Source organism: Cervus elaphus, chromosome 25 (assembly GCF_910594005.1).
Source record: "Cervus elaphus chromosome 25, mCerEla1.1, whole genome shotgun sequence".
NCBI classification, from domain to species: Eukaryota; Metazoa; Chordata; class Mammalia; order Artiodactyla; family Cervidae; genus Cervus; species Cervus elaphus.
This window is the reverse complement of record NC_057839.1, coordinates 13,531,128-13,652,007: the sequence shown is the minus strand read 5'-3', so window position 1 is coordinate 13,652,007 and position 120,880 is coordinate 13,531,128. Positions and strand designations below refer to the sequence as shown.

The 120,880-nt window shown below is 40.8% G+C and overlaps 2 protein-coding genes, 2 non-coding genes and 1 pseudogene across 9 annotated transcripts; 2 read left to right on the top strand and 3 right to left on the bottom strand.

The window, feature by feature from the left end:
• Nucleotides 1–12,096: 12,096 nt before the first annotated feature.
• On the bottom strand, nt 12,097–30,589 carry LOC122683836 (annotated as a pseudogene). The gene is made up of 2 exons (XR_006337836.1): nt 30,583–30,589; nt 12,097–13,023 (listed from the first exon to the last, which is right to left on the bottom strand). The product of XR_006337836.1 is annotated as a 60S ribosomal protein L5-like (transcript).
• Nucleotides 30,590–38,634: 8,045 nt separating this feature from the next.
• OCLN (occludin) lies at nt 38,635–87,658 on the top strand. 5 transcript variants are annotated; one of them, XM_043887269.1, is made up of 9 exons: nt 38,635–38,802; nt 47,604–47,720; nt 51,173–51,851; nt 55,377–55,538; nt 74,064–74,209; nt 80,656–80,871; nt 82,516–82,687; nt 85,094–85,135; nt 86,581–87,658. In XM_043887269.1, the coding sequence occupies exons 2-9, from the start codon at nt 47,671–47,673 to the stop codon at nt 86,680–86,682; spliced, it is 1,569 nt and encodes a 522-aa protein (XP_043743204.1). In that variant the 5' UTR covers nt 38,635–38,802; nt 47,604–47,670; the 3' UTR covers nt 86,683–87,658. The 5 variants fall into 5 exon arrangements, with proteins under 5 accessions (XP_043743204.1, XP_043743200.1, XP_043743202.1 ...); XM_043887265.1 differs by having other exon boundaries at nt 80,653–80,871; XM_043887267.1 differs by having other exon boundaries at nt 38,663–38,854; nt 80,653–80,871.
• On the bottom strand, nt 59,981–60,087 carry LOC122684012. The gene has a single exon (XR_006337909.1). It is a non-coding gene; the product is annotated as a U6 spliceosomal RNA (small nuclear RNA).
• Nucleotides 69,569–69,675, bottom strand: LOC122683975. Its single transcript, XR_006337885.1, has one exon. It is a non-coding gene; the product is annotated as a U6 spliceosomal RNA (small nuclear RNA).
• A 6,833-nt stretch (nt 87,659–94,491) lies between the features above and the next one.
• Nucleotides 94,492–116,302, top strand: LOC122683576 (general transcription factor IIH subunit 2). Its single transcript, XM_043887270.1, has 16 exons — nt 94,492–94,636; nt 97,490–97,552; nt 98,189–98,266; nt 98,595–98,631; nt 98,848–98,934; nt 99,606–99,656; nt 99,977–100,031; nt 106,406–106,511; nt 107,970–108,060; nt 108,260–108,347; nt 108,852–108,959; nt 109,518–109,581; nt 111,456–111,559; nt 112,119–112,221; nt 114,568–114,607; nt 116,071–116,302. The coding sequence occupies exons 2-16, from the start codon at nt 97,497–97,499 to the stop codon at nt 116,188–116,190; spliced, it is 1,188 nt and encodes a 395-aa protein (XP_043743205.1). The 5' UTR covers nt 94,492–94,636; nt 97,490–97,496; the 3' UTR covers nt 116,191–116,302.
• The last annotated feature ends 4,578 nt before the right edge of the window (nt 116,303–120,880 follow it).

Here is a 120,880-nt window from a genome sequence, read left to right as displayed (position 1 = left end):
GGCTGGCTGGCTTTGACCCTGCTTGACTTGTGTAAATATCCCCTCAACCCTCTGTCCTCACGCGGCCTCCTCCCGGAGCCTGTCTTCACACTGCCGTCCTATCGGATCAGGGACCCACACTCTCTAGTGTCACTTCGTCTTAACTAATTATACCTGCAGAGACCCTGTGTCCAAATACTGTCACGTTCTGAGGTCCCAGAGATTAGATTAGGACATCAACGTATCCTTTTTGGAGGGGACACAGTTCAACACATAACAGCCACCCTGAGCAAGTTGTGAGATTCAGAAAAGAGAGTTCCCCGTACATTTTTTATTTTAGCTGACTTTTGACATGTATTCTATTTTGAAACAGTATGAGAACATATCAGTATATCTAAAATTTGAAAGGAGAAAAGTATACATCCTTCACTCATTCATTTGCCAGTTATATGCCAAGTGCCTTCATCGGCCAGATGTTCTAGTACCGAAGGTTTGGTAGTCAGTAAAGCAGGCAGAGACCCTGTCTTAACAGGAGATATGAATGAGAAGACAAAGGGTTGGTGATGAGGTATGCATTTTTCTTATGTGCATTTCTAGAAATGGTCTGCATAGCCTGATACTGAGATGCTCCAATGTTTAAAAGATAGATAATATAGGGAAAAAATATAGTTTTTTCTGACTCATGTATTTTAAAATTAAAAAATTTTTAAGGAAAAAAAAAACTAATAGATAGAAAAGCTTAGAAAATGGAAGTCCTGCCACACTGGTAATATATACTGTTCGGAATATATTCTTCTAGTCTTTTTATAACACATGTAATCATTTTAAGTGGTCTCCTTTAATACCATAAGTCTGTTTTCATTTTTTTCCTTCTTCTTTTTTTCATTTATTTTTATTAGTTGGAGGCTAATTACTTTACAATATTGTAGTGGTTTTTGCCATACATTGACATGAATCAGCCATGGATTTACATGTGTTCCCCATCCCGATCCCCCCTCCCACCTCCCTCCCCATCCCATCCCTCTGGGTCTTCCCAGTGCACCAGCCCTGAGCACTTGTCTCATGCATCCAACCTGGGCTGGTGATCTGTTTCACCCTTGATAGTATACTTGTTTCAATGCTGTTCTCTCAGATCATCCCGCCCTCGCCTTCTCCCACAGAGTCCAAAAGTCTGTTCTGTACATCTGTGTCTCTCTTTCTGTTTTGCATATTGGGTTATCATTACCATCTTTTAAAATTCCATATATATGCGTTAGTATACTGTATTGGTCTTTATCTTTCTGGCTTACTTCACTCTGTATAATGGGCTCTAGTTTCATCCATCTCATTAGAACTGACTCAAATGAATTCTTTTTATTGGCTGAGTAATATTCCATGGTGTATATGTACCACAGCTTCCTTATCCATTCGTCTGCTGATGGGCATCTAGGTTGCTTCCATGTCCTGGCTATCATAAACAGTGCTGCGATGAACATTGGGGTGCACGTGTCTCTTTCAGATCTAGTTTCCTCGGTGTATATGCCCAGGAGTGGGATTGCTGGGTCACATGGCAGTTCTATTTCCAGTTTTTTAAGGAACATAAGTCTGTTTTTAAAAAGTGAATCTGGGAGGCTGCACCGGCGTGTGGTAAAGCAGCTCTCCTACGTTAGAGAAGATATGCTGAGTCAGAGGAAGGTAGAAGAGCCCAGCAGAAGGGGAAGGTGGGCTTCGAACTGGCAGCAACCAAGACCCCGATATTTCCTGTGTGATCTTGACAAAGGAACCTGAGCATCAGGCTCCTTCTCTGTGATGGGATAATATTACTACCTGAAGATACTGTTATCAAAATTAAATGAAATAATGTTAGTAAAATTTCAAGAAGATGCTTGTTCAATTAGTGGTGGCTAGATACTCAAACTATACTTTTCATGGAGTTAGATAATAAACTGGCTGTTTTAAAGGTAGAATATAAAAAATGACTTTAGTAATAATGATAAAAGGTTTTTTCAGGAAGTATAGGTAATGTGTTAACTGTAGAAAATTTAGAAAATGATAATAAGCTTATGTACTTCCTCCCAAGCTCACACAAATAAAATTACCCATAATTTTGATCCCCCAAGATAGTCACTGTTTACATTTGAGATCATATCCTTCCATTCTCATCTTATACAAGTGTATATATAAGCATGTAAAGAAAGAATGGTGGTATTGACAAAACCAGTTTATTATGTAGTATGCTGTGTTTTGCATTTTACTTAATAAAACATGTAATTTTTCTGAATTTAGAGTTTTTATGTTTTCTGTTTCATTTTAATGTAATGCAGTTATCATTGTTTCAAAGTGATTAATGTTCATATTGTATGGTGGGAAAATAAAGAATGGGAGTTAGGTCTAGATTCAAGCTGTGTGGCCTCAGGCAAGTCACTAAACTCTGAGTAGTGAAATTAGATGAGACAAAAGTACCTGAAATAATTTTGTAAACCATAAATCTCTGTGAAAATCCTTAATTTGTTTTTATATATTTTTTGTTCTGATAATGTCATCAACAAGAACTCTTCATTAGTAGTTTGCAGTGCATGCGTGCTCAGACATGTCAGGCTCCACGATCTTATGGACTGTAGAGCCCACTAGATGCCTCTGTCCGTGGTGTTCTCCAGGCAAGAATACTGGAGTGGGTTGCCAGTTCCTTCTTCAGGGAATCTTCCCAGTCCAGGAATCGAACCTGCATCTCCTGCACCTCCTGCATTGGCAGGAGCCACCTTGGGAAGCCCAATAAGCATATTTATTATATAACCAGGACTTCTTTGGAGGTCTGTATATTCTGGTACAGCCAGAATGTCCTTCACATATACAGAGAACATTTCCATTTCAACTGACTGACTCGGAAGCCACAGGGAGTGCCGAGTAGGCAAAAACCAGGGAACTGGGGAGTCATTTTCCAATTAATAAAGTACTGATTTGGCACCTTTCTTTTTTATTTATAAAGAGGGGGAAAAGGGCACTCAGACATAAGAAGCTCATCACCCTACCTCCAGATAAGTATTTAAAGACAATTCTGTTTACCTTGTGGTTTAACAGATAACTCTACCGTTTAATTGCTTTGGAGAAACTAAAGTTATTATATAAGATATTAGACCCATAAAAGGCATTTATCAAGACAGTTTGAATTGTAAGTAGTGTACAAGGTTTCACTTTTTACATAAAGCACCATTTTGTTCTACCAGTTCAAACAATAAATATAATCATTATTTATGGGGCAGTTTTGGTAGGAGGATTTAACTGTCAGTGTTCTTAGTTATAAGCGACAGAAAACAAAGCTGGCAGGTTGAAGTAGAAGAGGGATTTATTACCATCTACTGTCCAGCTTGGGCTTCCCAGTGGCACTAGTGGTAAAGAACCCACCTGTCAATGCAGGAAACATGAGACACAGGTTCAATCCCTGGGTTAGGAAGATCTCCAGGAGGAGGGCATGACAGCCCACTCCAGTATTCTTGCCTGGAGAATCCCATGGATGGAGGAGCCTGGCAGGCTATGAGCCATGGGGTTGCAAAGAGTCTGACACAACTTAAGCAACTTGGCACGCATGCATGCACTGTCTAGCTTACAGAATTGTTGGGAGGCATGGAGAACTGAGTCAGAGGCTATACAGCAGGAAGAATGCCCAAAATCACACCTAAAAGTCAATCTAGTGCAAGCAGCTCTCCTGCTCCAGCTGCCCTCTGTGTGGCAAATATGCCGCCAACCCTGCCATCCTTGGATACATGACTCAGAGTCAGATGACGCAGAGTGAGAAATTAATTCGTGGGAGCTAGGTCCTTTGCCATGCTCTAATTGCAAAGGAGACTGGGGCAGGAAGGGCCTTTTGAGCTTCAGCAGGAGGATCTGGCCTCCTACTGAGATTTATCACTTAGAGAATCCCCCAGATCATGAAGGGATTTGGATGTTGACAGCCAAAAAACAAAACATATCACCTACAGATTAATTGTTGTCCTAATTGTGAGTGTAGTCAAGGATTTATCTTAGTCATATATGAACAGGCCAGATATACACATGACAGCCAATGCCAGAAGACCCTTAATCTTAATGCTTCCAGAGCTGACGGAAAAGACAGAAAGGGTCCCCACTACGGCCACATGGGAGATGAATCCCTGGCTTCCAGGTTTTTGGGGGTTTTTTTTGCATTATTGGTAGAGCCATGAAATTTATTTGTTTTGTTTTATCTGGCTGTGCCGAGTCTTAGTGCGGTATTCAGGATCTTTAGTTGCCGCCTGAGAACACTGGGGCTTCCCTGGTAGCTCAGCTGGTCAAGAATCTGCCTGCAATGCAGGAGACCTGGGTTCAGTTCCTGGGTTGGGAAGATCCCCTGGAGAAGGGAGCAGCTACCCACTCCAGTTCTGGCCTGGAGAATCCCAGGGACTATACAGTCCACAGGGTCGCAAAGAGTTGGCCATACAAAGAGTGAACTCTTGATTGTGGCATGCCGGATCTAGTTCTCTAACCAGGGATCGAGTCTGGGCCCCCTGCTTTGGGAACTCAGAGTCTTAGCCACTGGACCACCAGGGAAGTCCCTGGCCTCCAGGTTTGAGATTCAGAAAAACATTATCACCCAGAGAGCACTGCAGGGAAGTCATTCCCTAGCCTTTCCAGACTGGGTCAAATCCTCCTACTGAATACTCTACTATGCCTGTACTTCTTATTGAAATAAGCACAAGTGTTTACCAAACAAGGATGTTCATAGCAACATTGCTCGTAGGAGCCCTGAACTGGCAATAACTCAAATGTCCATCAACAGGAGAGTAGTAGAAATGAGAAATTATGGTATAGTCATAGGATTTGCTGTTGTTTAGCTGCTAAGTCATGTCCAACTCTTTGCAGCCAGAGACTGTAGCCCGCCAGACTCCTCTGTCCATAGGATTTCCCAGGCAAGAACACTGGAATGGGTTGTCAGTTCCTCCTTCAGGGGATCTTCCCAACCCAGGGATTGAACCCAGGTCTCCTGCATTGCAGGCAGATTCTCTAACCAGCTCAGCCACCAGGGAAGCCCCTACAAGGCTATATACGTATTTAAATATTTATTTCCCTTTGCCCTTGAGTTCATTCTACACACTTAACATATATATGTTCTATATCAATAAGAAAGCTACTGTGTTATAAAAATCTAATCTCTGGTGAATACTGACCAGAAATCTAATTCTGGTCAGAATAGAGGATACCTCTCAAAGATGGTTATTAGCTGGGAATGGTGGCATGAGCAAGCCTTCCAGGTGCTATTACTTGATCTGGTTGGTTACTGAGGTATGCTGTTGTTTTTGTTCAGCTGCTAAGTCATGTCCGACTCTTGGCGACCCCATGGACTGCAGCATGCCAGGCCTCCCTGCCCCTCACTATCTCCTGAAGTTTGCCCGAGTTCATGTCCATTGAATCGGTGATGCCATCCAACCATCTTATTATCTGCTTCCCTTTCTCCTTCTGCCTTCAGTCTCTCCCAGCAGCAGGGTATATACCTGGGTATATAATATGTAAAAATCCACCAAGTTGAAGACTTAAAATTAGTGCCTTTTATTGCTCATATGTAATACCTCGATTTATAACAATAATATACATTTGAAGAAAAGTATATTCCCAGTTTAAAACAATCCAGATAAATTTGGGAACACAAACCATTCATAAATTGTGAACTGCCTAGTGTCCTAGTGGTCTCTGGAGAACATCCACAGAGTTATAGCCAAGGCAACACAACAGTCTTACAACTGTTGATTTAGTGAGTTATATTTGACACCCAGGGTTATGTGTGTTTGAGACTTTGAACCAACTTCCTATCAGAGGTGGCAGATTATAACCATTTTATTCCTTTTTTTCCTCTATGAGCTGTCCTAAAGCAGTCTACACATGAATGAACCTGAAGATTATTTATACCTGTTTTCAATGCTTTCATTCTAACACTGAATTCATGATTATTACTTCTCTTGTGCATAGGGCAGGAGGCTGATGGTTATATGACAGGTGAGGAAAATACTGTTTGTTAGTAATGTGTGAAAAAATGCAGCCCTTCTCTATTTAAATCTTGTTTGTGATCAGGAAGCCTGCCAATGTTGTTAATATTCAAGGGTACTCTGGGGATTGTTTTTGCCGAAGGGCAAACTCAATTTAAACCGTGGGACAAAGTTATGCCCAACCACCGTCTAAGTATTTGGAGGTGCCTGTCTCGTGATTCAGCCGCCTAGATGCAACAGGGTGGTGGAAACAGGCTGCTGCTCTTCATATAATTAGTGGTGATATCCAGGATTTTCTTAGAAACCCTTGGGATTAAGCATTTGAAATCAGAGACTACAGAGAAATTATGAACTGCAAGAATGTTGTTGTAGGTGTCTGAGGTCAGCATGCCACGTGTCAGTGAGTAACTCTTCATGAGTCACTTTCATAGTTTCACTGTTTCCCCACAGGCTGCTCCTTGGTTTTCTCCTATTCCCTTGATGAGAGATTAGTACTGAAATTGGTACCTCCGGGCTGGAAGAGCCACCTGCCTGGTCTTCTCATCTCCACTTTGTCCTGTTAGTTGAACAGGAATTGAGCTTCTCCCCATACGAAGCAGCTGCTTCGCTTATAGTGCTACTCATGAGACTTAACCATGGTTTTTCCTTTCACAGACGTCATTGGCATCCCATAGGCCCATGAACTATGTTAGAAGCTGTAGGGTGGTTAAGAGTACTGGCTCTGGGGGACTTCCCTGGTGGTCTAGTGGTGAAAAATCTGCCTTGCAATGCAGGGTGCGGGGTTCAATCTCTGGTTGGAAAACTAAAAACATGCCACAGAGCAGCTAAGCCTGTACATCACCACCGGAGAGTCCATGCACCACAGTGAAAGATCCCACCTGATGCAGCTAAGATCAGACACAACCAAACAAATAAATGAATAAATAAGACTCACTGACCTTCCAAGGTTAAAAATCACAATAATATGTTTGTTTGTTTGGTTGGTTGGTTTAAGCGTACTGACTCTGGAAACAGAAGGCTGGGTTCAAAATCTGACAGTATCCCTTACTAGCTGTGTAGCCTGAGGCAAGTTACTCTACCTCCCAGAGACTGGGACCATGACTCCAGCATCTGAGGGCCTCTGCTTGAAGTGGTTGTTGTGATTATCCAAATCACCCAGCATGCTGTTACTCATTTCCCTTCCTACTTCCCTCTCTGACATTTTCTGACCGGTCCAGAGTTGGGTCCAGGATTTGTATTTGTTATGTATTTGTGCTTAGTATGTATTATGAGAGATGACCAGGGCAGAGACCCAAGGAGCAAAAACTCCAGCCTGATGTTTCTCTTCCTCCCATGTCCTGCTGGTACCTCCCACTAACCCAACCAGAAGGCAGAGACCAGGAGGCTGATGATGTGGTCTACCCGGGTCAGCCTCTGGGGTCAGAGTGGAGAGGGTGGAGAGTGAGTTTGAAGGAAGATATCTAGTGTCTGTTAACTCACTGTATCTTTTGTAGAGAAATATCTATTCAAGTTCTTTGACCATTTTTTAATTGAGTGTTTTTTGTTGTTGTGGAATTGTAGATCTTTATATACTCTGGATTTGGTTTATTTTGAACTGGATTAAATTATCTGTGCACCAGGAGACTTATAGACTCCAAAAAATATGCTTAACAAGATTATCTTTAGAAGCAAAAATATAAAAAATGATATAATCTGATGGAAACTTAACGGTGGTGGAGGGAACTTAACACAAAAATCGGTCAAACATTACTTCTGGACTGTTGGCTGGGCTGGCCAGTAATCCTAAAGACAATATTCAAAGTCGCTTCAGTCGTGTTCGACTCTTTAGGTCACCAAAAAGTGAATGTCACACAACAAAAGCCAAGACTCCCTTCATTCTTTTTTTTTTTTTTTCCCTTCATTCTTGTTTGCTGTGTCACCTGGTACCCAAGCCTGCTGTTGCCTTCTCCTGCAGTCTCGGTGTCCATAGACTGGTGGAAAGTGGAGGGGACACATTTCTGAAGTGTTTTTCGCTTGTAGTGAGGGAAGGAATACTCCAGTGAATCATTCAGGATCTTCTAAGCCAAAAGATTCTGAAGAGAATGGAATATATACCTGGTGAGACAGAGAAATGAAATTAAAAGTACATGATGGGGGAGCAGTTTCAGAGACATTGAGAGAATGGGCATTAAATGTAAATATCGAGTGAGAGAATATGAAAGCAGTTAATTCAGAAGTAAGTATTTGGAGCCAGGATTTTAAAATTAAAACTAACCACCCAATTATGCTTTTCAACCCCAGATGTGGTTTCAAAAACACTATTTTATGGGAATAAAGTTATTTTAAGAGGAAGCTGGGCCTTCCCTGATAGCTCAGTTGGTAAAGAATCCTCCTGCAATGCAAGAGACCCTGATTCAATTCCTGGGTTGGGAAGATCTGCTGGAGAAGTCATAGGCTACCCAACTCCAGTATTCTTGGGCTTCCCTTGTGGCTCAGCTGGTAAGGAATCTGCCTGCAATGCAGGAGACCTGGGTTTGATGCCTGGGTTGGGATCCCCCAGAGAAGGGAAAGGCTATCCACTCCAATATTCTGGCCTGGAGAATTCCATGGACTACATGGGGTCACAAAGAGTTGGACATGACCAAGCAATTTCCACTTTCACAAGAGGCAGCTGACAAGACTTATTTTAAAAGGCAATCTAAATGTTTATTTTCATGCTATAACCTTTACCTTGTTTGTAGTTTAGTTTAATCCTTTTGACTGAAGACAAAAAAATGAAAGGATTTAAGTTTTGAGATAATTCAGTTCAGTTCAGTCGCTCAGTCGTGTCTGACTCTTTGCAACCCCATGAATTGCAGCACACCAGGCCTCCCTGTCCATCACCAACTCCCAGAGTTTACCCAAACTCATGTCCATTAAGTTGGTGATGCCATCCAGCGATCTCATCCTCTGTCGTCCCTTTCTTCTCCTGCCCTCAATCTTTCCCAGCATCAGGGTCTTTTTCAAATGAGTCAGTTCTTTGCATCAGGTCGCCAAAGTATTGGAGTTTCAGTTTCAGCATCAGTCCTTCCAATGAACACCCAGGACTGATCTCCTTTAGGATGGACTGGTTGGATCTCCTTGCAGTCCAAGGGACTCTCAAGAGTCTTCTCCAACACCACAGTTCAAAAACATCAGTTCGGTGCTCAGCTTTCTTAATAGTCCAACTCTCACATCCATACATGACTACTGGAAAAACCATAGGCTTAACTAGACAGACCTTTGTTGGCAAAGTAATGTCTCTGCTTTTTAATATGCTGTCTAGGTTGGTCATAACTTTCCTTCCAAGGAGTAAGCATCTTTTAATTTCATGGCTGCAATCACCATCTGCACTGATTTTGGAGCCCCAAAAAATAAAGTCTGACACTGTTTCCACTGTTTCCCCATCTATTTGCTATGAAGTGATGGGACCAGATGCCATGATCTTAGTTTTCTGAATGTTGAGCTTTAAGCCAACTTTTTCACTCTCCTCTTTCACTTTCATCAAGAGGCTTTTTAGTTCCTCTTCACTTTCTGCCATAAGGGTGGTGTCATCTGCATATCTGAGGTTCTTGATATTTCTCCTGGCAACCTTGATTCCAGCTTGTGCTTCTTCCAGTCCAGCGTTTTTCATGATGTACTCTGCATATAAGTTAAATAATTGAGATAATGACATGAATATCATAAATAATTGAAGCCCCATGCTAACAAAAAAATTGACCTTTTCAAATTAACAACACAAAATTGGTTGTATCTAACTTAAACTATTTTTAATCTACTTATTTCATTATTATTATTTGATTTATATTCCAATTTATTTAAAAATTCTACCAAAACCAGTTTAAAAGCTTTTTAAATAATATGAATGAATAAATAACCTTTAAATTTTTTTCTAGGTTTTATTAATCTATCTAAAGAAAGTTTAAAGAAGGACCTAAATCATATCATATATTTAAAATCATATATCTGTGTATAGATATAAAATATACATTAAATTCATTAATTTTAAGATTTATTTTGATGTGGACCATTTTTAAAGTCTTTATTTAATTTGTTACAATATTGCTTCTGTTTTGTGTCTTTTGATTTTTTGGCCCCGAGGAATGTAGGATCTTAGCTCTCCAACCAGGCATTGAAAAAGCACCCCCTGAATTGGAAGGCAAAGTCTTAACCATTGGACAGCCGGGGCAGTCCTATAATTTAATTTAAATATAATTTAATTGAGAAAAGTAGTATGGAGTTTTTTCTTGTTGAAAAATGGGGGAACTTCCCTGGTGGCTAAGACTCTGAGCTCCTAATACAGAGGACCCAAGTTTAATCCCTGCTCAGGGAACAAGATCTCATGTGCTGCAACGAAGACCTGGTGCAGTCAAATAAATAAATATTTTTTTTAAAAAAAAAGAAAAATGGGAGAGGGCAAAGGGTAATTTTTTTTTTAATTAAATTTTTGCCTAGAGGAGGCTGAGAAGTGGGGAAAGGGCTGTAAATGTTTGTTTTTGTTTCCATTTTAAAAACCAAACTTTGTTATTTTGCCAGCTTTGAAAGTCTACTTTTTCTTTTCTGAGGGTCTGAGTGGGAGGGGGGTCAAAAAAGGAGGGGATGGCCCACCAGTTCAAAAGAACCGGAGGGGTGTTACTTCCTTTTCTTCACAAGTATAAAAGCTGTGGATGCCTGTGGCCAGTCCCCAAGGGCGGGGAGAGGATGTGGCTCTTAGTGATTCTGGAGGCAGGACCACATCAGTGGAAGTCCTAGATTGAATTTGTTGATATTTTAAATCTGAAAGTGGGGAAGGCGAAGAATCTGTGGCTTTCTGACTCTGAGTTTCAAAGAATATGACTGACCAACACTCTGTCTTCCCTCATGAAATCTTTGTTTATTTCTGGATGGCTTACCGCCACTGACTTCACCTTTTCTCTTCCTGTTCACTCTGGGATGCCCCTTACCAAGAAATGACTCAGTCTTAACCCCAAAGAAATACTGATAGAGGAGAGTGCATTGGAAAAGCTAATTATTCCCTTAAATTAAAAAAACTGGGGGGCTTCCCTGGTGATCCAGTGGTTAGGACTCTGTGTTCCCCATGTATGAGGCATGGGTTCAATTCCTGATTAGGGAACTAAGATCTCGAATGTGGCACAGCACAGCCAAAATAAAAATGAAAAATTGGGGTAGGTAAAAACTGCCTCTAGACTTTAGAATTGCCCTTCCAGAGAAAAGTTTTAAAGTATGAAGGCTAGGTCAAAGGAGCCCCACCTATATGAACAAAATATTTGTTTTCATCTCAGATATTCTTCCTCCCCCCAATATCCAGTTTGTTACCAGATTTTACCTGTAAAATATCTCTCAAAATCCTTGCCTTCCATTCATTTATTTAACAAATTTATTGACCATCTACTGTGTGTCAGGATCTGCTAGTGACTGAGGGGAAGCACTAAAACAAGTCTAGTGGAGAACCAGGAGAGCTCTTAGTCTGGCTGATTCCTCCCCCACTGAACCAAAAAACTAGGCCACCTCCCCATAGCTGGCCTGGGCTTCCCTGGTAGCTCAGCTGGTAAAGAGTGTGCAAAATCCACCCACAATGCAGGAGACCTGGGTTCAATCCCTAGGTTGGGAGGATCCCCTAGAGGAGGGCATGACAGCCCACTCCAGTATTCTTGCCTGAAGAATCCCCAGGGACAGAGGAGCCTGGTGGGCTGCGGTCCACGGGGTCACAAAGAGTCGGACACGACTGAGCGGCTAAGCACAGCACAGCCGCATAGCACTGGTCACTTTTTCCTCCTAACTCTTGGCATATATATTTCTCCTCATTTTACAGATGAAAACACTGAAGCTGGGGCAATTACATGACATGCCCTAGGACACAGCTGGTAATCAGCTAGAATTCTGTAAGAATCTTATTCAATCACTATACAAAAAGCATTGATCATTCATGTGTCAGGTGTGTCCTCAGGATATAGTAGTGAAGAAAAAAGAATAGGTCCCTGCTGTCATGCAGTTTATATTCTAGACAAGGAGACAAAGTAAACAAGAAAACAGGAATTATGTCAGAGAGCTGGATGGCTACTCAACTCTGGGTAGTCAGAGAAGACAACTTTTCTTTGTAGCTTATTTAATAAGTTTATTATTGTCTTATCTGAAAAATCTTGATAGAAAATTGTGGTTTGGTTTAACTCTCGGCAGCTTGTTCCTGAGCTCTAAGGAAGCTTGCATTCTTCTGAGCTACCCGATCTTTCTTCTGGGCAAGTGACATTTTGGGATGGTCACACCTCTTCTTTGTAACTTCTTTCTTAGGCTTCTTTTCATACACTGGATTCTCTCGTATTGCAGCATGAGCTTTCTTATACATCTCCTCCATGTCTGAAGTTACGTTGTTCTTTATGTACTGAGAGAATTGTTTCTTGTAAGCATCTTCATCTTCTTCAATCAGGTAACGCATGTAATCTGCAACGTTCTGTCCCATGATATGCTTTCGGTGTACCTCAGCACTGAATTCTTTGCTTTCTGAATCATAACCAGGGAACCGTTTGGTACTGTGAGGGATAGACAAGCCTCCATCGACAGCTCCCTTTAGCGCCCCCAAATCTTTATTCCTGATAGTAGTTCTGGCAAGTCCTGTATCCAAGTAACAGGTGAAGGCACCAGGTTGACCATCAATACTTTCCGCATTGATTCATCTCCAGTCACTTCGATTTGGCCTTCATAAATTTTGTCCATACCAAACCTATTAAGAAGCCTGCGGGCCAGCAGCAGGCCAGTACAATATGCTGCAGCATAATTTGTCAGGCCAACCTTCACACCATATTTTGGGAGTTCGTGAGCATAAGCTGCACAAACTATCATATCTCCTTCTATACGGGCATAAGCAATCTGAGAAATGATATCTCTGTTCGTTACATGAACAATCATTCTGTATTTAGGTGTGTTGTACTTATTTTTATCTTGGATTACCAATCGTTTCCGAGCATAGTAGTCAGTTTTGCCCTCTCGCCTTCTTCTGAATCTCACTTGGTATCTCTTGAAGTAGGCCTTGTTCTTGACAACTTTAACAAACCCCATCCTGTGGGACAGAACCCCGATTCTGCGGCTTGCCACAGAGCTGCAGAACCAGCACGGCTCCAGGGGGGAAAAAGCAGAAGACAACTTTTTAAATCTCTGGGCTACCTGGTGGCTCAGACAGTAAAGAATCTGCCTGCCATGCAGGAGACCTGGGTTTGATCCCTGGATTGGGAAGATCCCCTGGAGAAGGGAATGGCAACCCACTCCAGGGTTCTTGCCTGGAGAATCCCATGGACAGAGGAGCCTGGCAGCAGGCTACCATGAGGTCCATGGGGTTGCAAAGAGCTGGACATGAATGAGCAATTAACAACAACCACCTCTACAGATATACCTTTGTTTTATACCTCTGTCCATTTTCCCGGAGTGGAAAAAAGGTAAAATCTTTAGGAGGGTCAGGCTAGTTTTTAGGAGAACAGGAAGAGAGGAAGTCAACAGAAATTTAAAAAAACAAAGACAACAGACAACAAAGACAACAGAAGTGTCTGTCTCACGGCTCTGGAGGCTTCAAGTCTGAAATTAAGCTGTCAGCAGGGCTATGTTCACTCTGAAACCTCAGGGGAGACTTCCTGCCTCTCTCCTAGCTTCTGGTGGTTTGTGGAAATCCTTGGTGGCCCTCAGCTTACAGTAGCAATCTCTGCCTCCATTGTCATATGATATTTGCTCTGCATCTGTCTCTGTCTCTGTGTTTCCTGCTGTTATAAGGACATCAGTCACGTTGGAGTGGGGCCCATGCTTCTCCAGTATAACCTCATAAAAGAGTTGTTTTTAATTTTATTGAAGTATAGTTGATTTACAATGTCGTGTTAATTTCGGCTCACAGCAAAGTGACTCACTTATACATATATATATATATATTATTTGTTGTATTCTTTTTCATTATGACTTATCACAGGATATTGAATCTAGTTCACCATGCTGTACAGTAGGATCTTGTTTATCCATCCTACACATATTAGTTTGCATCTGCTAATCCCATACTCCCAATCCGTCTCTCCCCCATGCCCCCTCCCGCTGGTAACCACAAGTCTGTTCGCCATGCCTGTGGGTCTCTGTTTCATAGATACGTTCACTTGTATCACATTCTAGATTCCACATGTAAGTGACGAAACACGTGAAAGTGTTAGTCACTCAGTCATGTCCATCTCTTCTCGACCCCATGGACTGTAGCCCACCAAGCTCCTCTGTTGGTGGAATTCTCCCAGCAAGAATACTGGAGTGGGTTGCCATTCCTTTCTCCAGGGGATCTTCCTGACCCAGGAATTGAACCCCAGTCTCCTGCATTGCAGGCAGATTCTTTACTGTCTGAGCTTCAGAGACTATATTACCAGTAGGTGTATAAAATGGTGCATCCTCATGAGACAAGTGCTCGGGCCTGGTGCACTGGGAAGACCCAGAGGGATTGGGTAGAGAGGGAGGTGGGAGGGGGGATCGGGATGGGGAATACATGTAAATCCATGGCTGATTCATGTCAATGTATGACAAAACCCACTATAATACTGTAAAGTAATTAGCCTCCAACTAATAAAAATAAATGAAAAAAAAATAAAATGGTGCATCCTCTATAGTAAGCTATTTGGCAATGCCTATGAATTTTAAATGAACACATCCTAAAAAAAATAAAAAATAAAAAAATAAAATAAAATGAACACATCCTTTGGCATACTCTCACTTCTAGGAGAAAGCTGCCTTCCTGGTACCAGAAAAGAGAGGGCATTTTTATCACTGGAGATGGAGACTTTTTATTTGATGATTTATTTATTTTTGGCTGTGCTGAGTCTTTGCACAGGCTTTCTTTAGTTGCGGCAAGCGGGGGCTACTCGTCCTTCCGGTGCAGGGGCTTCTCATTGCAGAGTACAGCCTCCAGGGTGAACAGGTTTCAGAAGTTCCTGGGCTCTAGAGCACAGGCTCAGTAGTTGTGGCCCATGGGCTTAGTTGTTCTGCGTCATGTGGAATCTTCCTGGACCAGGGATCGAACCTGTGTCCTCTACATTGGCAGGCGGATTCTTATCCCCCGTCCCTAGAGATAGGGAATTGACGCTGAGATAAGTCTGCACAAAACAACCTTACTGAAGTAATGCTTCTCTTCCATTATTTTCCCCCATATATTTCCCAGGGCTTCCTTTGTGGCTCAAACACTAAAGAATCTGCCTGCAATGCAGGAGACAGGGGTTCGATCCCAGAGTCAGAAAGATCCACTGGAGAAGGAAATGGCTACCCACTCAGGTATTCTTGCCAGAATTCCATGGACTGAGAAACCTGGTGGGCTACAGTCCATGGGGTTGCAAAGAGTTGGACATAACTGACCGACTAACACTAGTCACTTTCCCAAAATTTACTACCCCTAAAAACCCAACCCCATTTTTCCTTTTTTTCATAGTCATTTCTCCACATTTTTGGCCCTTTGTTAAAATTATAAGCCTCCAATAAGATATAAATATAAAATATAAGCCCCAAAGTTTAATCACTTCTTTGGGGTTTTCATTTCTTTTCCATGAAGCACCAAAGGCCACATAAAAATATTAACTTAAAAAAAATTTTGTATGCTCTTCTGTTAATCTGTCTTTTGCCAGGGTAATGCACAGGCTCCAATAACAGAGCCTAAGAGGGTAGAAAAACATAAGTTTTTCTTCCTCTATGCTGGGTCACATGGTAATTCTATGTTTTAGTTTTCCATGGTGGCTGCAACAGCTTTCGTTCTCAGCAAGGAATACAACAGTTCAATTTCTCCACATCTTTGCCAACATTTCTTTTCTTTTTTTTTTATTATTGCAGTCATGCTAAATGGATATGAGGTGGTATCTCATAGTAGATTTAATTTGCATTTCCCTAGTGATTAGTAATATTAAACATCTTTTTATTTGCTTTTTGACCATTTATGTATCTTCTTTGGGGAAACATCCACTCAAGTCCTTTGCTCATTTTTAATTGGGTTATTTGGTATTTTTGTTGTTGAGTTCCAGGAATTCTTTATGTATTCTGGGTATCAATCCCTTATCAGATATATGATTTCCAAATATTTTCTCCCATTTCTTGAGTTGTCTTTTCACTCTATTGATAGTGTCCTTTGATGCACACAAATTTTCAGATTTGATGAAGTCCAACTTAACAATTTTTTCTTTTGTTACCTGTGTCTTTGGTGTCATATCTTAAGAAATCATTGTCAAATCTGATGTGGTGAAAACTTCTCTTCTCTATATATCTTCTAAGTGTTTAACTGTTTTAATTCTTATTCTGGGTCTTTGATCTGTTTGAGTTGGTTCTATTATGTGGTGTAACGTAAGGGTCCTCCTTTGTTTTCGTACATATTATGGATATCCAGATTTCCCAGCACCACATTTTGAAGACTATTCTTTCCTCATTGAATAGTCTTGGCTCTTTTTGTCTAAAATAGCAATATATTTTAAACAAAACAACAAATGTATTGTCAATATCACATGGCAAAATGATACCACAATGTAGACTAAGGATGTCCTTAATACATTTTTCCTTATAAACAAATTGAGATGGATATATTGCTGGATACATAATATAAAATCACTTTGTATTTACTTGATAACAAGAATATGAACTTGCCCACAGGATTTTGTGTTATAAAACAATGCTTTATACATTTAAAAATAATCCATTGTTTCACTACACTTAACCTAGATTCCATGTTATAAGTTATATCAATAGCACAAATTCATGAGAAACACATAACCAGTGAAGTGCCAGTGCAAGGATATTTCTAGGGAATTATAAAAATACATGATTTAGCAATAAGAGTGTAAAAGTCTCCTATTAGACTCTCAACCTATACACATCTTAAAGTCTAGTTCCCTGAAAATCATGGTCTAAAAATCCTACTGATGTAAGCTAGAATCACAAAAAAACATACAATGAGCAAAGTAAAACACTAAATTGACAACAATGAAGCTAAATTAACAATAATTGACATTTAAAGGAAACACTAAGCCAACTTAATACCTAAGGACCAACCTGAGTCTGCATCCACAGTACTCCCTCAACAAAGCCTTCTATCTGGAAAACCAAAGAATTCCAGCTATCTGAGTGATTGCATTGTGGGGTCTTTGCAAAGCTGTTGACAACTCAACTTCTCAGAACAAAGCTGAATCAATTCCTGTGTAAAAACGAGTTAAGAGTCAATACTCTGGTTTATAAATAGCAAAGATGAGCTACCTTTAATAACTTCTGTTGGTTATTAACAATGTTTAGTGTTACATAAAACTTTACCCCTTAAAAAGTAAAGAAAAAACTCATGAATTTTTTTAATGTAGGAGCCACGGACTTTGAAGTTTTGGGTTAGTGGACAGCCCCTTAGGAGGTGCATTCAGAGAATAAATCTAATGCCAAGAAGGGTGTGTTAAATGAGGGGAGGGGAGGGAGTGGAGGACTAGAAAACAAAGTTGACTCCAGAGACCCTTGGAGAAAGATAAAAGTGGCCAAGATTTTCTCAGTAAAAAAGCAGAGCTCTCTTGAGCTAAGCTGGAAAGAATGTGAAGGCTAGGCGAGGCTGAGAATTATAAAGAGCAATGTGCTAATAAGTATTGTGCCCTTTAGAATTCAGAGAAGTTGGAAAAGCATTTTTGGTCCTTTAGGAATTTTCCCAGAGCTGATGGGAGGGGATTGGTTTATGTTTAAAGTCAATTCAAGTGATAGTATAGTTCTACATTTATTCTTTAACCTTTATTCTTTCTTAAGCCCTTTTACATAACTGATCTCAGGATTGACAGCCCCCAACAGCGTTAGGAATTTTGGAGAGGGAGTTCTGGAGAGATCACAGTAGGCTGGAATGGCCAGAAAGTGTTTGGATGAAGAAGTAAGGTTGCAGTTGAGCCCTGAGCTGGGTTTACAAAATAGGGTGTGTTAAGAGGCTTTGAGATATAAAGAAATTTTTCTCCAATTACAAAAAAAAAAAAGACTCTCTGAGAGGGTGAAATCGACTGAATTGGAGGTGAGTCCCAAAGAAGGTACAGATGCAGGTGGAAGAAGGTGTGGCAAGTTCAACTTTAGGTTCTTTAAAACTCAGAATCCTTGAGAGTTTGGGAGGACAGGAAAGTGCCAGGTTTTGAAAAGACCACACATTAGCAATCATCACTCTCAACTTCAGTCTCCTCTTATTCATTCTGTCCACAGTTTCAAGCAATCTTTGTCCTAACAAAATTTCATTTGTGTAACTTCCTTCAAAAGCTACCTCTGCATGCCTACATCATGAAATTGAAAAATTCCAGCACGCACAGCACACCCCACTGTCTGCTTCGAACCCCATCCCAATGGTGCGAAAGTGGGGTGGCATTAGAGGCTGTCCACTTCAGGGAGGCAGGCTTTTGTATATGTTCTCCCTTATTTCTAGAATACCCCCTTAATACTCTAGCTAGGGTTCTTTCAATATTCAAATATGTTTGCCTTTTAGGTGCCAGGCATTCTGCTCAGCCATGGAAATACAAGGATGTATACCATGTCAAAATTATATAACTTAAAAGCCAAATAGTCCTAAACATAAAGGTAATTAAAAGTTTCTTAAGTGGACTCTATCACTTAATATACGAATCATCTTGAAATTTTTTTCAGAAAATAAATGTAAAAATACCAATTCTTTATGACTGAAATGAATATTCCAACCCATAAGTAAGTTTGTACCTCCTGTTGTTTATTTTACATATATAAATTAAATATTATATACACTGATGAAATATGATGAACTCCCAAAAGAGAGATGTTCATATGAAAAGCAAGTTAATTGTTAGAAGACTCAAGAAAGATGTTGCTTCCAAACATTTGCTGTCAAGTTAGACATGGTAGAGACAGATGTAAAAGATTAGAAGGAAAAAAATACAAAAACCCAGAATGCTTCTATTCTCAGATTGCTTCCCAATTACCTTTAATTTCTCACTCAATTTTAAAGAAACTAAAACTAGAAATCATAGATAGTTTATGAAACAGTACAAGTGGCAATATCAAATTTGGGTATAACACAAAGTTTGCCACCACCAATTCCACTGTCAGAAGTTCAGACAGTTCACTAGAAACTTGCCTTCCTGGAGAAGGAAATGGCAACCCACTCCAGTATTCTTGCCTGGAAAAGTCCATGGACAGAGGAGCCTGGCGGGCTGCAGTCCATGGGGTTACATGACTGACCGTGTGTGCACGAGGGTGGAGGGAGATGGGTTGGTAGAAGTAAACTGGTAGAACTAAAAAAAAAAAAGAAAGAAACTTCCCTTCCAACTGTGAGATTCCAAGGTGCTGAGGGCATTTCAAGGTACTTAAACTCAACAGGTGTATTATAAAATTAGCAGAAGATACAAGAGACGTGGGTTTGATCCCTGGGTTGGAAAGACCCCCTAGAGTAGGACATGACAATCGACTCCAGTATTCTTGCTTGGAAATCCTATGGACAGAGGAGTCTGGTGGGCAAAGAGTTGGATGTGACTGAGTGACTAAGCACACACACACATCTTTTATTAAGTAAGTAGTTATATGATTTATAAGATATGAGTTATTTGAGGACTGAGACCATCAGTCAGAACATCCTTGGTTGCAAGTGACAGAAACTGAATTCAAACTAGCTCATGTATAAAAGGGAATCTAGTGACTCAGAGAACTGAAAAGTCCAGAGGTTGACTAGGCCTCGGGGCTCCATCTCGGCCCATCTCTCCTTTTTACTCTCCTACTCACGCATATTCAGTTGGTTCAGTTCAGTCACTCAGTCGTGTCTGACTCTTTGCGACCCCATGAATTGCAGCACGGCAAGCCTCCCTGTCCATCACCAACTCCCGGAGATTACTCAAACTCATGCCCATCGAGTCCATCTCATCCTCTGTTGTCCCCTTCTCCTCCTGCCCCCAATCCCTCCCAGCATCAGGGTCTTTTCCAATGAGCCAACTCTTCGCATCAGGTGGCCAAAGTACTGGAGTTTCAGCTTCAGCATCAGTCCTTCCAATGAACACCCAGGACTGATCTCCTTTAGGAGGGACTGGTTGGATCTCCTTGCAGTCCAAGGGACTCTCAAGAGTCTTCTCCAACACCACAGTTCAAAAGCATCAATTTTTTGGCGTTCAGCTTTCTTCACAGTCCAACTCTCACATCCATACATGACCACTGGAAAAACCATAGCCTTGTCTAGATGGACCTTTGTTGGCAAAGTAATGTCTCTGCTTTTTAATATGCTGTCTAGGTTGGTCATCACTTTCCTCCCAAGGAGTAAGCGTCTTTTAATTTCATGGCTGCAATCACGCATATTAGTCTCATGTTTTCATTCTTACACTCCCTCTGTGTAACTGAGGAAGAAGACGCTGCTCCAGCATGCAGCATGGTTATATCTAGGGAACCCAAGAAGAGGCTATCTATCAGCAATCTTCAATCGCATGTCTGAGAAGCCTCTGATAGGTTGTGATTTAGGTCATGTGTCCACTGCTGAACCAATCACCACATCTAGCCAGCTAGCCTGGACTGCGTCCCCACCGTTGTGGGGATGGGAGGGCATCGTGACTGACAACCCCATCAGACCTCATGAAGTCGGGGAAAGGACAAATCTTCAAAGAAAAAGCTGTGTGCTCTTAATAGAAGCTAGACATGCAAAAGCAACAGATGCCCAAAGTATAGACCATGCCGTAATTATTCTTGTGTTCTCCCTAAGACCAGCACACAGATGGACATGGGTTTCAGGGAGCTCCGAGAGTTGGTGAAGGACAGGGAAGCCTGGTGTGCTGCAGTCTATGGGGCTGCAAAGAGTTGGACACAACTGAGTGACTGACCTGAACTGAACTGAAGCATGCAGAAGAGGCTTGGCTTTAAATATAGAGTGAATAACTACTGATGGCACTTCATGCTTCCAAAGCATTTCCACAGACATCATTTTATTGTCAGTGGTAACAACAGATTAAATAACTTGCTTAAAGTTACACAACTGGTCTGACAGAGTGGAGTTTATAACTGCATCTCCCTGCTTCCAATCCAATTCCCTTAGGAAGTCTTCCCTTTTCTTCTCTCTTGATGCCAGGACTGATGTGAAAGTGGAAGGAAGGAGGAAATTCCATGGTGGCCCAGTGGTCAAGATGTGGGCTTTCACTGCCGTGGACCTGGGTTCTATCTCTGGTTGGGGAATGATTTAGAAAGATCCCACAAGCTGCACAGTTCGCAACCCCCCCCCGCCAAAAAAAAATCAGAAGGAAAGAAGACAGAGACATTTTGGTTATGATTTTACTACTTCTCAGAAAGTTTGATAAAGTTTTGTCCCTAGAAGGCTATGATGGTGGTGGGTGACTAGTAGGTTGCCTCTGTCTTTCCGACTCATTACAGGTATACGTAATGCATGGCTGTCATCACTATTTGGACTTAATTCATGGAGTTGTGGAATCTACCAGGGAAATCTCACATGTTTTTGTTTTGAAAGCTAATATCTATCCTTCTGTTTGACAGTACTTTAATGTGCTAATACTCACAAGATGAAGATGGTTCTTAAAGGTAGTATAGTATACTACAGGTCATGTAGGGATATAGAGGCAAGCTGTTTGAATCTCGGGTCTGTTACTTGTAACCCTGGGCAACCTGGATAACCTCCATAAGCCTTAGTCTCCTACAAAATAGGGTGATACTAGCATATGTCTACTAGACCTGCTCCACGGGGTTGTAAAGATTAAATACAGTCATATTTGTAAAAGTGCCCTGGTAAAGTGTCCTTAAGGGTTCCATGAAATTTTTAAGCTATCAATCTTACATTATTATGTCTTATTTTAACAACAAACGTTAGTGCAGGCATTATCTCCTACCTGTATAACCAGCCTGTGGTCACAGAAAAATACAGAGTCTACTTCCTCTTGTAGGCACATGGAAGACTGGCTGGGTGAAACCATATGTCTAGTTTTGGCAATATGTTCTTAATGGAAGTGACCTGCATCACTTGCCAGTCAGAACATGTAACTGCCAGTGTGAGACACTCCAGAACTTTCTTTTCCCTTACTGTGTCTGGTGATATGAGAAATAGTGGCTTCTCTGACTCCTGGTTCCTAGAGTAAGAAAATTGTGAAGCAAAGTCCCTAGCCACCTCTCTTTAGACATGCAGCATGAGCAAAAACAAATTTTTGTTGTTACAAATACACTACAATTTTTTTAGGTTTTTGTTATGTCAGCATAATCTAGCCTATCTCAGCTAAATCTCCGTGATTGGCCTGGCCATTTTGGACATGGATGTTTTCATTTTTGTCACTGAAGCTTTCTGACAGTATCTCTTTAGTAAAAGAAGAAGAAATGAATCTTGCCAAGTAATGGTTTTAAAACTTCCCATTGATTGAGTTCTCCCTTAACTGAAAATGAGGACCTTCATCCTTTCATTGATATAGAAGGCCACAGAGCCATGGCATCAAAAGATCTTGGTCTGGAAACTTCCCTGGTGGCCCAGTGGTTAAGAATCCTCCTGCCACTGCAGAGGACACGGGTTGGACCCCTTATTCAGGAAGATCGCACATACTGCGGAGCAACTAAGCCCCTGTGTCACAACCACAGAAGCCCATGAGCCTAGAGCCTGTGCTCTGCAACAATAGACGCTATTGGATTGAGAAGCCTGAGCACCACAGCTAGAGAGTAACCTCCCTCTCGCTGCAACTAGAGAAAGCTCACGTGGAGCGACAAAGATCAGCACAGCCAAAAAGAAAGAAAGTAAGAAATATTTCTTTAAAAAAAAAAAAAGATTCTTGTTTGAGTCCCAAATTCAGTATTGACCAGATCTGTGACTTTAAACAAGTCACTAAACCTCAAAATGAGGCTTAATTCTCATTTATTAAACGGGGGTGATGATTATACGCTTCTTTAAAGGGTTGTTTATAAAGTAACTAGCCTTTATCCCATCACTAAAGAAATTTTATTCTGAAAGAGATGGGAATACCAGACCACCTGACCTGCCTCTTGAGAAACCTATATGCAGGTCAGGAAGCAACAGTTAGAACTGGACATGAAACAACAGACTGGTTCCAAATAGGAAAAGGAGTATGTCAAGGCTGTATATTGTCACCCTGCTTATTTAACTTATGTGCAGAGTACATGATGAGAAACTCTGGGCTGGAAGAAGCACAAGCTGGAATCAAGATTGCTGGGAGAAATATCAATAACCTCAGATATGCAGATAACACCACCCTTATGGCAGAAAGTGAAGAGGAACTAAAGAGCCTCTTGGTGAAAGTGAAAGAGGAGAGTGGAAAACTTGGCTTAACACTCAGCATTCAGAAAACTAAGATCATGGCATCTGGTCCCATCACTTCATGGGAAATAGAGAAACAGTGAAAACAGTGTCAGACTTTATTTTCTTGGGCTCCAAAATCACTGCAGATGGTGACTGCAGCCATGAAATTAAAAGACACTCACTCCTTGGAAGGACAGTTATAACCAACCTAGATAGCATATTAAAAAGCAGAGACATCACTTTGCTAACAAAGATCCATCTAGTCAAGGCTCTGGTTTTTCCAGTGGTCATGTATGGATTTGAGAGTTGGACTGTGATTTCTTCACAGAAATTTTGGCTGAGCACCGAAGAATTGATGCTTTTGAACTGTGGTGTTGGAGAAGACTCTTGAGAGTCCCTTGGATTGCAAGGAGATCCAACCAGTCCATCCTAAAGGAGATCAGTCCTGGGTGTTTATTGGAAGGACTGATGCTGAAGCTGAAACTCCAGTACTTTGGCCACCTCAGGCGAAGAGTTGACTCATTGGAAAAGACCCTGATGCTGGGAGGGATTAGGGGCAGGAATAGAAGGGGATGACAGAGGATGAGATGGCTGGATAGCATCACCGACTTGATGAACATGAGTTTGAGTAGACTCCGGGAGTTGGTGATAGACAGGGAGGCCTGATGTGCTGCGATTCATGGGGTTGCAAAGAGTCGGACACAACTGAGCGACTGAACTGAACTGTGGTCCATGTGATCAGTTTGGTTAGTGTTCTGTGATTGTGATTTTCATTCTGTCTGCCCTCTGATGGAGAAGGATAAGAGGCTTATGGAAGCTTCCTAACTGGAGAGACTGACTGAGGGGGAAACTGGATCTTGTTCTGATGGGTGGGGCTATTTTCAGTAAATCTTTAATCCAATTTTCTGTTGATGGGCGTGGCTGTGTTCCCTCCCTGAATCTGGAAATCTCAGCAGTGGCCACAAGACTGGGAAAGGTCAGTTTTCTTTTCAATCCCAAGGAAAGACAATGCCAAGGGATGTTCATACTACTGCACAATTGCACTCATCTCACATGCTAGCAAAGTACTGCTCAAAATTCTTCAAGCCAGGTTTCAACAGTACGTGAACCGTGAACTTCCAGATATTCAAGCTGGATTTAGAAAAGGCAGAGGAACCAGAGATCAAATTGCCAACATCTATTGGATCATAGAAAAAACAAGAGAGTTCCAGAAAAACATCTACATTTGTTTTACTGACTACACGAAAACCTTTGACTGTGTGGATCACAACAAATTGGAAAATTCTGAAAGAGATGGGAATATCAAACCACCTGACCTGCCTCCTGAGAAATCTGTATGCAGATCAAGAAACAACAGTTAGAACTGGACATGGAACAACAGACTGGTTCCAAATCGGGAAAGGAGTATGTCAAGGCTGTGTATTGTCACCCTGCTTATTTAACTTATATGCAGAGTACATTATGAGAAACGCTGGGCTGGAAGAAGCACAAGCTGGAATCAAGATTGCTGGGAGAAATATCAATAACCTCAGATATGCAGATGACACCACCCTTATGGCAGAAAGTGAAGAAGCACTAAAAAGCCTCTTGGTGAAAGTGAAAGAGGAGAGTGAAAAAGTTGGCTTAAAGCTCAACATTCAGAAAACTAAGATCATGGCATCCTGTCCCATCACCTCATGGCAAATAGATGGGGAAACAACGGAAACAGTGAGAGACTATTTTTTTTTGGCTCCAAAATCACTGCAGATGATGAATGCAGCCATGAAATTAAAAGAGGCTTGCTCCTTGGAAGAAAAGCCATGACCAACCTAGACTGCATATTAGAAAGCAGAAACGTTACTTTACCAACAAAGGTCCATCTAGTCAAAGCTATGGTTTTTCCAGTAGTCATGTATGGATGTGAGAGTTGGACTATAAAGAGAGCTGAGCGCTGAAGAATTGATGCTTTTGAACTGTGGTGTTGGAGAAGACTCTTGAGATTCCTTTGGACTGCAAGGAGATCCAACCAGTCCAACCTAAAGGAAATCAGTCCTGAATATTCATTGGAAGGGTTGATGCTGAAGCTGAAACTCCAATACTTTGTCACCTGATGTGAAGAACTGACTCATTGGAAAAGACCTTGATGCTGGGAAAGATTAAAGGCTTGAGGAGAAGGGGGATGACAGAGGATGAGGTGGTTGGATGGCATCACCAACACGATGGACATGAGTTTGAGTAGGCTCTGGGAGTTGGTGATGGACAGGGAAGCCTGGCATGCTGCAGTCCATGGGGTCACAAAGAGTCGGACATGACTAAGTGACTGAACTTAGAACTTATTAGAAATAATTGACATACATCACTGTGCATGTCTAAGGCACACAGCATAATGGTTTGATTTATGTGTATTATTAAATGGTTACCTGCCACAATAGGTTCAGTTAGCATCCATCTTCTCATACAGAGAAAATAAAAAGAAAGAGGAAAGGAAAAAGGTTTTCTTCTTGTGGTGAGAACCCAGAATTTACTCCCAACGTTCCCACCTATCACAGAGCAGTGTTGGCGATAGTTGTCATTCTATGCATTTCATCCCTAGTACTTATTACCTTATACCTGGGAGAGTGTACCTTTTGTGTCTTCCTCCAATTCCCCCTCCTCTTCCTCTCCACCTCTGGAAACCACAAAACTGATATTTTTTTCTATGAGGTATTTTTTTTTATTTTTCCTTAGATTCTACAAATAAGTGAGATCATACAGTATCTGTCTTTCTCTGTCTGACTTATTTCACTTAGCATAATGTCTTTAAGCCTCATCCATATTGTTGCAAGTGATAGGATTTTATGGCTGAATGATATTCCATTGTGTATATACACCACATTTTATTTATCCATTCATTAGTTGATGGACACTTAGGTTTTTTCCTATGTCTTTGGCTATTGTGAATAATGCTATTATGAACTTGGAGGTACAGATATCTATTTAAATTAGTGTTTTTGTTTCTTTTCAGTATATTCCCAGAAGTGGAATTGCTAGATCATATGGTAGTTCTTGGGGTTTCCTGTTGGCTCAGATGGTAAAGAATCTGCCTGCACAACTTAGCAACCAAACAACAACAGCTGTGTATTTGAAGCAATGTTGTTATTGTTGTTTTATCATCTATAAAACCCAGTTTCTTAACTATAAAATGTGCATACTCTTTAAAACATATAATATTTTAGTGACAGAGAAGTTACTCAACAAATATATATTCTATTTATTTATTTTTTTACAATGTACAAAGTGTACAGGAGCACAGAAAGGAAGCAAGTTATCTGCTTGCAGCATCAGACTAGTTTCCTGAATCGCAAGTTTGATAACAAACACGGTTTTCGGATGATTATGGATATTTGGAATAAAATCTACTTATTTCTGTTAAAGGCTGTATTCTATTTACTTCCTTTAGATGAAAACAGCCAAATTGCTACTGGAAATTCTTAAAGCTCAAAGCAACTTTGATTCTTTCAAGAGCAGCTACAATGACCTAATATCATGCATAACTCCTCTTGTACAGAAAGGAACAAATATTTGATATTCATCTTCATTGTTTGCAGTGGGTTGGTTTCCTGTTATTTTTTTCCCTCTGTCTAGAGGAAGGGAGTAAAGGAAACTTCCTTATTAACCTACTAATGTAAGGAACATGTTTGAAAAAAATAACCACAGGCGGCAAGAGTAGTTTCTCATCCAGATTATGACCAGCATAATCAACTCCAATATACTTAAGTATAGTTTATTGAGAGATTGACTGTTGTTCACTTACTCAATTAAAGCAACAAAAGTTCCAAGTACCAGAAGGACGGGCTTACAGGGAGCCCAGGCAAATCACAAGGAGAGCTTATCCTCAGAGAGCATTTAGTCTAGAAGGGCCCACACACTTAACCCGAGTTAGACAATGATTTAACATTGGACAGTCAAAAGATTGAGGTAAATTGTTTTTGGAATATGTAAGGAATTGGGAGAAGTCACTTCTTAGAGAAGAAGTTAAAGAAGGTTTTAATAGAAGAGTTCACTCTTGAACTACTGGTAATATTTTAGTAATGAACCTGCAGACACAGGGTGGATGGGGAACATTCCAGGCATAGGAATTAGTGTGAGCAAAGGGCAAGCCACAGAGACAAGGGCGGGAGGGGCATGTGGGCAGCCAGGTGAGCAGTTCCACCTGGCTGGCAAAGAAAGTGTTCTTATCTCTACCTCTCGTCCAGCACTTATCTGTCCTCTTATTATTTTTTGTTTGCATAAGTATACACTTCATCTCCTAGACTATGTGAGGGAAGACTGCCCTATAACAGTGTGCCTTGATTTCTTCCCACATCACTTACCTTCCTTAATAAAGAAACAAGCAATACGTACATTGTGCAGGGGAGGACATTGGTTGACTCCTTAAAGGCAAAACAGAAAGAAATCACATCACAAAATTCTTTTCTAATGTAAGGTCAATATTTTAATGAATTAGAATGTTTTCCACCTTCTTTTTGATCATACTTTAACATTCTTGGGGTTTTTTTTTTTTTCTTCAGAGTCCCAGATGTTGTTTGTGGGGTTTTGACGTTGTTTCTTTGGCCACATTGCCCGCATGTGGGATCCGAATTCCCCAACCAGATTTCAAACCCATGCTCCCTACGGTAGAAGTGCAGAGCTCTAACCACTGGACCACCAGGGAATTCTCTAGATAGTATCGATACTAGTATTTGATAGTACTAGAAAAAAATATTATGCACCTGAGACAAGTGCTCAGGGCTGGTGCACTGGGAAGACCCAGAGGGATGGATGGAGAGGGAGGTGGGAGGGGGGATCGGGATAGGGAACACATGTAGATCCCTGGCTGATTCATATCAATGTATGGCAAAAACCACTACAATGTTGTAAAATAATTAGCCTCCAACTAATAAAAACAAATGAAAAAAAAAATATTATGCACCAACTGATGCAATACCTGAGTCAAGCCAGAATCAGCAATGGGCACTAAAAGCTTTCAGTGGATAAAACGTTGTTGGAGAATAAGACAGTCACAAAGAATCAAAGTATTCACCCCTCCACCACATACAGAATACTTACAAATTATAAATGGAAAAGGGAGACATGGAAGGTACCACCTGATTCAAACTGAGCATCACCCATCCTGGGACAGCTTGATAGTGTCAGTCTCTGGACATAATGAACTGTGAACTCCACAACATTGCCAAGATGGTATACTTGCGAACAGTGCTTCTTCCAAATCTGATAGGGGTGGAGAGCCCACAAATCCAAACTGTAAGACATTCAACAGGACAACTAGACCACATTCTTTTTAAAAAGACAAGGTCATGAAAGATAAAAATGGCATTGGTACTGTTCAAGAATTAAGGAGACTAAAGAGACATGACAGTGAAATGCAAGGTATGATCCTTGATGGGCTCCTGGATTAAAATAAAACAACAAACTATAAAAGACATTTTTGATACAATTGGAGCAATGGGAATATGTCCTGCATATTAGATAAGATTATGTATTAATGTTCATTTGTGGGTATATGTTAATTGTATGATAGTTGTTAAGGAGCAAATGTATCCCTCTCCCAAATTCATATGTTGAAATCTTAACCCCCAATGCAATAGTGTTAGGAGATGGGGCCTTTGGGGAGGTGATAAGGTCATGAAGATGGAGTCCTCGTGAAAGCACACTAACAAAAGAGCCCTCTTGCCCTCTTCTCCATATAAAAAGGGGGTTCTCACCAGAACCTGACCATGCCGGCTGGCATCCTGATCTCAGACTCCTGACCTCCAGAATTGTGAGAAATAAATTTCTATTGTTTATAAACCATCAGGTTTATGGTACTTGGTTGAAGCAGCACAAACCAAGACAGTTGTTGAATCGGAAAATGGCTTTGTTCTTAGGAGACAGGTGCTGAAGTATGTAGGGGTGAAGTGTCATTAAGTCGGCAGATTACTTTTATTTATTTATTCTTGGCTATGCTGGCTCTTCATTGCTGAGCGAGTGCCTTTCTCTAGTTGTGGGGGCTACTCTTCACTGTGGTGCTCAGGTTTCTAAATGTGGTGGCTTCTCTTGTTGCAGAGCCCAGGTTCTAGGCACATGGGCTTCAGTAGTTGCAGCTCATGGGCTCTAGAGCACAGGCTCAGTAGTTGTGGCACACAGGTTTTAGTTCCTTCTCATCACATGGAATCCTCCTGGACCAGGGATCAGACTTGTGTCCCCTGAATCGGCAGGCGGATTCTCACCCACTTCCCCCACCAGGGAAGTCCTGCAAATTAGCTTTAAATGGCCAAACCAAATATAAAAGTATAAATTTTTGTGTATAAATGGTTGAGCAAGTTATATATATATATTATATATACATATAATATACTCATATATATATATATTTTATACAATATATAAAAAGAAACCTGAGCACCACAGTGAATGACACTTCACCCTACATACTTCAGCACCTCTCTCCTAAGATCAAAGCCATTTTCCGATTCAACAACTGTCTTGGTTTGTGCTGCTTTTATATAATATATATATTCATTTTGTGTCTGTTGTGGCTGTAGGGGAAGCAAGCAAACAAATAGGAACAGTGTTAACAGTCTGTATATTTACGGGAAGAACATAATTTAGTGTGCCATTTTCTCAACTTTTCTACAGTGAAAATTTCCAACATAGTAAGTTAGGGGAAAATGAAATATCTTTTCCCTAATTGTAAAAAATAATACAGGCTTTGTATAAACAACAAGATTTTACTGTATAGCACAGGGAACTACATTCAATACCCTGTGATAAATTATAACAGAAAAGAATCCACAAAAGAATGTGTGTATATATGTCTAACAGAGTCACTTTGCTGTGCAGTAATTAACACAACATTGTAATCCAACCAGTGTTCTTGTTCAGCCACTAAACGGTGTCCGACACTTTGTGACCCCATGGACATTAACCCACCAGTCTCCTCCGCTCGTGGGATTTTCCAGGCAAGAATGTTCAAGTGGGTTACCATTTCTTTCTCCAGGGTCTCTTCTCAATCCAGAGATCGAACCTCAGTCTCCTACATTGGCAGGCAGATTCTTTACCGCTGAGTCACCAGGGAAGCCCAGTTCAACTATACATCAATAAAAAAAATTTAAAAAAACCAAGTTTGTTCAATAAGAAATTCTTTAAAAATAAATAGAAAAAGCAAGAAAAGTAAGTAATTGCATGATTGTGGTAGTGCTTCTCTAACCCTCTCCTTTTCAGTCCCTCTGCATCTGGAACTTCTTAGGTACAGAGGCCAACCTTTCTAATTAAGATTCATGTAGGAAGAGGAATAGGAGTGGTTTACGTTTCTCAAAGATCGTATCAATTGAGTTTCAGATCACCCTGGCTCTCTTTCTCAGGTTTAATCCTTTCCACTTAGAAATTACAAACTTGAAAGACAAATACTCAAGAGTTACCACAAATTATTTTAAAAAACAGGAAAATGCTGAGTTTGACACAAAATCCTATGCAATTCAAAATATAAATTTGTCACCATAGAATGCCTAAAACCCCCCCACCCCCAACCAGAGCCTTCTGGCTGCATTTAGAAGAAAATGAACATTCAGGTGGCACGGCATCCGGGCTCTGACTTCTGTCTTCCTCAGGCTTCATCTCCCACTCTCTCCCCTTCTTCTGGCCTCCAAAACAGCCCTAGATTTTGCCCTAGGATGTTCTTGGCCCAGATCTCTGCATGGCTGGCTCCTTCTCTTCATTCAAACCTCAGTGCAAATGTCACTTCTTCAGAGCAGCAGCCCAGAACCACTCTGTCCTGGGCAGCTCCTCCCCGCTGCCTCTCTCGGCTCTCTCTGTCCCCTTATCCTGTTTCCTTTCCTCAAGCCACTCGTCACCAGCTGACCTTATCTTGTTCATTTCCAGTTTAGTCATCATCATCGCATGTCTTTTCCCAACTAGAGTATAAACCTCCATAAGGGACTCTGTCTGTCCTGTGTCCACTGTATCTCCAAGGCTTAGAACAGGATCTGGTACATAGGAGATATTGAGTAAATATATTTAAATATATATATTTATTTATTTGTGGTGGCACTGGGTCTTCGTTGCTCCATGCGGGCTTTATCTAGTTGTCCTGACCGGTGGTTGTTGCGATGTGTGGGCCCTAGAGTGCAGGCTCAGCTGCGGGGCACGGGCTTAGCCGCCCCGCGGCATGAGGAATCTTCCCTGGCCAAGGTTCAAACCCGTGTCCCCAGCGCTGGCAGGTGGATTCGTAACCACTGGGCCACCAGGGAAGTCCAAATAAGTGTTTTTTGACTGAATAAATATTTCTTTAGGTATGCAGTTGACACTTGTGCCCCATAGACCACACCCTGTGTGTGTAGCATCAACATTTCAGGAGCTGTAGTGAGTCCCCTATACAGGCTCCAGAAATTTCTCCTAAAGAAATTTCAAATAAAGGGAGTTCCCTGGTGGTCCTGACGTTTAGGACTCAGTAAGTGCTGTGGTCTGGGTCCAATCTCTGGTCCGGGAACTAAGATCTTGCAAGTGACTCGGTGCAGCCAAAAAAATAAGATAAAATAAATTTAAGAAAAATAAAGCAAGAAATTCCAAATAACATTAGAAAAACTGTCATGTGGAAGACATGGTAGTGGATAAGAGAACTGTGTCTTATAACCAACAGAATGTCGTAGGGGTTAGTTGTCCACTTAGAGTATATCTGCTTCATACCGACCCAATTCAGGTGACTTTTCTAGGGTTAGAATTCCTTGTTGTAAATTACAAGCTCATTTCTAAAGTTTGGGAACACAGGAGGTAAAGAGCCCCAAGAAGTTAAAATTAGATGTGAGAACACAACATTTGCACTATTTGGTTAATGTTTACTTTTCCCTCTTTCTTTTTTTGAGTTGAAAATATTCAGGAAGGCAAGTTCCTGAAAAAGCTTTGTGAGGCCAATTTTCCACTGCAATGGATGACTAATGAAACCCAAAAAAACCAGCTCTCAAATCTTTTTCTCTGCATCATCCATAGAATTATGGAAATATTGTTTCCGAATCAAGACCCTCTCTCTCCCTCTTTAGACGATAAGCTCTACTTACTCTGATCCCATAGAGTAATCTTTTATTAGTGTTTGAGGAATATTACACAAATATTACACAAAGCAAAAAGCCTAGACATGGGTATCCTACCACCTTTTAAGACGGTCCCTAAACTCTTTTATACTTTTAAATAAAGTTTTTGTTATAAAATAGAAAATTCCTACCAAAAAGTGTATAAACCATATGTGTACAGTTTAATAACTTAATAACATGTTGTAAGGCTCACAGCCATGTAACCTGCATACAGGTGAAGAAACAGACTATTGGCCGCTCACCCCAGGAGCATCTCTGCTCCTGTTTTCCCATCCTTACCCTCCCTCTTCTCCCATCCTTACCCTCCCCCTTCTCCCATCCTTACCCTCCCTTTTCTCCCATCGTTACCCTCCCTTTTTTCTCCCATAGGCAACCAACCACTCTCTTGGGTTTTATTGTAACAATCCCTTTGCTTTCCTTTGTTGCTTTGCTACTTACCTTTGAATCCCCAAGTGATGCAGTTTAGTTTTGCCTGTTTTTGAACTTTATACACATGGAACCACACTGTATGGGCGGGGGAGCTGCGTGCATGCTCAGTTGTGTCTGAGTCTTCTGTGACTTCAGGGACCGTAGCCCGCCAGGCTCCTCTGTCTATGGGATCTTCCAGGCAAGAATACTGGAGTGAGTTCCCATTTCTTCCTCCAGATCTTCCCAGTCCAGAGATTGAACCTCGTCTCCTGTGTCTCCTGCATTGCAGGCGGATTCTTTACCACTGAGCCACCTGGGAAGCCTGTCTGGGAGGGATGGGGACTTCTTTATTGTGTTCAGTTTTATCTTTGAAAGAGTCACCCTGTTGTTGGGAGTAGCTCTAATTGGTTCCTTCACATCCTTAACACTGAGTTGTACTCAATAATTTTTTATTTTTAAAATTTGTTTATTTACCTCATTGCAGTGGCTTCTCTTAGTGCGGAATATGGGCTCTAGAGCACAGGCTTAGTAGTTGAGGTGCACAGGCTTAGTAGCTCCACAGCATGTGGGATCCTCCCGGACCAGGGATTGAACCCATGTCTCCTGCACTGGTAGGCAGATTCCCATCCACTATGGCACCAGGGAAGTTCCTCAATTATTTATTATTATTATTTATTTATTTGTATTTATTTTCGGCTGTGCTTGGTCTTCCTTGCTTCCCCGGGTTTTTTCTCTAGCTGCCATGAGTGAGGGGGCTACTCTCTAGTTGCAGCGCTCAGGTTTCTCATTTCGGTGACTTCTCTTATTGCAGAGCACAGACTCCAGGCTCACAGGCTTCAGGAGTTGCAGCACGTGGGTTCAGCTGTGTGGCTCCGGGCTCCAGAGCACAGGCTTGGTGGTTGTGGCACACGAGCTTAGTTGCTCTGAGGCATGTGGAATCTTCCCAGACCAGGGATCGAACCCATGTCACCTGCATTGGCAGGCAGATTCTCATCCATTGTACCTGGAAGTCCTCAATTTTTTTTTAGTTGTAGTCAACTATTTTTTTATTTAGGTACACTGTGAACTATCTCTATGGGTAGTTTTTTTTTTTTTTTAAGTTGAGGTGTTTTTAAAGACAAAAAAATGATGTTAAACTATAGTAAAAGTGTTAAGAACATTAGTTCTAGAGGTAGATGAACTGTGTTTGAATCCTGACTATAATTTAGCAGAAATCTTGAGTAAATTATCAAACGTTTCTGAGTTTTCAGTTTTTCGAAAGTGGGGGAAATAATAACACTTCATAGAATTGTTATTAACAAAAAGCAAAGTCCGTAAAGCACATAGAACAGTGCCTGGCATAGGGACATCTTTTCTCTTCTGAGACTGCATACTGGGAAGTTCCCTGGTGACCTGGTGGTTTCAGCGCTTTCACTGTCATGGGCTAGGTTCAGGCCCTTGTCAGGGAACTGAGATCCTACAGTCTGAGTGGTGCCACCATTCCAGAATAAATGATGGTGGGTATTATTTTTCCACTTGTTGAAGTTCCAGTCCAAGTGCTGACTTTAACTTCAGATTCTTCCAGCAGGATCTTGCTTAATACACAGGAATTGAGGAGACAGAGCTTTATTCACCAAGTGTCATCATCCTCTCAGAAATTGCCTTCCTGGTGACTTCCCCATAAATTCCTCCATAAATTCATCCAAGGAAAATGTCGTATGTGGAGTGGGAGCCTCCCATCTAGAGAATGGGTGGGAAATTTAGAGCCTTCAAGCAACTCGGAACTGAGTTGCCTTTGAACGAATGTCAATCATTGAATTCATCCAGTAAGCAGGTGAGGCAGAGTAGAAATATTCTAATCCCCCATCTACTCTCCTCTAAGACTGTGTACTAGAGAGTTCCCTGGTTGCCTAGTGGTTAGCATTTAGTGCTGTCACTGTCATGACCTAGCTTCAATCCCTCGTCAGGAAACTGAGATCCTACAAGCTGAGTGGTACAACCAAACAAACAAATAAGCAAAAAAACAAAAAAGACCACAAACTAGAGATGTTACCCTTGACATGCTATTTAAAATGTGCTGTTTTCACAGTGGCAGCAGGCTCTCTGGGAGATGCACACATTTCCACAGGCATGATGGATGTAGGAATCAGGGTTTTAGACATTCACTCATTCAACAAATACTTATAGAGCAGATGGGATACAGCAATGAGTGATTAAATGTATCAAGACTTGTTTTCTTGCCCAGCATATGATCTATCTTGGTGAATGGTTCATGTGCCTGCCAACAATCTTAAGATGAGTATTACTTATTGTCATCCCAAATTCACAGTGGAGAAAAATTAAACTTATGCATTTAGATTCCCTTCCAGATAATAGGTGGCAACACTGAGATTTTTTTTTTACTCTAACACTTTTTTTTTTTTGTAAATTAATTTATTTTAATTGGAGGCTAATTACTTTACAATATTGTAATGGTTTTTGCCATACATTCACATGAATCAGCCACAGGTGTACATGTGTCCCCCATTCTGAACCCCCCTCCCACCTCCCTCCCCATCCCATCCTTCAGGGTCATCCCAGTGCACCAGCCCTGAGCACTCTGTCTCATGCATCCAACCTGGACCGGCAATCTATTTCACATATGGTAATATACATGTTTCAAAGCTATTCTCTCAACTCATCCCACCCTTGCCTTCTCCCACAGAGTCCAAAAGTCTGTTCTTTTCATCTGTGTCTCTTTTGCTGTCTCTCATATAGGGTCATCGTTACCATCTTTCTAAATTCCATATATATGCATTAATATACTGTATTGGTGTTTTCCTTTCTGACTTACTTCACTCTGTATAATAGGCTCCAGTTTCATCCGCCTCATTAGAACTGATTCAAATGCGTTCTTTTTAATAGCTGAATAATATTCCATTGTGTATATGTACCACAGCTTTCTTATCCATTCATCTGCCGATGGACATCTAGGTTGTTTCCATGTCCTGGCTATTGTAAACAGTGCTGCGATGAACATTGGAGTACACGTGTCTCTTTCAATTCTGGTTTCCTCGATGTGTATGCCCAGTACTGGGATTGCTGGGTCATATGGCAGTTCTATTTCCAGTTTTTTAAGGAATCTCCACACTGTTCTCCATAGTGGCTGTACTAGTTTGCATTCCCACCAACAGTAACACTGAGATTTTGAACCCAAATTCTGACACCATAATCTGAGCTCTTAACTTTCTCTTTTACGTATGAAAAGGAATATAAGAATTATTTTTAAAATTTTATTCATTTTACTTCAGGTACAGTCAACAAATTTCTAATCATGGGTCCTTCGATAATAATATTTACTTTGTTTCTGAGTCATGAAGATTTTCATTAAATAATGCTCATTAGTGGATAATAGTGATTAATACTACAATGAGTTGCCAGGAAGGAATATTTGACATTTTGTTACAATTAAAATTAAAATTTTGTTACAACTTATGTTTATGTAAAGTGATTACAGTCAGCCTTACATCATTTACCATCTAACAAATTTAATTTGGCTACTGATGTGTTTAGGTTTTAAGGCTGTAGTTTCTTTCTGAACATTTTCAACTACTACCTAAATAGGTACACTATTAGGTAACTGTTAAAAGAGTACAGTCTTTAGATTTTCTAATGTTAGGAGCATCATTTGGAAAATTTACCTAAATTGAACAAAAATTTTACACAATATTCCAATAGAAATTTAATTTAGTATTAAGTTAAACCACATTAAGTTGCTTTTGTAGTTTAAAATGATCAACTATTACCAGTTTCATATAGCTGCAGTTAAAAAAAAATCGTGCTATTCCATACGCCTGAATGCAGAAGCAACTAGAGTGTAGTCTACCTGAGGACAGCGATTGGGAGTTTTGTTTACTATTGTTAGCATGGGAAACACTTAGAAAATCGCTGTTGAAAAAAAAAAAAAAAAAAGAAAATCACTGTTGAATCAATGAATTAGGAAAGCAAACAAAACATAGTAACTAATCTTCTATCCTAACATGTCTTTGGGTTTAGGTTTAAAATGGGAATAAGAAAAATAACAGGTATCTTAAGTTAGTCTCTTGAAATGATAAAAAGTTCAAGTAGTTAATTTACATGTGAAATGAAGACATGTTCACACGAAAACTTGAACATGAAGGTTTATAGCAGTATTATTTAAAATAATCAAAAAGTGGAAATAACTGAAATGTCCATCAACTGATGAAGGTTTAAATAAAATGTGGTACATCCGTGCAATGGAAAATTTATTGAGTCATAAAAAGGAATGATATACCAGTAGGAACTACAACAGGAATAAAACTTGAAAACATTATGCTGAGTGAAAGAATGCAGATAGAAAAGGTCACATATTATACTAACAGTTCATATAAAATGTCCAGAATGGGCAAATCAAGAGAGACAGAAAGTATCAATAGATCAGTGGATGCCAGGGTTTAGAGACAAGAGGAAATGAAAAGTGATAGACTCAGGTTTCTTTTTGGGTGATGAAAATGTTCTGGAACCAGTGGTGATAATTGTACAACATTACAAATATACTGAATCCACTGAATTGTATATATGCATTAAAATTAAGGGTGAATTTTACAGTATGTAAAATATATTTTAATTTTTTAAAAGTGGGGAAAAAAACTCTTAAGTTCTCTTCTTCAGAACATGTCAAAAGTATACTATAAAATAATAGACATGTGTTTATAAATGTAAGAGTATTAGGAAATGTTCCCTTGTTTAATTATAAACCAAGTGGAATGTTCGGAGATTTCAGTAATCTGACAGGGAACCTTAAGAGGATTAACCTGACTTCCCTTGTTAACAATACTAATTTAAACTGCATCATTCAAAAACTACCTAGTCATACAGTAGTAATTGTAGCAATGACTTCCACAAAAAACACCAATTAGATTAATTACTCATTAAGGCTGTCATTTTTTAATACCTTATATTTATATAACCCTTTTACTTCCTTAAGATTTGCTGCCTGAAGATTAACTGCCTTAAGATTTAATATATGGGAGAGTCACATCTCTAACCATTTAATTAGAGGCAGGGAAGTGGGTGGAATTGGACTGAAATTTATTAGCAATGCTGACATTCCAGGTTGGAACACAAAGTGAAGCAGGACTTAAGATACCTAAATTCTAGCCTTCTATACGAACTCAAATAGCAAGAACTGAAACTGCCCCCATTCAGCAGTGCATTAAAAAAAGAGTGAAATACAACATATAGATAAGTGTACACATCGTTAAGTGTAGACTCTGAGTTTTCCTAAATTAAACACTCCTTTGGGAACAGCCCCCGGAAGAAATGGAACAGAGACACGGAACTAGGGCTTTTTTTTTTTTTTTTTTTTTAAACCCTTAAACCAAAGAGAATATTCAAATCGTTTAAAACCCCTGAAGAGCAGACTCTCAGTCCCGTCATAGTTAAACGTAGGGAGGAAGGGCAGAGGAGCCTGAAATGGTAATAATGTAAATCGTAGCATACCCTTAATTTTGGTGGCTAATTTACCATCACCAGTATCTACAATACTTCCAGTCACACTGAACCACTCTTGAGTGATGGTCTTTTTCGGAATCCAGAGATTTAGAAGCAGTTCCTAGATTTACGCAGAACTTGTGAAAATCTCCCACATCTAGCTGCTTCTTTCCAACAAAAGTTTAATCAAATCTTTGAAGCAGGAAACTTTTGTGTCAGGTCGTGTCTTTCCTGCCGAAGTGCTGAGCACCCTAGAACACTTCAGGGGGAACAGTCTCTCCAGATTTCACCCTCCAAACATTCCGCAGTCGTACCCGAAGAGCTCCGAGAGCTCCCCTCCACCAGCCGGGAGCCCGAGCCCCTAGCCCCCGCCACCCCTCTGCTCTCCGTCCCCGCCCACTCGGACCGAAACGCCGCGCTGTTCCTTTAAGGCCAGACGCCGCAAGGGTGTGCGGAGAAGGGCCGGTTCTTCCCGCCTCCTTCTGCACCGCTCCCTTCCCCCTCCCATCGGAGTTTCAGGTGAATGGGTCACGGAGGGTGGAGGCCGCCATACCACTCCTCCTCCCCGGCGTCCGCCTCCCCCTTTCTGCTTCTTCAGGCGGAGGCGGCGGGACTCGGGGGAGAGCTAGCCGGAACGCCGAAGAGCCCGCGCGGGGAGCCGCAGGTGGGGCTCGCGGGCGCCGGGCCGCGGACTTTCCGCCCCGAGCCGGGAGTCGGTGCGCATGCCCGGGGGGCAGGGGGGCAGGGGGGCAGTCGGGCAGGGTGGGCGGGGGGAAGAGGGGGAGCGGAGGAGGAGGAGGCTCAGTCCCCGGCGGAGTCCCGGCTGCGCGCTGCCTCTCTGCAAGGCGGCAGGTGCGCCCTCCAGGTAAGCGCTCGCCTGGGCTCCCGCCGGCTTGCTTCGCTGAGAGGTGAGAGCTGGGCGCGGCGCCGGGGGCCCCAAGGCCCCTCCGTGCACTGTATAGTAGGGGAGGCGCGGGGAGAGGACGCCCCGCGGTGGTTTCGGTGGCGGTTTCGCTGCAGGCTTGGGACTCGCGGCAGCCGGAGAGGCGCGGGGCGGCGAAGAGAGCCGCGCCCGGCCAACTCGGAGCCTGCCTCCTGGGTCGAGGGGCTGCTTGGAGCCGCCCATCTGTTCCTTCCGCTGAAACGATTCAAGCCACCGCCAGTGTCTAGGCGGCGTGGGCAACTTTTCGTTTTCTGAGGGGCCGGCGGGAGATTGGTGACCAGCGAGAATTCTGCGATTCTCTAGGCTGCAGTTTGGTGTTTTTTTTTTGGGGGGGGGGGGCTCCCTGAGGAGAGAGCCTGAGCTTGAGGGCTGAAACTAGGGGTGCCGCTTGCTGGCCCCGGCGGGGACTCCGGGAGGAATCTGTTGTTATCCGCCCCCATTTCACCCCTCTGGGTTTCCCAGGTGGAGAAGGGGTGGCCGGGTTTAATCCGTGCGATATTCCTGGAGTCCTGGGGTGGGCCGATCGGCTGTTTTCAATCCCCTTGGTGGGAGTTGTAGGAGACCGCGTCGATTTAAGCTGCTGGGGCGGGGACTTAATTTCGATTGAAGCTGTACTTCCAGGGAAGCCACTCAAGCTTGGGGTTCTCACCCTTGACCTAAAGGCCGCCGCCAGGTGGGCGGACCAGCCTCGGGCCGTCCCTGCTCACCCAGCTAGGACGCGTCTGCCCGGGCTGCTCCTGGACACCGGCACGTGCTCCTAGCCGGAGCGTCGGACCCCGGGTCTTGCGACCTCGGGCAGGGCCGGCGCCGCGCGCCGCCGACACGTTGCCTCCGTTGGAGCAATTGTGCCGGGCAGGTGGGATGAGGGCTCAAGATGCCCCTTGCAGTTGGGAGAGCAGCCCCGAGCCCCTCGTCTCGTGTCCCAAGTGAAGCGATGGAGTCGGGGGAGAGGGGCGGCATCCTGGAGCTGGCCGGGCAAACTGCCCGCCTGGGAAATAACCTGGGACGGGGAGGAGGCAGTCTTCCAGGTTAGTGTGTGGCCCTCACGCACAACAGGTGTATTATTGAGATCCCGGGAAAAGAGAAACCCTTCTCCATTAAGGGACTGGTCCTTTTTTTGTGATTGAAAACTAGTTCTTTCCAGACGGAGGTCGATTTCTCAAACTTTTAATGTATTTCCTAGTGTAGCACTGTTTCTTTTGCACTGTACACATTTAATATTTTCTCTCCCTGGTGTTTTAAAATAGGCATTTTAAAAGGTGGCGCCACAGTAATTGGTATCTCCGCAGACAAAGCAGCAGTACTGTTGTTTTTTGTCGTTTTGCATTTATTTGGTTACTCGGCTCCTCTTTTGTTAGAGTGTGGAGGCGAGGAGAGGGAGATTTCCACAACTTCTAGGAAATTTAGGAAGGTGATGAGCATCGCCTCCTGTGTAAGGCACTGTGAAAGCCTTTTGTACTTTATGTCGTTTAATCATCCCAGCATCTCTAAAAGCTAGGTCTTGTTAGAACTCCATTTTAAAAGTGAGTAAACACCAGGGAAAGTAAATATATATATATATTTAAATATTTATTTATTTTACTGCACTGGGTCTTAGTTGTGGCAAGCATCTAGTTCCCTGCCCAGGGGTGGAACCCAGGAAGGGTTAGCCACTGGACCACCAGGTCCATACCGTCTGGGACGGTATGTTATTAAAGGGACAGTTCTTGATATTCCAGTGGAGAACCAGATTTGGGGAGTTTTTCTGGAATTCTCTACTTTTGACTAGTCCCTATGGCCTCATATAAGTGTTCCCCATCTTGCTTGATGTAAAGGTAAAACCTGTTTTCTTCTAAAGATAATGCTGTAATTTCTTATCTTTGAAAATGATGGAAGATTGCTTTCAGCTGCATAAAGTAACTGATCCTATGTCATTCACCTTCCCAAGGAGGGACCTCCCAGAAGAAATTTTTCTTTAGCTGCATTTCAAGCCTTGTGATTAGAATATTTATTGGACTTTTTCATCCACATTACTATTTATAGATCTAATGGAGTAAAAAGACCAGGGTCACACCTTTTAAAAAAATTTGCCCCCAGGGTTGCAGCTGTTCTGTAACTTAGTGCTTTCCAATCTTGAATGTGGTGTGAATCACATTGAGGATCTTATGAAAATACAGATTCTGATTCATAGGTCAAAAGTGGAGCCTGGAATTCTGCCTTTCCAACAAGTCCCCGGGTGATGCCTGTACAGTTTTTTCTCCCTTTCCCTCACGCTGTAAGCACTTAACTACTTTTGTGGAACTTAAGGGTTGTATTTGAAGGATTATATTTCCTGGGTGTTAGGTACATGAGGAACTTCAGGCATTCACTGCTGGATTGAAATCCCAACTCTAATATGGGCTATTGTTTTCTAAATCAAATATTGATTGCACATCTCTGTACCAGGGACTAGATCTAGGGATCAGGAGTAAGAGTGAAGATCAAGACAGACATTTAAGTTTTTGGGAAGGTGGTATTCCTTTTGGACTGGAGAAGATTGTAGTTTTAAAAAAAGAAAAAAAATAATTAAAGGGGAAATTTGCTCTGAAAATAAATTGGTGGATAGGGTGAGATATGGGAGGACATCTCTGAGGAGGTGAAATTTGAGGCAAGAGCTGATACAGGAAACCCTCAAGATCAAGGCCCTCCTTGAGTTGACACCTTTATTCTAGGTAGTGATTTTCAAAATGTATGGTGTGGTTAAAAAATCATCTAGAGAGCTTATTTAAAATGTGGTTTCTGACAGAGCTAGTCTATTTCAAAATCTAATTCAAAATTTTAGATCCTGTACTAATGATATGCCTATAACCTAAATAGAATCATTTAATATCAACTTTAAAAACATCTTAAATGCAGATTCATGAAAGGGATGTGATCAAAAAGGAACAGACTGCCCTTAAATACAATGTTTATTTATTTTTACTTATTGACAGTTTGCTTTAAAGAGTAATTTTGAAGCACAGCATTTTCAGGTCTTTTTATTTTAGCTCAGTAATCTACTAAGATTATTTTGGCCAGTAAACATTTTAAAAGAGAGAACTTTTTATTTTTTTTACCATCAACTGGCTTTAAGTTTAACATACTCAGTAAGGGTCAACTCCAAATTGGCCCTGACTCCGTCCAATTCAACTGCCAGAGCCTGTGGCTTTTCACTTCTCATTTTACTTTTTCCTTCACTCAGCATACACTTATTGTCCAGATACTCTTAATGTTGCTCTGCTGGGCATTGGGCAACATCCTTGGACCTCTTTTTCCTATTGTCATGGCCTTAGAACTTAGTCATAGGCTGCCTTGAAAGAGCCCTTAGAAGTCTTGCAGTCCAGTGTCCTGCCTCTCTGCCTCTCCAAATACCAAACAAGCTTTGCATAAACAGCATGAGGTCAAATTGTTATTTGTAGGTTTGGGAGGGTGTGTGAAGAAACTTCCTAACATTGAAATGAAAGCTGACCCTCTGGAGTTTTTTTTTTTTCTTCTTAAGGAACTCTTTCTAGGGCTACAAAGACAGCTCTTCAGCTCTTTGAAGGCTACCATAGTGGACCTAATGTTGAGTGCTCCAGGCCAAACATTTCCTGTTTTTCCAGTCATTTGTCCTAAAACGTGGTTTTTCTAGATCTTTAACAATCCTAGTCTACCTCCTGAAGAGCTACCCAGTTGGAACGAGATGTTCAAATTTCAGGGTTCTATGGGGGTTTGTTTCTTTTTAATAACTGTATCATTCCTAGATCTAAGCACTAACTGTAAATAATGCCTGAGATTGGAATAACTTGTTAGCTTTGTTGAAATTCTGATCAAGGAAATGCACTTGTTTCCTGCACGGAGTCTTAGTTGCTGCATGTGGGTTCTAGTTCCCTGACCAGAGATCTGACCCCAGCCAGCCGTCTGCTTTGGGCATACAGAGTCCTAACCACTGGACTGCTAGGGGAAAAAAGTGAAAGTGGATCAGTCGTGTCCAACTCTCTGTGACCCCATGGGCATTGCAGGCGAATTCTTTACCGTCTGAGCCACCAGGAGAGCCCAGACTGCCAGGGAAGACCCAAGGAAATGCACTTTTAAAAATGAGCAGTTACTAAGCCAGGTTTCCCTCATCTGGTACTCATACTATTTTTTTTAAATTGAGTTTTATATTTTTAAAATGATTCATTCCTGCCACCAATATTTGAAAATGAATACAGTACACATAAATGCCTAAACACTGGAATTTCTCACTTTCAGAATAATCATCTTGCTGAAAATGCTTTTCGCTAATCTTCTTTAATGCATTATCTTACCTACTACCCCATCTTCTTTAATACATTATCTTACCTACTAACCCATCCCAAAGAGGATTATCTTCCTCTTTGACTCAGGAAGTTAGCGATGCTCACAGAAGAGAAGAAGGATTTGTCCTCTCAGATTGTGAACCTTTTGAAACCACTTGGTTTGTTTTAGTCCATTATTCCAGCCTTACGGAGATCGTGGTCAGTGTTGATGTACTTGTAGCCAATGAGTTACTTATCCTTTCCAGTGTCTTGTCAACTGCAAATTTGGATACACTTGTCCATGTTGTCTGGGGTCATGACTAGAGACCTCCCTACAGGTGGACACAAGTGGGGCATTCATTCATCCTAATTAGGCTCCATTATTCAGCCCAGTAGGAATCTGCCCACCCACCTTCTGTACCAGGGGATGTGTCCAAGAGTCTCAGGATCCTCTCTGCATTCCCCTCATCTACCAATCTGGTAACCTTCTCAAAAAAGAAAATGAAGTTAATGTGCCATGACTTCTTCTTAATGAACTTTCTGAAAGTATTCACTTCACAATTTGAAATCTCCATTCTTAGGGGAGACAAGACAGCTATGCTCTGAATCCAGGCAATGGTTTGGGAAGCAAAATAGTCTGGATTTTTGGTGAAGCTTAAAACTGCAGCCTGAGTCTGCGTTTGGAATTTTTAAAAGGTACCGTTGAGCCTGGAATTTTTGGCGTAATCTTGAACTGAGGGGCACCTAGCTATAGAAGAGGTAAGACTCCTCTGAGGTCAGTGTGCTAGTGTCTGATGCTCAGCTTCAGAAATAGGGGGCCATACTTAATAGTGTTTAAATTCAGTTCTCCTTAGTTCTTTTTCTAAGCATCAATTAGGAAGACAGTAAATCTGGGCTTTTTCTCTTTCATAGCACTGTCATATTTTGGCCTAAATTGCTTGTCTGTGTGTGTGTGTTTGGGTGTTAGTTACAGAGCCGTATCCACTTATGATTTGTGTATTTTTCTCTATGTTATACGTCAACAAAGCAGTGTTTAGAAATAAAAGAATGTGAAGAAATTGTCTTCTGTCACTGTGTTTGGGAAATTATGCTAATCATGTTGGTGTTACTAACATTTAATATACTTCATCTTTGAGGTTTTACTGAAATATATTTGGGCAATATTTTATTGAGAAATTTGTGATTGACTGTTCTTAAGGGTGTGGAGGATATTTGCTGTTGATTTTAAAGACCAAGTTTAAAGAGTTTGAATTGATTTACTATTCTTAATGTAATATATGATTACACAGCCCTTTTGTTTGAAAGAGAAAAAATATTAAAGACTTTCAGGTTATAGATCTTGCTCACGTCCTTCCTCCCGTCCACCCCCAGGCCTCTCATTCTTTCTTGCTAAGTCTTCCCTGTGATCTCCACACCGCACTTCATCACACAACCCTGAATAACGCCTGCTGCAGATGCTGTTTTCTTGGTGTGTTACCTTCGGGAGAACTTGGTCTCATCTTAACTTCCACAGGCGGCTGTGGTGCTGTGGAGGTACTTAATAAACACTTGTTGATTAGGTGAAATTGCCTCTCAGATGTTCAGGGATTTTTGCTTTGAGGGATTTTAGAACAAAATTATTCTACTTTTCTCTTAGTGAACAGGACTCTTTAATACAGTGTGTGTTTGATGTTTTTTCTTTGTTGAAAATTATATTCCATTTTGAAGACTAGCAAAAGGAGATAAGGGGAAAATGTCCACAATCCTAGCATTCTTAGATGCTTTTGTACCCCTTTTAAATGACAGAAGAAGCATACTTTTAAACCAGACTATGCTTTAGTTTGAGCATTCTTTGGGATTGCCTTTCTTTGGGATTGGAATGAAAACTGGCCTTTTCTAGTCCTGTGGCCACTGCTGTTTTCCAAATTTGCTGGCATATTGAGTGCAGCACTTTCACAGCATCATCTTTCAGGATTTGAAATAGCTCAGCTGGAATTCCATCACCTACACTAGCTTTGTTCGTAGTGATGCTTTCTAAGACTCACTTGACTTCACCTTCCAGGATGTCTGGCTCTAGGTGAGTGATCATCTGGGTGATAATCTCGTGATTATCTGGGTCATAAAGATCTTTTTTGTACAGTTCTTCTGTGTATTCTTGCCACCTCTTCTTAATATCTTCTGCTTCTGTTAGGTCCATACCATTTCTGTCCTTTATCAAACCCATCTTTGCATTAAATGTTCCCTTGGTATCTCTAATTTTCTTGAAGAGATCTCTGGTCTTTCCCATTCTGTTGTTTTCCTCTATTTCTTTGCATTGATCTCTGAGGAAGGCTTTCTTATCTCTCCTTGCTATTCTTTGGAACTCTGCATTCAAATGGGAATATCTTTCCTTTTCTCCTTTGCTTTCCGCTTCTCTTCTTTTCACAGCTATTTGTAAGGCCTCCTCAGACAGCCATTTTGCTTTTTTTTGCATTTCTTTTCCATGGGGACGGTCTTAATCCATCCCCCTGTAATGCTCAAAATTCTCCAAGCCAGGCTTCAGCAATACGTGAACCGTGAACTTCCAGATGTTCAAGCTGGTTTTAGAAAAGGCAGAGGAACCAGAGATCAAATTGCCAACATCTGTTGGATCATAGAAAAAGCAAGAGAGTTCCAGGAAAACATCTATTTCCGCTTTATTGACTATGCCAAAGCCTTTGACTGTGTGGATCACAATACGCTGTGGAAAATCCTGAAAGAGATGGGAATACCAGACCACCTGATCTGCCTCTTGAGAAACCCATATGCAGGTCAGGAAGCAACAGTTAAAATTGGACATGGAACAACAGACTGGTTCCAAATAGGAAAAGGAATATGTCAAGGCTGTATATTGTCACCCTGCTTATTTAACTTCTATGCAGAGTACATCATGAGAAATGCTGGGCTGGAAGAAGCACAAGCTGGAATCAAGATTGCCAGGAGAAATATCAATAACCTCAGATATGCAGATGACACCACCCTTATGGCAGAAAGTGAAGAGGAACTAAAAAGCCTCTTGATGAAAGTGAAAGAGGAGAGTGAAAAAGTTGGCTTAAAGCTCAACATTCAGAAAACTAAGATCATGGCATCTGGTCCCATCACTTCATGGCAAATAGATGGGGAAACAGTGGAAACAGTGTCAGACTTTATTTTTTGGGCTCCAAAATCAGTGCAGATGGTGATTGCAGCCATGAAATTAAAAGATGCTTACTCCTTGGAAGGAAAGTTATGACCAACCTAGGCAGCATATTAAAAAGCAGAGACATTACTTTGCCAACAAAGATCTGTCTAGTCAAGGCTATGGTTTTTCCACTAGTCATGTATGGATGTGAGAGTTGGACTGTGAAGAAAGCTGAGTGCCGAAGAATTGATGCTTTTGAACTATGGTGTTGGAGAAGACTCTTGAGAGTCCCTTGGACTGCAAGGAGATCCAACCAGTTCCTCCTAAAGGAGATAAGTCCTGGGTGTTCATTGGAAGGACTGGTGCTGAAGCTGAAACTCCAGTACTTTGGCCACCTGATGGGAAGAGTTGACTCATTGGAAAAGACCCTGATGCTGGGAGGGATTGGGGGCAGGAGGAGAAGGGGACGACAGAGAATGAGATGTCTGGGTGGCATCACTGACTCGATGGACATGAGTTTGAGTAATCTCCGGAAGTTGGTGATGGACAGGGAGGCCTGCCGTGCTGCGGTTCATGGGGTCGCAAAGAGTCGAACATGACTGAGCTGAACTGAACTGATGTTTTAGTTAACATTGAAGGGCTAGAATATGCTAGACACAACTGTATTTGTATTTTCATATGCATTCTCATTTTCTATGAACTTTGAAAGGTAATGAGATGGAATAAATGGCTTTTAAGAAATTTATATTTATACATCTTTATGTGTGTTCTTCAATGACTATTTTTATTTTATTTTATTTTTTTCAATGACTATTTTTAAAAATACCATTTTTACCTGTTACTGTCATCAGCTTTGTGAAACTTTCATTGCTGCAACTTATAATCAAGTTTAAACTATATTCGTATGCCAGTGATGTGCAGAGCATAATGTTAGGTGCTCCGAGGACTACCAGGCCAAATGATTCCTACCCTCAGTGATTTCTTATGCTCAAAGAATTAATGATCTAATGTGCAAAAATGGCAGTGGGAAGGACAAGAGAAATAACCATGGAGTGAGACGTCATTTGGGATTGCTATCGTTAGTTTTCTTAGTGATGCAAGGAAACCGAGTGCAGTAGTAACGTCATTACTCTACTTCTGTTGCTTAGATCGGCCTGTCTCAGGAGGTTCCCGGCAGCGCTCATCCTGAAGATCAAGTGACCACCGACACCAGCCATGTCATCCAGGCCTTTTGAAAGTCCACCTCCTTATAGACCTGATGAATTGTAAGTAAATATGTAATTCTTTTTTTTTTTTTAGGCCTTGCTTGTGAGATTTTATTAATAGTTTCCCAACCAGGAATTGAACTCGGGCCCTTGGGAGGAAGTGAGAGCGCAGTCCTAATTGCTGAACAGCCAGGGAGTTCCTCCTTTTTCTTTTATAAAAGTCTATTACATGTTAAAAAAAAAAAAGTGTATAGTTGAAACTTTCATCGTTATGTGTTTGCCTTAAAAATAAAGTGACATGCATTTGTAAAATCAAATTGAACCAAAGGGTATTCAGTGAAGCGTGAGCTCCCCTGTTACCTTCAACTTCCAAGATGACAGTTTTTTTCTGCAGTGGGAGCTGTTGTCACTTGTTTTTTCATTGTTGCTACACTGTAGTCTGAGCTTATATTTGTGTGTATGTTTGTTTTTAAAAAATGGTGTGAAGCTTCCATAGTAATGCCTTCCTTATTTTTGTCTCTGCTGGGTCTTCACTGCTGAGAGGGCTTTTCTCCGGCAGCAGCAAGCAGGGGCTGCTCTCTAGTTGGGGCGAGCAGGCTCCTCACTGCGGTGGTTGCTCTTGCTGCGGAGCGTGGCCTCTAGGGTGTGTGGGTTTCAGTGGTTGTGGCTCCCAGGCTCCAGAGCACAGGCTCAGTAGGCTGTGCATAGGCTTAGCTGCCGCATGCCGTGTGGGATCTCCCCAGATCAGGGATTTTACCCATGTCTCCTGCATTGGCAGGTGGATTTTTTACCACTGAGCCACCAGGGAAGTCCTTCAGTGCCTTATTTAGGTGACTGTTGGCACTAGTTCTTCAAAGAGCATGTTTATTGAGATAAAATTCACCCACTATACAGTTTACACATTTAGAATGGGCAGTTCATTGGTTTTAGTGTATCCCTTCACCACAGTCAGTTTTAGCACGTTTTCATCATCCCCTTCCCAAAGAAACCCCTCTGTCCAGTAGCACTCTCTGGTTCCCCCCAGTAGTAGGCAACCACTAAGTCCATTTTGTTTCTGGATATGTCCATTCTGGACATTTCATATAGATGGCATCTTAAAATGTTTGGTCTTTTGTGACGGAAATCTTTCACTTGGTATGTTTTCCATGTCATCATAATCTTTGTTTTTTAGAGCAGTTCTGGGTTCACAGCAAAATTGAGAGGAAGGCATAGGGCTTTCCCTGCCCCCACACATGCACAGCCTCCCCCATTATTAACATTTCCCACCAGAGTGGTATGTTTGTTAGCGTGATGAACCTACATTGACACATCATCTGAAGTACATTATTGATACTAAGGTTTTCTCCTGCTGATGTTAGATTCTTCCTGGGATGAGCACTTTGTGCTTTGCCCTTCACAGCACATCTCAGTTGGACCAGCCACCTTTCAAGTGTTCCATCGGTCTACTGGGCTAGTGGCTGCCATGTTAGCATAGCTCTGCAGAATTCCATTGTGAGCCTCTATCACCGTCATCCATGGCACTGTGCGTAGATGTTTGGACTGCTTCCAATTTGAGATGATCAGAAGTAATGTTTCTGTGAATGTTACACTGTTAATGGAATTATAAGTGATACAGTCATTTTGGAAAACAGTTTGACATTGTCTAGAAGAGCTGAGAATTTTAAAAGTTTGACCCAGAAATTCTGCTCCTGGGTATATACCCTAAAAAAAGTGCCATTGTGTGCCAGGATGTAAGTTGGAGATTGTGTTAGAGCTATGCTGTTCATGACAGCCCCAAACGGAAGCAACCCAAATATCCTTGTAGAATGTGTCACAGAATTTTCTTCCTTCACATTTTCAGTGTTCTCCAGTTTCTCCATTTCCTTTTCATTCTCATATACTCAAGTAATTAACCTAATTATCATGGTTAGCAGCCTCCAGTAAGAAGATATCTCCTTTGGCTTGAGGAAGGTGGTTTGTGGAAATAAGGGCCAAAACAAAAGGGGCTTTAGTCATTTTAGGAATTGAATTTTACCTTCCCAGGGCCCACAGTTTTTAGATTCAGTTGTCTACACGTTAGTGTGTCTGTTACATGCTGTGAGTTTTTTTTTAAATTTTTTTTTTTTATTTTTGTCATACATTGATATGAATCAGCCATAGATTTACACGTATTCCCCATCCCGATCCCCCCTCCCACCTCCCTCTCCACCCGATTCCTCGGTCTTCCCAGTGCACCAGGCCCGAGCACTTGTCTCATGCATCCCACCTGGGCTGGTGATCTGTTTCACCATAGATAGTATAGATGCTGTGAGTTTATAGTTAAATTATTGGAGTTTGCAGGGTATTTTTATAAAAAAAGAGTCAAGATCTCATTAGCCATCATCTTTTTTTTTTTTTTTTAGCCATCATCTTAATGAGCCCTAATTAACATTTCATCTACTTTGTAGGTCTTGCCTTAACTGGCAGTAGCTCATGTAGTGATGTGTTTAATGTCTTACTGCCCTGCCAATGAAGGCACTCGGCGAGGGGCACTCTGAGGGGCCTGGACTGAGGCTGTCCTATCTGTTCTTGTGTTCCCAGTGCCTGGCACAGAGCCCAAAATGTGTCAGCCTGGTGGCTGCAGTAGATAGCTGCTAAAATGAATAAGTGAGTAACTGTGCTTTCTTAAGTAAGAGAGCTGGGCAGCCAGAAATTGCACCAGTATAGCCCAGTGCAGGTGTCATGTCTGAAGGAATTGGTCTCCATTCACAAAGGAAAAGGATTGATGCCATTGTCCTTAACTGCCTAGGTCCCATCCCCAGTGATTCTGGTTTAACTGGTCTGGAGTGCTCTGTCTGGGGATTTTACACACTCCCTAGGTGATTCTAATATGCTGCAGAACTTGAGAACCTCTGCTCCATAGAAATTAAGCAGTCATTCTCAATGTATGGTTCCCCAGCTGCAGCATCAGCAGCATCTGGAAACTTCTACTCCAGACCTGCAGACTGAGCAACTCTGGGGATGAGGGCCAACAAACCCTCCAGATGAAGCTGATGTGTCTGCACGGATTCCTTTACTGTTCAGGGGGTGTCTGAGTCTGCTGGGGATATCTGTAGTAGAGTATTATAGATTGGGTAGCAACAGAAATTTATTCTCACAGTTCAGAGGCTGGAAGTCCAAGATAGGTGCTGGTGGAGGCCCTCTTCCAGATTGCAGACTGCCAACTTCTTGAATCCTCACATTGTAGAAGGGGTGAGAGGGCTCTCTAGGGCCCTTTTTATAAGGGCACTAATCCCATTCATGAGAGCTCCACCCTCATGACCTAATTACTTCCCAAAGACCCTACCTCCTAATACCATTACAATGAGTGTTGGGATTTTGATACTTGATTTGGGAAGGGCGGGGAGACACAAATTGCCCCATTGCAGTGGGGCAGTACAAATAATAGTTTCCTTTGCCAGTGATTTGTTTAAATTATTCCAGGTACTTTTATATGTTCTTTCTGCTTACCACTAAAAAGTGCTAACTTAAAATTGTTTTTGTGTCCTTTTCAGCAAACCTAATCACTACACACCAAGCAATGACATATATAGTGGAGAGATGCATGTTCGACCAATGCTGTCTCAGCCAGCATATTCTTTCTACCCGGAAGATGAAATTCTCCACTTCTACAAATGGACCTCTCCTCCCGGAGTAATTCGGATCCTGTCTATGCTTGTTATTGTGATGTGCATTGCCATTTTTGCCTGTGTTGCCTCCACTCTTGCCTGGGACAGAGGCTACGGAACCTTAATGGGAGGTAGTGTTAACTACCCTTATGGAGGAAGTGCCTTTGGTAGCTACGGAAGTGCCTATGGCTATGGTTACGGCTACGGTTATGGCTATGGAACAGGCTATACAGATCCAAGAGCGGCAAAGGGATTCCTGCTGGCCATGGCTGCCTTTTGTTTCATTGCCGCGTTGGTCATATTTGTTACCAGCGTTATAAGGTCAGGCATATCTAGAACAAGAAGGTATTACTTGACTGTGATAATAGTGAATGCCATCCTGGGCATCATGATGTTTATTGCCACAATTGTCTACATAATGGGAGTCAATCCAACTGCCCAGGCCTCTGGGTCTCTCTACAGTTCACAGATATATGCCCTCTGCAACCAGTTTTATACACCTGCAGCTACTGGACTCTATGTGGATCAGTATTTATATCACTACTGTGTGGTGGACCCCCAGGAGGTAGGAGTAGTTTTGTTTTTTTCTTCCCCTCTTTCCTTGGGTCAGAGGTTCTCATCTTGGGATGCTTAATAGATTCACTTGGGAATGTTTTAAAAAAAACAGTGATGCCATGGCCCCACTGCTATTTAAAGCAGAATCTGAGAGAAGGGCTGTGTGTCCTTATTAAGGTATAGTTAGGATACCATCTGGTTCTTCCACTTAAAGTACAGTTCATTTGTTTTTAGTGTATTCACAGACTTGTGTGACTGTCACCACAATTCACCTTAGAACATTTTCACTACCCTAGAAAGAGACCCCATCCTCATCAGCAGGCACTCCTCATTTCCCTAACTGTCCCCAGATCAAGAAACCACTAATCCTCTTCTAGAGATTTGCCTTTTCTGGATATTTCGTATAAGCAGAATCATCCAGTAGTGTTTTCTTTTTTTTTTTATCACTGGCTTCTTTCACTCAGCAATAATGTTTTAAGGTTCATCCATATTATAGTATATACTAGTGCTTCATTCCTTTTTATTGCTGAATGCTATTCCATTGTGTGCATATACCACATTTTCTTTGTTGTTGGCTAATAGACATTTGGCTGTATTTCAGCTGCTCTGAATAATGCTCTGAACTTTCATGTGAAACCTGTTTTAATGTGACCTGAGTTTAGTATATACTTAGGGGCAGAATTGATGGGTCTTCTGGAGACTCTTCATTTAAACTTTTGAGAAACTATCACATTCTTCTCCAAAGAGGTTGCATGATTACACATTTATCAGAAATGTATGAAAAAAAAAGAAATGTATGAAGATTCCAGTTTCTCCACAACCTCAGCAGCATTGTTTTTCTGTTTGATTTTAACCATGCTAACCCTCCCAGCATCAGGGTCTTTTCCAATGAGTTAGTTCTTTGGGCACCTAATGCGAAGAACTAACTCATTGGAAGAGACCCTGATGCTGAGAAAGATTGAAGGCAGGAGGAGAAGGGGCCAACAGAGGATGAGATGGTTGGATGGCATCACCGACTTGATGAACATGAGTTTGAGCTGGGAGTTGGTGATGGACAGGGAAGCCTGGCGTGCTGCAGCCCATGGGGTCATAAAGAGACACGACTGAGCAACTGAACTGAACTGATGCTAATGAGTGTGAAGTGTTACTGGTTTTGATTTGCATTTCTTTGATAGCTAATGATATTCTCTCAGGCTTATTGGCCATTAGCATATCTTCTTTGGAGAAATGGTAATTCAGAATCTTTGTCCATTTTTTAGTGGGGCTGTTTGGATTTTTGTTATTGAGTTGTGAGAAATTTTATTTGGTTACAAATAAATATAATTTTTTCTTTCCATTTTACATCTAGATGATGCTCTTTGCACAAAAGTTTTTAATTTTGATGAGATCTGATTTTTCTTTGTTGCTTGTGCTTTTGGTGTCGTCTAAAAACACTTTGCCTAATTCAAGGTCACAAAGATTTCCTGTGCTGTTTTCTTCTAAGAGTTTTATAATTTGAGTTAACGTCACATCGTAAGGAAGGGGTCCAGCATTTCTTGCATGTGAATATCCAGTTGTCTTAGTATTATTTATTGAAATAACTCTCCATTGAGTTATTTTCATGCCTTTGTCAAAAATGAATTGACCGTAAATGTGATGATTTATTTGTAGACTCTCAACTTGTTTCCATTAACCTGTGTTTCTGTTCAGTACCACACTCCTTGATTGCTACAGCTTTGTCATCAATTTTGAAACTGGGGAGTGGTGGTCCTTCAAATTTGTTCTTATTTTTCATGATTTTGTGGCTTAGAGTCTAGGTCTGGTGCATTTTCATATGTGTTTAGGATCACCCTGCCAATTTCTGCAAAAAAAGCCAGCTAGGATTTTGAAAGATTGCTTTGAATTTCTAGATCAACGCAATTCTTCAGAATCCTAGCTGGGAGAAGAATTGTCATCTTTATAATGTCTTCTGCTTCGTGAACATAGGGTGTCTTTCCATTTACTTGGGTCTTCTTTAATTTCTTTTAAAACTGTTTGCCAATTTTCGTTGTGTCAGTCAGTATTTCAAAAAGCTGTTAGGTGATTCAAAGGTCCAGGTGCGGTTGCGAAGCCTGCCTTCCATAACCGTGCGTCATTCTAATTAAAGTGTTTCTAAGTTACTAATCTTTTTTTCTTTGTTTTCTCCTTACACTGACCCAGGAGTTTTCGTTCTTTTACCTGAATGAGTCACTTCTGGGGGTTAGACCTTCTCCAATAGCTACCATTATTTTGAAGACTGAAATGTAGGTTTCAGAGTATTTGTTGTCGACATTTGGTAAACAGGGCTGAGGGTTGGTACTCCTGTCTTACCATCCTGTCATCCTTCTTAGTCCTCTGACTACCTGAAACCTCTATTCTTTGAAAAAGGTTATGACTGTTAGACCAGCTACAAAGAGAGCTTCCTCTTAGCAGACATTCAGGCCAGAGTTCTGGTACCTGTTCAACTCCCAGGTGCCCCCAGGCCAGTATGCCATGTAACATGCCTGTCAGGGGTAGGGGTTCCTTGTCACAGGCCCTTCTAGTACGTACACAAAAGACACCTAAAACAGAGGAAACTAACAGACTAAATGAATTGCCCGCCCATTTTCTTTCATTTATAGCTTGGTTAGATTATGTCTGCATAATTTATGGTAAGGCAGATTGTTTTTGGACTGAAATTTACATTCAACTGTAAAAAGTTGAGCCAAGCATGTGTTATGAACAAGACTGTATATAAGCATGATTGGATATTTGAAACAACTTCTGTGAATAACATTTTTCAAAACCCTTTAGAAGGATACCAGGGATTGAGTTAATTTATTGGCTGTTATCCTCTATTTATGAAAATATGGCCCCTAGTTCTCAGACTTTAGAACTAGTTTTCTATAATTCTAAAACAGGGATGCATATTCCGAGGACTGACTCACGATGGAGGTGTGTGTATGTCTGTGTGTGTATGTGTGTCTCTGTGTGTTTTGGTAGCCTTTAACCCATGTGGCTTGGGCTACATTTTGCAGTCTTACAGTGTAACTGTTTGTATCAATTTTAGAGCAGTTAAGCTAGTTAGTGGGGCCTTAGGTATTTGTAGAGTGTGGATTGGAATAAAGTAAACAATTAAAATTGATGCTTTTGAACTGTGGTGTTGGAGAAGACTCTTGAGAGTCCCTTGAATTGCAAGGAGATCCAACCAGTCCATCCTAAAGGAGATAAGTCCTGGGTGTTCATTGGAAGAACTGATGCTGAGGCTGAAACTCCAGTACTTTGGCCACCTCATGCGAAGAGTTGACTCATTGGAAAAGACCCTGATGCTGGGAGGGATTGGGGGCAGGAGGAGAAGTGGACAACAGAGGATGAGATGGCTGGATGGCATCACTGACTCGATGGGCATGAGTTTGAGTAAACTCCGAGAGCTGGTGATGGACAGGGAGGCCTGTCCATGCGATTCATGGGGTCGCAAAGAGTCGGACACGACTGAGCGACTGAACTGAACTGAAACAATTAAAAACTAAATATCTGCATATCTTTCATTTCTTTTTAGGCCATTGCCATTGTACTGGGGTTCATGGTTATTGTGGCTTTTGCTCTAACAATTTTCTTTGCTGTGAAAACTCGAAGAAAGATGAACCGGTATGACAAGTCAAATATTTTGTGGGACAAGGAACGTATTTATGATGAGCAGCCTCCCAATGTTGAAGAGTGGGTAAGTGTTTTATGAACGTCAGTATACATCCAGTTTGGCTTTGTTTTTTTTTTTTTTCTGTAAACACCCCAGAACTGTCTTTAAATTTGATCTGATGTGCTTTGTGAAACTTTATTCTTAGAGTTATTGTCTTTGTATATCGCAAAAGTTGAGGCCTCAGGTTTTACTTTGAACATTAATAAAGTGGGGTGAGTGGACATGGATTTACTCCGAGGTAAAAAGCCAAATTTGTGTTTCTAAGAAGTGGATCTAGGACCTGAGCAGAAATGTCTTTTAAAGGAATCATGAGGGACACAAAACGTAAGTGGCTTTGAAGAACAAAAACAACTCCTCTCCCCTCCCCTTTTATTTTCCTGCTATAGTGCTTGAGGGAAGCACTATCTTGGGTCAAGATCCACAAGGGTGTTTTTAGGGTGGTGGCAGGTGGGAGATCTTTAAACCTTTTACATGGAGAACAGCCTGGTGAGTCACAAGCACTAACATAGATATATGAAATACTTTAGTGAAGGCAGAGATTAGGGCAGGTTCTTTTTTTTTTTTTTTTTTTGCATATACTGTTAATGCTACCAGTAGGTGGCTTCCTAAATGATGTGAAAGTGTAGAAAGTCCCTCTTACCAAAAATACCTCCCAAATGCAAGTTACTGATGAGATAAACTGGGACCTGGAGCCCTTTGCTGCAGTGCTGCAATGCTTGCACCTGGACACACCTCTCCTGGAGTGAATTATCTGGGACTAAAAATAACTGCATGCATGCACAGTTGGGGCAGATTCTGGACAAAGGATACAAAGAGACCAAAAAACCCAACTGCTATTTTTGAAGAGCCTGGAGCAAAAGCAGAGGGTCGGGAGCAAAGGCAGGGTATTGCACAGGCCCTTGCACACAGCACCACCTAAGCGGTGGGCAAACCACCTCGGCAACGCCTCTGACCCGACCCTGGGATTCACGCTACCCTGACTCCATCTGAAGACTAAGCCCACCACCAGAGAATCCGGCAAGCAGAGGAACCAGTTGTTTGTTCTTGCTCCCCCTGCTGTAGCAGGGGCCCCAGGAAAGCCTTGCTGAATTTCTTGTCTGGCCTGTGATCACTTTTTTTTGTTTTTTAAGTTAAGGAGGCCAAGACTCCTGGTCGGTAACACTGATAGCTAACTAACCTGTTTTTAGGTATGTTCCAAGCTTTGCTTCTTGGAAATGCTGTGTTATGATGTTCTTGAGAGAGCAGCCTCAGAAACTGCCTTCCTCGGTTTCTTTGAGCAGACTGGTTTCTTGCCATGAAGGTTAGTTGAGACTCCTGGATTCTGGTTCCAGGATAGGTTGGTTTTGGCCAGTGGGAGCAGAGCGGAGCGGGTTGAGGGTGCGTCCTGCTCTTCAGCTCGGGGTGGAGATACTGATCATCTGGAAGGCTCCTAGCTCTTGCATGCTGTGACCTCATATTTGAAGAAATTTAGGAATGTAGATGAAATTTTCCTAGTGGAAGTACCAAGACCAAGCAGACAAAGCAGTCAGGAAAACCAGAAGGTATGGTATGTGGGTGCCTGTGTTCCTGACCTCTCCTGGAAGCCTGCTGCTTGTTTTTCTCATTTTTCCCCCCATGACATGTGAGGGTGTTGGGGATTGTTTTCTTTTGAACTTTAGCTCCAGGCAGAGCCACCTGTAGAGGGAATAGGGCAGTCTGTTGTGAACTGTGCAGTCGAGGTTTCGCTGAGAGTTTCTGGGTGTGTCAGTTTTCACTGGCTGCTGGATTTGTTTACTTAAGGTTTCGAGAGCCTAAAACGTGACTCAGGAGAGACCAGGGCCAGAGATACTACAGTCCCAGGGAACTTTGACTTCTCATCTGACTTTACTATCGTGAAAGTTTAATCAGTTCTAGGTGCTTTTGACATTTTGACAGAAGATAGCCATAGCAACTTAGGGAGGTGGTGGTGATGATGAAGTGAAGGGACTTTTAATTTTTAAAAAGGCATTATTTTTATAATGCTTCCTCACTGAATCTCTAGAAATTTGATAGCTAGCCTATAGATTGTTTCACGTGAACTTCATAGTTTGTCTATAGTAATAAATGTTTCGTCATATGAAAGTAGATAATCATCTATTGAATAGCAGACATGAGACTTTGAACACACTAATGTTTCATGCAAAACTTAATCACTTAAATTCCTCATTTCCTTTTCCCTTGTTTTCCCAGCTGAAGTGCCTAAGAAAGGGTATTTGAAATAAGCTGTTAGTTTAAGCTACAGATATTGTGTTTTTCCTTCCATTTTTCTCTCTCCCCTCACCTGCTCAGGTGTGCTTTGCTGAACTCAATCCCTCGTTTTCATTTTTGCCTGAGTTTACTTCCACAACCAGATGCAGACTGTTACTCTCTTTTCTCCACTCTTATGCAATAATTCTGCTCCAGTGGGTTTCGCTCCGATAACATAGTTGCCCAAGTGAAAATGTTTGATGCTGCATCTAAAGTACTTGAGAGTGGGGTGGATTCGCATTTTTTCTTTTTGACTATTAAAAATTAATGTCATAAAAATAACCTCCACTTGAAATAATGGAAGAGAATCTAGAATTAATTACTTGTACTAAGTGAGAATTAAAATTTGAATTCTAATTATGGATAAGTAAGACATATATAAGGGCTTCTCAGGTGGTGCAGTGGTAAAGAATCCACCTACCAATGCAGGAGTTGTAAGAGACATGAGTTCGATCCCTGGGTCAGGAAGATCCCCTGGAGAAGGAAATGGCAACCCATTCCAGTATTCTTGCCTGGGAAATCCCATGGACCAAGGAGCCTGGCAGGCTGTCGTCCATTGGATCACAAAGAGTTGGACACGGTTGATCACAGCACAGCATATATATAATCCTAATAATGGGTTGTTTGGGGTAGGGGTGGGCTTTGCTGGTGGCTCAGATGGTAAAGCGTCTGCCTACAATGAGGAAGACCCGGGTTCAATCCCTGGGTCGGGCAGATCTCCTGGTGAAGGAAATGGGAACCCACTCTAGTACTCGGGCCTGGAAAATCCCAGGGGCGGAGGAGCCTGTTAGGCTACAGTCCATGGGGTCGTAAAGAGTCGGACACGACTGAGCGACTTCACTGATGGATATCTCACTAAACTTACTGAAGGAATAGTCACCTACTGAATATTTGTTTACTCCTTCTCTACACATTGGGGTATGTCTAGACATCCATTGTTAAATCTTACTGCCTTTCTTAGATTTTTAAAATCTTTAGGTTAAGAGAGCAAAGCCTCAGCTCAACAAGCTGAGCCTTCAGAGTTTTTTTAAGCAGGTTTCAACCCATTTGTATTATCTGTGAGAAAACCTTCAACTTTCTAATTTACTGTCTCTCAGTCTCCACCACAGTAGTTTTTCTGCCTTCGTAACAATCTCAGGGTTGTTTTTTTTTCCCCTCCCCTTTCTAGATATCTTGTACTTTGTGAAAATAAACAGGCCGTGTTTGCACACTGGATGTTTTGTAGTCAGTTAAGTTTGTACCAACATTGTTGTATTTTTAAATGCTTAAAGTCTCTGTTAAACTTCTAAATCTTAATTTTTTTCTATTATGTCCTCAAACCCGATTGTTACTTTTTCTGAATTAAAAAGTATATATATGATTATTTATCTGACTGGTAACTGAATAATTTTTCAGATACTGTGAAGTATGAAGAAAATTCTGCCATCCAGAGTTATCTTTTTGGTGTATTTTCTTTAATCCTTTTCCTCTCCTATTGCTTATTCTAATTCAGAAGTATGATTATAGTCCTTATCAGTGTCAAATTCTACCTTTTTTAACTTGCTGTTAGAGGCTTTTTTACCACATCATTAAATATTCCTCAAAAATTTTTTTAAGTTTTTTTTTTTTTTTATGTAGACCATGTTTAAAGTCTTTATTGATTTTGTTACAGTATTGCTTCTGTTTTGATTTTTTGGCCCCGAGGCATGTGGATCTTAGCTCCCTGACTAGGGTTCGAACCCCACCCCTTGCCTTGGAAGGTGAAGTCTTTAACTGATGCCAGGGAAGTACCCTCCTCAAAAACAGTTTTGATACTGTTAAAAACATTTACTGGAGTGTAACATGTGTATCCACATACACACAGAATAAAGGACATTAAGTACACTAAACTTCATTGTGTGGCTTGGTGAAGCTGAACACATATAAGCCCGATTGTAAGCAGCACCTAAGTCAAGACACAGCCCATTCCAGTGTCCAGGGTCTCCTTGTGCCCCTTAGTCAGTGTCCCCTGGGGTGATGACTCCTCTTATTTCTCTCGTATCAGTTAGATTCGCCTATTCCTAAACTTCACATAAATGGAATTATCTACTGTGTGCTTTTGTGTCCACTCAACATCATGCTGTGAGATTCATTTATGTTGTTGCATTGGTTGGTGTGATACTTTTTATTTTTGTGTGTTTTGGCAAGATAAAAGCTTTCTTTCTTTTTTTTTTTTTTTCTTAAAAAATATGGAACGCTTCACGAATTTGCGTGTCATCCTTGCGCAGGGGCCATGCTAATCTTCTCTTTATCGTTCCAATTTTAGTATATGTGCTGCCGAAGCGAGCACAAGATAAAAGCTTTCTAATGACTCCTTTTTTTAAAAAAAAATCCATGGCCAGAATTATAATTTTTCAAAAAAAAAAAAACAAAAAGAGAAAACCACGAGACAGGGCAGTCTCCCTCCCATCCTTGCGTTTCCGTTTGTTTCCGGGGGTCTTTCCCACCCTCTCCCACACTCCTGGGTGCGCTTCTTAGTTTCCTATAATTCCTTTCAGTGCTTTGTTTCCTGAAAATAAAATCAAAGAAAAATACCCTCCCTGCTTTTTTATGCAGAAGTTAACGCCCTGATCACACCATTCTCTCTGCAGCTCACCCTTTTGCTCTATAGTGTGTCTTTCTAAAAAAAATAAAGTATTTATTCAGCTGTGCTGGGTCTTCGTTGAGCCATGTGGACTCTCTGGGTGTGGTGTGTGGGCTTAGTTGCCCTGCAGCATGTGGGACCTTAGTTCTCTGTCCAGGGATCAAGCCCGAGTCCCCTGTATTGCACGACAGATTCTTAACCACTGGACCACCAGGGAGTTCCCAACAGGGTCTTGTTTTGTGAAGTCATTTTATTCTCTGTTGCTGCTCTTGGCCTTCCTCTGCTTGCAGCAGACAGGCTCAGTAGCTGTGGCAGGTGGGCCTTGTTGCCACATAGCGTGTGGGATCCTCCCGGATCAGGGATCAGACCCTTGTGCCCTGCGTTGGCTGGCGGATTCTTTTTTTTTTTTTTTTGCTTGATACCAGCTGAAGCAGCCTTTTTATTACTTTTATGTACAGTACAGAAAACTCAATAGTGTACACTCAGCCCAGCTTGGTGGCCAGTTCTTTGGCCTTAGCCTTTTCCAGCTTGGCGATGCGAGCCACTGACTTCGGCCCCAGGACATTGCCTCCCCAGTGACGACGGATCTCATCGTATCTGTCGTTGTAATTGGTTCTGATGGCTTCCACCAGCTTAGCCAGAGCACTCTTGTCCTCCGAGTTGACTTGTGTGAAGGCCACGGTGGTGCATGTCTTCCTGTGGACCAGGCGCCCCAGCCGGGCCTTGCCCTTGATGATGCAGTAGGGAACCCCCATCTTGCGGCACAGGGCAGGCAGGAAGACCACGAGCTGGAAGACAGCGTTAGCTCTAGAGTTATCTGGAGCAAAAGCAGTAACTTAAAAAGGCTAATGTGATAGCAATTGCTCAGGGTTAAAAGGCTGGCGGATTCTTAACCCCTGGACCATTAGGAAAGTCCTACAGTGCGTCTCGGTGATCCTTCCTCACCACTTGATTCCATGGTTTCTGTAATCATTCTCATTGGTGGGTGCGTTTGTTGTTTGATGTTACAGACAATGCTAGGATTTAAAAAGAAAAGAAAACTTGGTATGCCTTGTAAACCTGTTTGTCCATGTATATACTTCTGTAGGCTGACTTTCCTATAGTATTACTGAGCTAAGGGGTATATATATATACACACACACACACGTCTGTAACTTTGATAGATAGTGAGAAATTGCCCTTCAAAGGAGATGTACCAATTTATACAGCCATCAGCAATGTGTGAAATTCTGGTCCTACACACCTTTTCTAGTAACATGCCACTGGAGAGATGTATTTGACCAATCTGTATTGTTGTGTATTAAGTTTTTTCCAATTTTTGACCAGCATAATTATGTAATAATAAAGTCATTTTGTTACAGTAAGTATGTGTAATGTTTTTTGAAAATGGAGAAAATTGATGTTGAGGGTAACTCTGCTATTATATAAACAGAAAGCATTTTTTTAAAATTAGTTTTTAATTGGAGGACGATTGTTCTATAGTATTGTGCTGGCTTCTGCCTCGCGTCAACATGAATCAGCCATAGGCGCACACACACACCTCCTCCCTCCGGAACCTCCCTCCCACTTCCCCCCAATCCCAGCCGTCTAGCTCGTCACAGAGCAGTGTGTGTCTGTGGGCTCCGTGAGTCATGCAGCAGATTCCCATGGGCCATCCGTATGTTTCAGTGTCCCTTTCTCCATCCATCCCACCTTCTCCTTCCCCCACTATGTGCCTGGGCTCACATAATGTGACAAAACCAGGGTTGGAGCCCCAGTTGAGCATTTCCATGCCAAAGTGCTTTTAGGGAAAGCTTTAATGATTATATATCCTCTCTCTTTAATTGGACTCGAGTGCACAGAAATTGATTTTTCCCCATTCTTTGTTCGTGACCTTGTTGTCTTTGGTCCATTCATAACCTTCTTGTTGTATTGTTGATTTGGTTCATCACGAACACCCATCATCCTGCCATACATCCTACATTACTAGGTCTGGGTTACATTAGCCCATGTTTTTCACTCTCCCACCCACCTGCTTCTGCCTGCTCCCAGAGGTGACGTGTCCCGGAGTGCCTCCCCCGCTTTCATTAGAAAAGCGCACGATGTGTTCCTTTCCGCTTCTGCTGTCTTGCTCGCATGGCTGAAGTGGTTCTCGTTGCTAGGAATGGAACTCGTGGTTCCACTGTGATCAGAGTAGACACGCTCAGATGCTCCCACACTGAGCAGACTTCCTCGCCGGTGCCCTAAGCATACTTAGCAGCTCTGCCGAGGACACCTTTTGCTTAGTGTCGGATGAACAGCCTGTGGGGCTGGTAGTCTTCCCCTTCCCTCCACTGTTGCTGTGTGTGCTGGCTTCTCTACTTAGAAGCAGTGTATCAGGGAGGTAGAATACCAGGGTGTGAATTCCAGCTTCCCTGCTTTCACTGTGACTCTTAAGATCAGTTCTGTTCTTTTTAACCTATGTGTACATCAGGGAAGCCTCGTTTGGAGAGGATTCCTGGTAGAGGGACAATGGTGGGCCCTAATGCTCTGGGTTTGAGTCCTGATTCCAGCACTCGTTGGTAAACAGATTAACCCTTCTCATCCTCAGTTTTCTTATCTATGAAACTGGCTGTATTATTTGGTCTGCCTCTCAAGACAAATGTGAGATGCCTCTGGGAAAATGAAGACGACCAGTAAAACATGTCTGTCTGCCTTACAGGGAGAGTGAAAGGAAAACAGCTGATTGTGCAGAAAAGAATTTTGCCTGAGTTGCATGAGTACCAGTTATAGTTGACAAAAATGGAGCTTAAATTAGGAGAGGTAAAAAGGAATTTATCTGCAACATTTCAGATCGTGATTTATGAAACCTAGAAAGAGTTGAAACAACTTAGCCACAGAGGCAAGGATGTGGCTGTGTATCAGGAACAGCTAGAGTCAGGACTTCACGGCCACTGGGATCTGCTTTCTCATCTGGACTCCCCCCTGTCTGGTGGGCTTCATTACTCGAGCAGGAAGCAGCTCCTTAGGACTCGTGAGTTTTTCACATCTGTGCTTCACCTAAGATTGACAGGGAGAGGGGGTGTTGATGGATGAGTAGGCCTGGGTCAGGTGGCCGTTCTCACATGAAGCACTGTGCCCGGGACAGGGCCCTTCGCGCATGTGTGGAATGGGGAGATGGTTTCTACGGAAACCAGTCTGTAGATGATACTTACTACCTGAATATTTGCTACATGGATTTTTTTTTTTTAATATTTACTAATTTTATTTTTGTTTATCTGTTTGATACGCTGGGTCTTAGCTGCAGCATGTGGGATCTTTAGTGGGGCATGGGAACTCTTAGTTGTAGCATGTGGGATCTAGTTCTCTGACCAGGGATGGAACCCAGGCCCCCTGCATTGGGAGCTCGGAGTCTTAGCCACTAGCCCACCAGGAAAGCCCCTGCACTACATGGATTAATTGTAATTGCCCTTTTATTTCTAATGTCTGTGTCATCTGACCAGGTTTAAATGCAAAGTGCGACTTGAATAGCTTCAGATGAGTTTCTGAGAAGCTTGGAATGTGCCTGCTTCACCCCAGTGCCCCTTAGAACTCTGCTGGCTCCTGTCTCACCTCCCTGCCCCTCAGTATTTGTTGGCTGCTCCTGGAGGGTGTCACACTGCTCAGACCCCTTCCTGTCCCTTCCAGCTTGGTCTCACACAAGGACGGGGACTGTGGTCTGAGGAGCTGTGTCCTGACAGCACAGTGAGAATGCTGGTTCTCAGACTACTCAGCCGTGGGTGCTGGAGCTGAGGTTGGAGGGGCTGATACCCTCACACCCATAAATATGAGTGGTACATGTTAATCTTTGTGTTCAAATCTCTCTTCCCCCACCTGCATTTTCAGAAGGTCATAAATATAAATATCAGTACATACCTCTTCATTTCCTGTAGAGTAAATTCTTAGAACTTGGGATCTGGCTTTGGAAAAGCACACACCTGTAGTAAATATTAAAGAACTGATTGTTAGATGTGTGTACTTGAAATTAGTTTTAGTTGATGGTTGATACCTGCGGTATTCTGGCGAAATAGTTAGTAGAAGTTAAGCACTTAATTTTCAGGTGCTCCTGTGAATACCTTTTGGTTTGGCTTTGGTAAAGTGAAAGAAAACAGAATCTAAGAGCAGCCTGGGACCGTAGGTCATCCAGTCTGCCTCGGTGAACTTGCATGAAGGAAGCTGAAGGCCTGCGAGGTGGACACAGCAGTAGATGGAGACTTGGTGCTGACTCGACGCGTGGGGGCCAGCGGTTCAGACTCTGCTTTCTCAGCACTCCTCTCAGTTAGTGCATCAGGCTGATTGCGGAATGAGCACCACTGTCTTAGTTTTGGCAACAAAGTTTTAAAAAAAAGTCACTGTAGCTACTGCCCTGGGGATTCAGTGGCTAGGACTCTGAGCTCCCACTGGGTTCAGTCACTGGTTGGGAAACTAAGATCCCAAGCATGCTGCATGGTACAGCCAAAATTTTTTTTTAAAAAAGTCATAGTAAAAGAAAGGTAGGAACCACCATTTCCTAAATAGCCATTATAGGTGCAGCCACTCTGTACATTATTCTTATAATCCTAAGTGCAGTCTTTACAGTGTGGATACTCTTCTTACATGAGGTTTGCAGAGGGCTTCACTAATTTGTCTCAAGCCTGACATACTTACCAGCAGCATAAGTCTTACATTTGCCTTTATAACTTGTGTTTTTTGGCGTGTTTGCCTCTCAGATCTCCGAGCCTCCGTTTTCTTTGCCAGTAGAATTGGGGGAAATGGTTCAGTTAATAGCACGAACATTAAAATGAGGTACTGTGTGTGTAAAGTGCTTGTCTCTACCACAAATCAGCGTGCCAGTTTCAGGGAGTGTTTTCTGCCTGTCTCCTAAGTTGCTCATTTTCTTGTTATGCCACATGATTTATGTCAGAGGCAAGAGCAGACTGTGTTTGGAGAGAACATCCCATAAACTGTTTCTCCATTGTTACCAAGTAGTAAATGAAGGTTGTTAAACACGAGCCTATTTTTAAGTAGGAAACGCTTAGATCTAAAAGTTAACAAGTGTGATAGTTAACCTTATTTCTAGAAGTTTCCAAGGCTTTGACATTGTGATGCAGGACTGTTACAATGTTGTTCCCAGCACTTACCTGTTAAGGTAGGAGCTAGTGAGGAGGATCTGGCTGGGTGTAGAGGAGAGGCAGGGTCCTTAACACTGTTCTTTGCGGTCAGCCTTGGCTGGTTTTTGGTTTCCTTGGACTCCGATGAAGATAAGCACTTTGCCTGTTCATTTAGTAGGTTCTTCTGTGTACTTCAGGAAAATAGAAGTTCCGTCTATAGAATATGCTGATCCTGTAACAATTACAGGGCTTAGGTGAGGGCCAACATGTAATTTATTAATTCCCAATCAATTTTAGATAGAGGAATAATTGTGTTAGTACTTGCACTGATGGCATGGAATAAAGGAGCTTGGATAAGAATACCCAAAATATTCATGGTTGGTTGCGGTTGTTTAACTGTTGTTCTTCCTCTTACTTGAAAGGTTGCTATCAGATAAGAACAGATGTTTTTCTGAAAGGTGTAGGCAGGCTCTGCATCTCATCTCCTTCCACCCAGGTGGAGCAGGTGACTAGAATGGGGCAGTGGCAGTAGTCAGAGTTAGACAGTTGAAGAAACTCGAATAGCTTTTTTATTTTCAACCAGTAAGTCCAAGCATTCTTTAATGAGAAAGCAGTTCTGTGGACCGCCGACAATTGGTGTATTGGGCTGTCCCCTGGCAAAGGTTTTGCTGTTATCTGTAGCGTCGGGTGGGGTGAAATGGAACGAGAGTGCAAGTGTCCTATCTCGGGACTGACCTTCAGAACCCAGCGGCGGGGTCGACAGAGGCCCTGTCTGTCCAGGGCATCCTGGGGAGCTGGCGTAGACAGCTGTGATGGAAGGTGAGCAGTGCTGGAGCTGCTGAGTGTCTTTGGGGCTCTGAAAGCAGGGATTCCTGGATTTCCAGCATTCAATCATTGAGTCAATTATAAGTATGGGTATAATGGTCTAAACAGGGCAGTTGTCTGTGACATAGGGGAACCCCCCCGCCCCCCCGCCGTCAGTGGTTCTCAGACCTCCCCCCACCCACCCATTTCTCATGCAGCAGATCTGTAATGGGGCCTGAAAACTTGCATCTCTGCCTTCCTAGGTGACGTTGATGCCGCTGGTCTGGGGACCACACTGTGAGAATACTCCACACTGTTCCATGGAGCCAGGCTGCAGCCCCAATCCTGCGAGCCCAGAGGGTTTTGAGTTAAGGGCAAACTTAGAAAATGCTAAGGTTGTAGGGAGTGCTGTGGTAAGCTGAAGGGGATTTGGAAGGCCAGGTGGTGACTCGCATCGGCTCAGAGAACTGAGGTGTGCCGTGCCTGTGACACAGCTGCTGGGGAGGCCGGCACAAGACGCACGGGTGTGAAAATGCAGTCTGCTCCACGGTTTCCCTTTCTAGAGCCAGGGGCCTCGAAGGGGATCACTCACTGAGTGTAAGCTTCTCCACCTCACCCCCTGCAAAGCTCTAGCAATTCACTGACTGTTTAAGAGCTTCAGAATTCCCCTTTGCTGGGGTATGTCACCTCTGGGCAGCCTGCGTTTGGATGGGGAGCGTTGTGTTTGCTAAATCCCCTGGGCCAACTGATCAACGTAAATCAATCAGACTCTCAAGCCTGGTCCATGATCTCTTCCTTTGTGGGATTAGTGTATTTGGGAGCGTTTGCCTTCAAGCCACTGAGTGTGGCGAAAAGTCTGAGGAAACTTTGCGGAGGCAGAGGCAGAGGCTTCCCAGAGGCTCTTGTTGGGGGAGCATCTGTGAAGGTAAAATATCGGAGAACAGGAAAAACGAGTTGGACCACTTCATGTTTTGAAAACTTGTAGTGCCAGGGCACATGGCCGGGAAGGTGGACCTCACATTGTAAACCTGGAGTACAAAACCTTAGGTTGTAAAACTGGAGCTGAAGGCGCGCCTCCCGCTGACATCGGGTCTATTTCTCCACCTTAATTACCAAGCAGGAAAAGCCCCCCAGTGTCCATTTTTGAGGGTGGTGTTCCTACACTGACTAAACGAAGGTAAGATGACTGGTGCACACATTCATAGTAATTCTGTGTCCAAAGCTGCTCTCAGAGCCAGAGTCTGGCAGGCAGATAAGACTCTTCAAAATGAATTCCCATCGTATCTCATTCGGTTGTGGTGAGGAGGTAAGGCTGTGAGGATGGTTCCTGTTCTTCTAGGGAATAGTCCGTGCCCAGATGAGATGGGTACCTCATGCCATATTTAAATTACTGAGGTATCATTTGTTATGCCAGAAATAGCTGAGCTTGGGAGGCGGGCGGACCGGGTTTACATCCCCCTTCTGCCGTGTCATCTTCTGCGTGACCTAGAGGAAGTTAACTGAACCTTAGAGACTGAATTTCCCCATCTGAGTGTGAAGATAATTGTATCTCACTGGGCAGTGGTGAGGAGCAAATGCAGTCAGGTTTTGCCTGGCCTGTGAACTGTCCTCTCCTTCTTAGAGGTGGATGACTTCTATCAGATGGCCGCACCAGTGGGGTGCAGGTCCAGTCTGACTCTCCTCCTGTGTTGTGTGAGCAGCTTGCAATGTAGATGGAACGAAGAGCAAAATGGGGCATGGCTTTTGCTGGTCCTTTCTGCTTGTACTAATTCTAGATGATTTGTGTGGAGAGAAAGGTTTTCTCCCAACTTTCTTTTAGAGGAGAGAATTGATCTAAAACACTCTTGACCTTTTTTTTTTTCCCTTGACCGTTTGAATTAATTCCATCCCTGACTTCAAGGTGGGGAGGCTTGCTTGTGCACCAGTAATGTTGATCTGCCCGCTTTGGCGGCTCCATCCTCATCCCGGGGAGGAAGGCTCAGTGCTGACAGTTGCTGGGAGGAGAGCTGCGCTCAGCTGCCCTGTTTGTGGCCCCCCTTGGCACCCCACAGGGATCTGGGATGTCTTCATTAACTCTCCAAGGCCTGTTAGATGTTACGTGTTACAAAGATTTTTTTTTTTTTTTCACAAGTGGCACAGACCACTTCTAATGAGTATAATTAAATTCTGAACAAAATGTTGTCCTCGATATAACTGCCTCCTGTGAAGGTCTTCTGAAACTATTTTACTTGAATTTATTTCATTTTGACATTTTAGAAATGTCTTTCTTGATTGGAGTCTGACTCGTAGTAAAACTTGCTGTCATTTTAAGTTAATAACTCTTATTCCTAAACGTGGTCGGTGAGAGCATTTGTCCTTTTGGAATTTAGCCTCTATAAGTCTGCCTGTTTGGGACTCTGGTTGGGGATGTTTTTCCTCCTCAGCCTCAGCCTATCTGAGTGTCTTCTGCTGTCTTGTCTTTCCCTTTTATGTGAAAAAAAGTCTGTCTGTGGGGTAAGGATGCTGCTTGGACCAGGAGCTCTCCAGGCAGACCCTAGTGAAGAGCGGCTGGTTGGGCGCCGCCTGTGCATTTCTGGGCCGGCATCATCGCCCTTTCCCCTCGCCACCCCGCCTTCCCAGAGAGCCTGGGGGTGGGTCACCCTCAGGCCCAAGGCTCCTCTTAGCCTCACAGCAGCAAATTCCGGTGTTTGCTTGACTCTCAAACTTTTCTTTCCCCTCAGTGCTTAGTAGAAGACAAATCTTGCAGAATTTTGTTTTTCACCCTGCCTTCTTTTGCCCCTAGTTTCTTAGCGCTGCTCTGAAGTTCCTTGAGGAAGACTTCACCATTTGCTGTTTAGAATTAAGCCAAATTTTTCTCAGGTTCTAAATCTTTATAAAAACTTACTGTAGTTATGAAAATGATACGGTTGTTTGTTTAAAGAACTTTAGCTACCTCTTATGGGCATTGTGGGCTGGCTTGGGATCCTATCAATAATAACAGTGAGTCTTGGAAATCCCTGTTCTCACCATAGGAAACACAGGTTGAGGACTCATGTAATGACTGATGCTGGTGGCTTCCCCTCCTCCTCCTCCCACTGTCCTTTGAAAGCAGCAGGTTTATACTCACTTCGCGTTGGTACTGTGAGAAAAAGTCATATTTTAGCTTCTTTGGGGAAACGTGAAGCATAAAAAGGAAAGAAGAAATGACCTTACTCCTTGTTTTACAAACACATTTTGCCTCTGCCTCTAGACACTTAACTCCTTTCAAGGACAAGGTACTTCTTATTCATCTTTAAGTCTGGCTGGGCATTTTTGTCAGAAATACTTATCACATCACATGTTTGCATGTCATCCTTGCCCGGGGACCATGCTGATAATCTCTGTATTGTTCTAATTTTAGTGTAAGTAAGTAAGTGTTAGTCACTCAATCTTGTCTCTTTTCGACCCTGTGGACTGTGGCCCACCAGACCCTACTGTCCATGGGATTCTCCAGGCAAGAATACTGGGGTGGGTCACCATTCCCTTTTCCAGGGGACCTTCCTGACCCAGGGATCAAATCTGGGTCTCTTGCATTGCAGCTCCCAGAGTATTGCTCCACCAAAGCGAGCACAGCCTTGAAATTTTTTGTGCATGTGTATGAAAAAGGTTGAAGTAACAAAAGACTTGTGCTGGAGGGTAAAGTCAGTGGTCAGGCTCTGCAGTTCTGCTGACTCTGCTGCTGCTGCTACTAAGTCGCTTCAGTCATGTCTGACTCTGTGCGACCCCATAGACGGCAGCCCACCAGGCTCCCCCGTCCCTGGGATTCTCCAGGCAAGAACACTGGAGTGGGTTGCCATTACCATCTCCAATGCGTGAAAGTGAAGTCGCTCAGTTGCGCCTGACTCTTAGCGACCCCATGGGCTGCAGCCTACCAGGCCCCTCCGTCCATGGGATTTTCCAGGCAAGAGTACTGGAGTGGGCTGCCATTGCCTTCTCCGTCTGCTGACTCTAGTAGGAGATAAAAGAACTCAGCCCAGAACAGCTCATCTGATAAGGCAGTAGAGCAGAGGTAACCTTTATGCAGCAGACTCCAGGCTTGGGCTTGTTGCCAGGTCCTGGGCTGGGCTTTGGAGACCCAAAGAGGAAGGCGGGCAGACAGCTGTCCAGGGAGAGGCAGTGGATTGAAGCTGAGGCTTTCAAGTATTTAAATCCCACTTTTCCATTTACTGGGTGTAGGTCCTTGGGGAAGTTGTCGTGGCACCCTGAGCCCTTGCTTCCTCCTTCAGGGAGTACTTAGTATTGTTACCTGAAAACTGGGTTCACCTCTTGGTGGGTGCTGAGCTAATAAACACAACCAAGCCATCGATCGGGAGAAGGAAGAATTTACTATTACTTGCAGCGAGTAAGCAGAACACTGGGGATCTTTCCCGAAGCAGCATTTTTGCTGAACAGCGAAATTGAGGAAGTTTTAAGAAGTTTTAAGCGAAGGGTATCTCTGCATTTGCAAAGGGGCTTGAGCAGAGGAGAATTCAGTATGGAATATGGGGCAGAGGTTGACAGAGTCCACGCTTTAGTTGGTTGAAGTCAGGAGTGTCGACATCATTCCATCCTCCACCTGGCTGGGAGCCTTAGTTCATGCGAACCTCAAAGATATGTGCGTATCTTTTGAGGAGGAACTAGGGCAAACTCAGAGATACGTTGTGTATCCCTTGAGGAGGAACTAGAACCCTGCTTTATCACTGCACTGTTGTTTGAGTGTCTTTTTTCTGTTCCTGCATGCCTTGGTTCCCTCAAGATGGTTAATTACTGAGATCTGAGCGAGGGTGAGCATTGTGGCCACGCTTAGATCTCAAAATGGCCTCTCATGTCAGGAAAACCAGTCCTGGTTCTTTTCCTCCAGGGATCCCCTCACTTACTTGCTTGCAGATAGAGTGTTAGATAAAGATGACTTTACAGGTAGAGGGACCCCCTCACTTTACCTGTATAGGTGTACCTACTGAATGACCCCTCAGTTCAGTATGTGGCATGCTGTAAGCAAGCAGAGACGATGGTGGCTTAAAGAACGGTCCACTGCCTGTTGAAACTAGACACGTGTGAGCAGTGGCACCCTGTGCGTAAACAATTCTGTCTTCATTACACACGTGCTCTGGTGGGAGGGGTGTGCACAGGTGCTGGCGGGATGGGAGGACAGGGAGGCGCCTCTCCCCGCGGGGGGCATGTGGGGAAGGCCCCCGGGAGGTGGTGGCGTGACTGCTACTTGTTAGTGAGTCAGGACTTGAAGTCCAATGTGAGGATTAGCTGGCAAAGAAAGGAGGAAGGACGTTCCCTCCTGGGCAGTAAGAAGTCTCTGCAGAGACACCCAGACACCTCTTTGGGGGGGTTTTGGTTTCTGGTTTGCCATGATCGGTAGGAAATCCATGAGCTCTGCACCCTCTGCTAAATTTGTAGAGAGGAAAGAAACCTGGAGAAGAGTTAAATGGGTTTTTGAGAAAAGGAGGTCTTTTTATTTATTTTTTATTTTTGTTTTTCCATCTTCTTTTAAACTTTATTGAGATTATCATTCAGATAGCATACAACTCACCTATTTAAAGTCTACAATTCAGTGGTTTTCAGTAGTCACAGAGATACACAGCCATCACTACAGTCAATTTTAGAACAGTTTTATCACCCACAGAAGAAGCCCCAACCCCTTAAATTGGTTCTTGTATTTCAAGGTTGTTTTGGCTATTCTGAGTCCCTTTAATTTCTGTGTAAATTTTAAGATCAACATGTCAATTTCTGCAAAGAAGCCAGCTGAAATTGTAAGGATTGCCTGAATCTGTGGATCAGTCTGGAGAATGTTGTCATTCTAATAGTGAACCTTTCAATCCATGAATTTAAGATGTCTTTCTGAAGGAAGTCTTTTTAAACCTCATATGCCTTTGGCTTGGCCGGGCCTCTGCCTGTGAAGCTTGGTGATGCTGTCAAGTCCTAAAGAATTCAGTGGGCGCCAGGAATGGTTCCCACCCGACCCCCTGTGGTGGGATCTGAGCACACTCCCTGGTAATCCACCCACTGGTTTCCCAGTTGCTGCCAAACTCCACTTTAAGAAGGAAATGATTCCATTCCTCTCTGACTCATGGGAATACTAAACAATCAAGAATAAATACCTCTATGTACTTCAAGGGGTGGATAAATAAATATCTTGTGACAGGTGATACAGCAGAGATAGGAAAGAAGCAGGTCAGGTTTTAATGCTGTGCTTTATGGACAGCAAGATGTAAAGTGTGTGTGGGTGGCAGGGAACTATACTATGTTGATGCTGAATCTCATTGCAAAGACTTACATAGCAAAATAACCCATTAAAAGTCTGTTGTCCCCTTCAAATACTTGTAAAAATTCTTTGTTCAGTTCCAACAGCTTTGATTCCAGAAACCAGCATCTCCTGAGTTTTTATTGTGGTCACAAAGGCACCGTGCTTGTGATCCCTTGTCATCTCATTTAATTGTCAGAACAACTTTCTGAAGCAGGTAGCTTCCCCATGTGTTGCAGATGAAGTGATTGAGGCTGTCTAGAACTTGTAGTCAGCAAATCTGGAGTGAACCGAGGTATTATAATTGGATGCCGCTGTTCTCATCACCAAGCTAAAAGAGTCCCACCAGCCCTATTTTTGAAAAATTGACCTTTTTCATGGAAATAATTTTTTGAGTTATGCCCCCCTCCCGCCTTAGTTTTATTCCCTTACTTTGAAACAACTCTGACTTGTCTGGGCTTAGCAGTTATTTTTTAGAGCAGAGTAATTAATAAGTGAAGATTTTTAGGTGAAATTTAAAGTCTTAGATCTACTGCATGAAATCTAATAGACAATGTTAAAACTCTAATTGGCTATGATTATTATATATGGATTTTCTCCCAAAGGTTCTCTGGGAAACCTTTCATGTTAACAAGGCATGATCTCCAGTGTGTATTAGTTCTTAGGACAGATTCACTCACGCGTCAGCAGGGAATAGGAAGGAAGGTAGAGAAGGCAGTGATGCTCTGGCTATACTGTAGAGGCTGTGAGTGATAGAGCCATTGAAAATGTAGAAGGAGAATAAACAGATCTTTTATGAATAAATCAGAAACCAGTTTGGGCTTCTTTTTTTACATTTTAATTTGTTTTTGTTTGTGCTGGGTCTTTGTTGCTTTACGAGCTTTTCTTTCATTGTGGAGACCGGGGGCTGCTTGCTAGTTCTCTCTTGCTGTGAAGCGTGGGCTCGGTGGTGGTGTCACACCCGGGCTTCTTCCTCTGGAGCATGTGGGATCTTCTCAGATCAGGGACCAAACCCAGGTCTCCTGCATTGGCAGGCCTGAGCCACCAGGAAAGCTCCTGGACTTCTTAAGTGGTTTTAAGATGCCATCTTTAGGGTGAATGGATTAAGAAGGACCAATATTCTTTGCCCTGGATTAGCGGTTTTCCAAGAGTGGTGCTCAGACAGCAGCATCAGCATTACTTAGAACTTGTTAGAAATGAAAATTCTCACTGTAACTCTAGGGCCAGATAAAATGAGATTAGTCTTCCTAAGATGGGGTGGATAATTATTCCGCCTAATCACATCAGGATGAGAATCAGATAATTAGGATTCTTTTTCTTCTTTGTAATTGATTCTGGATGTGTTAAACTAACAATAGCACCATTTCTGTGCTGATTTGACTATTAACACTATATAATAACAAGGTCATCAAATAGGTTAATAGTATTTAATGAGCCAATAAACATTAGATAATTTTATATATGATATTTTTCTTCCATTTCTTTCCCCCTTTAAGTTACAGGCTAAGTAATAACTGAGTCTCTTGGAACTGTTTCTTTAGGTTAAAAACGTTTCTGCAGGTGCACAAGACATGCCTCCTCCCCTCTCAGACTATGTGGAGAGAGTGGACAGCCCGGTGGCCTACTCCTCCAATGGGAAAGTGAACGAGAAGCGACCATATCCAGAGTCTTCCTATAAATCAACCCCGTAAGTAATGTCTTCCTTCTTTTGCTAGAATGAGTCTGAAAAAATGAGGTTTGCATGTATTTATAGAATCAGTTGCTATTTTGTGCCGTTCAGCTTGAAGAAAACAAAAACATCCAACAGTTTTCACAAAGGCTGAAGACTGATCTCTGCCTTACAGGTGCAGAAAATTCTTTCTTATTTCTGATTTTGCAGTTTAGATAAGGGTGGAAGGGTGTTGTGGATTGATAGCAGAGCTAAATGTGGTTCTCAGTCTCTCTTCTTGTCTGTAATTATTATATCTCTTTAACAGAAGGAAGAGATTACTCATTGGTCAGCACTATCCACATACATTTTTATTAAATTAGAACGCTTCATTTGCATTCCAGAATTCTGAGACTTCTTTGCTCTGCTGTGGTGATGGTGGTTTAGCTGCTAATTTGTGTCCAACTCTTGCAACCCTATGGGCTGTAGCCCACCAGGCTCCTCTGTCCATGGGATTCCCCAGGCAAGAATTCTGAAGTGGTCTGCCATTTCCTTCTCCAGGAGATTCTCCTGACTCAGGGGTGAATCCGGGTTTCCTGCATTGCAAGCAGATTCTTTACTGTGTCACCAGGGAAGCCCCTTTGATGTGCTAGATCCTTCATCTTGCTGGAGGACGTGAAGCTGATAAAGCCCCTAGATTTTGTTTTACATGTTAAAACAAAGAAAGCCTCACAGTGAGTTTCTGGCCTAGAGGGGCTGCCTTTCAGGTTATTGAAATAGTATCCCTGTTGTGGTTCTAGGTTACCCTGAAGCCGAATTCTAATTTACTTTAGTGATAAGAGAGAGACATTGAGGATGTTGTTAAGGACTTGAATGTACTTTTTGCCTAGGGATGCTAAACTAGTGTTCCTGTATATAATTCTAGAACCCCAAGTTCCTTCATAGACCAAAAAAATTAAACCTTCCCTTTAGCTAATTGGGTGCTTCTCCATTAAAGGTTTATCTGCTAGTGTTCAGAGTTTTATCTCCAGCCCCCAGTTAGTGGGCCAGGTTTGTTGAGATCCACTCTGAGTGTACGATAGTTTGGGTGCCTGGAACCCAATGGGATGACACTAGCAGCTGAGTTAAGTCTGGAATCAGTTTGAGGAGGCTTTACTATTACCCTGGAATGGAATTTGGAAGTAGACTGGCTTTCTGCCTCACCCTCCAGATCCTTTGTTTGGTTCTTCAGATTCTACCTTGCTTTTGATTTCAGTTGTGAATTATTTGGAGGGAGAACATTTTCTCTGTTCTCCTTCTTCTCTTTGGATTTTGACAAAAACCAAATCACATGAGGCTGTGAGAAGAGGTGCGCAGTAGAGATGCAGTCCTTGTAAAAGTTTCAAGCTATGACTTGCGTGACTTCCATGCATACAAAATAAATATCTCTAATGCATCTTGTGAACAGCTGTGCCTCCCAATTAATTGTAAGGCTTGCAGGGCTCCACAACATTCCCACATGCTGTCCTTTTTCATGAGAATGAAGATATTGTCACAGATTCACTTGGAGCAATTTAAATATCTTACTTAGGGACTTCCCTGGTGGACCAGTGGTTGAGAATCCGCCTGCTAATGCAGGGGACACAGGTTCGATCCCACACACCTCGGAGCAACTAAGCCTGGGTCCCACGAGCCTAGGAACTGCAACAAGAGAAGTCACTTCAAAGAGAAGCCCGTGCACCCCAATGAAAAGTAGCTCTCACTCTCTGCAGCTAAAGAAAACCCTCACGCAGCCACGAAGACCCAGCACAACCAAAAATAAAATAAATTTTAAATAAATAAGTATCTTACCTATCCTTAAATAAATCAGCACATTCATGATGTAAAATTTAAGAGGAGCAAAAGGGGATCCCTTTGTCCCCAGCTATCTAGTGCCTCTCCCCAGGAACGGCTAGTGTCACCAGTTTCTTTTGTGTCCTTCCAGAGGTTGTTTAAATGAATATGCCGGCCAAGTACCTATATTGGTTATTTTTTCCTTTTAAAAAGTAATAACATATTAAATGCACTGTTAGTGTATCTTAGTGACTGTGCATTTCAGTATACAGAGTTTGCTTGTCTGTTTTATGTCAGCATAATACTGTATTAGATGGATAGACTAAGACCTGTTTTATTAATCCCACATTGATACACACTTTTCCCCCATGTTTTGTTATTACAAACCTCAGCAGAGAATAAACTTGCACATTGTACCTTTATCAGTTTGCAAGTCTGTGGATATATCTGGAGGAAAAATATTAAAAGCAGAATTGCTAGATTAAAGGAAATTGCATATATGATTTTGATGGGTGTAGTCAAACTGTACTCCATAAGGGTTGTACCAGTACCAGTTGGTACTTCCAGCATACACCCCGAAACTTTTTTGAAGAGCTGGAAAATGCAAATATGATGCTTAGTGTTAGAACCCTGCAGAAGGGCCGGATGGGGGTGGTGCTAAGGGATATGAATGCAACAGCGTGTAGTAGTGATGAACTTGCACCCTCTGGGGGGTCATAGACATTGTTGACTGTTGTCCGTGGCAGAGTACTGAGCGCTGTGGAGGATTCAGTGTACATTTTCCTGACGACATAGGGGATGCACATTTAAGTCACAACCTGCCTTTCCTCAGGTGTTTCTTGAAGGTGTTTAGTAACCCACAGGCGCCTTTCCTCACTATTATAGTGGATAGAGAAGGAATTAGAATTGGGAACATTGTCTGAGGTCCAGGTTAAGAACAAGGTACCTCAATACTAAGATATTTTCCCCCTAAAGCATAACATACATTCAGTAAAGAACACTAATCTTGATATAAGCTTAATGAGATTTCACGTGTGTGAAGTAACTATCACCACAAGAGAGGCGTTTCAAGTGTTCTGAAATATTCTTTTCTTCCTGGATACTCCCCTTCCCCCATCACCACTATTTTGATACCTGTCACCACATCGGAATTCTTATAAAATGGAATCATACAGTGATTACTTTAGCGTCTGATTCTTCTTGCTCATCATAATGTCCTGACCTTAGAATTCTAAGACAGAATTAATCCTGGATTAGGAAACAGCAGAATGTAGCTGAAGATAGTTGCTTCTCTACCCTTTGTAAGTGGATGTGGGAGATAGTAGGTACACTCCCTGGAGAAGGCAATGGCACCCCACTCCAGCACTTTTGCCTGGAAAATCCCATGGATGGAGGAGCCTGGTAGGCTACGGTCCATGGCATCACTAAGAGTCGGACACAACTGAGTGACTTCACTTTCACTTCTCACTTTCACACATTGGAGAAGGAAATGACAACCCACTCCAGTGTTCTTGCCTGGAGAATCCCAGGGACGGGGGAGCCTGGTGGGCTGCCATCTATGGGGTCGCACAGAGTCGGACACGACTGAGGCGACTTAGCAGCAGCAGCAGCAGGTACACTCCCTACTATCCTGTTCACACCCAGGACAGGTATGTGTGTGCTAAGTCGATTCAGTCCTTCCAACTCTCTGCAACCCCATGGACTGTAGTCCACCAGATTCCTCTGTCTATGGGATTCTTCAGGCAGTAATACTGGAGTTGCTATGCCTTCCCCCAGGGGATCTTCCTGACTCAGGGATCGAACCCAAGGTGAATTAACCTTTGTAAGTCAAAGAAGTAGAGTGTTGATGCAATGCAGAGATTTCAAGGCAGGCTGACATCTTGGAGTGCCAAATGAGATCATTGTCTGGTAGCACTATTTAGGCTGGTAGGATACTCAGTCCTGGGTGTTCATTGAAAGGACTGCTGTTGAAGCTGAAACTCTAGTACTTTGGCCACCTGACTCATTTGAAAAGACCCTGATGCTGGGAAAGAGTGAGGGCAGGAGAAGGGGATGACAGAGGATGAGATGGTTGGATGGCATCACCGACTCAATGGACATGAGTTTGGGTAGACTCTGGGAGTTGCTGATGGACAAGGCCTGGCGTGCTGCAGTTCATGGGGTCGCAAAAAGTCGGACACAACTGAGCGACTGAACTGAACTGAAGTGAGGATAATCTCTTAGGACATTTATGCAAGTTGTAGGAATTTGATGGTTCCCATGAGGCCCAGAGATGGTGCCAACTTCAGGCATAGCATGATCCAGGGACTCAAAAAATGTCAGGGCTCGTGTTGCTTTACTAGTTTTATTCTCACTACAACTTCCTTTGTAGCAGGCTGGCCATGCACATTCCCCAGGCTGCCCTGATCTTATCCCACTGAATTCAGAGTGAAATCTCCTTTGCCAAAACTTACATGTCAAATCCTAGTGAAAACATTCTGATTGGCCCTTTTTGGGTCCAGGAAGATGAAATTGTCTGGTTGACAAGGCTTGGATAGTACCCTCAATGATATATGGTGGTTTTAAAATACCATATATATTATGGACATCATTCCTACAGTCATGGCAATGATGCGATCAAGCATTTTGTTTCTCTCTCTCCTGGATACTGGGTGTCCTCAGAAAAGAGAATTCTTGTGAATGTCTTTTCAATTTAGTAATTAGCTTGAACCTCTACCATATACTGGGCCAGGTACTCCTGGGAATATGGAGTTCGTGTTCCCATGGAGGTTGCAGTTTAACGTGAGTGGAAAAAAGTGCACAATAACTACACTCTCGGGGTGAGATAGAGCAGGAAAGGCATGTGTGTGTGAGAGAGAGAGAATAAAACAAGTGTAAAAAAGAAGAAAGTAAAAAACAAAAGAGCAGATTTCCACACCCAGGGGACTGAGTCAGATACTAAGGAAAGTATACAGGTGTTTGTTTCTGGGTTGTGCAGATTTTTGACCTAATTGGACTTGTGTCTAAAAGCGGGTTTGTAGATGACTAAGAGTGTACCCATTCCCTAACTCTTAAATTTATATATACTACTTTTCTTGCCAGGCATTTTGTTTTTAGCTTTTGTGCTCTATCAAGTTACTGTTTAGTGTTTGAAAGGGTGTAGGAAGAGGGGAGATGGAAGACTTCTAAGATGAAGATTTACAGTATCAATATCTAATATAAAATTATGGGAGGAGGCCTGCCTTACAATTTTCTCTTTTTTTCCAATTTCTTTTGCCCTTTAGCGTCCCCCCACCCCCACTATCTCCCAACCCCTCAGACAAACCCACTGCATTCTAAAGGTTTTGTTTGCCACCTCAAAGCTAGAAGCATAGTAGCTGGCAGAGTGTCTAGGAACTCGTTAATCATTCACTCACAGAGAAAGTCACATTTTCCTTCCTTTAGAGGTAGTGTTAACAGAGCACTTAAAGCCATGTTAACCTGGGTAGAATTTAGAAAGAAAAACTCAATACCACGACCACCTCCAACTACTACCCCCTGACCCTCACCAAAGCTTTAGGCATCTACAGGAAATTAGTAAGTGAGATTAGAAGTCTTAAGACTTTGGCAACAGAACCAAGCAGTTTTGGATCACCTAGAAAGCAGTCCACCTTGTGGATAAAACTCAAGATGACAGTTTCTGTAAGTTGACAGCAATAACAAAGAAAATCCTTCTTTTAACTAGTTGACTTGAATAGCAAGGCTGATGTCGGAAAGTCTCAGGTACCTTGTTTCTCCTCTTGCCCTTCTCCAGCTCTGCTGCAGGGGAAAGTGCAGCTTTGCATTTCTGTGACTCAGAAGTGGTCGAGAGTTGCCACAGCTCTTGGTCTTTTATTCCATGTTAGGCTTTGTTTTTTGTGCTTGTGGCAGAAATAGTTTATGCGATTAAAAATCTGATGCAATATTAAATAATTGGCGTTAGAAAAATAAGTGTAATGGTAACTCTTCCATTTCAATCGTTCTTCAAGGCTTCAGTGCAAGCCTTCAAGGCTTAAATTGTTTAACAGTGCAATTTAAAGAGGTCTTGGCTGAGCCTGTTTGCTGTCCACTGGAAACTATCACATTGTTAATCAGCTATTTTCCAGTATGAAATAAAAAGTTAAAAAAAAATATGTGTTAATAAGCCCTTTCATTTATTACAATATAAAATGCTTTTTAGGTTCTTTGCTTTTAGTTTTTTTAGTTTAAATTTTCAGTTTGTTTCATTTTTCATCATTGTATGTTGAAAAGAGAAGTGATATAAAGGAGTCTAAAATTAGTATTACGGAGAGCTTATCTCTGGGAGTTGGCCCTCAAGGGAGATACAGATGCGCATTCCTCTCCGCACTCAGCATTCCATGGAACTGGAAGAACCTGTAGAAAAGAGACGCGATTGTTACCTTCCTAACAGCCTTTTGTGGAGTGTGTCCTGGGCACAGGTCAGGTCAACACCTCTTCCAGATCTGTGGGAATTTCCTAAAGTGAAATCTGACATCTGTTTTACATAGAAGGTTGACTAACAGCTCCCCTTACATGGGAGCTTTAAAGGGGCTCGTGGGGATTAGAGGAGCCGCGCCAAGCTGGGGCTGCTCCAGCGCGGGCGCCGCCGCCCTCTGGTCGCAGTGCTCTGACAGAGGGCGGTAGCGCTGCCCGACGGATGATCCCTGTTTCGGTAGGGTGCCGGAAGTGGCTCAGGAGCTGCCATTGACGTCACCTGTGGAGGACTTCCGGCAGCCTCACTACAGCAGCAGTGGTAACTTGGAGACGCTTTCAAAAAGGGCTCCTGCGAAGGGCAGAGCAGGGAAGTCAAGGCGGGCAGAGCAAGACCACTATGAAACGGACTACACGACGGGAGGCGAGTCCTGCGATGAGCTGGAGGACGACTGGGTCAGGTACCTGAGCATCTCTCGCTGGAACCCCCTGCACAATCCCATGGTTTTGGTGGTGGTGCCTCCTTGCCTAGGGTGGATGGTGTAACCTCATTTTTTGCCAACCAGGGCTGGAGACAGGTTTTTGTTACATTTTTTCCCCTTTAGTACCCTTTTGTAGTAAAGATTGACCTGAAGGGAATATGTTTATCTTTAAAACACTTGGCATGCACTCCCGCAAAATGACAAACTTGGCCAGTGTTGTATACTTTTATTAACAGCCACCCAAGAAAGGTTTGTCAAATAAGTAAAATACACATATAGGGGAACTTTGTTTTATTAATTAGAAAATTCCAGAGCAGTGTTATGGCTCTTTCTTTTGACGTTTACTTTTAAGTTAAGCATTCATGATGAGACCAGAGATTCTTTTAGAAGTTTAATCCAAGGGACTTTGGCAAACAGATTTGTAAACAATTGAGTTAACAATTTAGTGTTGTGGTTAAGTTACTTTTTGTGTCAGTGGTTTGGTAATAATCCAGCATTGATCGCCAGTTGTACTTGGGTATGACCTATAGCCTTTTGGCCGAAGTATTCTGAAGACTGGGACACAAATCAGAAATGTTTGCTTTGTGAATTGTGGTGAATCAAAACATTGCTTCTCAAGCTGTTAGGAGGGATGGATAGGGCAAATAGAGCTAGAAATCCCTTACTTACTGGTGGCTCTCGTGTTTCATCCTACCTTGCCCCTCCAGAGTTTTGGTCTCATTTAGCCACCTGTCTATAAAATGTTTGCCTATCTTGTATCGTGCAAGATTTAAATGCAAACTTTCAGAAATTCTGAATACTTGTTTCCCTTCTGAGCAAATCATTTAATTTCTCCCCTCTTTAAAATGAAGATACTTAGATTGTCTTAGATAGAACATTTAAAATTCCATATTGCTATGAAGCTCCTTAGTCTTGTGGAACAACTCAGAATATTTCCTCAGTAGATTATGGGTGGTTAACAGCATCACCATCATATGTAAGGAATAGCCAGCATATTGAAAGATACAAGTGATAAGAATTTCAGGATTTTTTTCGTAGTTTAACACATTGCCAGATTACTTTTACAGTGAGCATGCATTTTCATACATGTACCTTTTAATGTCTGCTTTTACAATCAAAATGATTTCCGTTAACGAAAAACAAGACCCGCCCTCCCATTTTCCCACCAAAAAAATGCTCAAAACCATCTGAAAACTACAGATGGTAGCAGAAAACAGCTACCTGCCAGTCAGCTGCTCTGCCACTGAAGTGATGAAAATATCCTTTGTGTTCATAATTCCAGTTTCGACTTTAAATGTAGGTGTCTGTTCTCCTGTGGTGGTGTGTATTCAGAACAAATGAGTTCCTAAGACCACCCTGAAATTTCATAAATGATTTTCAACACTTATTTCTAAAAATCAATAAGCAGAGTTTTAAAAAAAACAACACATGAGCATCAGTGTAAGAAGCATAATCATTCTTAAAAGAACTTCTTTGTATTCCACCTTTCTCTACCCATAAGCAATAACAACAAAAAGAAAACCAAGAGAATGTTACCCTCCACATGCCACCAGCTTTATTATCTTTGTGGAACTTAAGTCTGCTAAGAATATATAAGAAATCATTTTCTCTCTGAATTTTTAGGGAATATCCACCTATCACTTCAGATCAACAAAGACAACTCTATAAGAGAAGTTTTGACACTGGCCTGCAGGAATACAAGAGCCTACAAGCAGAACTTGATGAGGTCAATAAAGAACTCTCTCGTCTGGATAAAGAACTGGATGACTATCGAGAAGAAAGTGAAGAGTACATGGTAAATTCAAACCTGATAATTAGATATTACATAGAATTTTATTCTAGTCTATGGAGCTACATTATCCTTTATACTAGTATCGATACAGATTTTGCTAGTAATTACCAAACTAATTTCATTGAATAGTAATTGAAATCTAAGTCTTCCAAGTCTTTTTGAAATGGAAGAGTGTACTAATGTAGTTAAGATTTATAAAAAAATAATCTGTACATATATCCCTTCCTGTTTAAAAGAAAATAGTTATCTTACTTTTTCTATTTATAAACAGAAAAGAGTTTACTATTTCTGTAAAAAAAAGAGTTCACTCTTTCTGTAAAAAAAAAAAATTCAAATAATACAGAATGGTATACAGAAAAATAGATTGCCTTAAATTTTTTCAACCAAAATATTAGTTGTTAAAATGTCCCCTCCATACAGAAGTGTACCTAGAAGTAATCTTTGATAAAGAATCATAAGTTTTACTTGTGTCCTTCCTGCTTTTTTTTTTTTTTTTTTTACTCAGCAGTAGTTTGTGGCTTGTCTTTATGTTTCCCTTTGATCACCTGTCTTGGGGGAGTGTTTGTTCATGTAAGGTCACCCTACTTCTTAAGCCTCCTCTCTGTGTTATCCTCTTTGGAAGGAAGTCACTCTGCATAGATCACACCTAAGAAATCAGGGAATTATGCTCCATCTCTTTAAAGGCAGTATACCTACACAAGTTATTTGGAATTTGTCTGCACAGGAAATTTGTCACTTCCATTTGCTTAATCATTTATATCAGTGTAGACGCGGGGATATCTGTTCTAAACTTTAGCTTACAATCCAAAATTGCTTAGTTGTGTTGCTCGAGCTGCTTTAGCGAGGACCACTGGGAACTCTTTCAGTCGCCTCTGGTGTTTCTTTGACCTACTCCCATCGTTGTGAAGGTTTCTCTTTTTAAATATTTTCTGACATTGCTTATATTCTGCTGTTTTATTCAACAGCAGTTTATGATTATCAACAGCAGTTTATGGAACACAATGGAAATCTGAAAAGCATTAATGTGCTTAATTTTTTTTAATGAGTCTTTATCAATAATAAAGATGTACTTGCTGAGAAAATATGTGTTAAAAAATAACTTTGTTATTTTCAATTTCGTGATTGTACCATAATGTACTTAATAGTCATTCTCTATGAATAGACTTTTAAGTATGTCTCCCTCCCCATTCCCCCCACCTGCCCCTGCTAGTGAACCTACACTGGTGAGCCTCTTCAGCCTTGTGCACTTACCTGCTTATCTGCTGGGACGAATTCCAGTATGTGGAATTACTGAGTGAGAGGTTATGTACGTGTAAACTTTTGTTGCAAAACTACCCTCCAGCAAGATGATATCAACTGTATTCCCCCCTAGTAGTGCTCTAGAGGGCTTCTGTGACCCACATCTCACTAACATTTTATGCCTGAAAAATGACTGCCTTGTGTCTTACATACCAGTATTTAAACTTTTCTTTTTAAATCACATCATGTACTTATTGGAACTTCATAGTCCTTTTATGAAATACTTTTTGCCGTTTTTAATTGTGGTGATCTGCTTTCTGGTTTTGAAGTATTTGCTTTTTATGTAGTTTATTTATTGCTTTCTTTTATGTCTTCTCTATGGTACTGTAAACCTTCCTCAATCCATTTAATGTTTATTCACTGTTATGTGTGCTTGATGTAGAAGTGCTGAGGTTAGAAAGGTAAATCATGTTTCTACCGTCAAAGAGCTCATGTTAAAAAAAGAGAAACTGACACCTAACAAGTTAAACAGTGGTACTAACGTCATATTTACAGTATGTATAGACAGTACTGTAACTAAGTGCTCCGAGAAGGAATAAAGTCTGCTGAAAGCCTGGAGAGTTGAGGGGAGGCTTCACTGAGAGGTAACTCTGGCAGATTCTCCAGACAGCAGGGGAGGTACATGAGAACCTCATGAGTACAGCTATAAGGGGAACACAATGGAAATCTGAAAGCATTAATGTGCTTAATTTTCTTTTAAGGAATTACAAGTGAGGGGCACTGGAATGATAGGAGACTAGATCAGTAGAGAATTTAATGGGGTGCTTATATCAATTTTATTATGGTAATGGGATCAGAGCTGTGCTTTATGGGGTCCACGTGGTGTGCGGACTGGCATGGGGAGAGATGAGAGTCACAGAACAGGGAGTTACCTGCTGGTGTGAACGCAACGTGAGAAGCATCTTAATGTCATAAATTTCCCGTAACTGGATTCCTTCAGGCCCTCCCACTGACCATAAGGGTTTTGAGAACTTTTAAGACTTCTTTATTTTAACTCCTTATATTCTTGTCATAAGCTGATAGTTTTTGCTCCAAAGTATAACATCAGGAGTGTTACTTTTGAAAGAGAAAATGCCCCACTAAACACATTCCTTTGTTTCTTATTAATAGGCTGCTGCCGACGAGTACAATAGACTGAAACAAGTTAAGGCAGTAAGTATCCTAGATTGTAAGATTCTTTTAGGAAGACCTTTTCTAGTATGTGTCTTTCATTTAACCTTTAGAATGACTCTGGATACCTTTAGAGAACTTTAGATACTCTGATCCCTTGTCACACATACGATGATTGTAGACTAAAGGCCCTATAATTGCAAGATGAAAACTATAAGAAGTTGGAACTTAAAAAAAATAAAACAAGTAAAAAAGGAAGTTGGAACTGGAATTTCAGTTTGCAGCTACAAGCAACACTGATTGAAAAAAATTTTTTTTTAGGTTGAAGTGCACATACATAAAAGTACACAGATCATAAGTATACAGCTTGGCAAACCTTCACAAAGCAGCCACACACCTTTGTACTTGCACCCCTTGAAATACATTTCCTGGTACCCTCTGGATGCTCATCCAATTTACACTTACCTCAGAGGGAGCCACCATCCTAATTTATAACATCATGGATTAGTATTGCCTATTTTGAACTTGGCACAAATGGAATCATAGAGTGTGTAAGTTGTGTGTGATTTTTAAAAGTATCTATGCACATGGGCACACATTTGCTAGGTATATACATAGGCATGAAATTGGAGGATCATTGAGCAATGGGGATCCAGCCTTGTCAGCAGTGTCCCTGGTTTGTACCAGTTTATAGATTCCTGTTGCTCCGTATTCTTGTCAACACTTGGCATCATCAGTCTTTTTTTTTTTTTTTGATCACACTACACGGCCTGTGGGATCTGAGTTCCCCAACCAGGGATTGAACCTGGGTCCTCAGCAGTAAAAGCGCAGAGTCCTAACCTCTAGACGACTAGGGAATTCCTAGAAATTCATGAATTTAAATTCAAGACTTCAGGGACTTCCCTGGTGGTCCAGTGGTCAAGTTTCTGAGCTTACAATGCAGGGGGCCCAGGTTCAATCCCTAGTCAGGGAACTAGATCCCACATGCCACAACTAAGAGTTCACTTGCCTCAACTAAAACTTGCACATGCCACAACTAAGACCTGATGCAGCTAGATAATGTTTTTTTAATTCAAATGTTTAAAGGTGTATATAGTAACATTTCCTGTCTCATTTCCCATTTATCCAGCTTCCTTATTCTAAATCAATCCATATAACCAGTCTCTTGCTTTACTGATTTTTTTTTTCCAAGATCATGTGTTAGCCAAAAAGGCCAATACACTTTCTTGATGACTTTCCAAATCATTAGAAATGAGTGTATCCTTTGTAAAACTCGTGTTAGAAGATATGATTGAGCAGAGAGAGTCAGCTGCTCATGTGGTTAGAGACGCTGCCAGATGCCTTGTTCATTTAACACTCCTTGCAATTCTGTATGACTAATATTCCCTTTTTGTTGCTGTTGTTCACCATGCCTTCCCAGCAGCTAATACATAACTCATTTTTATTTTGTTAAACTTACTCGATTCTTTTCCCCCTCTTTTTTTTAGTCAGCAGATTACAAAAGTAAGAGGAATTACTGTAAACAGTTGAAGAGCAAATTGTCACACATTAAGAAGATGGTCGGAGATTATGATCGACGGAAAACATAAGACGGCAGACGCCACATTGTTGGAAAGGTTAAGAAGTATCTGACTGACATCTCTGCAATGTTGTCAGGAGTCAAAATGACTTTGGGCTCTAACCCGGGAGGCCAGATCTCTGTGATCATTACAGAGTTTTGGTAGCTTTAATATCATCAGTATTGAAGCAGTTTATAAATAGCTTTTGATAATCAACTGGGCTGAACACTCCAACTAAGGATTTTACGCTTCAAACATTGGTTCTTGTGTTAAGAACTGCTATTTGAGGTTTTTAAACTTTTCAGGAAGGCCCTGGAGTGGACTGTGCTGTGAACTTTCACATCCTGGGCAATCAGGTCTTCATACCTAAGTGTGTGCTCATTGGGTCTTGTAGGGGGTAGTTTAATCCTCCCTGAATTCTCCCTTCAGATAACTGTTACTTATAAATAAATAATCATTCATTTTCAGATAAGGAAATGGGCCCTTGCAATAAAGTCTGAAGTGAAACTGCTTGTTGGCTAGCTTGCAGTTTTGGTTAAGTCTATTTTATGACTCTGTTGATAAAGTCCCCAACCTTTTCCTATTTTAGCTACTATGAATACTGAATTCTACCAACCTCTCTATTGATTTTTTTTTTTTTCCCCTGTGTATAAATGCTTAAGAACTTTTTATTTCATGTTATCCTGGTAATAAAGATCATGTAAATGTAACAAATGTATGAAATTTGAAGATTGTTCAAATTTTATTTTTTATGTTTACTTTTGAAAAATCAAAGTTTAAACCTACTGGTTAGAATTTTGTTGTGTATTTTTAAAAGCTTTTTATCTTTTATGGTTTACATACTTTTTTAAAGCCAACTAGGTGTTTCCTTTTTATCAAAGCATCCAATTACATTTATAATTCAATTCTGACTTGAACTGTATCTTTTGGGAATGTTCAAGTTTGTACATATTTTATAATTATTAAACCTGGTGTTTTCTTTCCATAATGTACCTTTTTGACATCATTAGTGCTGTTAATATTAAGCTGTGGAAAACTATACTCGGAAGTTGTATCTGTTGTTGTTTTAAATTATTTTGGGTGCTGTGCTGGTTGGTAGTATCCTAAATCCTTTGGCAAACAGAAGGCTGACTTGTCTGGAAATGGAATCCAATATCGTAAAGCACCAATCTATTTCAAATGGTGCCCTTTAATTCTCAGCATTTTTTTTAATTAAGAATTTTCCTGGTAAAGTAAAATTAGCTGATAATACTGGATATTTAGCTAACCAAATTGACTGTGATTATCCCCTCAGTTTAGAACTCTCATTTAAATATATTGTTTTTAATATATTAGTCTGAATCATTTTCCAAAGATAAACTTTTAAATAAGGTTTCCATTGTAACACTGACTCAGTTCTTCAAGTTGAAAAAATTCTTAATTTTCTGTGTATTGCACATGCTTACTACGGAAGGTAATAATTTGTTTTTCATGCCTTTTGGAGTCATGCCAAATAGTAAGGACTCTCTTGAGCAACTTAATAGATTTTTTTGTGTGTGTTAAAATTTAAACTCTTTATTCTAGGAAGTCAGCATATTTAGTTTATGAAGGCACGTTTAGCCAGTGTTGTGGTGAAACAAAACTATTCAGCTGAATGCAGAAAAATCAAGTAGCATGAGTTTGTGTTATAAAATTGTGCCATAAAATTGGACTTTGAAAGTTTAAAAAATCGTTTTTCAAATGTGGTACTTACACTATTGACCACTCCAGGAGTCAGGATCAGGATGGAGGGGAGTGTTGGCTTTCCCAACCAAGGGTAGAACCTGTGCCCCCTGCAGGGGAAGTGCGTAGTCCTAACCAGTGGTGGTGGTGGTGGTTTAGTTGTTAAGTCGTGTCCAAGTCTTTTCTACTCTATGGACTGTAGCCTGCCAGGTCCCTCAGTCCATGGGATCTCCCAGGCAAGAATACAGAAGTGGGTTGCCATGCCCTTCTCCAGGGCATCTTCCCGATCCAGGGATTGAACCCAGGTTTCCTGCATTGCAGGTGGATTCTTTACCAACTGAGCCTCCAGGGAAGCTCTCCTAACCACAGGACTGCCAGGGAATTCCCCTGGGGGATTGGCATTAACCAGTGGGATATAATTTTGAAAAACTACTCAGGCAGTTTTCTAGTCTGAAAGATGGAGGTTTAGATTAGAGTTCAGAGATCTCTTCCATCTCTGATCTTCTGTGGTTATGTTTGCATTCTGCTTTCTGCTATAAACCACTGTTCCAAAGATTTTGTTGAAAAAACACATGGTTTATCTGATGAGAATTCACACTCTCATCAGTGATTCCCTTACATGTGTGATTCTGGATTACAAGTAGATAAGATTAATGTTTTAATTTCTTTTTATTTTGAAAAATTTAAAGAAACCCAGAAAACTATGAACATTTAAACCCACCACCCAGAAATAACAAGTGTTAATATTTTGTCATATGTGCTTTGTATTTTTTGAATAAAACTATTAAGTATTTGTAGTAACAGTTGCATAGTATACACATATATGGAATCTAATTTAATCTTTATGATAGCCTTCTGACATAACCATTTCTCATTCTCATTTTACAGATAAGGAAACTAATGATTTGATAGGTTAATTGGTCCATTGTCTCATTAGCAAGTGACTAAACTAGGATTGGGATGATCTGTTGGAATATTACCTTCTATATTCCCATTCTAGGTTGACTTTGTTAATAAATCAGTGGGTTGGATAAGGTTGGATTGTTCTGTCTGTTGTTATTAATCCTGTTATAAATTTGAGTGCATTTTATACTTGACCCTTGAACAACTTGGGTTTGAACTGCGTGGGTCTATTTATGTGTGGATTTTTTTTTTCATTGAACACATACTATATGATCCAAGAATGCAGAGGGCCAACTGTAAGGTTATATGTGGATTTTTGACTGCTTGAAGGATCAGCACCCCCAGCTCCCTCGTTGTTCAACAGTTATCTGTACTTTTAATTAGCATAAGGTGCTTCATGTAGAAGATCTGCAGTATCTGTGAATGTCTGAATGGATATGCCTATGTAAAGAAGAGTCAGGGCAGAAAACCGCTTTAACCATGATTCCAGGGATCTTAAGTTGAGGTTGAAGCAGACAATCTCCCTGCTTCAGAGTTGGGATAGAAGTGTCTCCCATCTGTTGTTCAGTCACTCATTTGTGTCTGACTCTGACCCCTTGGACTGCAGCACACCAGGCTTCCCTGTTCTTCACTGTCTCCCAGAATTTGCTCAAACTTGTGCATTGATTCAGTAACGCCATCCAACCATCTCATCCTCTGTTGTCCCCTTCTCTTGCCTTCAATCTTTGCCAGCATCAGGGTCTTTTCCAAAGAGTTGGCTCTTCACAACAGGTGGCCAAAGTATTGGAGCTTCAGCTTCAGCATCAGTCCTTCCAATGAATATTCAAGCTTGATTTCCATGAGGATTGACTGATTTGATCTCCTTGGTGTCCAAGGGAATTTCAAGAGTCTTTTCCAGAACCACAATACAAAAGTTCTTTGGCTCTCAGCCTTCTTTATGGTCTAACTCTCACATCCATACGTGACTACTGGAAAAATCATAGCTTTGACTATACAGACCTGTTTCAGCAAAGTGATGTCTCTACTTTTTAATATGTTGTCTCCGTTTGTTGTCGCTTTTCTTCCAAGGGGTAAGCGTCTTAATTTTGTGGCTGCAGTTACTGTCCACAGTAATTTTGGAGCCCAAGAAAAAAAAAAATCTGTCACTGTTACCACTTTTTCTCCATCTATTTGCCATGAAGTGATGGAACCGGATTCCATGATTTTAGTTTTTTGAATTGAGTTTTAAGCCAGCCTTTTCATTCTCCTCTTTCACCTTCATCAGCAGCTCTTTAGTTTCTCTTTGCTTTCTGCCATTAGAGTGGTATCATCTGCATATCTGAGGTGGTTGATATTTCTCTGGGCAATCTTAATTCCAGTTTGTGTTTCATTCAGCCTAGCATTTCACATGATGTACTCTGCATAGAAGTTAAATAAGCAGGGTGACAATATACAGCCTTGACGTACTCCTTTCCCAATTTTGAACTGGTCCATTGTTCCACGTCCAGTTCTAACTATTGCTTCTTGGCCTGCACACAGGTTTCCTAGGAGACAGGTCAAAGTGATCTGGTATTCCCATCTTTTTAAGAGTTTTCCACAATTTCTTGTGATCCACACAGTCAAAGGCTTTAGTGTAGTCAATGAAGCAGAAGTAGATGTTTTTCTGAAATTCTCTTGCTTTTTCTGTGATCCAGCAGATGTTGGCAATTTGATCTCTGGTTCCTCTGCCTTTTCTAAATCCAGCTGTACATCTGGAAATTTTCAAAGGCTCAGCTGGAGGAATCTAAACTGAATATGCTGGCAGCTCATGGTTTTAATAAATTAGATGAAGGACATATATGACATCTTTTTCTACTGTGAATAGTTTTCATAAACAAAAATACCTAAGTAACTTGGGTAGTTTTTAGAAAATGCGTGAAAATAACCCCACTTTGGAGTTAGAACATGGACACACAACTAGGATGATTTTTGTGACTGCAAAACATGGAAGGGTGTCTCCCCCAAATTCCAGTTGCTGCCACAGGACCGCTTGCTGTTCCTGCATATGTTGTCCTATTATTGTTGCTTTGCTGTTGTTCAGCCGCTAAATTGTGTCCAACTCTTTGCAACCCCATGCAGCACGCCAGGCTTCCCTGTCCTTCACTACCTCCTGGAGTTTGCTCAAACTTATGTCCATTGAGTTGCCAGGTGACTTTGGACAAATTACTTAGCCTTCCTATACCTAGTTTGCTTGTATGTACAAAAGATACTTGTATCTAAATCATGGTTGTTATGAAGGTAGTTAATGTGTGACTTAAAACAGTCCTTGTCAAAAAGTAAATAATAAATATGGCCAGTTACACCTATTTTCCAAAGCCAAATGGTGAAACTTTAAACAAGTTTTTGAAAGTAAACTCGGTTTTAAAAGTACATGTACATGTATCATCCCCATCCTGCATACTTGGTGTGTGCTGAGTACAGCTCTACAGTGTAAATTCTTTTTAATTTTAGGCAGATAACTGCGTTAGGTTTGGCATTGTGATCATTCACAGGTAACGAACAAATGCTTTAAAAGATGGTATAGAGTTAACATCAAGATAAAGATTGTTAGATACTCATAAGCAATTCTGGAGGTTTTTAATGAGTCTGAATGATTGAGGTTCCATCTAAAGGTATTGCAGTAGGCAGATTTCACCTCTCCCAGTCTTTGTACACTTTGAATTTCAGCTTGATCCACTGGCTGAATCATTTACAAATTTCCTAACTCTGTGGATTGTGTCCAGCCACCCATGGGCAGAGAACAGATTGTTCCATTATTTAAAGTTGCTCCTTAGTTTTACAAATTGAAACATTTGGCTAGGTTGTATAATTTCTTTTTACTACCACTTTGTACACAAAATATTATGTTAGTCATAATAATGGCAAAAGATTGCCATGGATTTATGCTTTTTTGTTTTGCCTTAATACCATTCCTACTTGAGCTAAGATCTGAGATTGAAACATCTTTAGAGGAGAGTGAACTTCACAGTTGTGAAAAGCTTGAATAATTCAGCCTCCTGTCCACAAATATACTTTAATTTAAATTTATTGGCAAATCCTCTGTCCTTTTCCTGGTTTTCCACAAAGTCTTCCCAGTCAGCTGGATAGTAAACATAAAGGAGAAGCTTGGGGCTTGGGTTGTAGCTGTTTGTCCTATAGGTGTGTATCCCATCTTGAAACAGAATAGCCATTCAGAACAGAGGGAGAGACAGGAAAAGTGTGGAGTTTGTGGAAGGAAAGGAGGGAGGGAGGGAGGAGATTAAGACGGAAATGAAAAGGGTGGAGTTTGTATATAGAGTCTTAGAGTCAAACATGTGGAGGAAGGCAAAGATGGAAGCCAACTGTCACTGGGAATCAGTACTGCTGCTGCTGCTGCTAAGTCGCTTCAGTAATGCTAATTTCCTTTAATGACAACAACAGAACTAAACAATAAGACCTTTTCTTCTGGGGATAAATGAAAGGAGCTGCTTATGGAGTTGCCACTATATGATGTGTAAGCCCTTGCAGGGTAGGTAGAAATAACACCATTTTATAGATCAGACTTGAGTTGTGACTTGCTTGAGGTCAACCAACTAGTATGGCAGAGCCTGAGTTTTAATTCAAGTCTGTTCTTTCCCCTACTATGCAGGATGGCTTCTGTTTATGTTTTTCAAGGGGAAGAATACAGGGAAAGATTTTAGCACCTATATAACAAAGCACTATAGGCAGCAGAGGGGAAGCATGTGGTGATGGGAACCAAAGAGTCTCCTGCAGTTCTTTTCTCCTCTTCTTTCCTGGGCATAATTCTTTCCTGCTGCTCTCCATTTCTCCTGTGTGTATTAGCAGATATCTCAAACAACTTCTCCAAAATTGAACTGATCTTACCAACCCCTTGCCCTCAGAGTAACTGCAACTCCAACATTTCAGTTGCTCAGCAACAAACCTTCAAGTCACTGGTTCTTTTTTCATAATACACATCCAGTCTATTGACAAGAGTAAGATTCCAGCCATTTCTCACTGGCTGGGCTGCCATACTATGGGTAGTCCAAGCCATCATCATCCCTCCAAAGCTCCTTCAGTGCTTTGAGGCTTTCACTTCTGATTTCAGTCTCCACCACTCGTCCCCTCTTCCCCATGCCCGCCTGGAAAACACCAGTGTGATTCCACCCCAGGGCCTTTGCACTTACAGCTCCCTGTCCCTGCGGAGATCTTTCCCTGAGTATCATTGTGGTTAACTTCCTCCCTCATTCTGAACATGGTTCAACCGTCTTCTCTGTGAGGACTCTTCTGACCACGCTGTTTTAATATTCCTCCCCTTCCCCTTCCGCAATGGGCCGAATCTTAGTTCCCTGACCAGGGATGGAATCCGCGCCCCCCTGCAGTGGAACTTTTGCAGTGGAAGTCGTAACCGCTGGACCACCAGGGAAGTTCCCCGAGTTTCCTGTCCGTGTCCGTGTTAGTCGCTTAGTCGTGTCCGACTCTTTACGACCCTATGGACTATAGCCCGCCAGGTTCCTCTGTCCATAGGAATTCTGCAGGCAAGAATACTGGAGTGGATTGCCACTTCCTTCTCCAGGGAATCTTCCTGACCCAGGGATCGAACCCATGTCTCCCGCATGGCAGTTCCCTGAGCACCTATTTTAAACCGTAACCTTTTCCCGCTCCCCTGGTGGCTTTGATGGTAAAGAATCCGCCTGCAATGCGGAAGATCTGGGTTGGATCCCTGGATAGGGAAGAGCCCCCGGAGAAGGCAATGGCTACCCACTACAGTATTCTTGCCTGGAGAATTCCATGGACAGAGGAGCTTGGCGGTCTACAATCCATGGGGTCGGAAAGAGTAGGACACTACCGAGCGATAACACTTTCACTTTCCTCTTCCTTGCTTCATTTTTCTCTATGGCACGATCACCATTTGATACAGTATGTTTTTCTTCACAACGTCATGAGGGCACGGATTTTTATCAGTTTTTCACTGCTATTTCCTCAGTACTTAGAACTGTATCAGCCCCAAAGTAAGTGCTCAATAAATATTTGTGGCTTTTAGCGCGGGCAGCAGAGACGTTCCGGAAAACCGCGGCACTGCAAGTTGGCTCAGCTGAGACTGCCGCTGTGGTCATCCAGTCCTCAGATCCTGTTGGACGGCTACCAGGCCTCCGATTTTCCAACAGCGAATGGCCACCACTCTCCCCTCCTCTTCGTGAATAGCGAGAAGGGCGCAGGAGGCCCTTCCGGCACCCAAAGTCAGTACAAGGTTGCCCGGCCAGTGAGCGCCCGGCTCCAGCAAGCGCCACTCCCAGCAACCGGAACGTTTGCGCGTCGCCACCGCGCGCGGCGGAAGGACTTCGGCGGAGCACTTAGAGCGGATTGAGCTGAACTTCCGGCAGAGCAGAGCTCTGCAGGACAGGTAAGTCAGTGGTAGAGGTTTTCCCGGAGCTGAGGCGGGGACCCGCCACCTGGGAAGCAAGGCAGCGGGAGGGGCTTTGGCGGCTGGGAGCGGAGACTGAATGACCCCGAACTGCCTCATAGGGAAGAAGGGTGTGTGGGAGCGTGTGGAGAAGGAGGAGGAGAATTTCCGTCTGTGAAGCCGCATAGAAGCATCTATCTAGGGCAGCAGTTTGGAGAGTGACTCTTTCCCTAAGGCAGGGCGCAAGTTTGGTACTTGTGGCTCTGGGTTCTAGCTTGTGACCATCTGTGTGGCCTCAATAGAGTTACCAACCTCTGAGCCTTGAGGTCCACACCTGAAAAGCAGAACTGTTATCACCCTTGCCTTTCTCAAAGCGCTTGGCAGGGTTAGGTGTGAGGGAAAGCTTCATAAATTGCGATGTTTGGTGCAAATCTCATTGTTTATAGCATTCTGAGCTCATGTGAAGGAATCACACCACCAGGCTTCTGAGGGGAGTGGCTTTGCTGGGGTGGATTCCCAGCGATATTTGTAAGAAGGTGTACTATTCTGTCATAGGTAGTTGAAGATGCTGCTTAAGAGGTTACCAAGTACATCTTTCTCCAGGCTGCATAAATCCCTTCTCTATTTACTGCATGCATTGTAAACATCCAGCTTCCCTTGGAACATCTGCGGTTATGAGGATCTTATTACCTCTGTCCTATCCCTGTAATTTCCCATTGCAGTCAGTTCAAATTAAGAAATTCTTGTATGCAGTGAGCCAGAGGTGTTCCTTATTGCAGCTTCTGCTCACTGGTTCTCAACGTTGTTTCTGAACTTTCAGGGAATTAAAAGTTATAAACTAAAAATAAAATACTTTAAATATTGATGTGATGAACGGCAGTAACCACATCTTTAAGAATTTAAGCTTTTGATTTTTTATATTCACGATAAATACAAACACACCTCCATGGAAGATCAAAATGTTCAGTTTAGTCGCTGCATGCTGTGTTACTACAGTCATCATTAAGCCTATAAGGCACCAACATAAGTGTGTTAAAAAGGCACAGATGACAAAATTAAGTCATTTCTTGTTATTTCAGTATACTAAAGTGGAACACTTGATCTCCTGAAACAACTGAATCCACAGAAGTTTAGTAAACAATATCTGATTGTAGCAGGTGCCGAGAAAGCAGTGATGCCATAAAGGCAGTTTTCAATTTATCAATAGATTTTAATTCCAGAAGTTCATTTATAAAAGTCTACATTTATTTGGATTTTTAAAGTATATTTTACTGTAGAACAATGAAATAAATGGAGAGTAGTGTGAAAGTGAAAATGTTAGTTGCTCAGTCATGTCTGACTCTTTGTGACCTAATGGACTGTAATCTGCCAGGCTCCCCTGTCCGTGGAATTCAGGCAAGAATGCTGGAGTGGGTAGTCATTTGCTTCTCCATGGGATCTTCCCAACCAAGGGATTGAGCATGGATCTCCTGCATTGCAAGCCGATTTTTTACAGTCTGAGCCACCAGGGAAGGCCAAATGGAGAATGGGTCTTGGTTATTGTCCTTATCACAAAAGTTAATCTTTTCCCCTGCCAGTGATGGGATTTGTTTTGTCCTTAATGTCTTGGCACTTAGGATTCCTTTGATTCTTCATTTGTGAAAAAAGGAAATGGAAAGTGAGAATGTAAGATGGAGAGGGAGATTCCATTGGGGAGGGTGGAGGTGTGAATGTGATGGGTGTTTATTACTTGGTTATGGTTAATAGAGTGGCTTCCTAGGTGGCTCAATGATAAAGAACCTGCCTGCCAATGCAAGAGGTATGGGTTCAATCCCTTGGTGGGGAAAATCCTCTGGAGAAGGAAATAGCAACCCATTCCAGTATTCTTGCCTGGGAAATCCCATGAACAGAGAAGCCTGGCGGGCTACAGTCCATGGGAATGCAGAATCCAATGTGACTTAGCGACTAAACAGCAACAAAGTGTTAATAGATGCCTCCCAACACCAATTTTGTCCCTGATTATTAAAAAAAATACACTTTCATATTGAAAATATGAAAATACAGAAGAGAAGAAACAAAAACCCAATCATCCTTAACCCTAACATCCACTCAAAACCATTTGTCCTATTTATTAAATTACTAAATAGTTCCATTTTCTTTTAATAGTTGAGGTTATAGTGTAGGTTTGCCATTGTATTGTTTTAAAAAATTATCCTGGCTGTCCATTGGTTACGACTCTGCCTTCCAATGCAGGGGGTGCAGGTTTGATTCCTGGTGGGATAACTAAGGTCCCATGTGCCATGGAGAGTGACCAAAAATTTTTAAATAAATAGATTTTAAAAAATTATGAACCATAAGCATTTATCACTTATGAATAATAATAAATTTTATTAAGTTTGATGATGAGAAAATTCACGCAGGCACAAAGGTGGAGAGGTAGTAAATGAATCACCATGTATCTATCACTCAGTGATAAGAAGCAGCAGTTGGAACTAACGTTGTTTCATCTATACCTGTACTCACTTCACATAATTCTGTGGTTCTGTCCTATGACACATCTTTAATGCATTTTTATTTTTTATTAATTGTAAAGAGAAGCTTATTTATATTGGTGCCAACTTTGAGCATAAATATTTGCATTCTTTCTTGGGGGTATGAAAAAGTTCCACGAGGATTTAAATGAATGAATGATTGCATTCAACTACAATTATTGAATAAATTGCAAAGAATAATATGACTTTGCAGTCCGAGTTTTCTTTTTTTTACTTTGTATGTTTATTTCCCTCTCTTTATTTTTCAAATTTAATTATATACATCTCGTGACTATCATCTTTAATAAATTCACAGTCTAATGACTTTTTTACAATATGTAAGGTACAAAATGGATGAAGAGCCTGAAAGAACTAAGCGATGGGAAGGAGGCTATGAAAGAACATGGTAAGTAGGGCATTATTACTCTCTTCCCTTTTAGATGTTGTTTTAGGCTTTTTTCTTTCCCACAACACTTTCAAAGTATATTTTACACATGTTAAAATTCATCTGTTTCTTATGTATAATTCAGTGATTTTTAGAAATCTTCAGGGCTGTGCAAACATCAACATAAACCAGTTTTAGAACATTTTTACCATTCCAATAATATCCCTCACGTCCATATACAATTAATTCCATTTCCACCTCTAGTCCTAGGCAACCATTAATCTATGTACTTTCCGTCTTTTTAGATTGGCCCTTTCTGGACATTTCATGTAAATGTAATCATATAATATGTGGTTAGTTTTGTCGGACTTCTTTAACTGAACATGCTGTTTTTAAGTTCAACCTTATTGTAGCATGTATAAGTAATTTATTCCTTTCTACTGCTGAATGGTATTCTGTTATATGGCATAATATGCCATATTTTTTATTCATCCTTTCTCCATTTGATGGACATTTAGATTGTTTATAATGTTTGGCTGTTATGAATAATGTAGCTGTGAATATTCAGGTGCAGATCTTTGTGTGGACATGTTTTCGTTTCTCTTGGGTTAATAAAATTTTAGCTTATCTTTTCAAACAATTAAATATTTCCTATAGGGAGATTCTTAAAGAAGATGAATCAGGATCACTTAAAGCTACAATTGAAGACATTCTTTTCAAAGCAAAGAGAAAAAGGTATGTAACCTTTCTGTGTGTGTTACAGAGGTAAAATATACTCCTTTAAGGGTTTTTGTCTGCCTCTGCCTACTCCTCAGTACTTCATTTGAGCTGTGTTTCAGAGAACCTGACTTACAACCTTTTACATAGGGGGGTAGACCCAACAACCTAATGCCGCATCAGGGAAATTCATCTTCAGGGTTTATTTAAAATGTACATAATTATATGCATCCCATAAGTTAATGATTTACTTCCCTAGAAACGAGCACTTTAGTTGAAAAGTAGTTGTAATGATCTTTCATGTAGTATATGATACTTCCTTAAAACCTTTGCATAATTTTAACAGGGTATTTGAGCACCATGGACAAGTTCGACTTGGAATGGTATGTTATTCTTTTTCCCTTTACTGGTACAGAACTAGTTTGAGTTACACAAACATTCTGGCTCAAATAGAATAAACTTTTTAAAGGAATATATTAAAAATATATGTGTAGAATATGTAAATGCTAAGGGCCGTTTTTACTTGTTGGTCAAAAATGTATTTGAAAATTGTTCTTATTTATTTGTTTTGTTTATTTGGGGGATTTTATTTTTGGTAGATGCGCCATCTATATGTGGTAGTAGATGGATCAAGAACAATGGAAGACCAAGATTTAAAGCCAAATAGACTGACATGTACATTAAAGGTATACTAAAATTATTCTGATTTGTATTACATGTGAGGAAGGATGCTGAATTCTAAAAGAAATGTTTTTAAAGAATGCAGTCATTTTTTTTTTTTTTTTGAGGTAATGCAAGCTATAGCTAAGTAGAAGTGCTATTCTGGATTGCTTACCAAAATCATATACCAAAATCGCTAATTATTTATGCTCTTAAATTCCACTCCATGTTAGGATCTTGCTTCATCAGTTATTCCTTTTCTTTATTGAATCTTCATTCTCCTTTGACTTACTTGAATTAATCTCCTCAGCTTATAAATACATTCAGATTATTCCTAACTTATTCAAACCCATCTTCAGTTTTGCTCATTTTCCTGTTTATCTTTTTTGGGTCTTTTTCTTGTTTAGATTGTTTCTGTCTTACATGTCTGAATGGTTCCATCTTTTAAGGCTGAGCTTAAACCTGTCTCATCACTTACCACTTCAAATTCAATTTTATTTAATATTTTAATTTTTATGTTTATTTAATATTTTAAAATGTATTGTTTTACTTATTAATTTTATTACTTAACATTTTTTAAAAATTTGTAAGCTTAAAAATCATAAGAAATAATGCTTAATAAATAGATTTCACAAAACCTGTTCTCTGTTGCTATTTTGCTGTTACCTAGTTTTTTCTTTTTGTTTTCTTTGAACAGTTGTTGGAATACTTCGTAGAGGAATATTTTGATCAAAATCCTATTAGTCAGGTATGTAGATAAGTGATATAATTCAGAACTAACATCCTGATATTACTGCCAAATATAATGTATTTTTTAAAACATTGGACATATATTCTATCACTTATTAAGTTATTCAGATTGTATACAAGTTACTGCAACACTTGTCAATGAAAAGCAAGATAACTCTAGAAGTTAAACAATATACAGTGAACCCATAGCTAAATTTACGTCAAAAGTTTTTCACATGCTACTTATTCCTTTTTTAACTAGTCATTTATTTTAGTTACATACATTCTTATCAAGAAGAAGTAATTTAAGTTAATAATCATTTTTGTTTTTGTTTTGAGATTGGAATAATTGTAACAAAGAGTAAAAGAGCTGAAAAACTGACTGAACTCTCAGGTATGCATAAAATTACCTTTCTCGCACTCAAGGACTTTGCTTTATTTATCTAACCTTGTAACCCTGTTCATGAGGTTGCCTAATAAGCAAAACAAAACCTTCCTGCAGGCTGTCTCCAGTAAAACACTTTAAAAACCTTCTATTAAACTCTCTGTCTCTAAAATGGCCTGTTTTTTTTTTTTTAGGATTTTAGTTCCCCGACCAGGGATCAAACTTGTGCCCCCTGCAGTGGAAATGCAGTCTTAATTACTGGACCATCAGAGAAGTCCCTAAAATGAACTGTTTTAAATTGAGTTCTGCACAGTGATGAATAGTATTACAATGAATGTAAATGTTTATTCAGTCATGAAAGTATTAGGATAAAATTATTTTAACCATTCACAAGAGCCACTTAATCTTTTTTTAAAAACTATTTATTTCTTTATTTTTGGCTCTGCAGGGTTTTCACTGCTGTGCACAGGCTTTCTCTAGTTGTGGCGTGCAGGGGCTACTTCCTAGTTGCAGTGTGGGCTTCTCCTTGCGGTGGCTTCTCTTGTTGTGGAACAAGAGCCCTAGGGCATGAGGCTTCAGTAGTTGTGGCACACAGGGCTTAGTTGCCTGGAGGCGTGTGGGATCTTTCCAGGCCAGGGATGGAGCCCTTGTCCCCTGTGTGGCAAGCCAGACTCAACCACTGGAGCACCAGAGAAGTCCCTAAGTAAGATGTCTATCAAGTCTACATGACCCTCCTAGTTTGTAGTCTCAGCACAAGCTCCAAAGAGTGTTCTTATTGACCCTGGTTAAGATCTGCCCATCCATGTGCAGTCAAGTGGCTAAGAGAATGAAGTATTTTGTTGGTAGGCCTGGATTCCATGTCTCTGCTTAAAGTAGGATAGAAGCAGGATAAGTTCCACCTGTACCACGTCGTGTAAACTGGGTTATTATATAGTGAGGGAAGGATGGTTCCCCTAAGCAAAGGGTGTAGGGCCAACCCTCCTGCATGTTCCCTCCCCCTAGGTTAATAATAGTATTCTGTGGGTGCCTGAGAGGTAATATGTACAGAGATGAAAAATCCTCTGGAGATTCTTATGGGCCTCTTGAGAATACCCTCTCTTCCCCTGAACAAAATCACTGCTATAAACCACACTGAGAGTAATGTAAATATGCTTTTTTACTATACTCATAACACAATAGGAGATTAAAAAGTTTTTTGTATGGTGTAGTAGAAAGAAAAGTAGATAGAGAGCCATACGATCAAGGTTTGACTATTGGTCCTGCCATTGGGTAGGCATATGTCTTTCAGCAAATCATTTAACTTGTGTAGATTTGCTTATCAGTTGTGAAATGAAGGATTTGGACTTAGGTACTTTTCATTTCTAAAATTTATGATTCTAAGAATAAATACTTGATATATATAGCTGAACCTTGAACAAGTTGAGCATTAGGAGTGCTGACCCTCTGTATAGTTGAAAATCTGCTTATAACTTTATAGTTGGTCCTCTGTTTCCTTGGTTCCACATCTGAGAGTTCAACCATCTGCACATCATGTAGTACTGAAGTATGTACTTAGTGAAAAAAATCTGCATATAAGTAGATGTACATAGTTCAAACACTTACTGTTCAAGGGTCCAGAGTATATTAACTGTGGCAAATAGTTAATATTTTAATACTTACTCAAGTAAACAAGAACACCAAGAAGTTCCAAATGAATGAATGGGCAAAAAAAAAAAAACATAATTCATACCAGAATAAAAAGGAATTAAACAACTGTTTAAAAAGAAAATTTAAACAAACTAGTATTCAAAATACTAGTTTTGAGTCCAGATCTATGCCCTGACCAGTAATGCTGAAGAAGCTGAAGTTCAATGGTTCTATGACAACCTACAAGACCTTCTAGAACTAACACCCAAAAAAGATATCCTTTTCGTTATGGGGGACTGGAATGCAAAAGTAGGAAGTCAAGAAACACCTGGAGTAACAGGCAAATTTGGCCTTGGAGTAGAGATCGAAGCAGGGCAAAGGCTAATAGAGTTTTGCCAAGAGAATGCACTGGTCATAGCAAACACCCTCTTCCAACAACACAAGAGAAGATTCTACACATGGACATCACCAGATGGTCAACACCGAAATCAGATTGATTATATTCTTTGCAGCCAAAGATGGAGACGCTCTATACGGTCAGCAAAAACAAGACCAGGAGCTGACTGTGGCTCAGCTCATGGACGCCTTATTGCCAAATTCAGACTTAAATTAAAAAAAGTAGGGAAAACCACTAGACCATTCAGGTATAACCTAATCAAATCCCTTATGATTATACAGTGGAAGTGAAATATAGATTTAAGAGACTAGATCTGATAGACAGAGTGCCTAATGAACTATGGACGGAGGTTCGTGACGTTGTACAGGAGGCAGGGATCAAGACCATCCCCAAGAAGAAGAAATGCAAAAAAGCAATGGTTGTCTGAGGAGGCCTTACAAATAGCTGTAAAAGAAGAGAAGGAAAGGCTAAGGAAAAAAGGAAAAAAAATACCCATTTGAATGCAGGATTCCAAAGAATAGCAAGGAGAAATAAGAAAGCCTTCCTCAGCAATCAATGCAAAGATATAGAGGAAAACAATAGAATGGAAAAGACTAGGGATCTCTACAAGAAAATTAGAGATACCAAGGGAACATTTCATGCAAAGATGGGTTTGATAAAGGACAGAAATGGTATGGACCTAACAGAAGTGGAAGATATTAAGAAGAGGTGGCAAGAATACACAGAAGAGCTATACAAAAAAGATCTCCACGACCCAGATAATCAAGATGGTGTGATCACTCACTTAGAGCTAGACATCCTGGAATGCATAGTCAAGTGGGCCTTAGGAAGCATCACTACAAACAAAGCTAGTGGGGGTGATAGAATTCCAGTTGAACTATTTCAGATCCTAAAAATGATGCTGTGAAAATGCTGCACTCAATATGCCAGCATATTTGGAAAACTCAGCAGTGACCACAGGACTGGGAAAGGTCAGTTTTCATTCCAATCTCAAAGAATGGCAATGCCAAAGAATGCTCAAACTGCCACACAATTGCACTCATCTCACACGCTAGTAAAGTAATGCTCAAAATTCTCCAAGCCAGGCTTCAGCAATACGTGAACCGTGAACTTCAAGATGTTCAAGCTGGTTTTATAAAAGGCGGAGGAGTGAGAGATCAAATTGCCAACATTTGCTGGGTCATTGAAAAAGCAAGAGATTTCTAGAAAAACATCTATTTCTGCTATATTGACTATGCCAAAGCCTTTGACTGTGTGAATCACAATAAACTGTGGAAAATTCTGACAGAGATGAGAATACCTGAGCACCTGACCTGCCTTTTGAGAAATCTGTATGCAGGTCAGGAAGTGGAGCAACAGACTGTTTCTAAATAGGAAAAGGAGTATATCAAGGCTATATATTGTCACCCTGCTTATTTAACTTATATGCAGAGTACATCATGAGAAATGCTGGGCTGGATGAAGCAGAAGCTGGAATCAAGACTGCTAGGAGAAATATCAATAACCTCAGATATGCAGATGATACCACCCTATGGCAGAAAGTGAAGAACTAAAGAGCCTCTAGATGAAAGTGAAAGAGGAGAGTGAAAAAGTTGGCTTAAAGCTCAACATTCAGAAAACTAAGATCATGGCATCTGGTCCCATCACTTCATTGCAAATAGATAGGGAAACAGTGGAAACAGTGCTGCTGCTGCTAAGGCGCTTCAGTCACGTCCGACTCTGTGCGACCCCATAGACGGCAGCCTACAAGGCTCCTCCATCTCTGGGATTCTCCAGGCAAGAACACTGGAGTGGGTTGCCATTTCCTTCTCCAGTGCGTGAAAGTGAAGTCGTTCAGTCGTGTCTGACTCTTCGTGTCCCCACGAACTGCAGCCTTCCAGGCTCCTCCGTCCATGGGATTTTTCAGGCAAGAGTACTGGAGTGGGTCACCATTGCCTTCTCCAGTGGAAACAATGGCAGACTTTATCTTTTGGGGCCCCAAAATCACTGCAGATGGTGACTGGAGCCATGAAATTTAAAGATGCTTGCTCCTTGGAAGAAAAGTTATGACCAACCTAGGCAGCATATTAAAAAGCCGAGACATTACTTTGCCAACAAAGGTCCATCTAGTCAAGGTTTATGGGTTTTCCAGTAGTCATGTATGGATGTGAGAGTTGGACTATAAAGAGAGTTGAGCACTGAAGAATTGATGCTTTTGAACTGTGGTGTTGAAGAAGACTGTTGAGAGTCCCTTGGACTGCAAGGAGATCCAGCCAGTCCATCCTAAAGGAAATCAGTCCTGAATATTCATTGGAAGGACTGATGCTGAAGCTGAAATTCCAATACTTTGGCCACCTGATTCGAAGAACTGACTCAATGGAAAAGATCCTGATGCTGGGAAAGATTGAAGGCGGGAGGAGAAGGGGACAACAGAGGATGAGATGGTTGGATGGCATCACCGACTCAATGGACATGAATTTGAGTAAACTCCGGGAGTTGGTGATGGACAGGGAGGTGAGGCATGCTTCTGTCCATGGGGTCGCAGAGTCGGACACAGCTGAGCAACTGAACTGAACTGAGTATTCAAAAAAAAAAGAGGCACACTCAACAACATTTTCCATGTTTTAAATGAGCACAATGAAGTTTCCAAAGCAATATATGGCTTGTTGAACCCTGGAGAAACTGATAGTTTTATTGCTGATAGTCTGGTTAATTTGTTCAACGTTTTCTGGAAAAGAGCCATAAAAATGTTCCATAAAACTATTACCTGGTGATCCTGTTGTTAGGACCCTGCACTCTGGCTGCCAAGGGCCTGGTTTCAGTTCCTGGTCAGGGAATTACGATGGCTTAAGCCTTCCAGTGGTCATGTATGGATGTGAGAGTTGGACTGTGAAGAAAGCTGAGCACTGAAAAATTGATGCTTTTGAACTGTGGTGTTGGAGAAGACTCTTGAGAGTCCCTTGGACTGCAAGGAGATCTAACCAGTCCATCCTAAAGGAGATCAGTCCTGGGTGTTCATTGGAAGGACTGATGCTGAAGCTGAAACTCCAATACTTTGGCCACCTCATGAGAAGAGTTGACTCGTTGGAAAAGACCCTGATGCTATGAGGGATTGGGGGCAGGAGAAGAAGGGGATGACAGAGGATGCGATGGCTGGATGGCATCACCGACTCTATGGACATGGCTTTGGGTGGACTCCGGGAGTTGGTAATGGACAGGGAGGCCTGGCATGCTGCAATTCATGGGGTCGCAAAGAGTCAGACACGACTGAGCAACTGAACTGAACTGAACTGAAGCCTTGAGGCACAGCCAAAGGAAAAAAAAATGTTCCTTGGAGTATGCTTAGGAAATGTTATGAAAGAAGAAAAAGTGTCACCTACAAATATTCTGTTTGCATCAGGATGTATAATAGTGACAAGTTGAAACTAATTTAAATGTTCAGTGGTATAAAGATAATTTGCTATATGATAAAGTTGATGTTTTCATTATTGTTAAGTAATATGAAAACAGTGATGAAATAAGAGGGAAGGTCCGAAGAATACCATATTTTATTGAGTCTCAGATTTTATTGTTTGTAAGATACCTTTATCTTATGAGCCCTCAAGAAGGAAACACTCTAGCAGTTAACCTTTGACACAGTGTCAAATGACATGTGAATTGTTCATACCAGTGTCTTGGTGGTTTGACAGGTCTGAATTTTTGGCGGTGTCTCTTCCCTTCATTTATATTGCTTAGCATGAACTAGACAGTCTTTTCAGGGGTTATTTCAATGACAGCATAACAGTTTTGCCTGTGGAAATCCTCCTTTCTTAGGTCTTAGAAGGTGGCTGTTTTCTCCCTCTGAAGAAAAACATGGAATTGTAGGCCTTCTTCCATCAATGAGTTTTTGCTTCTACTAGTAACAGATTTGTGCATTACTGTTCTGTTCCACGCCTTTCTACATAAAAATATAACCTTTTGTATAAACTTAAAAAAAACAAACACTTTAAATAGAAGTTAATATCAACAGCACAAACAGTGCCCGTGTTGCAGTGGGAGCGGCTGCCAGTGGCTGTAAGATACATCATGACTTCAGAGATGTTAAATGTGAACATGTGTTGGTGTTAAAAATGATGAAATAGGAAATATGAAGAGTAAAGAGTTTTGCATTCTAGATTAATATTATTAAAATGTGTTGCTAATAGACAAAAAGATTATTTGTATTTGGGTTTTTCAATATGAGTGAGACTATATAACATTTCTGATAAAAGTGCATCTTGCTAAAAATGTAAATCAAAGGGATTCTGTTTAACATCATAAATATGTAAATTTTGGAGAAAGGTAAATTTCCATAGTGTATATATACATTTTTATTAAAAGAGATTTTTCATTTATATTTTAGGAAACCCACGGAAACATATAACATCTTTGAAGAAAGCTGTAGATATGACTTGCCATGGAGAACCATCTCTTTATAACTCCTTAAGCATGGCTATGCAGACTCTAAAGTTAGTATTTTACACTTATTATTTACAATTTATTTCAACATTTTTTGAATGAGTAAGTTGAAATGATAATGTTAATATGCATCTCCATAAACCTACCTATAATGAAATTGTTATTAAGAGAAATATGTAACATTATTTATAGTGTATAGTATGATGTTGGTTAATAATTTTGATTTTACATTTTAGTTGCTGAGGTATATCCTTAAAGATTTTGGAAAAATACAATTAAAGCTGTAGCAGTATTACTAGTGCAAAAGAAATACCGTGAAAAAATTTTTTATTGAAAATTGATTATATGTGGAAGTTAATGTGGTATAATAACTGAGTTTGTTGTATACTGGTTTTTATTAACTTATTTTGTAATACATCTGTAAATTAATAATAGCACTTTTCTAGCAGTTTTAACTATGTAGAATATAGCTAAAACCGGAAAGAAAGTATTCAGTATAGTTAAAGCTTATATATTTTATCCTTAGATAGTCTATCCTGACTCAGATTTTTATTCCTTTAAATAATAGGCTTTTTTTTAGTTTTGAAGTAGTTGAGGAGGTAACACAGACAATGAAGGTAGATACAATAGCAGTATCCATAGTGAAAACTGAGCCCAACAATGAGAATTAAAGCAGGAAAAAGCTACAAATAATCGATAACATTGCACCAAAATGGGTAGCTATCTCTGTTTAGTTTAGAGGAGAACAGTTCATCATACCTTAAAATCCTGTAAGCAGTCATTTAATTAAATGGTGGTGGTGGTGGTGCTCAGTCATGTCCAACTCTTTGCAACTCCGTGGGCTGTAGCCCACCAGGCTCCCCTATCCGTGGAACAGTCCAGGCAAGAATACTGAGTGGGTTGTTATTTCCTACTCCAGGGAATCTTCCCAACCCAGGGATCGAACCCCTGTCTCTTGAATCTCCTGCTTGGCAGGTGAATTCTTTACCAATGTGCAACCTAAATGGTACACAGTCATTAATGTTTATGAGTATTATGACAATCACCATGAGGTTAAATTGTAGTGTTTAAAAAAGAAGTATGTTACTATTTTCAGGCCACACATATGTACCTTAATGTTGATCCATATGGTATTGTCATACTTTCCAATGTACACCTTAGACTTTGTATGAAACAAACCTGTTAGAATGTAAGCTGCCTGATGCCCGGAACCTCATTGCCCTTGTTTATCACTTTATCCTTAGAACTTGAAAGAGTATTCAATAAATATTTATTGAATGAGGAAATGAATCAGTGAATTAGTTTTGTGTGTAGCTAATTTTAGAAAAACTGGTGTTAAGGTTTTTAGAGTATACTCGCAATTCATTCCTTTGTAATGTTGAAACAGATGGGGTTGTTCTGTTTATAAACCATGTGTACTTATTTTTTGTATGTGTACTAGTCTTAAGTTTTTTTTAATTAATGTAATTTATTATACCTAATTGCAGTGGTTTTTTTTCTTTTCTTAGACACATGCCCGGACATACAAGTAGAGAAGTCCTAATCATCTTTAGCAGCCTCACAACCTGTGATCCCTCTAACATCTATGATTTAATCAAGGTAGAACCAATAATTTCTTCATAATCAAGCCAGTTACAGCTCTAAAGAGAATTTTTAGACTCTCTAAATTTATTACTAGAATTCTCTGAGTTTATTACTAGTTTTCAGAACATTCTACCAGAATGTTAATTATCAAGCATATTAATTATTCATTTTTTTTCTTCCCTCAAAACTCTCCATTTACTTGGATTTTACGAAGACCCTAAAGGCGGCTAAAATCAGAGTGTCTATTATTGGATTGTCTGCAGAGGTTCGAGTATGCACTGCGCTTGCTCGTGAAACTGGTGGTACATATCTAGAATCTTTAATATTTACTCATAATCATTATGTAAAAAGTAACAATTTATTAGTTAGAATACTTTTATTTGTTTTTTTAAGCAGCTAAATTTAAATTAGTTTGTGTCCCTAAGTCCAAAATGTGGGTAGTCATATTAAATATATCATCAGTTCTAAAACCTGTCATCTCAAAATGCAAGAAATTTTTAGTAGTTATGTCAGTGTTTAGAGGAACCATTATTTCTGGAAACCTAGAAATTTTACTATATGTAATACTTAGTGAAAATCTTGTTAATTGGCTTTAATTAAATTGAAAATTACAGTTATTCTCAGAGAAGTCAGTTTAAAGATGTTATTTAAATAAATTTTTTGAAAAATGGTAATTTCACATAATCATGTATTTTGAAAATGAACGTTTTTAGATGGTAAAACATTTACAGAATTATATAGAAATTACAGATCATTCTTATGTCTGGAAAGCTCATGTTTCTTTTCTTTTTTTCTTGTCTTGCTAGGCACATATCATGTTATTTTAGATGAAAGCCATTACAAAGAATTGTTAACACATCATGTTAGTCCTCCTCCTGCTAGCTCAAATTCTGAATGCTCACTTATTCGTATGGGTAAGTGTTTATTTTGTGTTATTTAATTACATTAATTAAAAATATATATGAAAAATAAACTACATAGGTTTGGACATTCCAAAATTTTAAACATAGTAGTATGTTCTTATATAAGTGAAAGTAGACTATGTAATGAACTCCTCTGTTGTGTCAGAAATTTAAAAATTTCTTTAAAAATTTTTAAAAATTATTTAAAAATTACATTTCTTAAAAATTTTTTTTAAATTATTTAAAAATTACATTTTCTTTTTAAAATGTAGTATGTGTTATGTATTAAGTGTTGTTAAGTTAGAGAATATGCGTATGAAACTTTAGAATCTGAGACCGTATGTATGGACATATGGTCCTCCATGTCCCCTGGTTTCCTCCACTATTAATTTTTCTTCTGACCAGAAATTGCTGTCAGTTTGACCATGCTCTAATAAATGTACAAAAGACAGGAAAGAGAACTTTTGCACAACTTTGTGAGCTTTCTAGTAGGAACATTTTTAGGTTTCTATTACTAGAATTTTTCTATTTCCTTGGGGGAGAAAAAGTAATATATTTTCTTCCATAAAGGATTTCCTCAGCATACCATTGCTTCTCTGTCTGACCAAGATGCAAAACCCTCTTTCAGCATGGCGTAAGTAAAAACCTTAAAACTGTTTATGATAATGTTTTTACATTGTTAATTCCTTCCTGTAAGTTATGAATTAAAAAGACAGGCTTGAAATGTAATGACTTTTGTAGACAATTACTTTCTATGTAGCTGTAAAAAGGAGAGAGAACTATATATGCTCCTGTAATATTAGCTAATATTACTAGCTAAAACAATAAGGTAGAGAGAAGTCTGTAGTACGCTACCAATCATCTAGCAAACTGGAAAATTCTTAAAGAGATGGGACTACCATATCACCTTACCTGCCTCCTGAGAAATCTGTATTCAGGTCAAGAAGCAACAGTTACAACCGGACATGAAACAACGGATTGGTTCAGAATTGAAAAAAGAGTATGTCAACGCTGTATATTGTCATCCTGCTTATTTAACTGATATGCAGAGTACATCATGTGAAATGCTGGACTGAATGAATCGCAAGCTGGAATCAAGATTGCCGGGAGAAATATCAACCACCTCGAATCATTAGCTGAGTGTTGATGTGTACATTCCTATCAGGAAACTCCTGGAGGCCAGAGAAAGAAGCACTGGAGTGGAGCAGCAGAACAATCCCTAGAGCTCACGTGGGCAGAGAATGGCTTATTCCCACCAGTCAGTGTGGAAAGGCCTCTTAATGTCACAGGCGTTGAATGGAGTCCACAGTAATAAAACTGAATTTGCCCTAGACTAGCAGCTGTTCTGGACAGCCAGCAAACTTAAAAGCAAGTTTTGTCATCAAACTATTCGCTTAAGTATATTTTGGGGAAAAAACACAACATATTTAAATCAATACCAAAAAAAAAATCCATCACCGAAAGCAGAGCAAAATTCACAGTACCTGGCTGCCAATCAAAAATTACCAGTCATGTCTCATAGACTTAGAGAATGAACTCATGGTTGCCAGGGGAAAAGATGGGGAGAAGAGATAGGAAGTTTGGGATCAATGTGTACACACTGCTATGTTTAGAATGGATAACCTACAAGGACATACTGTATATAGCACAGGGAAGTCTGCTCAGTGTTATGTGACAGCCTGGATGGGAGGGGAGTTTAGGGGAAAATGGATATATATAAGTAGGCATGGCTGAGTCTCTTGGCTGTCCAGTTGAATCTATCACAACATTGTTAATCTTCTATGATATAAAATAAAAAGTTTAAAAAAAAAATTACGAGTCATGCAAAGAAGTAAGAAGGTATGACCCATAACAAGAAGAAAAATCATAGAACAGAAACATATCCGGAAATAACACAGTTTATAGAACTAGTAGGCAAGGTGTTTAAATTATTATAAATGTATTTTATGTGCTCAGGAAAATTAAGGAGTACATGAATTTGGTAAGAGATAGGGAGGATAGAAGACCCCAATCACATTTCTAGAGATGAACAATATAGTGTCTTAGGTGAAAAATACACTGGGTTAGGATTAACAGTAGTGAAGTGAAGGGAAGTGAAAGTCGCTCAGTCGTGTCCAACTCTTTGTGACTCCATGGCCTATACAGTCTGTGAAATTCTCCAGGCCAGAATACTGGAGTGGGTAGCCTTTCCCTTCTCCAGGGTATCTTCCCAACCCAGGGATCGAACTCAGGGCTCATGCATTTCAGGCAGATTCTTTACCAGCTGAGCCACAAAGATTAATGGCAGATTAGTCACTAAAGAAGTGGAGTGAATTCAAAGACATTAATAGAAGTTATTCAAAACAAAACACAGGAAAAAAAAGACAAAAGCGAACAGAGCGTGTGAGCTATGAAACAACTTAAAGGTTTTAAAATCACAGTGGCATCCCTTCTTTTGCTGCAACTGCTCACGTCTTTATATATCACTTTTTAAAAGGTAATGTTTCCTCTCCTCCCACCCCGCAACAGGCATCTGGATAGCAGCACTGAGCCAGGACTTACATTAGGAGGCTATTTCTGCCCACAGTGTCGGGCAAAGTACTGTGAGCTTCCTGTTGAATGTAAAATCTGTGGTAAGAAACCAACAGTTCATTATCTAGTAAATTAATCTTGGGTAACTTCGTACCTATATTGCTATTAAATATAAATATTAAGCTCTGTTTATCTTTTTGGATTTGATCTGTTAAAAGAGACATAGGCTGTTTTTTCCATTGTGTGCCTGGTACTTCATTTTTAAGAATAAACATGGCATTCTGGATGGTTCCTGATTCTCTTTCCAGAAAAACTATGTTCTTTAAAGGCAGTGCAGTAGATCTAGTTGACGTTTTTGCAGCTCTTCATGAAATAAATACATATGAGGAGAATGAAGAATTAAAATAATAGATTTGTAGAATTTTATTTCATTTACAAGTAAGCAAATGGGCCAAGAGCGATCACATACTTAGTGACAGAGCTAAGACTCCATCTTGGAGTCTCCTTTTATGGCCACTGATAAATGAAGAAATGAATAACTGCAATCCTAGAAAAAAACAAACTTGAAAATATTTAGCCTAAGTTATATCATTTGACATTTCAACCATCATCTTTGTGAGGTTTGGGTTACTAAATATGTCTTTCTGCTTTGTGTGTTAGGTCTTACTTTGGTGTCTGCTCCCCACTTAGCACGGTCTTACCATCATTTATTTCCTTTGGATGCTTTTCAAGAAATATCCCTAGAAGAACATAATGGAGAAAGGTATATGGGTTTTGATCAATTTATACCTGTTTCAAGTGGTAAAGTTGTATTCAAATATGTTGTAATTAACACTACATAACAAAGTGTCATTCACTTGGGCAAGATTATTGCTAATATAGAAAATGAGGTGTAGAATGCCTTGTTTATGACTAAAATGATTCATTAAACAGATCTGGATCGCCAGAAATCTCTTTCCCTGAACCCATCTATATGTAGCAGGAGTGGTGGTATGTTGGTAAATCAGCTCTCCAAAAAGAAAAAAAAAAAGCCCTGATTTGTAGCATTTGTTGATTTCTATCGTATAAAACTGGAAGATTTATCCAGAGAGCCTAATATCAAAATAATGTAAGAAATAAAGAAAAGATATAAGATAGGAAAGAAATATTCAAGGATATTTTCTACTATTGAAGAAGAGAATTTTCTGGATTGAAAGGAACTGTCAAGTGCTTGACATACTGAAGGCAAACAGAATTGCACTAACATGTTTCACTGTGAAATTTCAGAGTACGCTACAGCAAAATATTAGCCCTCAACATTTCCACAGAGGGAGAATGGGGTCACATGACCTGGAATTAAAATTGTTTGGCTTCTGGGACTTCACTGATGGTCTTGAAGTTAAGACTCCACGCTTCCACTGAGTGGGGTGCAGGATTGATCTCTGGTCAGGGAACTAAGATCCCACATGCTGTGTGGTGCAGCAAAAAAAAAAAAAAAAAACATTGCTTGACATCTCGTGAGCAACACTGGATGCTGACACGGAGCAATTTCCTTCAAAATTTTGAGTGAAAATTATTGCCAACTAAATTGTATACCCGGCCAAGCTTTTGTTTAAATGCAGGTCGAGTAGGGACTTCCTTGGCAGTCCAGTGGTTAACACTCCATGCTTCCAGTGCAGGGAGCATGGGTTCGATCTCTGGTCAGGGAACTAAGTTCCTACATGCTGCATGGTGTGGCCAAAAAAAAAATATAGGTAGAATAAAGGTATTTTCAGACTTGTAAGGTCTCAAAAAGAGACTTTCTTAGGAAGCTGTGGAAGAGATGACTCAAAGGAATTGAGAATGAGAATGAATGAAAGAGAATAGGAATATTTATCTAATTCAAAAGTGGCTAAAGCAAACTTGTAAGATGAAGTCCCAGAATGACATTTGTTTGTCAGATACGGAGAACAGTCAGTCCAGTTTGGAAAAGGTCAGAATGCTTCAGGAGAGATGTCACCAGAAGATGGAAACTATAGAATTCTTTATGTAGCCGAACATAACAACAGGGTATTTAGGCTTCTCAGGGAACGGTTGGGGCTGAGTTAGTGGTAATTAGACAACTAGGCTTATGAATAACATAGTTACTAACTCCAGGAAAAATGTATTTTACAGAGAGGAAAAGTTGTATGGCATGGTTCAGCTGAATATGTCTATACAGTGATGATAAACTAAATATTTAATATTGTTTCATCCAGAATGATTTAGCTACATAGAAAGAATTGAGAATGGGATTTGCTATGTGTGTACTGTATTGTATTGGTTCAAGATGGTTGAAAGAGAGTTAAGATCTCATCTTCCATAGTGGAAAGTTCATAGCCAGTGCCTATGAATGATCAAGAACTGTGAGCATAGGTAACTGTCAAACAGTTAAAATTTTTGAAAGGATTTGCTCTGTAAATGAAGTGGGGGGTGGGTAGGGAGGGAACTGCTCTTTTTTGTATTAAGTTAGAGAACTTTTAATTCTTTAAACCATTCCTTGAAAATTAAGCCCTTAGGCATCCATTTTTGCCATAAATTAACCTCTCTGTGTTCATCTGGACTTCAGCTGTCTGCTGTTTTGGGGAAGATTGAAAAATAGTCATGAAAATTGTTTTCTCTAGAATCACAGTTGAGAAAGCATACATGTTTAACCCTGATGAAAATAAAATTAGTTTAAGGAAAATTTTAAGCGGTCAGATAACCTTGGGTTATAGTGTGGAATTTTCTTAAATTACTGGTATTCTTAATTATTTCTCCTAAAAGTCATGCCTAAAGATAATTACAGTTGACCCTTGAACAACATGGATTTGAAATGCAAGGGTCCACTTACATGCAGTTTTTTTCCGTAAATACATACTGCAGTACTACGTGTTCCATAACTGGTTGAATCCTGTTATGTGAAACTCCAGATATGGAGGGTCAGAGGGCCAGACAGCCAACTGTAAAGTTACACTCAGATTTTTAACCTTGGGGGTTGACACCCCTAAACTGCTTGATGTTCAAGGGCCAACTGTACTTACTAATTAGAGAATTCTTGTTATTGAGATTTTCCTGAGCTATTTTAATGAGTAAATTCTTAACAAAATGATTCTTAAACTTTCTTTTTCAGGTTTTGTTATGCCTGTCAGGGGGAATTGAAAGACCAACATGTAAGTTCATGTGCTTTGTAAATATTAAGTATTGTACAATAAATATTGAGGAAATGGTATTATAAGTTTTCAGTAGGTTGTTGAAGACCAAGCTCATATCACGTTATTCCTCAGAAGTATAGCAGTCGGTGGAGATTAAATGGGAGGTATTACAAACAGTTGTTTTGTAATTCTGCATTCTAATTTTGCTATAAAGATATTTTAGTACTTTGTCTTCAGTTTGCAAGCTAAACTACATTTAGTTTGGAAGTACTAAAAGTTTTTTCTCTCTCTTTTTTTAACTTTAGGCTCTCATTTTTTACTTTTTACTTTATTTTACTTTAGGCTGTCATAACTCATTTTGAAGTTACCATTTATGGTGGCCACAGATCTTAAGGATATTCTCCCCATTGAGACACTGAGAAAATATTTTTTTAAAATGCTAATAGGGGCCAATTTGAACATATCAACTTATATAAAGTTGCAAATAAGAGAGGTCACTGTTTAGTTTTATTTTAGTTAAATATCCATATTTAAACCTATATAAACTATATAAAATACTAGTAGAAAGGATTGCTTGTTTTATTTTACTCTCAACATTTCAGAAGACAATTTTATTTGGAATTCTCTGGTGGTCTGATGGTTGGTAGTCGGTGCTCTCATTGCCCTGGCCCACCTTCAGTCCCTGCTCAGGGAACTGAGATTCCCATAAGCTATGAGGCATGGCTGAAAGAAAACCATTAAAAAAAAAATTTTATGAAACTTTACATGCCTCTCTGACATCATTAGCTGCATCCTCACTAGAATCACTTTTTGACTCATTTGATAGTTTTTAAGAACACAGTATCATTACTTCTGTGTTGTTTTGAGATTTGATGATTTTTTAATCTGTGTATGATGTTGCCCTGGAAATTTCACCCCAAGGCACTAGTTTTTATGTATATAATATTGATTGAATATTGTTATTCTTTCTTATTATTTTTATTAATTATTATGTAAATATGACAATAAGAATAAAATATTTTATATATATGTCTTTTGCCTTATTGTTTAGTGGTTTAATTAAAAGAGGAATATAACTTTTATAATTCCCTAGGTATAACAAATTTCTGTTAAAACTTTTGTGCTTCTCTTTTTAATTGAATCACTCCAGTAACCTATCGAAGCACTAATTTCAAGCTCATGTGTCTTCCCCAAATAATTACTTAAAATGAAGTAAATCGAGAGTATCTTGTAATTCAAGGGACTTTAAGGACTCAGAAACAAAATTATTCCCTTATTTCTAAGGAATAATTTTTTGGAAAGAATTAATTTCCATAGATTTGAGAATATATAGTACATTAGAACTAATAAAGCAGGTAGGTGAGTGGGGAAAAAGTGATAGGTATATGAAAGAGCAAAGCAACTTGCAAGTCTTCTAGCTCTGCTGTACTTAACTTTTGGAAACTACTTTTTAAATTCAGGTTTTCTTGTTTTTATTGCAGGTCTATGTTTGCAGTGTGTGCCAGAATGTGTTCTGTGTGGACTGTGATGTTTTTGTTCATGACTCTCTCCATTGTTGTCCTGGCTGTATTCATAAGATTCCAGTTCCTTCAGGTATTTGATCCCAGCATGTAATGCACATTGAATGTGTTAAAAAGAAATTTGCGGCTGTAAATAAAATGATTCTTTAGTAGAAACTCCAGTTACAATATGAAGAACAGTTTGAAAGGAAAATCTGGTTTCAGAAGCCTGTTGCTTTAAAGCGTCCTCTGTAATGATTGGTTAAGTAATTACTTAATGGAGTATATCTAATACCACCATTCTGGTGGTTTGTTATCTGATTTACAGTATAGTTCAGGTTAATGAACTATCCTTGTTAGCCTCACTCAGGTTCATACCCAAGGACAATTTAACTTAATCCTCCTCAACTTTCCTACTCTGGGTCATCAGAAAAATGTAGGTGAGAATGTGTGATGAGGTCTGTGTTTCAGGCTCAGTGAAGGTGTACTGCTGTAGGCAGAAAGGCAGAACTCTTTTTAGGGTGTACCTTTTTGAGAGTGAATCAAGTTTCCATAGCAAAAGTAAGTTTATTTTACATTTACAAACTTTGGTCACTCTAGATTGAGTTTCATTATGATATTCATGATTTTATAAATAATAAGTCTTAGTGAAGAACATTATCAGTAAATACAGTGTAATCCCATTCCTAAGAGTCTATTCAATAAATCTTGGGGGGAGCCCAGGAATATGCTTTTTTTTTTTTCCCAGTTATACGTACATACATATATATGTTATTTTTCAGATTCTTTTCCCTTGTAGGCTATTAGAAGAAATATGCATTTTTAACAGCGCATGTGTGCACACACTTACTAATAGACATAATTAGACATAAGTACAGATCTTTCTCCCAGGAGTCATGCTCTCTGCCTAGACCCAAATGGTTCTTTACAAGCAAACAGATTTCAGCTGTAGGTAACCAGGTAACTGCTATCGTCCTTCCTTCTGCTCTGTCCACAAGAGGTATCAGTGGCTTGAAGGAGATGCCTTTAACATAATCAGAGTATCCTATCTCTCTCTACTTGAATTAAAAGAAAGGCTATGAGTAGGCACCTTTTGAAAAATTACTTGGAAATACCTTAGGAACACACCCACACTACTCTGTATAAAAGGGATATTGAGTGCCTTTTGGGCCTCTTCTTTATCTCTTATCTCTTTATCTCTTTTGCGTTTTATTAGTATAATTGACAAGGTTAAGGTGAGTATTTTAGTTAGGCTTAAGGAGGAATTTCCAGTCTCAAAATTATAGAGAAAACCCTAGCTTGTTTAAGATTGTAGAAATAAAAATGATGATCTGATAACACTGTTAGTTCTGGCCTTAACTTCCCTCATGGAACACCACAATATATTATAAAAACGAAGGAAACTATTCAACATTAGAGACATTTGTGAGCAGTATGTCTTTCTGAGTTCTGTTGTTCGATTAGAAAACTCCTTGAGACTTAAAATTAATTATGAAAATTAGACTTATTTTAAATACTTTTGAATGCATACATTTTGCTTCATATTCTTTTTTATTATGCCTGACAATCTTTTATCTTTTAACTGAAGCATTCAATCCATTTATATTTAATATGCCTACTGATATGAGTGAGTGAGTGAAATCTCTCAGTCGTGTCCAACTCTTTGCGACCGCATGGACTGTAGCCTACCAGGATCCTCAGTCCATGGGATTTTCCAGGCAAGAATACTGGAGTGGGTTGCCATTTCCTTCTCCAGGGGATCTTCCCGACCTAGGGATTGAACCCGGGTCTCCCACATTGTGGGCAGACACTTTACCGTCTGAGCTACCAGGGAAGACCAGGCACAGTGACCTCCTCTAACTCACCAGGCACATTCCTATTCCAGGGACTTCACATTTGCTCTCACCTTTGCATGAAAGATTTAAAAAAGAAAAAAAAAATTTCACAGGATTCTCTCATATTATTCAGTTCTCTCTATGCTCAAATGTCACCAGATCTCTCAGCATCTATCTAAACCACTCTGACATTCTCTACCACCCTACTTTGCTTTACTTATTTTCTTCCACATTTTAGGGTTTTTTTTTATACTTTATTTTTTCACATTTCACTTACTTTTACATTTTTTACATAATATATCAATGTATATATTGGTTAATTTTCTGATTCTGCAACTAAAATGTAAGCTTCATGAGAGAGATTTCTGTCTGTTAGATCCATCTAAAATGGTGTCCAATGTACAAAATTCAGTAAATGTTGAATTTTGAGTAAATGACACATGAGTAGATAAATGCATAAATCAAGAAAAAAAATTTTTACTTTTCATGCAGTATTTTAATCTCATTAGCTTGTTTTAATAAATGCTTACTACATTGTGTAATATAAATTTTTTCTAAATTTTTAGTTCTTCTGTAAAATGCCATACTGGTTAATACTCAACCTTTTGTCACTTGCTGGATATTTTAATGAACAGAAATTATCTATAGTTAAATATTAATTCAAGAGTATTTTACTCACTTTGCCTGACTGCAACCATTGTATTCTTGAGTCACATACTTTCTTCACAAATAATAAGCTATTTATTTGATTTTTGATGGTGTTGATATCATCACCAGCTGTATCTGATATATTTCGGTTTAAATCTACCATCCTACTTCGTGCTATTTGCTTCAGTTATTCTGTCTTCATTTTTCTCTTCTTTTTTTGCCTTTTTTTGGATTGCTTGTTTCCTACCATTCTGTGTTTTCCTCAACTAGTTTGCAAATTGTATACTTTATTTTTATTCTTTTAGTGGTTATCCTAGAAATTATAGTACACATAAATCCTTAAGTTGGGTCCTCTAGAAAGCAGAATGTCCAGCAAAGGTGAAAGTGTTGCCACTTTATTTGGGGGGTGTGGATCGGGGATACAAAGATAAGGAGAAAAAGGGAAAGTGAGACAAGGAAAAACAATGTGTTATCATGGTGGCCAGACGTGATGACGAGCTGTGAAAAATCATAAGGTCTCCCAGCAAGTGTGTTCACTTAAGAGTTTGACATCTCCAGAAGATTGATTTATAAGGAGGAGCCGCCCCTCTGTGCAGTCCATCAAAGGGAGGAAGGAAGAGTAATGCAGTTTCCTGACTTCTCCCATTTCCCATTGGCCAGCCAGTGCAGTGTCATCTGGTCCTTTGTGCTTAGTCATTCCGTCGTATAGACTCTTTGCAACCCCATAGACTGCAGCCTGCCAGGCTTCTCTGTCCATGGGGATTCTCCAGGTAAGAATACTAGAGTGGGTTGCCGTTTGCTACTCCAGGGGATTTCCCCAACCCAGGGATCGATCCCAGGTATGCCACATTGCAGGCAGATTCTTTGTCCTTTGGTAATTGCTAAAGAAGTCAGTCAGCCCCACCCATCAACAGAAAATTAAAAATTTACTGAGCATGATTGAAGACAGGAGAAGTGGATGACAGAGGATGAGATGTCTGGATAGAATCACCAACTTGATGGACATGAGTTTGAGCAACCTCCAGGAGTTGGTAATAGACAGGGAAGCCTGACATGCTGCAGTCCATGGGATCGCAAAGAGTTGGACATGACTGAGCAACTAAACTAAACTGAACTGAGCATGGCCCTACCCATCAGAGCAAGACTCAGATTCCCCCACAGCCAGGCCCTCTCATCAGGAAGCTTCCATAAGCCTCTTATCCTTATCCTTCAGAGGGCAGACAGAATGAAAACCACAATCAGAAAACTAAGCAAACTGATCACATGGATCACAGCCTTGTCTAACTCAGTGAAACGATGAGCCATGCTGTGTAGGGCCATTCAAGAAGGACAGGTCATAGTGGGGAGTTCTGAAAAAACATGGTCCACTGGAGAAGGGAATGGCAAACCACTTCAGTATCCTTGCCTTGAGAACCCCATGAACAGTATGAAAAGGCAAAAAAAAAATGATACCGAAAGATGAACTCCCCAGGTCAATAGGTGCCTAATATGCTACTGGAGAAGAGTGGAGAAATAGCTCAGGAAAGAATGAAGAGGCTGAGGCAAAGCAAAAACACCACCCAGTTGTGAATGCGACTGGTGATGCAAGTAAAGTCTGATGCTATAAAGAGCAGTGTTGCATAGGAACCTGGAATGTTAGGCCCCTGAATCAAGGTAAATTGGAAGTGGTCAAAAAGGTGAAGGCAAGAGTGAACATTGACATTTTAGGAATCAGCAAACTAAAATGGACTGGAAGGGGCAAATTTAATTCAGATGACCATTACATCTACTACTGTGGGCAAGAATCCCTTAGAAGAAATGGAGTAGCTCTTACAGTCAACAAAGAGTCTGAAATGCAGTACTTGGGTGCAATCTCAAAAACAGCAGAATGATCTCTGTTTGTTTACAAGGCAAACCATTCAATATCACAGTAATCCAAGACTATGCCTCAACCACTAATGCCAAAGAAGCAGAAGTTGAATGGTTCTCTGAAGACCTATAAGACCTTTTAGAACTAACACCAAAAAAAAGTTGTTCTTTTCATCATAGGGGAATGGAATGCAAAGGTAGGAAGTCAAGAGATACCTGGAATAACAGGCACATTTGGCCTTGGAGTACAAAATGAAGCAGAACAAAGGCTAACAGAGTTTTGCCAAGAGAACTCACTGGTCATAGCAAACACCCTCTTCCAACAACACAAGAGAAGACTCTACACATAGACATCACCAGATGGTCAATACTGAAATCAGATTGATTCTATTCTTTGCAGCCAAAGATGGAGAAGCTCTACAGAGTCAGCAAAAAAAAACCACCAATAACTGACTGAGGCT

Coding starts and splice junctions, on each gene's coding strand:
- OCLN (XM_043887265.1), top strand. CDS start 47,671: ATGTCATCCAGGCCTTTTGAAAGTCCACCTCCTTATAGACCTGATGAA. Junction 51,852..55,376: donor GTGTGGTGGACCCCCAGGAG/GTAGGAGTAGTT, acceptor ATTTCTTTTTAG/GCCATTGCCATTGTACTGGG. Junction 74,210..80,652: donor TCTTCCTATAAATCAACCCC/GTAAGTAATGTC, acceptor TCCCTGTTTCGG/TAGGGTGCCGGAAGTGGCTC.
- LOC122683576 (XM_043887270.1), top strand. CDS start 97,497: ATGGATGAAGAGCCTGAAAGAACTAAGCGATGGGAAGGAGGCTATGAA. Junction 98,267..98,594: donor TTCAAAGCAAAGAGAAAAAG/GTATGTAACCTT, acceptor TAATTTTAACAG/GGTATTTGAGCACCATGGAC. Junction 108,960..109,517: donor ATGCTCACTTATTCGTATGG/GTAAGTGTTTAT, acceptor TCTTCCATAAAG/GATTTCCTCAGCATACCATT.